The sequence below is a fragment of the Delphinapterus leucas genome, chromosome 9 (genome assembly GCF_059928025.1).
Source record: "Delphinapterus leucas isolate spDelLeu-1000000601 "Yukka" chromosome 9, BTC_Dleu_Yukka2, whole genome shotgun sequence".
NCBI lineage: Eukaryota > Metazoa > Chordata > Mammalia > Artiodactyla > Monodontidae > Delphinapterus > Delphinapterus leucas.
The window spans coordinates 113918696-114059351 of NC_143137.1; positions in this window are offsets into that span (position 1 = coordinate 113918696).

Here is a 140656-nt window from a genome sequence, read left to right on the forward strand (position 1 = left end):
GAACACCTTTCTGGCACGTCCCACACGGCGTGCAAGTCTTACGCTTTGCCCTAGCCCGAGCGGCACTCAGGGTAACCCTCGTCTTCGCATTCCATCTAAGACGTCCTGCCTGAAGTCACCGTGCCTCCTAGAGGAAGTCAGCTTGCGTTCTTACTGCAGTTGAAGTCCTGTTCTTCCTGTGGCACTGCAGGCTTTCGAAGAGCCACAGGCCCAGAGGAGCAGCTTACGGCGTTGATTCGTTGAGGCAGTTCGCATGATGCACAACACCCCACCTCGAGAAGTTGAGTCAGGGATAGAAATACAGGGTAACCTGTGTCTCCTCGGACTTGTTAGAAACCAAAGGGGTGCATGCTGAGTGTGCCCCTGGAAGAGGGGACCTGCTGGAGCTAGCCTTGCTTTCCCATTTTGAATGCAGCGTTCACGCTGCGTTGAAGGTGCCGGCCATTCCCTGCTCTTGAAGGCCTGTAAACCCTGTATGCATGCTTGCGGGGCGAAAATGAGTTTGCCGTGTGTAAACCAGGGGCTTCCGTGGCCGCGGTGGTGGTCAGCCTGACAAGCTCTAGAGCTAAAGGGAATCTCAACGTGAAAACTTGCCTCCAGGTTTGGCCCTTAGTAGCCGTGCAGAAAGGGAGGCATGCAGCTGTTTCCATGAGTTCTCAGTCCCTTATATGCTTTATTTTAAAGGAAGCACACGTCTGAGGACTCCTAGGCCTCTCGCGTAGGCCTCGGTTACCCTGCAAGTTCACTGAGTACCTCCAGACCCCTGTGGGCCGGCTGAGCCACTTCGAGGCCCATTGGTGCATCCCTCGGAGGCCCTCTGGGCGTGCCCAGTGATGGGCAACACACTGTACGTTCCTTGAGGAGAGCTACATTTCCAGAGTCCTCGAACGGCCTCAGGACAATTTTGCTGGTGAGTCCGAAGTGCACAGAAAATTTCTCATGGTCCTTGTGTGAGCTGCCATGAGAGAACACTGTGCTTGGAGTACTTCGAGGCCCTCGTACGTGAAGTCACTCTGCTCGAGGAGAAAGTCAGCATCTTACCATGCTATATCGCTACCGGCACACCCAGCATGAACACATGCCTGAAGTAAGGCCCTGATTTGCCGTGCAGAAGCAGAGGCGTGCAGCAGTTTCCATGAGGCGCTGGCCTCTGCTCTGCGTTCCGTGAACGGCAGCACAGTTTTCTGGACACCTAGGAGGCTAGCCTGAGCACCCTATTCCCGCAGGAACACTTGAGTACCCCAGGCTCATCTGGGTCAGCTAAGCAACGTCCAGACCCGGAGCCCGTTACAGCCCCTCTGTGCATGCCGGGTGTAGGGAAACGCACTGCCCTCTCTTTGGGAGCAGCTTCATTTCCTCAGCCCTCGCACACGTTCACGAACAGCGTTCTGGCACGTCCCACACGGCGTGCAAGTCTTACGCGTTGCCCTAGCCTGAGCTGCACTCAGGGTAACCCTCGTCTTCGCATTCCATCTAAGACGTCCTGCCTGAAGTCACCGTGCCTCCTAGAGGAAGTCAGCTTGCGTTCTTACTGCAGTTGAAGTCCTGTTCTTCCTGTGGCACTGCAGGCTTTCGAATAGCCACAGGCCCAGAGGAGCAGCTTACGGCGTTCCTTGGTTGAGGCAGTTCGCATGATGCAGAACACCCTACTTCGAGAAGTTGAGTCAGGGAAGGAAACACAGGGTAACCTGTGTCTCCTCGGACTTCTTAGAAGCCACAGGGGTGCATGCTGAGTGTGCCCCTGGAACAGGGGACCTGCTGGAACTAGCCTTGCTTTCCCATTTTGAAGGCAGCGTTCACGCTGCATTGAAAGTGCCTGCCATTCCCTCCTCTTGACAGGCCTGTAAACACTGTAAGAATGCTTCTGGGGAGAAAATGAGTTGGCTCTGTCTAAACCAGGGGCTTCCATGGCCGCGGTGGTGGTCAGCCTGACAAGCTCTAGAGCTAAAGGGAATCTCAATGTGAAAATTGCCTCCAGGTTAGGCCCTTAGTAGCCGTGCAGAAAGGGAGGCATGCAGCTGTTTCCATGAGTTCTTAGTCCCTTATATGCTTTACTTGAAAGGAAGTACACGTCTGAGGACTCCTAGTCCTCTCGGGTAGGCCTCGTTTTCCCTGCAAGTTCACTGAGCACCTCCAGACCCCTGTGGGCCGGCTGAGCAACTTCGAGGCCCATTGGTGCATCCCTCGGAGGCCCTCTGTGCGTGCCCAGTGATGGGCAACACACTGTACGTTCCTTGAGGAGAGCTACATTTCCAGAGTCCTCGAACGGCCTCAGGACAACATTGCTGGTGAGTCCGAAGTGCACAGAAAACTTCTCATGGTCCTTGTGTGAGCTGCCATGAGAGAACACTGTGCTTGGAGTACTTCGAGGCCCTCGTACGTGAAGTCACTCTGCTCGAGGAGAAAGTCAGCATCTTACCCTGCTATATCGCTACCGGCACACCCAGCATGAACACATGCCTAGAAGTAAGGCCCTGATTTGCCGTGCAGAAGCAGAGGCGTGCAGCAGTTTCCATGAGGCGGTGGCCTCTGCTCTGCGTTCCTTGAACGGCAGCACAGTTTTCTGGACACCTAGGAGGCTAGCCTGGGCACCCTGTTTCCGGCAGGGACACTTGACTACCCCAGGATCACCTGGGCCAGCTAAGCAACGTCCAGACCCGGAGCCCGTTACAGCCCCTCTGTGCATGCCGGGTGTAGGGAAACGCACTGCCCTCTCTTTGGGAGCAGCTTCATTTCCTCAGCCCTCGCACACGTTCACGAACAGCGTTCTGGCACGTCCCACACGGCGTGCAAGTCTTACGCGTTGCCCTAGCCTGAGCTGCACTCAGGGTAACCCTCGTCTTCGCATTCCATCTAAGACGTCCTGCCTGAAGTCACCGTGCCTCCTAGAGGAAGTCAGCTTGCGTTCTTACTGCAGTTGAAGTCCTGTTCTTCCTGTGGCACTGCAGGCTTTCGAATAGCCACAGGCCCAGAGGAGCAGCTTACGGCGTTCCTTGGTTGAGGCAGTTCGCATGATGCAGAACACCCTACTTCGAGAAGTTGAGTCAGGGAAGGAAACACCGGGTAACCTGTATCTCCTCGGACTTCTTAGAAGCCACAGGGGTGCATGCTGAGTGTGCCCCTGGAACAGGGGACCTGCTGGAACTAGCCTTGCTTTCCCGTTTTGAAGGCAGCGTTCACGCTGCATTGAAAGTGCCTGCCATTCCCTCCTCTTGACAGGCCTGTAAACACTGTAAGAATGCTTCTGGGGAGAAAATGAGTTGGCTCTGTCTAAACCAGGGGCTTCCATGCCCGCGGTGGTGGTCAGCCTGGCAAGCTCTAGAGCTAAAGGGAATCTCAACGTGAAAACTTGCCTCCAGGTTAGGCCCTTAGTAGCCGTGCAGAAAGGGAGGCATGCAGCTGTTTCCATGAGTTCTTTGTCCCTTATATGCTTTACTTTAAAGGAAGTACACGTCTGAGGACTCCTAGGACTCTCGGGTAGGCCTCGTTTTCCTGCAAGTTCACTGAGCACCTCCAGACCCCTGTGGGCCGGCTGAGCAACTTCGAGGCCCATTGGTGCATCCCTCGGAGGCCCTCTGTGCGTGCCCAGTGATGGGCAACACACTGTACGTTCCTTGAGGAGAGCTACATTTCCAGAGTCCTCGAACGGCCTCAGGACAACTTTGCTGGTGCGTCCGAAGTGCCCAGGAAGACTTTGTCATGGCCCCTGTGGAGCTGCCGTGAGAGTACACTGTGCTTGGAGTACTTCGAGGCCCTCGTCCGTAAAGTCACTCTGCTCGAGGAGAAAGTCAGCATCTTACCCTGCTATGTCGCTACCGGCACACCCAGCATGAACACATGCCTGGAAGTAAGGCCCTGATTTGCCGTGCAGAAGCAGAGGCGTGCAGCAGTTTCCATGAGGCGCTGGCCTCTGCTCTGCGTTCCTTGAACGGCAGCACAGTTTTCTGGACACCTAGGAGGCTAGCCTGGGCACTCTATTCCCGCAGGAACACTTGAGTACCCCAGGCTCACCTGGGTCAGCTAAGCAACGTCCAGACCCGTAGCCCGTTACAGCCTCTCTGTGCTTGCCGGGTGTAGGGAAACGCACTGCCCTCTCTTTTGGAGCAGCTTCATTTCCTGAGCCCTCGCACACGTTCACGAACACCGTTCTGGCACGTCCCACACGGTGTGCAAGTCTTACGCGTTACCCTGGCCTGAGCTGCACTCAGGGTAACCCTCGTCTTCGCATTCCATCTAAGACGTCCTGCCTGAAGTCACCGTGCCTCCTAGAGGAAGTCGGCTTGCGTACTTACTGCAGTTGAAGTCCTGTTCTTCCTGTGGCACTGCAGGCTTTCGAAGAGCCACAGGCCCAGAGGAGCAGCTTACGGCGTTCTTTGGTTGAGGCAGTTCGCATGATGCAGAACACCCCACCTCGGGAAGTTGAGTTAGGGAAGGAAACACAGGGTAACCTGTGTCTCCTCGGACTTGTTAGAAACCACAGGGGTGCATGCTGAGTGTGCCCCTGGAAGAGGGGTCCTGCTGGAGCTAGCCTTGCTTTCCCATTTTGAAGGCAGCGTTCACGCTGCATTGAAAGTGCCTGCCATTCCCTCCTCTTGACAGGCCTGTAAACACTGTAAGAATGCTTCTGGGGAGAAAATGAGTTTGCTCTGTCTAAATCAGGGTCTTCCGTGGCCGCGGTGGTGGTCAGCCTGACAAGCTCTAGAGCTAAAGGGAACCTCAACGTGAAAACTTGCCTCCAGGTTAGGCCCTTAGTAGCCGTGCAGAAAGGGAGGCATGCAGCTGTTTCCATGAGTTCTTAGTCCCTTATATGCTTTATTTTAAAGGAAGCACACGTCTGAGGACTCCTAGGCCTCTCGGGTAGGCCTCGTTTTCCTGCAAGTTCACTGAGCACCTCCAGACCCCTGTGGGCCGGTTGAGCAACTTCGAGGCCCATTGGTGCATCCCTCGGAGGCCCTCTGTGCATGCCCAGTGATGGGCAACACACTGTACGATCCTTGAGGAGAGCTACATTTCCAGAGTCCTCGAACGGCCTCAGGACAACATTGCTGGTGAGTCCGAAGTACACAGAAAACTTCTCATGGTCCTTGTGTGAGCTGCCATGAGAGAACACTGTGCTTGGAGTACTGCGAGGCCCTCGTACGTGAAGTCACTCTGCTCGAGGAGAAAGTCAGCATCTTACCATGCTATATCGCTACCGGCACACCCAGCATGAACACATGCCTGAAGTAAGGCCCTGATTTGCCGTGCAGAAGCAGAGGCGTGCAGCAGTTTCCATGAGGCGCTGGCCTCTGCTCTGCGTTCCGTGAACGGCAGCACAGTTTTCTGGACACCTAGGAGGCTAGCCTGGTTACCCTATTCCCGCAGGAACACTTGAGTACCCCAGGCTCACCTGGGTCAGCTAAGCAACGTCCAGACCCGGAGCCCGTTACAACCCCTCTGTGCATGCCGGGTGTAGGGAAACGCACTGCCCTCTCTTTTGGAGCAGCTTCATTTCCTCAGCCCTCGCACACGTTCACGAACACCTTTCTGGCACGTCCCACACGGCGTGCAAGTCTTACGCTTTGCCCTAGCCCGAGCTGCACTCAGGGTAACCCTCGTCTTCGCATTCCATCTAAGACGTCCTGCCTGAAGTCACCGTGCCTCCTAGAGGAAGTCAGCTTGCGTTCTTACTGCAGTTGAAGTCCTGTTCTTCCTGTGGCACTGCAGGCTTTCGAAGAGCCACAGGCCCAGAGGAGCAGCTTACGGCGTTGATTCGTTGAGGCAGTTCGCATGATGCACAACACCCCACCTCGAGAAGTTGAGTCAGGGATAGAAATACAGGGTAACCTGTGTCTCCTCGGACTTGTTAGAAACCAAAGGGGTGCATGCTGAGTGTGCCCCTGGAAGAGGGGACCTGCTGGAGCTAGCCTTGCTTTCCCATTTTGAAGGCAGCGTTCACGCTGCGTTGAAGGTGCCGGCCATTCCCTGCTCTTGAAGGCCTGTAAACCCTGTATGCATGCTTGCGGGGCGAAAATGAGTTTGCCGTGTGTAAACCAGGGGCTTCCGTGGCCGCGGTGGTGGTCAGCCTGACAAGCTCTAGAGCTAAAGGGAATCTCAACGTGAAAACTTGCCTCCAGGTTTGGCCCTTAGTAGCCGTGCAGAAAGGGAGGCATGCAGCTGTTTCCATGAGTTCTCAGTCCCTTATATGCTTTATTTTAAAGGAAGCACACGTCTGAGGACTCCTAGGCCTCTCGCGTAGGCCTCGGTTACCCTGCAAGTTCACTGAGTACCTCCAGACCCCTGTCGGCCGGCTGAGCCACTTCGAGGCCCATTGGTGCATCCCTCGGAGGCCCTCTGGGCGTGCCCAGTGATGGGCAACACACTGTACGTTCCTTGAGGAGAGCTACATTTCCAGAGTCCTCGAACGGCCTCAGGACAATTTTGCTGGTGAGTCCGAAGTGCACAGAAAACTTCTCATGGTCCTTGTGTGAGCTGCCATGAGAGAACACTGTGCTTGGAGTACTTCGAGGCCCTCGTACGTGAAGTCACTCTGCTCGAGGAGAAAGTCAGCATCTTACCATGCTATATCGCTACCGGCACACCCAGCATGAACACATGCCTGAAGTAAGGCCCTGATTTGCCGTGCAGAAGCAGAGGCGTGCAGCAGTTTCCATGAGGCGCTGGCCTCTGCTCTGCGTTCCGTGAACGGCAGCACAGTTTTCTGGACACCTAGGAGGCTAGCCTGGGCACCCTATTCCCGCAGGAACACTTGAGTACCCCAGGCTCATCTGGGTCAGCTAAGCAACGTCCAGACCCGGAGCCCGTTAGAGCCCCTCTGTGCATGCCGGGTGTAGGGAAACGCACTGCCCTCTCTTTTGGAGCAGCTTCATTTCCTCAGCCCTCGCACACGTTCACGAACACCGTTCTGGCACGTCCCACACGGCGTGGAAATCTTACGCGTTGCCCTAGCCTTAGCTGCACTCAGGGTAACCCTCGTCTTTGCATTCCACCTAAGACGTCCTGCCTGAAGTTACTGTGCCTCCTAGAGGAAGCCAGCTTGCGTTCTTACTGCAGTTGAAGTCCTGATCTTCCTGTGGCACTGCAGGCTTTCGAAGAGCCACAGGCCCAGAGGAGCAGCTTACGGCGCTCCTTGGTTGAGGCAGTTCGCATGATGCAGAACACCCTACTTCGAGAAGTTGAGTCAGGGAAGGAAACACAGGGTAACCTGTGTCTCCTCGGACTTGTTAGAAACCACAGGGGTGCATGCTGTGTATGCCTCTGGCAAAGGGTCCTGCTGGAAGTAGCCTTGCTTTCCCATTTTGAAGGCAGCGTTCACGCTTCGTTGAAGGTGCCTGCCATTCCCTGCTCTTGACAGGCCTGTACACCCTGTAAGAATGCTTCCGGGGAGAAAATGAGTTTGCTCTGTCTAAACCAGGGGCTTCCATGGCCGCGGTGGTGGTCAGCCTGACAAGCTCTAGAACTAAAGGGAATCTCAACGTGAAAACTTGCCTCCAGGTTAGGCCCTTAGTAGCCGTGCAGAAAGCGAGGCATGCAGCTGTTTCCATGAGTTCTTATCCCTTATATGCTTTACTTTAAAGGAAGTACACGTCTGAGGACTCCTAGGCCTCTCGGGTAGGCCTCGTTTTCCCTGCAAGTTCACTGAGTACCTCCAGACCCCTGTGGGCCGGCTGAGCCACTTCGAGGCCCATTGGTGCATCCCTCGGAGGCCCTCTGTGCGTGCCCAGTGATGGGCAACACACTGTACGTTCCTTGAGGAGAGCTACATTTCCAGAGTCCTCGAACGGCCTCAGGACAACATTGCTGGTGCGTCCGAAGTGCCCAGGAAGACTTTGTCATGGCCCCTGTGGAGCTGCCGTGAGAGTACACTGTGCTTGGAGTACTTCGAGGCCCTCGTCCGTAAAGTCACTCTGCTCGAGGAGAAAGTCAGCATCTTACCCTGCTATGTCGCTACCGGCACACCCAGCATGAACACATGCCTGGAATTAAGGCCCTGATTTGCCGTGCAGAAGCAGAAGCGTGCAGCAGTTTCCATGACGCGCTGGCATCTGCTCTGCGTTCCTTGAACGGCAGCACAGTTTTCTGGACACCTAGGAGGCTAGTCTGGGCAGCCTATTCCCGGGAGGGACACTTGAGTACCCCAGGCTCACCTGGGCCAGCTCAGCAACGTCCAGACCCGGAGCCCGTTAGAGCCCCTCTGTGCTTGCCGGGTGTAGGGAAACGCACTGCCCTCTCTTTTGGAGCAGCTTCATTTCCTCAGCCCTCGCACACGTTCACGAACACCGTTCTGGCACGTCCCACACGGCGTGCAAGTCTTACGCTTTGCCCTAGCCCGAGCGGCACTCAGGGTAACCCTCGTCTTCGCATTCCATCTAAGACGTCCTGCCTGAAGTCACCGTGCCTCCTAGAGGAAGTCGGCTTGCGTACTTACTGCAGTTGAAGTCCTGTTCTTCCTGTGGCACTGCAGGCTTTCGAAGAGACACAGGCCCAGAGGAGCAGCTTACGGCGTTCCTTGGTTGAGGCAGTTCGCATGATGCAGAACACCCTACCTCGGGAAGTTGAGTCAAGGAAGGAAACACAGGGTAACCTGTGTCTCCTCGGACTTGTTAGAAACCACAGGGGTGCATGCTGAGTGTGCCCCTGGAAGAGGGGTCCTGCTGGAGCTAGCCTTGCTTTCCCATTTTGAAGGCAGCGTTCACGCTTCGTTGAAGGTGTCTGCCGTTCCCTGCTCTTGACAGGCCTGTAAACCCTGTAAGCATGCTTGCGGGGCGAAAATGAGTTTCCCGTGTGTAAACCAGGGGCTTCCGTGGCCGCGGTGCTGGTCACCCTGACAAGCTCTAGAGCTAAAGGGAATCTCAACGTGAAAACTTGCCTCCAGGTTAGGCCCTTAGTAGCCGTGCAGAAAGGGAGGCATGCAGCTGTTTCCATGAGTTCTCAGTCCCTTATATGCTTTATTTTAAAGGAAGCACAAGTCTGAGGACTCCTAGGCCTCTCGGGTAGGCCTCGGTTTCCCTGCAAGTTCACTGAGTACCTCCAGACCCCTGTGGGCCGGCTGAGCAACTTCGAGGCCCATTGGTGCATCCCTCGGAGGCCCTCTGTGCGTACCCAGTGATGGGCAACACACTGTACGTTCCTTGAGGAGAGCTACATTTCCAGAGTCCTCGAACGGCCTCAGGACAACATTGCTGGTGCGTCCGAAGTGCCCAGGAAGACTTTGTCATGGCCCCTGTGGAGCTGCCGTGAGAGTACACTGTGCTTGGAATACTTCGAGGCCCTCGTCCGTAAAGTCACTCTGCTCGAGGAGAAAGTCAGCATCTTACCCTGCTATGTCGCTACAGGCACACCCAGCATGAACACATGCCTGGAAGTAAGGCCCTGATTTGCCGTGCAGAAGCAGAGGCGTGCAGCAGTTTCCATGAGGCGCTGGCCTCTGCTCTGCGTTCCTTGAACGGCAGCACAGTTTTCTGGACACCTAGGAGGCTAGCCTGGGCACCATGTTCCCGGCAGGGACACTTGAGTACCCTAGGCTCACCTGGGCCACCTAAGCAACGTCCAGACCCGGAGCCCGTTTAAGCCTCTTTGTGCATGCCGGGTGTAGGGAAACGCACTGCCCTCTCTTTTGGAGCAGCTTCATTTCCTCAGCCCTCGCACACGTTCACGAACACAGTTCTGACACGTCCCACACGGCGTGGAAGTCTTACGCGTTGCCCTAGCCTGAGCTGCACTCAGGGTAACCCTCGTCTTTGCATTCCATCTAAGACGTCCTGCCTGAAGTCACTGTGCCTCCTAGAGGAAGCCAGCTTGCGTTCTTACTGCAGTTGAAGTCCTGTTCTTCCAGTGGCACTGCAGGCTTTCGAATAGCCACAGGCCCAGAGGAGCAGCTTACGGCGCTCCTTGGTTGAGGCAGTTCGCATGATGCAGAACACCCTACTTCGAGAAGTTGATTCAGGGAAGGAAACACAGGGTAACCTGTGTCTCCTCGGACTTGTTAGAAACCACAGGGTGCATGCTGTGTATGCCCCTGGAACAGGGGACCTGCTGGAGCTAGCCTTGCTTTCCCATTTTGAAGGCAGCGTTCACGCTGCATTGAAAGTGCCTGCCATTCCCTCCTCTTGACAGGCCTGTAAACACTGTAAGTATGCTTCTGGGGAGAAAATGAGTTTGCTCTGTCTAAACCAGGGGCTTCCATGGCCGCGGTGGTGGTCAGCCTGACCTCTAGAGCTAAAGGGAATCTCAACGTGAAAACTTGCCTCCAGGTTAGGCCCTTAGTAGCCGTACAGAAAGGGAGGCATGCAGCTGTTTCCATGAGTTCTCAGTCCCTTATATGCTTTATTTTAAAGGAAGCACACGTCTGAGGACTCCTAGGCCTCTAGGGTAGGCCTCGGTTTCCCTGCAAGCTCACCGAGTACCTCCAGACCCCTGTGGGCTGGCTGAGCAACTTCGAGGCCCATTGGTGCATCCCTCGGAGGCCCTCTGTGCGTGCCCAGTGATGGGCAACACACTGTACGATCCTTGAGGAGAGCTACATTTCCAGAGTCCTCGAACGGCCTCAGGACAACTTTGCTGGTGAGTCCGAAGTGCACAGAAAACTTCTCATGGTCCTTGTGTGAGCTGCCATGAGAGAACACTGTGCTTGGAGTACTTCGAGGCCCTCGTACGTGAAGTCACTCTGCTCGAGGAGAAAGTCAGCATCTTATCCTGCTACGTCGCTGCCGGCACACCCAGGATGAACACATGCCTGGATGTAAGGCCCTGATTAGCCGTGCAGAAGCAGAGGCGTGCAGCAGTTTCCATGAGGCGCTGGCCTCTGCTCTTCGTTCCTTGAAGGGCAGCACAGATTTCTTGACACCTAGGAGGCTAGCCTGGGCACCCTGTTCCCGGCAGGGACACTTGAGTACCCCAGGCTCACCTGGGCCATCTCAGCAACGTCCAGGCCCGGAGCCCGTTAGAGCCCCTCTGTGCTTGCCGGGTGTAGGGAAACGCACTGCCCTCTCTTTTGGAGCAGCTTCATTTCCTCAGCTCTCGTACACGTTCACGAACACCGTTCTGGCACCTCTCACACGGCGTGCAAGTCTTACGCGTTGCCCTAGCCTGAGCTGTACTCGGGGTAACCCTCGTCTTCGCATTCCATCTAAGACGTCCTGCCTGAAGTCACCGTGCCTCCTAGAGGAAGTCGGCTTGCGTTCTTACGGCAGTGGAAGTCCTGTTCTTCCTGTGGCACTGCAGGCTTTCGAATAGACCCAGGCCCAGGGGAGCAGCTTACGGCGTTCCTTGGTTGAGGCAGTTTGCATGATGCAGAACACCCTACTTCGAGAAGTTGAGTCAGGGAAGGAAACGCAGGGTAACCTGTGTCTCCTCGGACTTCTTAGAAGCCACAGGGGTGCATGCTGAGTGTGCCCCTTGAAAAGGGGACCTGCTGAAACTAGCCTTGCTTTCCCGTTTTGAAGGCAGCGTTCACGCTGCATTGAAAGTGTCTGCCATTCCCTGCTCTTGACAGGCCTGTAAACCCTGTATGCATGCTTGCGGGGCGAAAATGAGTTTGCCGTGTGTAAACCAGGGGCTTCCGTGGCTGCGGTGGTGGTCAGCCTGACAAGCTCTAGAGCTAAAGGGAATCTCAACGTGAAAACTTGCCTCCAGGTTAGGCCCTTAGTAGCCGTGCAGAAAGGGAGGCATGCAGCTGTTTCCATGAGTTCTCAGTCCCTTATATGCTTTATTTTAAAGGAAGCACACGTCTGAGGACTCCTAGGCCTCTCGGGTAGGCCTGGGTTACTCTGCAAGTTCACTGAGTACCTCCAGACCCCTGTGGGCCGGCTGAGCCACTTCGAGGCCCATTGGTGCATCCCTCGGAGGCCCTCTGTGCGTGCCCAGTGATGGGCAACACACTGTACGTTGTTTGAGGAGAGCTACATTACCAGAGTCCCCGAACGGCCTCAGGACAACATTGCTGGTGCGTCCGAAGTGCCCAGGAAGACTTTGACACGGCCCCTGTGTGAGCTGCCGTGAGGGAACACTGTGCTTGGAATACTTCGAGGCCCTCGTACGTGAAGTCACTCTGCTCGAGGAGAAAGTCAGCATCTTACCATGCTATATCGCTACCGGCACACCCAGCATGAACACATGCCTGAAGTAAGGCCCTGATTTGCCGTGCAGAAGCAGAGGCGTGCAGCAGTTTCCATGAGGCGCTGGCCTCTGCTCTGCGTTCCGTGAACGGCAGCACAGTTTTCTGGACACCTAGGAGGCTAGCCTGGGCACCCTATTCCCGCAGGAACACTTGAGTACCCCAGGCTCACCTGGGTCAGCTAAGCAACGTCCAGACCCGGAGCCCGTTACAGCCCCTCTGTGCATGCCGGGTGTAGGGAAACGCACTGCCCTCTCTTTTGGAGCAGCCTCATTTCCTGAGCCCTCGCACACGTTCACGAACACCGTTCTGGCACGTCCCACACGGCGTGGAAATCTTACGCGTTGCCCTAGCCTGAGCTGCACTCAGGGTAACCCTCGTCTTCGCATTCCATCTAAGACGTCCTGCCTGAAGTCACCGTGCCTCCTAGAGGAAGCCAGCTTGCGTTCTTACTGCAGTTGAAGTTCTGATCTTCCTGTGGCACTGCAGGCTTTCGAATAGCCACAGGCCCAGAGGAGCAGCTTACGGCGCTCCTTGGTTGAGGCAGTTCGCATGATGCAGAACACCCTACTTCGAGAAGTTGAGTCAGGGAAGGAAACACAGGGTAAGCTGTGTCTCCTCGGACTTGTTAGAAACCACAGGGGTGCATGCTGTGTATGCCTCTGGCAAAGGGGTCCTGCTGGAAGTAGCCTTGCTTTCCCATTTTGAAGGCAGCGTTCACGCTTCGTTGAAGGTGCCTGCCATTCCCTGCTCTTGACAGGCCTGTACACCGTGTAAGAATGCTTCCGGGGAGAAAATGAGTTTGCTCTGTCTAAACCAGGGGCTTCCATGGCCGCGGTGGTGGTCAGCCTGACAAGCTCTAGAGCTAAAGGGAATCTCAACGTGAAAACTTGCCTCCAGGTTTGGCCCTTAGTAGCCGTGCAGAAAGGGAGGCATGCAGCTATTTCCATGAGTTCTTATCCCTTATATGCTTTACTTTAAAGGAAGTACACGTCTGAGGACTCCTAGGCCTCTCGGGTAGGCCTCGTTTTCCCTGCAAGTTCACTGAGTACCTCCAGACCCCTGTGGGCCGGCTGAGCCACTTCGAGGCCCATTGGTGCATCCCTCGGAGGCCCTCTGTGCGTGCCCAGTGATGGGCAACACACTGTACGTTCCTTGAGGAGAGCTACATTTCCAGAGTCCTCGAACGGCCTCAGGACAACATTGCTGGTGCGTCCGAAGTGCCCAGGAAGACTTTGTCATGGCCCCTGTGGAGCTGCCGTGAGAGTACACTGTGCTTGGAGTACTTCGAGGCCCTCGTCCGTAAAGTCACTCTGCTCGAGGAGAAAGTCAGCATCTTACCCTGCTATGTCGCTACCGGCACACCCAGCATGAACACATGCCTGGAAGTAAGGCCCTGATTTGCCGTGCAGAAGCAGAGGCGTGCAGCAGTTTCCATGAGGCGCTGGCCTCTGCTCTGCGTTCCTTGAACGGCAGCACAGTTTTCTGGACACCTAGGAGGCTAGCCTGGGCACCCTGTTCCCGGCAGGGACACTTGAGTACCCCAGGCTCACCTGGGCAACCTAAGCAACGTTCAGACCCGGAGCCCGTTAGAGCCCCTCTGTGCTTGCCGGGTGTAGGGAAACGCACTGCCCTCTCTTTTGGAGCAGCTTCATTTCCTCAGCCCTCGCACACGTTCACGAACACCGTTCTGGCACGTCCCACACGGCGTGCAAGTCTTACGTGTTGCCCTAGCCCGAGCTGCACTCAGGGTAACCCTCGTCTCCGCATTCCATCTACGACGTCCTGCCTGAAGTCACCGTGCCTCCTAGAGGAAGTCAGCTTGCGTTCTTACTGCAGTTGAAGTCCTGTTCTTCCTGTGGCACTGCAGGCTTTCGAAGAGCCACAGGCCCAGAGGAGCAGCTTACGGCGTTGATTCGTTGAGGCAGTTCGCATGATGCACAACACCCCACCTCGAGAAGTTGAGTCAGGGATAGAAATACAGGGTAACCTGTGTCTCCTCGGACTTGTTAGAAACCAAAGGGGTGCATGCTGAGTGTGCCCCTGGAAGAGGGGACCTGCTGGAGCTAGCCTTGCTTTCCCATTTTGAAGGCAGCGTTCACGCTGCGTTGAAGGTGCCGGCCATTCCCTGCTCTTGAAGGCCTGTAAACCCTGTAAGCATGCTTGTGGGGCGAAAATGAGTTTGCCGTGTCTAAACCAGGGGCTACCGTGGCCGCGGTGGTGGTCAGCCTGACAAGCTCTAGAGCTAAAGGGAATCGCAACGTGAAAACTTGCCTCCAAGTTAGGCCCTAAGTAGCCGTACAGAAAGGGAGGCATGCAGCTGTTTCCATGAGTTCTCAGTCCCTTATATGCTTTATTTTAAAGGAAGCACACGTCTGAGGACTCCTAGAGCCCTCGGGTAGGCCTCGGTTTCCCTGCACGTTCACTGAGTACATCCAGACCCCTGTGGGCCGGCTGAGCAACTTCGAGGCCCATTGGTGCATCCCTCGGAGGCCCTCTGTGCGTGCCCAGGGATGGGCAACACACTGTGCGTTCCTTGAGGAGAGCTACATTTCCAGAGTCCTCGAACGGCCTCAGGACAATATTGCTGGTGCGTCCGAAGTGCCCAGGAAGACTTTGTCACGGCCCCTGTGTGAGCTGCCGTGAGAGAACAGTGTGCTTGGAATACTTCGAGGCCCTCGTCCGTGAAGTCACTCTGCTCGAGGAGAAAGTCAGCATCTTACCCTGCTATGTCGCTACCGGCACACCCAGCATGAACACATGCCTGGAAGTAAGGCCCTGATTTGCCGTGCAGAAGCAGAGGCGTGCAGCAGTTTCCATGAGGCGCTGGCCTCTGCTCTGCGTTCCTTGAACGGCAGCACAGTTTTCTGGACACCTAGGACGCTAGCCTGGGCACCCTATTCCCGCAGGAACACTTGAGTACCCCAGGCTCACCTGGGTCAGCTAAGCAACGTCCAGACCCTGAGCCCGTTACAGCCCCTCTGTGCATGCCGGGTGTAGGGAAACGCACTGCCCTCTCTTTTGGAGCAGCTTCATTTCCTCAGCCCTCGCACACGTTCACGAACAGCGTTCTGGCACGTCCCACACGGCGTGGAAGTCTTACGCGTTGCCCTAGCCTGAGCTGCACTCAGGGTAACCCTCGTCTTCGCATTCCATCTAAGACGTCCTGCCTGAAGTCACCGTGCCTCCTAGAGGAAGTCAGCTTGCGTTCTTACTGCAGTTGAAGTCCTGTTCTTCCTGTGGCACTGCAGGCTTTCGAATAGACCCAGGCCCAGAGGAGCAGCTTACGGCGTTCCTTGGTTGAGGCAGTTTGCATGATGCAGAACACCCTACTTCGAGAAGTTGAGTCAGGGAAGGAAACGCAGGGTAACCTGTGTCTCCTCGGACTTCTTAGAAGCCACAGGGGTGCATGCTGAGTGTGCCCCTTGAAAAGGGGACCTGCTGAAACTAGCCTTGCTTTCCCGTTTTGAAGGCAGCGTTCACGCTGCATTGAAAGTGTCTGCCATTCCCTGCTCTTGACAGGCCTGTAAACCCTGTATGCATGCTTGCGGGGCGAAAATGAGTTTGCCGTGTGTAAACCAGGGGCTTCCGTGGCCGCGGTGGTGGTCAGCCTGACAAGCTCTAGAGCTAAAGGGAATCTCAACGTGAAAACTTGCCTCCAGGTTAGGCCCTTAGTAGCCGTGCAGAAAGGGAGGCATGCAGCTGTTTCCATGAGTTCTCAGTCCCTTATATGCTTTATTTTAAAGGAAGCACACGTCTGAGGACTCCTAGGCCTCTCGGGTAGGCCTGGGTTACTCTGCAAGTTCACTGAGTACCTCCAGACCCCTGTGGGCCGGCTGAGCAACTTCGAGGCCCATTGGTGCATCCCTCGGAGGCCCTCTGTGCGTGCCCAGTGATGGGCAACACACTGTACGTTGTTTGAGGAGAGCTACATTACCAGAGTCCCCGAACGGCCTCAGGACAACATTGCTGGTGCGTCCGAAGTGCCCAGGAAGACTTTGACACGGCCCCTGTGTGAGCTGCCGTGAGAGAACACTGTGCTTGGAATACTTCGAGGCCCTCGTACGTGAAGTCACTCTGCTCGAGGAGAAAGTCAGCATCTTACCATGCTATATCGCTACCGGCACACCCAGCATGAACACATGCCTGAAGTAAGGCCCTGATTTGCCGTGCAGAAGCAGAGGCGTGCAGCAGTTTCCATGAGGCGCTGGCCTCTGCTCTGCGTTCCGTGAACGGCAGCACAGTTTTCTGGACACCTAGGAGGCTAGCCTGGGCACCCTATTCCCGCAGGAACACTTGAGTACCCCAGGCTCACCTGGGTCAGCTAAGCAACGTCCAGACCCGGAGCCCGTTACAGCCCCTCTGTGCATGCCGGGTGTAGGGAAACGCACTGCCCTCTCTTTTGGAGCAGCTTCATTTCCTCAGCCCTCGCACACGTTCACGAACACCGTTCTGGCACGTCCCACACGGCGTGCAAGTCTTACGTGTTGCCCTAGCCCGAGCTGCACTCAGGGTAACCCTCGTCTCCGCATTCCATCTACGACGTCCTGCCTGAAGTCACCGTGCCTCCTAGAGGAAGTCAGCTTGCGTTCTTACTGCAGTTGAAGTCCTGTTCTTCCTGTGGCACTGCAGGCTTTCGAAGAGCCACAGGCCCAGAGGAGCAGCTTACGGCGTTGATTCGTTGAGGCAGTTCGCATGATGCACAACACCCCACCTCGAGAAGTTGAGTCAGGGATAGAAATACAGGGTAACCTGTGTCTCCTCGGACTTGTTAGAAACCAAAGGGGTGCATGCTGAGTGTGCCCCTGGAAGAGGGGACCTGCTGGAGCTAGCCTTGCTTTCCCATTTTGAAGGCAGCGTTCACGCTGCGTTGAAGGTGCCGGCCATTCCCTGCTCTTGAAGGCCTGTAAACCCTGTAAGCATGCTTGTGGGGCGAAAATGAGTTTGCCGTGTCTAAACCAGGGGCTACCGTGGCCGCGGTGGTGGTCAGCCTGACAAGCTCTAGAGCTAAAGGGAATCGCAACGTGAAAACTTGCCTCCAAGTTAGGCCCTAAGTAGCCGTACAGAAAGGGAGGCATGCAGCTGTTTCCATGAGTTCTCAGTCCCTTATATGCTTTATTTTAAAGGAAGCACACGTCTGAGGACTCCTAGGGCCCTCGGGTAGGCCTCGGTTTCCCTGCACGTTCACTGAGTACATCCAGACCCCTGTGGGCCGGCTGAGCAACTTCGAGGCCCATTGGTGCATCCCTCGGAGGCCCTCTGTGCGTGCCCAGGGATGGGCAACACACTGTGCGTTCCTTGAGGAGAGCTACATTTCCAGAGTCCTCGAACGGCCTCAGGACAATATTGCTGGTGCGTCCGAAGTGCCCAGGAAGACTTTGTCACGGCCCCTGTGTGAGCTGCCGTGAGAGAACAGTGTGCTTGGAATACTTCGAGGCCCTCGTCCGTGAAGTCACTCTGCTCGAGGAGAAAGTCAGCATCTTACCCTGCTATGTCGCTACCGGCACACCCAGCATGAACACATGCCTGGAAGTAAGGCCCTGATTTGCCGTGCAGAAGCAGAGGCGTGCAGCAGTTTCCATGAGGCGCTGGCCTCTGCTCTGCGTTCCTTGAACGGCAGCACAGTTTTCTGGACACCTAGGAGGCTAGCCTGGGCACCCTATTCCCGCAGGAACACTTGAGTACCCCAGGCTCACCTGGGTCAGCTAAGCAACGTCCAGACCCGGAGCCCGTTACAGCCCCTCTGTGCATGCCGGGTGTAGGGAAACGCACTGCCCTCTCTTTTGGAGCAGCTTCATTTCCTCAGCCCTCGCACACGTTCACGAACACCGTTCTGGCACGTCCCACACGGCGTGGAAGTCTTACGCGTTGCCCTAGCCTGAGCTGCACTCAGGGTAACCCTCGTCTTCGCATTCCATCTAAGACGTCCTGCCTGAAGTCACCGTGCCTCCTAGAGGAAGTCAGCTTGCGTTCTTACTGCAGTTGAAGTCCTGTTCTTCCTGTGGCACTGCAGGCTTTCGAATAGACCCAGGCCCAGAGGAGCAGCTTACGGCGTTCCTTGGTTGAGGCAGTTTGCATGATGCAGAACACCCTACTTCGAGAAGTTGAGTCAGGGAAGGAAACGCAGGGTAACCTGTGTCTCCTCGGACTTCTTAGAAGCCACAGGGGTGCATGCTGAGTGTGCCCCTTGAAAAGGGGACCTGCTGAAACTAGCCTTGCTTTCCCGTTTTGAAGGCAGCGTTCACGCTGCATTGAAAGTGTCTGCCATTCCCTGCTCTTGACAGGCCTGTAAACCCTGTATGCATGCTTGCGGGGCGAAAATGAGTTTGCCGTGTGTAAACCAGGGGCTTCCGTGGCCGCGGTGGTGGTCAGCCTGACAAGCTCTAGAGCTAAAGGGAATCTCAACGTGAAAACTTGCCTCCAGGTTAGGCCCTTAGTAGCCGTGCAGAAAGGGAGGCATGCAGCTGTTTCCATGAGTTCTCAGTCCCTTATATGCTTTATTTTAAAGGAAGCACACGTCTGAGGACTCCTAGGCCTCTCGGGTAGGCCTGGGTTACTCTGCAAGTTCACTGAGTACCTCCAGACCCCTGTGGGCCGGCTGAGCCACTTCGAGGCCCATTGGTGCATCCCTCGGAGGCCCTCTGTGCGTGCCCAGTGATGGGCAACACACTGTACGTTGTTTGAGGAGAGCTACATTACCAGAGTCCCCGAACGGCCTCAGGACAACATTGCTGGTGCGTCCGAAGTGCCCAGGAAGACTTTGACACGGCCCCTGTGTGAGCTGCCGTGAGGGAACACTGTGCTTGGAATACTTCGAGGCCCTCGTACGTGAAGTCACTCTGCTCGAGGAGAAAGTCAGCATCTTACCATGCTATATCGCTACCGGCACACCCAGCATGAACACATGCCTGAAGTAAGGCCCTGATTTGCCGTGCAGAAGCAGAGGCGTGCAGCAGTTTCCATGAGGCGCTGGCCTCTGCTCTGCGTTCCGTGAACGGCAGCACAGTTTTCTGGACACCTAGGAGGCTAGCCTGGGCACCCTATTCCCGCAGGAACACTTGAGTACCCCAGGCTCACCTGGGTCAGCTAAGCAACGTCCAGACCCGGAGCCCGTTACAGCCCCTCTGTGCATGCCGGGTGTAGGGAAACGCACTGCCCTCTCTTTTGGAGCAGCTTCATTTCCTGAGCCCTCGCACACGTTCACGAACACCGTTCTGGCACGTCCCACACGGCGTGGAAATCTTACGCGTTGCCCTAGCCTGAGCTGCACTCAGGGTAACCCTCGTCTTCGCATTCCATCTAAGACGTCCTGCCTGAAGTTACCGTGCCTCCTAGAGGAAGCCAGCTTGCGTTCTTACTGCAGTTGAAGTTCTGATCTTCCTGTGGCACTGCAGGCTTTCGAATAGCCACAGGCCCAGAGGAGCAGCTTACGGCGCTCCTTGGTTGAGGCAGTTCGCATGATGCAGAACACCCTACTTCGAGAAGTTGAGTCAGGGAAGGAAACACAGGGTAAGCTGTGTCTCCTCGGACTTGTTAGAAACCACAGGGGTGCATGCTGTGTATGCCTCTGGCAAAGGGGTCCTGCTGGAAGTAGCCTTGCTTTCCCATTTTGAAGGCAGCGTTCACGCTTCGTTGAAGGTGCCTGCCATTCCCTGCTCTTGACAGGCCTGTACACCGTGTAAGAATGCTTCCGGGGAGAAAATGAGTTTGCTCTGTCTAAACCAGGGGCTTCCATGGCCGCGGTGGTGGTCAGCCTGACAAGCTCTAGAGCTAAAGGGAATCTCAACGTGAAAACTTGCCTCCAGGTTTGGCCCTTAGTAGCCGTGCAGAAAGGGAGGCATGCAGCTATTTCCATGAGTTCTTATCCCTTATATGCTTTACTTTAAAGGAAGTACACGTCTGAGGACTCCTAGGCCTCTCGGGTAGGCCTCGTTTTCCCTGCAAGTTCACTGAGTACCTCCAGACCCCTGTGGGCCGGCTGAGCCACTTCGAGGCCCATTGGTGCATCCCTCGGAGGCCCTCTGTGCGTGCCCAGTGATGGGCAACACACTGTACGTTCCTTGAGGAGAGCTACATTTCCAGAGTCCTCGAACGGCCTCAGGACAACATTGCTGGTGCGTCCGAAGTGCCCAGGAAGACTTTGTCATGGCCCCTGTGGAGCTGCCGTGAGAGTACACTGTGCTTGGAGTACTTCGAGGCCCTCGTCCGTAAAGTCACTCTGCTCGAGGAGAAAGTCAGCATCTTACCCTGCTATGTCGCTACCGGCACACCCAGCATGAACACATGCCTGGAAGTAAGGCCCTGATTTGCCGTGCAGAAGCAGAGGCGTGCAGCAGTTTCCATGAGGCGCTGGCCTCTGCTCTGCGTTCCTTGAACGGCAGCACAGTTTTCTGGACACCTAGGAGGCTAGCCTGGGCACCCTGTTCCCGGCAGGGACACTTGAGTACCCCAGGCTCACCTGGGCAACCTAAGCAACGTTCAGACCCGGAGCCCGTTAGAGCCCCTCTGTGCTTGCCGGGTGTAGGGAAACGCACTGCCCTCTCTTTTGGAGCAGCTTCATTTCCTCAGCCCTCGCACACGTTCACGAACACCGTTCTGGCACGTCCCACACGGCGTGCAAGTCTTACGTGTTGCCCTAGCCCGAGCTGCACTCAGGGTAACCCTCGTCTCCGCATTCCATCTACGACGTCCTGCCTGAAGTCACCGTGCCTCCTAGAGGAAGTCAGCTTGCGTTCTTACTGCAGTTGAAGTCCTGTTCTTCCTGTGGCACTGCAGGCTTTCGAAGAGCCACAGGCCCAGAGGAGCAGCTTACGGCGTTGATTCGTTGAGGCAGTTCGCATGATGCACAACACCCCACCTCGAGAAGTTGAGTCAGGGATAGAAATACAGGGTAACCTGTGTCTCCTCGGACTTGTTAGAAACCAAAGGGGTGCATGCTGAGTGTGCCCCTGGAAGAGGGGACCTGCTGGAGCTAGCCTTGCTTTCCCATTTTGAAGGCAGCGTTCACGCTGCGTTGAAGGTGCCGGCCATTCCCTGCTCTTGAAGGCCTGTAAACCCTGTAAGCATGCTTGTGGGGCGAAAATGAGTTTGCCGTGTCTAAACCAGGGGCTACCGTGGCCGCGGTGGTGGTCAGCCTGACAAGCTCTAGAGCTAAAGGGAATCGCAACGTGAAAACTTGCCTCCAAGTTAGGCCCTAAGTAGCCGTACAGAAAGGGAGGCATGCAGCTGTTTCCATGAGTTCTCAGTCCCTTATATGCTTTATTTTAAAGGAAGCACACGTCTGAGGACTCCTAGGGCCCTCGGGTAGGCCTCGGTTTCCCTGCACGTTCACTGAGTACATCCAGACCCCTGTGGGCCGGCTGAGCAACTTCGAGGCCCATTGGTGCATCCCTCGGAGGCCCTCTGTGCGTGCCCAGGGATGGGCAACACACTGTGCGTTCCTTGAGGAGAGCTACATTTCCAGAGTCCTCGAACGGCCTCAGGACAATATTGCTGGTGCGTCCGAAGTGCCCAGGAAGACTTTGTCACGGCCCCTGTGTGAGCTGCCGTGAGAGAACAGTGTGCTTGGAATACTTCGAGGCCCTCGTCCGTGAAGTCACTCTGCTCGAGGAGAAAGTCAGCATCTTACCCTGCTATGTCGCTACCGGCACACCCAGCATGAACACATGCCTGGAAGTAAGGCCCTGATTTGCCGTGCAGAAGCAGAGGCGTGCAGCAGTTTCCATGAGGCGCTGGCCTCTGCTCTGCGTTCCTTGAACGGCAGCACAGTTTTCTGGACACCTAGGACGCTAGCCTGGGCACCCTATTCCCGCAGGAACACTTGAGTACCCCAGGCTCACCTGGGTCAGCTAAGCAACGTCCAGACCCTGAGCCCGTTACAGCCCCTCTGTGCATGCCGGGTGTAGGGAAACGCACTGCCCTCTCTTTTGGAGCAGCTTCATTTCCTCAGCCCTCGCACACGTTCACGAACAGCGTTCTGGCACGTCCCACACGGCGTGGAAGTCTTACGCGTTGCCCTAGCCTGAGCTGCACTCAGGGTAACCCTCGTCTTCGCATTCCATCTAAGACGTCCTGCCTGAAGTCACCGTGCCTCCTAGAGGAAGTCAGCTTGCGTTCTTACTGCAGTTGAAGTCCTGTTCTTCCTGTGGCACTGCAGGCTTTCGAATAGACCCAGGCCCAGAGGAGCAGCTTACGGCGTTCCTTGGTTGAGGCAGTTTGCATGATGCAGAACACCCTACTTCGAGGAGTTGAGTCAGGGAAGGAAACGCAGGGTAACCTGTGTCTCCTCGGACTTCTTAGAAGCCACAGGGGTGCATGCTGAGTGTGCCCCTTGAAAAGGGGACCTGCTGAAACTAGCCTTGCTTTCCCGTTTTGAAGGCAGCGTTCACGCTGCATTGAAAGTGTCTGCCATTCCCTGCTCTTGACAGGCCTGTAAACACTGTAAGAATGCTTGTGGGGCGAAAATGAGTTTGCCGTGTGTAAACCAGGGGCTTCCATGGCCGCGGTGGTGGTCAGCCTGACAAGCTCTAGAGCTAAAGGGAATCTCAACGTGAAAACTTGCCTCCAGGTTAGGCCCTTAGTAGCCGTGCAGAAAGGGAGGCATGCAGCTGTTTCCATGAGTTCTTAGTCCCTTATATGCTTTATTTTAAAGGAAGCACACGTCTGAGGACTCCTAGGCCTCTCGGGTAGGCCTGGGTTACTCTGCAAGTTCACTGAGCACCTCCAGACCCCTGTGGGCCGGCTGAGGAACTTCGAGGCCCATTGGTGCATCCCTCGGAGGCCCTCTGTGCGTGCCCAGTGATGGGCAACACACTGTACGTTGTTTGAGGAGAGCTACATTTCCAGAGTCCCCGAACGGCCTCAGGACAACATTGCTGGTGCGTCCGAAGTGCCCAGGAAGACTTTGACATGGCCCTTGTGTGAGCTGCCGTGAGGGAACACTGTGCTTGGAATACTTCGAGGACCTCGTACGTGAAGTCACTCTGCTCGAGGAGAAAGTCAGCATCTTACCATGCTATATCGCTACCGGCACACCCAGCATGAACACATGCCTGGAAGTAAGGCCCTGATTTGCCGTGCAGAAGCAGAGGCGTGCAGCAGTTTCCATGAGGCGCTGGCCTCTGCTCTGCGTTCCGTGAACGGCAGCACAGTTTTCTGGACACCTAGGAGGCTAGCCTGGGCACCCTATTCCCGCAGGAACACTTGAGTACCCCAGGCTCACCTGGGTCAGCTAAGCAACGTCCAGACCCGGAGCCCGTTACAGCCCCTCTGTGCATGCCGGGTGTAGGGAAACGCACTGCCCTCTCTTTTGGAGCAGCTTCATTTCCTGAGCCCTCGCACACGTTCACGAACACCGTTCTGGCACGTCCCACACGGCGTGGAAATCTTACGCGTTGCCCTAGCCTGAGCTGCACTCAGGGTAACCCTCGTCTTCGCATTCCATCTAAGACGTCCTGCCTGAAGTTACCGTGCCTCCTAGAGGAAGCCAGCTTGCGTTCTTACTGCAGTTGAAGTTCTGATCTTCCTGTGGCACTGCAGGCTTTCGAATAGCCACAGGCCCAGAGGAGCAGCTTACGGCGCTCCTTGGTTGAGGCAGTTCGCATGATGCAGAACACCCTACTTCGAGAAGTTGAGTCAGGGAAGGAAACACAGGGTAACCTGTGTCTCCTCGGACTTGTTAGAAGCCACAGGGGTGCATGCTGAGTGTGCCCCTGGAAAAGGGGACCTGCTGGAGCTAGCCTTGCTTTCCCATTTTGAAGGCAGCGTTCACGCTGCATTGAAAGTGCCTGCCATTCCCTCCTCTTGACAGGCCTGTAAACAGTGTAAGAATGCTTCTGGGGAGAAAATGAGTTTGCTCTGTCTAAACCAGGGGCTTCCGTGGCCGCGGTGGTGGTCAGCCTGACAAGCTCTAGAGCTAAAGGGAATCTCAACGTGAAAACTTGCCTCCAGGTTAGGCCCTTAGTAGCCGTGCAGAAAGGAAGGCATGCAGTTGTTTCCATGAGTTCTTAGTCCCTTATATGCTTTATTTTAAAGGAAGCACACGTCTGAGGACTCCTAGGCCTCTCGGGTAGGCCTCGTTTTCCTGCAAGTTCACTGAGCACCTCCAGACCCCTGTGGGCCGGCTGAGCAACTTCGAGGCCCATTGGTGCATCCCTCGGAGGCCCTCTGTGCGTGCCCAGTGATGGGCAACACACTGTACGATCCTTGAGGAGAGCTACATTTCCGGAGTCCTCGAGCGGCCTCAGGACAACTTTGCTGGTGAGTCCGAAGTGCACAGAAAACTTCTCATGGTCCTTGTGAGAGCTGCCATGAGAGAACACTGTGCTTGGAGTACTTCGAGGCCCTCGTACGTGAAGTCACTCTGCTCGAGGAGAAAGTCAGCATCTTACCATGCTATATCGCTACCGGCACACCCAGCATGAACACATGCCTGAAGTAAGGCCCTGATTTGCCGTGCAGAAGCAGAGGCGTGCAGCAGTTTCCATGAGGCGCTGGCCTCTGCTCTGCGTTCCGTGAACGGCAGCACAGTTTTCTGGACACCTAGGAGGCTAGCCTGGGCACCCTATTCCCGCAGGAACACTTGAGTACCCCAGGCTCACCTGGGTCAGCTAAGCAACGTCCAGACCCGGAGCCCGTTACAGCCCCTCTGTGCATGCCGGGTGTAGGGAAACGCACTGCCCTCTCTTTTGGAGCAGCTTCATTTCCTGAGCCCTCGCACACGTTCACGAACACCGTTCTGGCACGTCCCACACGGCGTGTAAATCTTACGCGTTGCCCTAGCCTGAGCTGCACTCAGGGTAACCCTCGTCTTCGCATTCCATCTAAGACGTCCTGCCTGAAGTTACCGTGCCTCCTAGAGGAAGCCAGCTTGCGTTCTTACTGCAGTTGAAGTTCTGATCTTCCTGTGGCACTGCAGGCTTTCGAATAGCCACAGGCCCAGAGGAGCAGCTTACGGCGCTCCTTGGTTGAGGCAGTTCGCATGATGCAGAACACCCTACTTCGAGAAGTTGAGTCAGGGAAGGAAACACAGGGTAAGCTGTGTCTCCTCGGACTTGTTAGAAACCACAGGGGTGCATGCTGTGTATGCCTCTGGCAAAGGGGTCCTGCTGGAAGTAGCCTTGCTTTCCCATTTTGAAGGCAGCGTTCACGCTTCGTTGAAGGTGCCTGCCATTCCCTGCTCTTGACAGGCCTGTACACCCTTTAAGAATGCTTTCGGGGAGAAAATGAGTTTGCTCTGTCTAAACCAGGGGCTTCCATGGCCGCGGTGGTGGTCAGCCTGACAAGCTCTAGAGCTAAAGGGAATCTCAACGTGAAAACTTGCCTCCAGGTTTGGCCCTTAGTAGCCGTGCAGAAAGGGAGGCATGCAGCTATTTCCATGAGTTCTTATCCCTTATATGCTTTACTTTAAAGGAAGTACACGTCTGAGGACTCCTAGGCCTCTCGGGTAGGCCTCGTTTTCCCTGCAAGTTCACTGAGTACATCCAGACCCCTGTGGGCCGGCTGAGCAACTTCGAGGCCCATTGGTGCATCCCTCGGAGGCCCTCTGTGCGTGCCCAGTGATGGGCAACACAATGAACGTTCCTTGAGGAGAGCTACATTTCCAGAGTCCTCGAACGGCCTCAGGACAACATTGCTGGTGCGTCCGAAGTGCCCAGGAAGACTTTGTCATGGCCCCTGTGGAGCTGCCCTGAGAGTACACTGTGCTTGGAGTACTTCGAGGCCCTCGTCCGTAAAGTCACTCTGCTCGAGGAGAAAGTCAGCATCTTACACTGCTATGTCGCTACCGGCACACCCAGCATGAACACATGCCTGGAAGTAAGGCCCTGATTTGCCGTGCAGAAGCAGAGGCGTGCAGCAGTTTCCATGAGGCGCTGGCCTCTGCTCTGCGTTCCTTGAACGGCAGCACAGTTTTCTGGACACCTAGGAGGCTAGCCTGGGCACCCTATTCCCGCAGGAACACTTGAGTACCCCAGGCTCACCTGGGTCAGCTAAGCAACGTCCAGACCCGGAGCCCGTTACAGCCTCTCTGTGCATGCCGGGTGTAGGGAAACGCACTGCCCTCTCTTTTGGAGCAGCTTCATTTCCTGAGCCCTCGCACACGTTCACGAACACCGTTCTGGCACGTCCCACACGGTGTGCAAGTCTTACGCGTTACCCTAGCCTGAGCTGCACTCAGGGTAACCCTCGTCTTCGCATTCCATCTAAGACGTCCTGCCTGAAGTCACCGTGCCTCCTAGAGGAAGTCCGCTTGCGTTCTTACTGCAGTTGAAGTCCTGTTCTTCCTGTGGCACTGCAGGCTTTCGAATAGCCACAGGCCCAGAGGAGCAGCTTACGGCGTTCCTTGGTTGAGGCAGTTCGCATGATGCAGAACACCCTACTTCGAGAAGTTGAGTCAGGGAAGGAAACACAGGGTAACCTGTGTCTCCTCGGACTTGTTAGAAGCCACAGGGGTGCATGCTGAGTGTGCCCCTGGAAAAGGGGACCTGCTGGAGCTAGCCTTGCTTTCCCATTTTGAAGGCAGCGTTCACGCTGCATTGAAAGTGCCTGCCATTCCCTCCTCTTGACAGGCCTGTAAACAGTGTAAGAATGCTTCTGGGGAGAAAATGAGTTTGCTCTGTCTAAACCAGGGACTTCCGTGGCCGCGGTGGTGGTCAGCCTGACAAGCTCTAGAGCTAAAGGGAACCTCAACGTGAAAACTTGCCTCCAGGTTAGGCCCTTAGTAGCCGTGCAGAAAGGAAGGCATGCAGCTGTTTCCATGAGTTCTTAGTCCCTTATATGCTTTATTTTAAAGGAAGTACACGTCTAAGGACTCCTAGGCCTCTCGGGTAGGCCTCGTTTTCCCTGCAAGTTCACTGAGCACCTCCAGACCCCTGTGGGCCGGCTGAGCCACTTCGAGGCCCATTGGTGCATCCCTCGGAGACCCACTGTGCGTACCCAGTGATGGGCAACACACTGTACGTTCCTTGAGGAGAGCTACATTTCCAGAGTCCTCGAACGGCCTCAGGACAACATTGTTGGTGCGTCCGAAGTGTCCAGGAAGACTTTGTCATGGCCTCTGTGGAGCTGCCGTGAGAGTACACTGTGCTTGGAGTACTTCGAGGCCCTCGTCCGTAAAGTCACTCTGCTCGAGGAGAAAGTCAGCATCTTACCCTGCTATGTCGCTACCGGCACACCCAGCATGAACACATGCCTGGAAGTAAGGCCCTGATTTGCCGTGCAGAAGCAGAGGCGTGCAGCAGTTTCCATGAGGCGCTGGCATCTGCTCTGCGTTCCCTGAACGGCAGCACAGTTTTCTGGACACCTAGGAGGCTAGCCTGGGCACCCTGTTCACGGCAGGGACACTTGAGTACCCCAGGCTCACCTGGGCCAGCTCAGCAACGTCCAGACCCGGAACCCGTTAGAGCCCCTCTGTGCTTGCCGGGTGTAGGGAAACGCACTGCCCTCTCTTTTGGAGCAGCTTCATTTCCTCAGCCCTCGCACACGTTCACGAACACCGTTCTGGCACGTCCCACACGGCGTGAAGTCTTACGCGTTGCCCTAACCCGAGCTGCACTCAGGGTAACCCTCGTCTTCGCATTCCATCTACGACGTCCTGCCTGAAGTCACCGTGCCTCCTAGAGGAAGTCAGCTTGCGTTCTTACGGCAGTTGAAGTCCTGTTCTTCCTGTGGCACTGCAGGCTTTCGAAGAGCCACAGGCCCAGAGGAGCAGCTTACGGCGTTCCTTGGTTGAGGCAGTTCGCATGATGCACAACACCCCACCTCGAGAAGTTGAGTCAGGGATAGAAATACAGGGTAACCTGTGTCTCCTCGGACTTGTTAGAAACCAAAGGGGTGCATGCTGAGTGTGCCCCTGGAAGAGGGGACCTGCTGGAGCTAGCCTTGCTTTCCCATTTTGAAGGCAGCGTTCACGCTGCGTTGAAGGTGCCGGCCATTCCCTGCTCTTGAAGGCCTGTAAACCCTGTAAGCATGCTTGTGGGGCGAAAATGAGTTTGCCGTGTCTAAACCAGGGGCTACCGTAGCCGCGGTGGTGGTCAGCCTGACAAGCTCTAGAGCTAAAGGGAATCGCAACGTGAAAACTTGCCTCCAAGTTAGGCCCTAAGTAGCCGTACAGAAAGGGAGGCATGCAGCAGTTTCCATGAGTTCTCAGTCCCTTATATGCTTTATTTTAAAGGAAGCACACGTCTGAGGACTCCTAGGGCCCTCGGGTAGGCCTCGGTTTCCCTGCACGTTCACTGAGTACATCCAGACCCCTGTGGGCCGGCTGAGCAACTTCGAGGCCCATTGGTGCATCCCTCGGAGGCCCTCTGTGCGTGCCCAGTGATGGGCAACACATTGTGCGTTCCTTGAGGAGAGCTACATTTCCAGAGTCCTCGAACGGCCTCAGGACAACATTGCTGGTGAGTCCGAAGTGCACAGAAAACTTCTCATGGTCCTTGTGTGAGCTGCCATGAGAGAACACTGTGCTTGGAGTACTTCGAGGCCCTCGTACGTGAAGTCACTCTGCTCGAGGAGAAAGTCAGCATCTTACCCTGCTATATCGCTACCGGCACACCCAGCATGAACACATGCCTGGAAGTAAGGCCCTGATTTGCCGTGCAGAAGCAGAGGCGTGCAGCAGTTTCCATGAGGCGCTGGCCTCTGCTCTGCGTTCCTTAAACGGCAGCACAGTTTTCTGGACACCTAGGACGCTAGCCTCGGCACCCTATTCCCGCAGGAACACTTGAGTACCCCAGGCTCACCTGGGTCAGCTAAGCAACGTCCAGACCCGGAGCCCGTTACAGCCCCTCTGTGCATGCCGGGTGTAGGGAAACGCACTGCCCTCTCTTTTGGAGCAGCTTCATTTCCTCAGCCCTCGCACACGTTCACGAACAGCGTTCTGGCACGTCCCACACGGCGTGCAAGTCTTACGCGTTGCCCTAGCCTGAGCTGCACTCAGGGTAACCCTCGTCTTCGCATTCCATCTAAGACGTCCTGCCTGAAGTCACCGTGCCTCCTAGAGGAAGTCAGCTTGCGTTCTTACTGCAGTTGAAGTCCTGTTCTTCCTGTGGCACTGCAGGCTTTCGAATAGCCACAGGCCCAGAGGAGCAGCTTACGGCGTTCCTTGGTTGAGGCAGTTCGCATGATGCAGAACAGCCTACTTCGAGAAGTTGAGTCAGGGAAGGAAACACAGGGTAACCTGTGTCTCCTCGGACTTGTTAGAAGCCACAGGGGTGCATGCTGAGTGTGCCCCTGGAAAAGGGGACCTGCTGGAACTAGCCTTGCTTTCCCATTTTGAAGGCAGCGTTCACGCTGCATTGAAAGTGCCTGCCATTCCCTCCTCTTGACAGGCCTGTAAACACTGTAAGAATGCTTCTGGGGAGAAAATGAGTTGGCTCTGTCTAAACCAGGGGCTTCCATGGCCGCGGTGGTGGTCAGCCTGACAAGCTCTAGAGCTAAAGGGAATCTCAACGTGAAAACTTGCCTCCAGGTTAGGCCCTTAGTAGCCGTGCAGAAAGGGAGGCATGCAGCTGTTTCCATGAGTTCTTTGTCCCTTATATGCTTTACTTTAAAGGAAGTACACGTATGAGGACTCCTAGGACTCTCGGGTAGGCCTCGTTTTCCTGAAAGTTCACTGAGCACCTCCAGACCCCTGTGGGCCGGCTGAGCAACTTCGAGGCCCATTGGTGCATCCCTCGGAGGCCCTCTGTGCGTGCCCAGTGATGGTCAACACACTGTACGTTCCTTGAGGAGAGCTACATTTCCAGAGTCCTCGAACGGCCTCAGGACAACTTTGCTGGTGAGTCCGAAGTGCACAGAAAACTTCTTATGGTCCTTGTGTGAGGCTGCCATGAGAGAACACTGTGCTTGGAGTACTTCGAGGCCCTCGTACGTGAAGTCACTCTGCTCGAGGAGAAAGTCAGCATCTTAACCTGCTATATCGCTACCGGCACACCCAGCATGAACACATGCCTGGAAGTAAGGCCCTGATTTGCCGTGCAGAAGCAGAGGCGTGCAGCAGTTTCCATGAGGCGCTGGCCTCTGCTCTGCGTTCCTTGAACGGCAGCACAGTTTTCTGGACACCTAGGACGCAAGCCTGGGCACCCTATTCCCGCAGGAACACTTGAGTACCCCAGGCTCACCTGGGTCAGCTAAGCAACGTCCAGACCCGGAGCCCGTTACAGCCCCTCTGTGCATGCCGGGTGTAGGGAAACGCACTGCCCTCTCTTTTGGAGCAGCTTCATTTCCTCAGCCCTCGCACACGTTCACGAACACCGTTCTGGCACGTCCCACACGGCGTGGAAGTCTTACGCGTTGCCCTAGCCTGAGCTGCACTCAGGGTAACCCTCGTCTTCGCATTCCATCTAAGACGTCCTGCCTGAAGTCACCGTGCCTCCTAGAGGAAGTCAGCTTGCGTTCTTACTGCAGTTGAAGTCCTGTTCTTCCTGTGGCACTGCAGGCTTTCGAATAGCCACAGGCCCAGAGGAGCAGCTTACGGCGTTCCTTGGTTGAGGCAGTTCGCATGATGCAGAACACCCTACTTCGAGAAGTTGAGTCAGGGAAGGAAACACAGGGTAACCTGTGTCTCCTCGGACTTCTTAGAAGCCACAGGGGTGCATGCTGAGTGTGCCCCTGGAAAAGGGGACCTGCTGGAACTAGCCTTGCTTTCCCATTTTGAAGGCAGCGTTCACGCTGCATTGAAAGTGCCTGCCATTCCCTCCTCTTGACAGGCCTGTAAACACTGTAAGAATGCTTCTGGGGAGAAAATGAGTTGGCTCTGTCTAAACCAGGGGCTTCCATGGCCGCGGTGGTGGTCAGCCTGACAAGCTCTAGAGCTAAAGGGAATCTCAATGTGAAAATTGCCTCCAGGTTAGGCCCTTAGTAGCCGTGCAGAAAGGGAGGCATGCAGCTGTTTCCATGAGTTCTTAGTCCCTTATATGCTTTACTTTAAAGGAAGTACACGTCTGAGGACTCCTAGGCCTCTCGGGTAGGCCTCGTTTTCCCTGCAAGTTCACTGAGCACCTCCAGACCCCTGTGGGCCGGCTGAGCAACTTCGAGGCCCATTGGTGCATCCCTCGGAGGCCCTCTGTGCGTGCCCAGTGATGGGCAACACACTGTACGTTCCTTGAGGAGAGCTACATTTCCAGAGTCCTCGAACGGCCTCAGGACAACATTGCTGGTGAGTCCGAAGTGCACAGAAAACTTCTCATGGTCCTTGTGTGAGCTGCCATGAGAGAACACTGTGCTTGGAGTACTTCGAGGCCCTCGTACGTGAAGTCACTCTGCTCGAGGAGAAAGTCAGCATCTTACCCTGCTATATCGCTACCGGCACACCCAGCATGAACACATGCCTAGAAGTAAGGCCCTGATTTGCCGTGCAGAAGCAGAGGCGTGCAGCAGTTTCCATGAGGCGGTGGCCTCTGCTCTGCGTTCCTTGAACGGCAGCACAGTTTTCTGGACACCTAGGAGGCTAGCCTGGGCACCCTGTTTCCGGCAGGAACACTTGACTACCCCAGGCTCACCTGGGCCAGCTAAGCAACGTCCAGACCCGGAGCCCGTTACAGCCCCTCTGTGCATGCCGGGTGTAGGGAAACGCACTGCCCTCTCTTTGGGAGCAGCTTCATTTCCTCAGCCCTCGCACACGTTCACGAACAGCGTTCTGGCACGTCCCACACGGCGTGCAAGTCTTACGCGTTGCCCTAGCCTGAGCTGCACTCAGGGTAACCCTCGTCTTCGCATTCCATCTAAGACGTCCTGCCTGAAGTCACCGTGCCTCCTAGAGGAAGTCAGCTTGCGTTCTTACTGCAGTTGAAGTCCTGTTCTTCCTGTGGCACTGCAGGCTTTCGAATAGCCACAGGCCCAGAGGAGCAGCTTACGGCGTTCCTTGGTTGAGGCAGTTCGCATGATGCAGAACACCCTACTTCGAGAAGTTGAGTCAGGGAAGGAAACACAGGGTAACCTGTATCTCCTCGGACTTCTTAGAAGCCACAGGGGTGCATGCTGAGTGTGCCCCTGGAACAGGGGACCTGCTGGAACTAGCCTTGCTTTCCCGTTTTGAAGGCAGCGTTCACGCTGCATTGAAAGTGCCTGCCATTCCCTCCTCTTGACAGGCCTGTAAACACTGTAAGAATGCTTCTGGGGAGAAAATGAGTTGGCTCTGTCTAAACCAGGGGCTTCCATGCCCGCGGTGGTGGTCAGCCTGGCAAGCTCTAGAGCTAAAGGGAATCTCAACGTGAAAACTTGCCTCCAGGTTAGGCCCTTAGTAGCCGTGCAGAAAGGGAGGCATGCAGCTGTTTCCATGAGTTCTTTGTCCCTTATATGCTTTACTTTAAAGGAAGTACACGTCTGAGGACTCCTAGGACTCTCGGGTAGGCCTCGTTTTCCTGCAAGTTCACTGAGCACCTCCAGACCCCTGTGGGCCGGCTGAGCAACTTCGAGGCCCATTGGTGCATCCCTCGGAGGCCCTCTGTGCGTGCCCAGTGATGGGCAACACACTGTACGTTCCTTGAGGAGAGCTACATTTCCAGAGTCCTCGAACGGCCTCAGGACAACTTTGCTGGTGCGTCCGAAGTGCCCAGGAAGACTTTGTCATGGCCCCTGTGGAGCTGCCGTGAGAGTACACTGTGCTTGGAGTACTTCGAGGCCCTCGTCCGTAAAGTCACTCTGCTCGAGGAGAAAGTCAGCATCTTACCCTGCTATATCGCTACCGGCACACCCAGCATGAACACATGCCTGGAAGTAAGGCCCTGATTTGCCGTGCAGAAGCAGAGGCGTGCAGCAGTTTCCATGAGGCGCTGGCCTCTGCTCTGCGTTCCTTGAACGGCAGCACAGTTTTCTGGACACCTAGGAGGCTAGCCTGGGCACTCTATTCCCGCAGGAACACTTGAGTACCCCAGGCTCACCTGGGTCAGCTAAGCAACGTCCAGACCCGTAGCCCGTTACAGCCTCTCTGTGCATGCCGGGTGTAGGGAAACGCACTGCCCTCTCTTTTGGAGCAGCTTCATTTCCTGAGCCCTCGCACACGTTCACGAACACCGTTCTGGCACGTCCCACACGCTGTGCAAGTCTTACGCGTTACCCTGGCCTGAGCTGCACTCAGGGTAACCCTCGTCTTCGCATTCCATCTAAGACGTCCTGCCTGAAGTCACCGTGCCTCCTAGAGGAAGTCGGCTTGCGTACTTACTGCAGTTGAAGTCCTGTTCTTCCTGTGGCACTGCAGGCTTTCGAAGAGCCACAGGCCCAGAGGAGCAGCTTACGGCGTTCTTTGGTTGAGGCAGTTCGCATGATGCAGAACACCCCACCTCGGGAAGTTGAGTCAGGGAAGGAAACACAGGGTAACCTGTGTCTCCTCGGACTTGTTAGAAACCACAGGGGTGCATGCTGAGTGTGCCCCTGGAAGAGGGGTCCTGCTGGAGCTAGCCTTGCTTTCCCATTTTGAAGGCAGCGTTCACGCTGCATTGAAAGTGCCTGCCATTCCCTCCTCTTGACAGGCCTTTAAACACTGTAAGAATGCTTCTGGGGAGAAAATGAGTTTGCTCTGTCTAAATCAGGGTCTTCCGTGGCCGCGGTGGTGGTCAGCCTGACAAGCTCTAGAGCTAAAGGGAACCTCAACGTGAAAACTTGCCTCCAGGTTAGGCCCTTAGTAGCCGTGCAGAAAGGGAGGCATGCAGCTGTTTCCATGAGTTCTTAGTCCCTTATATGCTTTATTTTAAAGGAAGCACACGTCTGAGGACTCCTAGGCCTCTCGGGTAGGCCTCGTTTTCCTGCAAGTTCACTGAGCACCTCCAGACCCCTGTGGGCCGGTTGAGCAACTTCGAGGCCCATTGGTGCATCCCTCGGAGGCCCTCTGTGCATGCCCAGGGATGGGCAACACACTGTACGATCCTTGAGGAGAGCTACATTTCCAGAGTCCTCGAACGGCCTCAGGACAACATTGCTGGTGAGTCCGAAGTGCACAGAAAACTTCTCATGGTCCTTGTGTGAGCTGCCATGAGAGAACACTGTGCTTGGAGTACTGCGAGGCCCTCGTACGTGAAGTCACTCTGCTCGAGGAGAAAGTCAGCATCTTACCATGCTATATCGCTACCGGCACACCCAGCATGAACACATGCCTGAAGTAAGGCCCTGATTTGCCGTGCAGAAGCAGAGGCGTGCAGCAGTTTCCATGAGGCGCTGGCCTCTGCTCTGCGTTCCGTGAACGGCAGCACAGTTTTCTGGACACCTAGGAGGCTAGCCTGGTTACCCTATTCCCGCAGGAACACTTGAGTACCCCAGGCTCACCTGGGTCAGCTAAGCAACGTCCAGACCCGGAGCCCGTTACAGCCCCTCTGTGCATGCCGGGTGTAGGGAAACGCACTGCCCTCTCTTTTGGAGCAGCTTCATTTCCTCAGCCCTCGCACACGTTCACGAACACCTTTCTGGCACGTCCCACACGGCGTGCAAGTCTTACGCTTTGCCCTAGCCCGAGCTGCACTCAGGGTAACCCTCGTCTTCGCATTCCATCTAAGACGTCCTGCCTGAAGTCACCGTGCCTCCTAGAGGAAGTCAGCTTGCGTTCTTACTGCAGTTGAAGTCCTGTTCTTCCTGTGGCACTGCAGGCTTTCGAAGAGCCACAGGCCCAGAGGAGCAGCTTACGGCGTTGATTCGTTGAGGCAGTTCGCATGATGCACAACACCCCACCTCGAGAAGTTGAGTCAGGGATAGAAATACAGGGTAACCTGTGTCTCCTCGGACTTGTTAGAAACCAAAGGGGTGCATGCTGAGTGTGCCCCTGGAAGAGGGGACCTGCTGGAGCTAGCCTTGCTTTCCCATTTTGAATGCAGCGTTCACGCTGCGTTGAAGGTGCCGGCCATTCCCTGCTCTTGAAGGCCTGTAAACCCTGTATGCATGCTTGCGGGGCGAAAATGAGTTTGCCGTGTGTAAACCAGGGGCTTCCGTGGCCGCGGTGGTGGTCAGCCTGACAAGCTCTAGAGCTAAAGGGAATCTCAACGTGAAAACTTGCCTCCAGGTTTGGCCCTTAGTAGCCGTGCAGAAAGGGAGGCATGCAGCTGTTTCCATGAGTTCTTTGTCCCTTATATGCTTTACTTTAAAGGAAGTACACGTCTGAGGACTCCTAGGCCTCTCGGGTAGGCCTCGTTTTCCTGCAAGTTCACTGAGCACCTCCAGACCCCTGTGGGCCGGCTGAGCAACTTCGAGGCCCATTGGTGCATCCCTCGGAGGCCCTCTGTGCGTGCCCAGTGATGGGCAACACACTGTACGTTCCTTGAGGAGAGCTACATTTCCAGAGTCCTCGAACGGCCTCAGGACAACATTGCTGGTGAGTCCGAAGAGCACAGAAAACTTCTCATGGTCCTTGTGTGAGCTGCCATGAGAGAACACTGTGCTTGGAGTACTTCGAGGCCCTCGTACGTGAAGTCACTCTGCTCGAGGAGAAAGTCAGCATCTTACCCTGCTATATCGCTTCCGGCACACCCAGCATGAACACATGCCTGGAAGTAAGGCCCTGATTTGCCGTGCAGAAGCAGAGGCGTGCAGCAGTTTCCATGAGGCGCTGGCCTCTGCTCTGCGTTCCCTAAACGGCAGCACAGTTTTCTGGACACCTAGGACGCTAGCCTGGGCACCCTATTCCCGCAGGAACACTTGAGTACCGCAGGCTCACCTGGGTCAGCTAAGCAACGTCCAGACCCGGAGCCCGTTACAGCCCCTCTGTGCATGCCGGGTGTAGGGAAACGCACTGCCCTCTCTTTTGGAGCAGCTTCATTTCCTCAGCCCTCGCACACGTTCACGAACAGCGTTCTGGCACGTCCCACACGGCGTGCAAGTCTTACGCGTTGCCCTAGCCTGAGCTGCACTCAGGGTAACCCTCGTCTTCGCATTCCATCTAAGACGTCCTGCCTGAAGTCACCGTGCCTCCTAGAGGAAGTCAGCTTGCGTTCTTACTGCAGTTGAAGTCCTGTTCTTCCTGTGGCACTGCAGGCTTTCGAATAGCCACAGGCCCAGAGGAGCAGCTTACGGCGTTCCTTGGTTGAGGCAGTTCGCATGATGCAGAACACCCTACTTCGAGAAGTTGAGTCAGGGAAGGAAACACAGGGTAACCTGTGTCTCCTCGGACTTCTTAGAAGCCACAGGGGTGCATGCTGAGTGTGCCCCTGGAAAAGGGGACCTGCTGGAACTAGCCTTGCTTTCCCATTTTGAAGGCAGCGTTCACGCTGCATTGAAAGTGCCTGCCATTCCCTCCTCTTGACAGGCCTGTAAACACTGTAAGAATGCTTCTGGGGAGAAAATGAGTTGGCTCTGTCTAAACCAGGGGCTTCCATGGCCGCGGTGGTGGTCAGCCTGACAAGCTCTAGAGCTAAAGGGAATCTCAACGTGAAAACTTGCCTCCAGGTTAGGCCCTTAGTAGCCGTGCAGAAAGGGAGGCATGCAGCTGTTTCCAGGAGTTCTTAGTCCCTTATATGCTTTACTTTAAAGGAAGTACACGTCTGAGGACTCCTAGGCCTCTCGGGTAGGCCTCGTTTTCCCTGCAAGTTCACTGAGTACCTCCAGACCCCTGTGGGCCGGCTGAGCAACTTCGAGGCCCATAGTGCATCCCTCGGAGGCCCTCTGTGCGTGCCCAGTGATGGGCAACACACTGTACGATCCTTGAGGAGAGCTACATTTCCAGAGTCCTCGAACGGCCACAGGACAACTTTGCTGGTGAGTCCGAAGGGCACAGAAAACTTCTCATGGTCCTTGTGTGAGCTGCCATGAGAGAACACTGTGCTTGGAGTACTTCGAGGCCCTCGTACGTGAAGTCACTCTGCTCGAGGAGAAAGTCAGCATCTTACCCTGCTATATCGCTACCGGCACACCCAGCATGAACACATGCCTGGAAGTAAGGCCCTGATTTGCCGTGCAGAAGCAGAGGCGTGCAGCAGTTTCCATGAGGCGCTGGCCTCTGCTCTGCGTTCCTTGAACGGCAGCACAGTTTTCTGGACACCTAGGACGCTAGCCTGGGCACCCTATTCCCGCAGGAACACTTGAGTACCCCAGGCTCACCTGGGTCAGCTAAGCAACGTCCAGACCCGGAGCCCGTTACAGCCCCTCTGTGCATGCCGGGTGTAGGGAAACGCACTGCCCTCTCTTTTGGAGCAGCTTCATTTCCTCAGCCCTCGCACACGTTCACGAACAGCGTTCTGGCACGTCCCACACGGCGTGCAAGTCTTACGCGTTGCCCTAGCCTGAGCTGCACTCAGGGTAACCCTCGTCTTCGCATTCCATCTAAGACGTCCTGCCTGAAGTCACCGTGCCTCCTAGAGGAAGTCAGCTTGCGTTCTTACTGCAGTTGAAGTCCTGTTCTTCCTGTGGCACTGCAGGCTTTCGAATAGCCACAGGCCCAGAGGAGCAGCTTACGGCGTTCCTTGGTTGAGGCAGTTCGCATGATGCAGAACACCCTACTTCGAGAAGTTGAGTCAGGGAAGGAAACACAGGATAACCTGTGTCTCCTCGGACTTCTTAGAAGCCACAGGGGTGCATGCTGAGTGTGCCCCTGGAAAAGGGGACCTGTTGGAACTAGCCTTGCTTTCCCATTTTGAAGGCAGCGTTCACGCTGCATTGAAAGTGCCTGCCATTCCCTCCTCTTGACAGGCCTGTAAACACTGTAAGAATGCTTCTGGGGAGAAAATGAGTTTGCTCTGTCTAAACCAGGGCCTTCCATGGCCGCGGTGGTGGTCAGCCTGACAAGCTCTAGAGCTAAAGGGAATCTCAAAGTGAAAACTTGCCTCCAGGTTAGGCCCTTAGTAGCCGTGCAGAAAGGGAGGCATGCAGCTGTTTCCATGAGTTCTTTGTCCCTTATATGCTTTACTTTAAAGGAAGTACACGTCTGAGGACTCCTAGGCCTCTCGGGTAGGCCTCATTTTCCTGCAAGTTCACTGAGTACCTCCAGACCCCTGTGGGCCCGCTGAGCAATTTCGAGGCCCATTGGTGCATCCCTCGGAGGCCCTCTGTGCGTGCCCAGTGATGGGCAACACACTGTACGTTCCTTGAGGAGAGCTACATTTCCAGAGTCCTCGAACGGCCTCAGGACAACATTGCTGGTGCGTCCGAAGTGCACAGAAAACTTCTTATGGTCCTTGTGTGAGCTGCCATGAGAGAACACTGTGCTTGGAGCACTTCAAGGCCCTCGTACGTGAAGTCACTCTGCTCGAGGAGAAAGTCAGCATCTTAACCTGCTATATCGATACCGGCACACCCAGCATGAACACATGCCTGGAAGTAAGGCCCTGATTTGCCGTACAGAAGCAGAGGCGTGCAGCAGTTTCCATGAGGCGCTGGCCTCTGCTCTGCGTTCCTTGAACGGCAGCACAGTTTTCTGGACACCTAGGACGCTAGCCTGGGCACCCTATTCCCGCAGGAAAACTTGAGTACCCCAGGCTCACCTGGGTCAGCTAAGCAACGTCCAGACCCGGAGCCCGTTACAGCCCCTCTGTGCATGCCGGGTGTAGGGAAACGCACTGCCCTCTCTTTTGGAGCAGCTTCATTTCCTCAGCCCTCGCACACGTTCACGAACACCGTTCTGGCACGTCCCACACGGCGTGCAAGTCTTACGCGTTGCCCTAGCCTGAGCTGCACTCAGGGTAACCCTCGTCTTCGCATTCCATCTAAGACGTCCTCCCTGAAGTCACCGTGCCTCCTAGAGGAAGTCAGCTTGCGTTCTTACTGCAGTTGAAGTCCTGTTCTTCCTGTGGCACTGCAGGCTTTCGAATAGCCACAGGCCCAGAGGAGCACCTTACGGCGTTCCTTGGTTGAGGCAGTTCGCATGATGCAGAACACCCTACTTCGAGAAGTTGAGTCAGGGAAGGAAACACAGGGTAACCTGTGTCTCCTCGGACTTCTTAGAAGCCACAGGGGTGCATGCTGAGTGTGCCCCTGGAAAAGGGGACCTGCTGGAACTAGCCTTGCTTTCCCATTTTGAAGGCAGCGTTCACGCTGCATTGAAAGTGCCTGCCATTCCCTCCTCTTGACAGGCCTGTAAACACTGTAAGAATGCTTCTGGGGAGAAAATGAGTTGGCTCTGTCTAAACCAGGGGCTTCCATGGCCGCGGTGGTGGTCAGCCTGACAAGCTCTAGAGCTAAAGGGAATCTCAACGTGAAAACTTGCCTCCAGGTTAGGCCCTTAGTAGCCGTGCAGAAAGGGAGGCATGCAGCTGTTTCCATGAGTTCTTTGTCCCTTATATGCTTTACTTTAAAGGAAGTACACGTATGAGGACTCCTAGGACTCTCGGGTAGGCCTCGTTTTCCTGAAAGTTCACTGAGCACCTCCAGACCCCTGTGGGCCGGCTGAGCAACTTCGAGGCCCATTGGTGCATCCCTCGGAGGCCCTCTGTGCGTGCCCAGTGATGGTCAACACACTGTACGTTCCTTGAGGAGAGCTACATTTCCAGAGTCCTCGAACGGCCTCAGGACAACTTTGCTGGTGAGTCCGAAGTGCACAGAAAACTTCTCATGGTCCTTGTGTGAGCTGCCATGAGAGAACACTGTGCTTGGAGTACTTCGAGGCCCTCGTACGTGAAGTCACTCTGCTCGAGGAGAAAGTCAGCATCTTACCCTGCTATATCGCTACCGGCACACCCAGCATGAACACATGCCTGGAAGTAAGGCCCTGATTTGCCGTGCAGAAGCAGAGGCGTGCAGCAGTTTCCATGAGGCGCTGGCCTCTGCTCTGCGTTCCTTGAACGGCAGCACAGTTTTCTGGACACCTAGAACGCAAGCCTGGGCACCCTATTCCCGCAGGAACACTTGAGTACCCCAGGCTCACCTGGGTCAGCTAAGCAACGTCCAGACCCGGAGCCCGTTACAGCCCCTCTGTGCATGCCGGGTGTAGGGAAACGCACTGCCCTCTCTTTGGGAGCAGCTTCATTTCCTCAGCCCTCGCACACGTTCACGAACAGCGTTCTGGCACGTCCCACACGGCGTGCAAGTCTTACGCGTTGCCCTAGCCTGAGCTGCACTCAGGGTAACCCCCGTCTTCGCATTCCATCTAAGACGTCCTGCCTGAAGTCACCGTGCCTCCTAGAGGAAGTCAGCTTGCGTTCTTACTGCAGTTGAAGTCCTGTTCTTCCTGTGGCACTGCAGGCTTTCGAATAGCCACAGGCCCAGAGGAGCAGCTTACGGCGTTCCTTGGTTGAGGCAGTTCGCATGATGCAGAACACCCTACTTCGAGAAGTTGAGTCAGGGAAGGAAACACAGGGTAACCTGTGTCTCCTCGGACTTCTTAGAAGCCACAGGGGTGCATGCTGAGTGTGCCCCTGGAACAGGGGACCTGCTGGAACTAGCCTTGCTTTCCCATTTTGAAGGCAGCGTTCACGCTGCATTGAAAGTGCCTGCCATTCCCTCCTCTTGACAGGCCTGTAAACACTGTAAGAATGCTTCTGGGGAGAAAATGAGTTGGCTCTGTCTAAACCAGGGGCTTCCATGGCCGCGGTGGTGGTCAGCCTGACAAGCTCTAGAGCTAAAGGGAATCTCAACGTGAAAACTTGCCTCCAGGTTAGGCCCTTAGTAGCCGTGCAGAAAGGGAGGCATGCAGCTGTTTCCATGAGTTCTTAGTCCCTTATATGCTTTACTTTAAAGGAAGTACACGTCTGAGGACTCCTAGGCCTCTCGGGTAGGCCTCGTTTTCCCTGCAAGTTCACTGAGTACCTCCACACCCCTGTGGGCCGGCTGAGCAACTTCGAGGCCCATAGTGCATCCCTCGGAGGCCCTCTGTGCGTGCCCAGTGATGGGCAACACACTGTACGTTCCTTGAGGAGAGCTACATTTCCAGAGTCCTCGAACGGCCTCAGGACAACTTTGCTGGTGAGTCCGAAGTGCACAGAAAACTTCTCATGGTCCTTGTGTGAGCTGCCATGAGAGAACACTGTGCTTGGAGTACTTCGAGGCCCTCGTACGTGAAGTCACTCTGCTCGAGGAGAAAGTCAGCATCTTACCCTGCTATATCGCTACCGGCACACCCAGCATGAACACATGCCTGGAAGTAAGGCCCTGATTTGCCGTGCAGAAGCAGAGGCGTGCAGCAGTTTCCATGAGGCGCTGGCCTCTGCTCTGCGTTCCTTAAACGGCAGCACAGTTTTCTGGACACCTAGGACGCTAGCCTGGGCACCCTATTCCCGCAGGAACACTTGAGTACCCCAGGCTCACCTGGGTCAGCTAAGCAACGTCCAGACCCGGAGCCCGTTACAGCCCCTCTGTGCATGCCGGGTGTAGGGAAACGCACTGCCCTCTCTTTTGGAGCAGCTTCATTTCCTCAGCCCTCGCACACGTTCACGAACAGCGTTCTGGCACGTCCCACACGGCGTGCAAGTCTTACGCGTTGCCCTAGCCTGAGCTGCACTCAGGGTAACCCTCGTCTTCGCATTCCATCTAAGACGTCCTGCCTGAAGTCACCGTGCCTCCTAGAGGAAGTCAGCTTGCGTTCTTACTGCAGTTGAAGTCCTGTTCTTCCTGTGGCACTGCAGGCTTTCGAATAGCCACAGGCCCAGAGGAGCAGCTTACGGCGTTCCTTGGTTGAGGCAGTTCGCATGATGCAGAACAGCCTACTTCGAGAAGTTGAGTCAGGGAAGGAAACACAGGGTAACCTGTGTCTCCTCGGACTTCTTAGAAGCCACAGGGGTGCATGCTGAGTGTGCCCCTGGAAAAGGGGACCTGCTGGAACTAGCCTTGCTTTCCCATTTTGAAGGCAGCGTTCACGCTGCATTGAAAGTGCCTGCCATTCCCTCCTCTTGACAGGCCTGTAAACACTGTAAGAATGCTTCTGGGGAGAAAATGAGTTGGCTCTGTCTAAACCAGGGGCTTCCATGGCCGCGGTGGTGGTCAGCCTGACAAGCTCTAGAGCTAAAGGGAATCTCAACGTGAAAACTTGCCTCCAGGTTAGGCCCTTAGTAGCCGTGCAGAAAGGGAGGCATGCAGCTGTTTCCATGAGTTCTTTGTCCCTTATATGCTTTACTTTAAAGGAAGTACACGTATGAGGACTCCTAGGACTCTCGGGTAGGCCTCGTTTTCCTGAAAGTTCACTGAGCACCTCCAGACCCCTGTGGGCCGGCTGAGCAACTTCAAGGCCCATTGGTGCATCCCTCGGAGGCCCTCTGTGAGTGCCCAGTGATGGTCAACACACTGTACGTTCCTTGAGGAGAGCTACATTTCCAGAGTCCTCGAACGGCCTCAGGACAACTTTGCTGGTGAGTCCGAAGTGCACAGAAAACTTCTCATGGTCCTTGTGTGAGCTGCCATGAGAGAACACTGTGCTTGGAGTACTTCGAGGCCCTCGTACGTGAAGTCACTCTGCTCGAGGAGAAAGTCAGCATCTTACCCTGCTATATCGCTACCGGCACACCCAGCATGAACACATGCCTGGAAGTAAGGCCCTGATTTGCCGTGCAGAAGCAGAGGCGTGCAGCAGTTTCCATGAGGCGCTGGCCTCTGCTCTGCGTTCCTTGAACGGCAGCACAGTTTTCTGGACACCTAGGACGCAAGCCTGGGCACCCTATTCCCGCAGGAACACTTGAGTACCCCAGGCTCACCTGGGTCAGCTAAGCAACGTCCAGGCCCGGAGCCCGTTACAGCCCCTCTGTGCATGCCGGGTGTAGGGAAACGCACTGCCCTCTCTTTTGGAGCAGCTTCATTTCCTCAGCCCTCGCACACGTTCACGAACAGCGTTCTGGCACGGCCCACACGGCGTGCAAGTCTTACGCGTTGCCCTAGCCTGAGCTGCACTCAGGGTAACCCTCGTCTTCGCATTCCATCTAAGACGTCCTGCCTGAAGTCACCGTGCCTCCTAGAGGAAGTCAGCTTGCGTTCTTACTGCAGTTGAAGTCCTGTTCTTCCTGTGGCACTGCAGGCTTTCGAATAGCCACAGGCCCAGAGGAGCAGCTTACGGCGTTCCTTGGTTGAGGCAGTTCGCATGATGCAGAACACCCTACTTCGAGAAGTTGAGTCAGGGAAGGAAACACAGGGTAACCTGTGTCTCCTCGGACTTCTTAGAAGCCACAGGGGTGCATGCTGAGTGTGCCCCTGGAAAAGGGGACCTGCTGGAACTAGCCTTGCTTTCCCATTTTGAAGGCAGCGTTCACGCTGCATTGAAAGTGCCTGCCATTCCCTCCTCTTGACAGGCCTGTAAACACTGTAAGAATGCTTCTGGGGAGAAAATGAGTTGGCTCTGTCTAAACCAGGGGCTTCCATGGCCGCGGTGGTGGTCAGCCTGACAAGCTCTAGAGCTAAAGGGAATCTCAACGTGAAAACTTGCCTCCAGGTTAGGCCCTTAGTAGCCGTGCAGAAAGGGAGGCATGCAGCTGTTTCCATGAGTTCTTTGTCCCTTATATGCTTTACTTTAAAGGAAGTACACGTATGAGGACTCCTAGGACTCTCGGGTAGGCCTCGTTTTCCTGAAAGTTCACTGAGCACCTCCAGACCCCTGTGGGCCGGCTGAGCAACTTCGAGGCCCATTGGTGCATCCCTCGGAGGCCCTCTGTGCGTGCCCAGTGATGGGCAACACACTGTACGTTCCTTGAGGAGAGCTACATTTCCAGAGTCCTCGAACGGCCTCAGGACAACTTTGCTGGTGAGTCCGAAGTGCACAGAAAACTTCTCATGGTCCTTGTGTGAGCTGCCATGAGAGAACACTGTGCTTGGAGTACTTCGAGGCCCTCGTACGTGAAGTCACTCTGCTCGAGGAGAAAGTCAGCATCTTACCCTGCTATATCGCTACCGGCACACCCAGCATGAACACATGCCTGGAAGTAAGGCCCTGATTTGCCGTGCAGAAGCAGAGGCGTGCAGCAGTTTCCATGAGGCGCTGGCCTCTGCTCTGCGTTCCTTGAACGGCAGCACAGTTTTCTGGACACCTAGGACGCAAGCCTGGGCACCCTATTCCCGCAGGAACACTTGAGTACCCCAGGCTCACCTGGGTCAGCTAAGCAACGTCCAGACCCGGAGCCCGTTACAGCCCCTCTGTGCATGCCGGGTGTAGGGAAACGCACTGCCCTCTCTTTTGGAGCAGCTTCATTTCCTCAGCCCTCGCACACGTTCACGAACAGCGTTCTGGCACGTCCCACACGGCGTGCAAGTCTTACGCGTTGCCCTAGCCTGAGCTGCACTCAGGGTAACCCTCGTCTTCGCATTCCATCTAAGACGTCCTGCCTGAAGTCACCGTGCCTCCTAGAGGAAGTCAGCTTGCGTTCTTACTGCAGTTGAAGTCCTGTTCTTCCTGTGGCACTGCAGGCTTTCGAATAGCCACAGGCCCAGAGGAGCAGCTTACGGCGTTCCTTGGTTGAGGCAGTTCGCATGATGCAGAACATCCTACTTCGAGAAGTTGAGTCAGGGAAGGAAACACAGGGTAACCTGTGTCTCCTCGGACTTCTTAGAAGCCACAGGGGTGCATGCTGAGTGTGCCCCTGGAAAAGGGGACCTGCTGGAACTAGCCTTGCTTTCCCATTTTGAAGGCAGCGTTCACGCTGCATTGAAAGTGCCTGCCATTCCCTCCTCTTGACAGGCCTGTAAACACTGTAAGAATGCTTCTGGGGAGAAAATGAGTTGGCTCTGTCTAAACCAGGGGCTTCCATGGCCGCGGTGGTGGTCAGCCTGACAAGCTCTAGAGCTAAAGGGAATCTCAACGTGAAAACTTGCCTCCAGGTTAGGCCCTTAGTAGCCGTGCAGAAAGGGAGGCATGCAGCTGTTTCCATGAGTTCTTAGTCCCTTATATGCTTTACTTTAAAGGAAGTACACGTCTGAGGACTCCTAGGACTCTCGGGTAGGCCTCGTTTTCCTGAAAGTTCACTGAGCACCTCCAGACCCCTGTGGGCCGGCTGAGCAACTTCGAGGCCCATTGGTGCATCCCTCGGAGGCCCTCTGTGCGTGCCCAGTGATGGGCAACACACTGTACGTTCCTTGAGGAGAGCTACATTTCCAGAGTCCTCGAACGGCCTCAGGACAACTTTGCTGGTGAGTCCGAAGTGCACAGAAAACTTCTCATGGTCCTTGTGTGAGCTGCCATGAGAGAACACTGTGCTTGGAGTACTTCGAGGCCCTCGTACGTGAAGTCACTCTGCTCGAGGAGAAAGTCAGCATCTTACCCTGCTATATCGCTACCGGCACACCCAGCATGAACACATGCCTGGAAGTAAGGCCCTGATTTGCCGTGCAGAAGCAGAGGCGTGCAGCAGTTTCCATGAGGCGCTGGCCTCTGCTCTGCGTTCCTTGAACGGCAGCACAGTTTTCTGGACACCTAGGACGCTAGCCTGGGCACCCTATTCCCGCAGGAACACTTGAGTACCCCAGGCTCACCTGGGTCAGCTAAGCAACGTCCAGACCCGGAGCCCGTTACAGCCCCTCTGTGCATGCCGGGTGTAGGGAAACGCACTGCCCTCTCTTTTGGAGCAGCTTCATTTCCTCAGCCCTCGCACACGTTCACGAACAGCGTTCTGGCACGTCCCACACGGCGTGCAAGTCTTACGCGTTGCCCTAGCCTGAGCTGCACTCAGGGTAACCCTCGTCTTCGCATTCCATCTAAGACGTCCTGCCTGAAGTCACCGTGCCTCCTAGAGGAAGTCAGCTTGCGTTCTTACTGCAGTTGAAGTCCTGTTCTTCCTGTGGCACTGCAGGCTTTCGAATAGCCACAGGCCCAGAGGAGCAGCTTACGGCGTTCCTTGGTTGAGGCAGTTCGCATGATGCAGAACAGCCTACTTCGAGAAGTTGAGTCAGGGAAGGAAACACAGGGTAACCTGTGTCTCCTCGGACTTCTTAGAAGCCACAGGGGTGCATGCTGAGTGTGCCCCTGGAAAAGGGGACCTGCTGGAACTAGCCTTGCTTTCCCATTTTGAAGGCAGCGTTCACGCTGCATTGAAAGTGCCTGCCATTCCCTCCTCTTGACAGGCCTGTAAACACTGTAAGAATGCTTCTGGGGAGAAAATGAGTTGGCTCTGTCTAAACCAGGGGCTTCCATGGCCGCGGTGGTGGTCAGCCTGACAAGCTCTAGAGCTAAAGGGAATCTCAACGTGAAAACTTGCCTCCAGGTTAGGCCCTTAGTAGCCGTGCAGAAAGGGAGGCATGCAGCTGTTTCCATGAGTTCTTTGTCCCTTATATGCTTTACTTTAAAGGAAGTACACGTATGAGGACTCCTAGGACTCTCGGGTAGGCCTCGTTTTCCTGAAAGTTCACTGAGCACCTCCAGACCCCTGTGGGCCGGCTGAGCAACTTCGAGGCCCATTGGTGCATCCCTCGGAGGCCCTCTGTGCGTGCCCAGTGATGGTCAACACACTGTACGTTCCTTGAGGAGAGCTACATTTCCAGAGTCCTCGAACGGCCTCAGGACAACTTTGCTGGTGAGTCCGAAGTGCACAGAAAACTTCTCATGGTCCTTGTGTGAGCTGCCATGAGAGAACACTGTGCTTGGAGTACTTCGAGGCCCTCGTACGTGAAGTCACTCTGCTCGAGGAGAAAGTCAGCATCTTACCCTGCTATATCGCTACCGGCACACCCAGCATGAACACATGCCTGGAAGTAAGGCCCTGATTTGCCGTGCAGAAGCAGAGGCGTGCAGCAGTTTCCATGAGGCGCTGGCCTCTGCTCTGCGTTCCTTGAACGGCAGCACAGTTTTCTGGACACCTAGGACGCAAGCCTGGGCACCCTATTCCCGCAGGAACACTTGAGTACCCCAGGCTCACCTGGGTCAGCTAAGCAACGTCCAGACCCGGAGCCCGTTACAGCCCCTCTGTGCATGCCGGGTGTAGGGAAACGCACTGCCCTCTCTTTTGGAGCAGCTTCATTTCCTCAGCCCTCGCACACGTTCACGAACACCGTTCTGGCACGTCCCACACGGCGTGCAAGTCTTACGCGTTGCCCTAGCCTGAGCTGCACTCAGGGTAACCCTCGTCTTCGCATTCCATCTAAGACGTCCTGCCTGAAGTCACCGTGCCTCCTAGAGGAAGTCAGCTTGCGTTCTTACTGCAGTTGAAGTCCTGTTCTTCCTGTGGCACTGCAGGCTTTCGAATAGCCACAGGCCCAGAGGAGCAGCTTACGGCGTTCCTTGGTTGAGGCAGTTCGCATGATGCAGAACACCCTACTTCGAGAAGTTGAGTCAGGGAAGGAAACACAGGGTAACCTGTGTCTCCTCGGACTTCTTAGAAGCCACAGGGGTGCATGCTGAGTGTGCCCCTGGAAAAGGGGACCTGCTGGAACTAGCCTTGCTTTCCCATTTTGAAGGCAGCGTTCACGCTGCATTGAAAGTGCCTGCCATTCCCTCCTCTTGACAGGCCTGTAAACACTGTAAGAATGCTTCTGGGGAGAAAATGAGTTGGCTCTGTCTAAACCAGGGGCTTCCATGGCCGCGGTGGTGGTCAGCCTGACAAGCTCTAGAGCTAAAGGGAATCTCAACGTGAAAACTTGCCTCCAGGTTAGGCCCTTAGTAGCCGTGCAGAAAGGGAGGCATGCAGCTGTTTCCATGAGTTCTTTGTCCCTTATATGCTTTACTTTAAAGGAAGTACACGTATGAGGACTCCTAGGACTCTCGGGTAGGCCTCGTTTTCCTGAAAGTTCACTGAGCACCTCCAGACCCCTGTGGGCCGGCTGAGCAACTTCGAGGCCCATTGGTGCATCCCTCGGAGGCCCTCTGTGCGTGCCCAGTGATGGGCAACACACTGTACGTTCCTTGAGGAGAGCTACATTTCCAGAGTCCTCGAACGGCCTCAGGACAACTTTGCTGGTGAGTCCGAAGTGCACAGAAAACTTCTCATGGTCCTTGTGTGAGCTGCCATGAGAGAACACTGTGCTTGGAGTACTTCGAGGCCCTCGTACGTGAAGTCACTCTGCTCGAGGAGAAAGTCAGCATCTTACCCTGCTATATCGCTACCGGCACACCCAGCATGAACACATGCCTGGAAGTAAGGCCCTGATTTGCCGTGCAGAAGCAGAGGCGTGCAGCAGTTTCCATGAGGCGCTGGCCTCTGCTCTGCGTTCCTTGAACGGCAGCACAGTTTTCTGGACACCTAGGACGCAAGCCTGGGCACCCTATTCCCGCAGGAACACTTGAGTACCCCAGGCTCACCTGGGTCAGCTAAGCAACGTCCAGACCCGGAGCCCGTTACAGCCCCTCTGTGCATGCCGGGTGTAGGGAAACGCACTGCCCTCTCTTTTGGAGCAGCTTCATTTCCTCAGCCCTCGCACACGTTCACGAACACCGTTCTGGCACGTCCCACACGGCGTGCAAGTCTTACGCGTTGCCCTAACCTGAGCTGCACTCAGGGTAACCCTCGTCTTCGCATTCCATCTAAGACGTCCTCCCTGAAGTCACCGTGCCTCCTAGAGGAAGTCAGCTTGCGTTCTTACTGCAGTTGAAGTCCTGTTCTTCCTGTGGCACTGCAGGCTTTCGAATTGCCACAGGCCCAGAGGAGCACCTTACGGCGTTCCTTGGTTGAGGCAGTTCGCATGATGCAGAACAGCCTACTTCGAGAAGTTGAGTCAGGGAAGGAAACACAGGGTAACCTGTGTCTCCTCGGACTTCTTAGAAGCCACAGGGGTGCATGCTGAGTGTGCCCCTGGAAAAGGGGACCTGTTGGAACTAACCTTGCTTCCCAATTTTGAAGGAAGCGTTCACGCTGCATTGAAAGTGCCTGCCATTCCCTCCTCTTGACAGGCCTGTAAACACTGTAAGAATGCTTCTGGGGAGAAAATGAGTTTGCTCTGTCTAAACCAGGGGCTTCCATGGCCGCGGTGGTGGTCAGCCTGACAAGCTCTAGAGCTAAAGGGAATCTCAACGTGAAAACTTGCCTCCAGGTTAGGCCCTTAGTAGCCGTGCAGAAAGGGAGGCCTGCTGCTGTTTCCATGAGTTCTTTGTCCCTTATATGCTTTACTTTAAAGGAAGTACACGTCTGAGGACTCCTAGGCCTCTCGGGTAGGCCTCGTTTTCCTGCAAGTTCACTGAGCACCTCCAGACCCCTGTGGGCCGGCTGAGCAACTTCGAGGCCCATTGGTGCATCCCTCGGAGGCCCTCTGTGCGTGCCCAGTGATGGGCAACACACTGTACGTTCCTTGAGGAGAGCTACATTTCCAGAGTCCTCGAACGGCCTCAGGACAACATTGCTGGTGAGTCCGAAGAGCACAGAAAACTTCTCATGGTCCTTGTGTGAGCTGCCATGAGAGAACACTGTGCTTGGAGTACTTCGAGGCCCTCGTACGTGAAGTCACTCTGCTCGAGGAGAAAGTCAGCATCTTACCCTGCTATATCGCTTCCGGCACACCCAGCATGAACACATGCCTGGAAGTAAGGCCCTGATTTGCCGTGCAGAAGCAGAGGCGTGCAGCAGTTTCCATGAGGCGCTGGCCTCTGCTCTGCGTTCCTTAAACGGCAGCACAGTTTTCTGGACACCTAGGACGCTAGCCTGGGCACCCTATTCCCGCAGGAACACTTGAGTACCGCAGGCTCACCTGGGTCAGCTAAGCAACGTCCAGACCCGGAGCCCGTTACAGCCCCTCTGTGCATGCCGGGTGTAGGGAAACGCACTGCCCTCTCTTTTGGAGCAGCTTCATTTCCTCAGCCCTCGCACACGTTCACGAACAGCGTTCTGGCACGTCCCACACGGCGTGCAAGTCTTACGCGTTGCCCTAGCCTGAGCTGCACTCAGGGTAACCCTCGTCTTCGCATTCCATCTAAGACGTCCTGCCTGAAGTCACCGTGCCTCCTAGAGGAAGTCAGCTTGCGTTCTTACTGCAGTTGAAGTCCTGTTCTTCCTGTGGCACTGCAGGCTTTCGAATAGCCACAGGCCCAGAGGAGCAGCTTACGGCGTTCCTTGGTTGAGGCAGTTCGCATGATGCAGAACACCCTACTTCGAGAAGTTGAGTCAGGGAAGGAAACACAGGGTAACCTGTGTCTCCTCGGACTTCTTAGAAGCCACAGGGGTGCATGCTGAGTGTGCCCCTGGAACAGGGGACCTGCTGGAACTAGCCTTGCTTTCCCATTTTGAAGGCAGCGTTCACGCTGCATTGAAAGTGCCTGCCATTCCCTCCTCTTGACAGGCCTGTAAACACTGTAAGAATGCTTCTGGGGAGAAAATGAGTTGGCTCTGTCTAAACCAGGGGCTTCCATGGCCGCGGTGGTGGTCAGCCTGACAAGCTCTAGAGCTAAAGGGAATCTCAACGTGAAAACTTGCCTCCAGGTTAGGCCCTTAGTAGCCGTGCAGAAAGGGAGGCATGCAGCTGTTTCCAGGAGTTCTTAGTCCCTTATATGCTTTACTTTAAAGGAAGTACACGTCTGAGGACTCCTAGGCCTCTCGGGTAGGCCTCGTTTTCCCTGCAAGTTCACTGAGCACCTCCAGACCCCTGTGGGCCGGCTGAGCAACTTCGAGGCCCATTGGTGCATCCCTCGGAGGCCCTCTGTGCGTGCCCAGGGATGGGCAACACACTGTACGATCCTTGAGGAGAGCTACATTTCCAGAGTCCTCGAACGGCCTCAGGACAACTTTGCTGGTGAGTCCGAAGTGCACAGAAAACTTCTCATGGTCCTTGTGTGAGCTGCCATGAGAGAACACTGTGCTTGGAGTACTTCGAGGCCCTCGTACGTGAAGTCACTCTGCTCGAGGAGAAAGTCAGCATCTTACCCTGCTATATCGCTACCGGCACACTCAGCATGAACACATGCCTGGAAGTAAGGCCCTGATTTGCCGTGCAGAAGCAGAGGCGTGCAGCAGTTTCCATGAGGCGCTGGCCTCTGCTCTGCGTTCCTTGAACGGCAGCACAGTTTTCTGGACACCTAGGACGCTAGCCTGGGCACCCTATTCCCGCAGGAACACTTGAGTACCCCAGGCTCACCTGGGTCAGCTAAGCAACGTCCAGACCCGGAGCCCGTTACAGCCCCTCTGTGCATGCCGGGTGTAGGGAAACGCACTGCCCTCTCTTTTGGAGCAGCTTCACTTCCTCAGCGCTTGCACACGTTCACGAACACCGTTCTGGCACGTCCCACACGGCGTGCAAGTCTTACGCGTTGCCCTAGCCTGAGCTGCACTCAGGGTAACCCTCGTCTTCGCATTCCATCTAAGACGTCCTGCCTGAAGTCACCGTGCCTCCTAGAGGAAGTCAGCTTGCGTTCTTACTGCAGTTGAAGTCCTGTTCTTCCTGTGGCACTGCAGGCTTTCGAATAGCCACAGGCCCAGAGGAGCAGCTTACGGCGTTCCTTGGTTGAGGCAGTTCGCATGATGCAGAACAGCCTACTTCGAGAAGTTGAGTCAGGGAAGGAAACACAGGGTAACCTGTGTCTCCTCGGACTTCTTAGAAGCCACAGGGGTGCATGCTGAGTGTGCCCCTGGAAAAGGGGACCTGCTGGAACAAGCCTTGCTTTCCCATTTTGAAGGCAGCGTTCACGCTGCATTGAAAGTGCCTGCCATTCCCTCCTCTTGACAGGCCTGTAAACACTGTAAGAATGCTTCTGGGGAGAAAATGAGTTTGCTCTGTCTAAACCAGGGGCTTCCATGGCCGCGGTGGTGGTCAGCCTGACAAGCTCTAGAGCTAAAGGGAATCTCAACGTGAAAACTTGCCTCCAGGTTAGGCCCTTAGTAGCCGTGCAGAAAGGGAGGCATGCTGCTGTTTCCATGAGTTCTTTGTCCCTTATATGCTTTACTTTAAAGGAAGTACACGTATGAGGACTCCTAGGCCTCTCGGGTAGTCCTCGTTTTCCTGCAAGTTCACTGAGCACCTCCAGACCCCTGTGGGCCGGCTGAGCAACTTCGAGGCCCATTGGTGCATCCCTCGGAGGCCCTCTGTGCGTGCCCAGGGATGGGCAACACACTGTACGTTCCTTGAGGAGAGCTACATTTCCAGAGTCCTCGAACGGCCTCAGGACAACATTGCTGGTGAGTCCGAAGAGCACAGAAAACTTCTCATGGTCCTTGTGTGAGCTGCCATGAGAGAACACTGTGCTTGGAGTACTTCGAGGCCCTCGTACGTGAAGTCACTCTGCTCGAGGAGAAAGTCAGCATCTTACCCTGCTATATCGCTACCGGCACACCCAGCATGAACACATGCCTGGAAGTAAGGCCCTGATTTGCCGTGCAGAAGCAGAGGCGTGCAGCAGTTTCCATGAGGCGCTGGCCTCTGCTCTGCGTTCCTTGAACGGCAGCACAGTTTTCTGGACACCTAGGACGCAAGCCTGGGCACCCTATTCCCGCAGGAACACTTGAGTACCCCAGGCTCACCTGGGTCAGCTAAGCAACGTCCAGACCCGGAGCCCGTTACAGCCCCTCTGTGCATGCCGGGTGTAGGGAAACGCACTGCCCTCTCTTTGGGAGCAGCTTCATTTCCTCAGCCCTCGCACACGTTCACGAACAGCGTTCTGGCACGTCCCACACGGCGTGCAAGTCTTACGCGTTGCCCTAGCCTGAGCTGCACTCAGGGTAACCCTCGTCTTCGCATTCCATCTAAGACGTCCTGCCTGAAGTCACCGTGCCTCCTAGAGGAAGTCATCTTGCGTTCTTACTGCAGTTGAAGTCCTGTTCTTCCTGTGGCACTGCAGGCTTTCGAATAGCCACAGGCCCAGAGGAGCAGCTTACGGCGTTCCTTGGTTGAGGCAGTTCGCATGATGCAGAACAGCCTACTTCGAGAAGTTGAGTCAGGGAAGGAAACACAGGGTAACCTGTGTCTCCTCGGACTTCTTAGAAGCCACAGGGGTGCATGCTGAGTGTGCCCCTGGAAAAGGGGACCTGCTGGAACTAGCCTTGCTTTCCCATTTTGAAGGCAGCGTTCACGCTGCATTGAAAGTGCCTGCCATTCCCTCCTCTTGACAGGCCTGTAAACACTGTAAGAATGCTTCTGGGGAGAAAATGAGTTGGCTCTGTCTAAACCAGGGGCTTCCATGGCCGCGGTGGTGGTCAGCCTGACAAGCTCTAGAGCTAAAGGGAATCTCAACGTGAAAACTTGCCTCCAGGTTAGGACCTTAGTAGCCGTGCAGAAAGGGAGGCATGCAGCTGTTTCCATGAGTTCTTTGTCCCTTATATGCTTTACTTTAAAGGAAGTACACGTATGAGGACTCCTAGGACTCTCGGGTAGGCCTCGTTTTCCTGAAAGTTCACTGAGCACCTCCAGACCCCTGTGGGCCGGCTGAGCAACTTCGAGGCCCATTGGTGCATCCCTCGGAGGCCCTCTGTGCGTGCCCAGTGATGGTCAACACACTGTACGTTCCTTGAGGAGAGCTACATTTCCAGAGTCCTCGAACGGCCTCAGGACAACTTTGCTGGTGAGTCCGAAGTGCACAGAAAACTTCTCATGGTCCTTGTGTGAGCTGCCATGAGAGAACACTGTGCTTGGAGTACTTCGAGGCCCTCGTACGTGAAGTCACTCTGCTCGAGGAGAAAGTCAGCATCTTACCCTGCTATATCGCTACCGGCACACCCAGCATGAACACATGCCTGGAAGTAAGGCCCTGATTTGCCGTGCAGAAGCAGAGGCGTGCAGCAGTTTCCATGAGGCGCTGGCCTCTGCTCTGCGTTCCTTGAACGGCAGCACAGATTTCTGGACACCTAGGACGCAAGCCTGAGCACCCTATTCCCGCAGGAACACTTGAGTACCCCAGGCTCACCTGGGTCAGCTAAGCAACGTCCAGACCCGGAGCCCGTTACAGCCCCTCTGTGCATGCCGGGTGTAGGGAAACGCACTGCCCTCTCTTTTGGAGCAGCTTCATTTCCTCAGCCCTGGCACACGTTCACGAACACCGTTCTGGCACGTCCCACACGGCGTGCAAGTCTTACGCGTTGCCCTAGCCTGAGCTGCACTCAGGGTAACCCTCGTCTTCGCATTCCATCTAAGACGTCCTCCCTGAAGTCACCGTGCCTCCTAGAGGAAGTCAGCTTGCGTTCTTACTGCAGTTGAAGTCCTGTTCTTCCTGTGGCACTGCAGGCTTTCGAATTGCCACAGGCCCACAGGAGCACCTTACGGCGTTCCTTGGTTGAGGCAGTTCGCATGATGCAGAACAGCCTACTTCGAGAAGTTGAGTCAGGGAAGGAAACACAGGGTAACCTGTGTCTCCTCGGACTTCTTAGAAGCCACAGGGGTGCATGCTGAGTGTGCCCCTGGAAAAGGGGACCTGTTGGAACTAACCTTGCTTCCCAATTTTGAAGGAAGCGTTCACGCTGCATTGAAAGTGCCTGCCATTCCCTCCTCTTGACAGGCCTGTAAACACTGTAAGAATGCTTCTGGGGAGAAAATGAGTTTGCTCTGTCTAAACCAGGGGCTTCCATGGCCGCGGTGGTGGTCAGCCTGACAAGCTCTAGAGCTAAAGGGAATCTCAACGTGAAAACTTGCCTCCAGGTTAGGCCCTTAGTAGCCGTGCAGAAAGGGAGGCCTGCTGCTGTTTCCATGAGTTCTTAGTCCCTTATATGCTTTACTTTAAAGGAAGTACACGTCTGAGGACTCCTAGGCCTCTCGGGTAGGCCTCGTTTTCCCTGCAAGTTCACTGAGTACCTCCACACCCCTGTGGGCCGGCTGAGCAACTTCGAGGCCCATAGTGCATCCCTCGGAGGCCCTCTGTGCGTGCCCAGTGATGGGCAACACACTGTACGATCCTTGAGGAGAGCTACATTTCCAGAGTCCTCGAACGGCCACAGGACAACTTTGCTGGTGAGTCCGAAGGGCACAGAAAACTTCTCATGGTCCTTGTGTGAGCTGCCATGAGAGAACACTGTGCTTGGAGTACTTCGAGGCCCTCGTACGTGAAGTCACTCTGCTCGAGGAGAAAGTCAGCATCTTACCCTGCTATATCGCTACCGGCACACCCAGCATGAACACATGCCTGGAAGTAAGGCCCTGATTTGCCGTGCAGAAGCAGAGGCGTGCAGCAGTTTCCATGAGGCGCTGGCCTCTGCTCTGCGTTCCTTAAACGGCAGCACAGTTTTCTGGACACCTAGGACGCTAGCCTGGGCACCCTATTCCCGCAGGAACACTTGAGTACCGCAGGCTCACCTGGGTCAGCTAAGCAACGTCCAGACCCGGAGCCCGTTACAGCCCCTCTGTGCATGCCGGGTGTAGGGAAACGCACTGCCCTCTCTTTTGGAGCAGCTTCATTTCCTCAGCCCTCGCACACGTTCACGAACACCGTTCTGGCACGTCCCACACGGCGTGCAAGTCTTACGCGTTGCCCTAGCCTGAGCTGCACTCAGGGTAACCCTCGTCTTCGCATTCCATCTAAGACGTCCTGCCTGAAGTCACCGTGCCTCCTAGAGGAAGTCAGCTTGCGTTCTTACTGCAGTTGAAGTCCTGTTCTTCCTGTGGCACTGCAGGCTTTCGAATAGCCACAGGCCCAGAGGAGCAGCTTACGGCGTTCCTTGGTTGAGGCAGTTCGCATGATGCAGAACACCCTACTTCGAGAAGTTGAGTCAGGGAAGGAAACACAGGGTAACCTGTGTCTCCTCGGACTTCTTAGAAGCCACAGGGGTGCATGCTGAGTGTGCCCCTGGAAAAGGGGACCTGCTGGAACTAGCCTTGCTTTCCCATTTTGAAGGCAGCGTTCACGCTGCATTGAAAGTGCCTGCCATTCCCTCCTCTTGACAGGCCTGTAAACACTGTAAGAATGCTTCTGGGGAGAAAATGAGTTGGCTCTGTCTAAACCAGGGGCTTCCATGGCCGCGGTAGTGGTCAGCCTGACAAGCTCTAGAGCTAAAGGGAATCTCAACGTGAAAACTTGCCTCCAGGTTAGGCCCTTAGTAGCCGTGCAGAAAGGGAGGCATGCAGCTGTTTCCAGGAGTTCTTAGTCCCTTATATGCTTTACTTTAAAGGAAGTACACGTCTGAGGACTCCTAGGCCTCTCGGGTAGGCCTCGTTTTCCCTGCAAGTTCACTGAGTACCTCCACACCCCTGTGGGCCGGCTGAGCAACTTCGAGGCCCATAGTGCATCCCTCGGAGGCCCTCTGTGCGTGCCCAGTGATGGGCAACACACTGTACGTTCCTTGAGGAGAGCTACATTTCCAGAGTCCTCGAACGGCCTCAGGACAACATTGCTGGTGAGTCCGAAGGGCACAGAAAACTTCTCATGATCCTTGTGTGAGCTGCCATGAGAGAACACTGTGCTTGGAGTACTTCGAGGCCCTCGTACGTGAAGTCACTCTGCTCGAGGAGAAAGTCAGCATCTTACCCTGCTATATCGCTTCCGGCACACCCAGCATGAACACATGCCTGGAAGTAAGGCCCTGATTTGCCGTGCAGAAGCAGAGGCGTGCAGCAGTTTCCATGAGGCGCTGGCCTCTGCTCTGCGTTCCTTAAACGGCAGCACAGTTTTCTGGACACCTAGGACGCTAGCCTGGGCACCCTATTCCCGCAGGAACACTTGAGTACCCCAGGCTCACCTGGGTCAGCTAAGCAACGTCCAGACCCGGAGCCCGTTACAGCCCCTCTGTGCATGCCGGGTGTAGGGAAACGCACTGCCCTCTCTTTTGGAGCAGCTTCATTTCCTCAGCCCTCGCACACGTTCACGAACACCGTTCTGGCACGTCCCACACGGCGTGCAAGTCTTACGCGTTGCCCTAGCCTGAGCTGCACTCAGGGTAACCCTCGTCTTCGCATTCCATCTAAGACGTCCTCCCTGAAGTCACCGTGCCTCCTAGAGGAAGTCAGCTTGCGTTCTTACTGCAGTTGAAGTCCTGTTCTTCCTGTGGCACTGCAGGCTTTCGAATTGCCACAGGCCCAGAGGAGCACCTTACGGCGTTCCTTGGTTGAGGCAGTTCGCATGATGCAGAACAGCCTACTTCGAGAAGTTGAGTCAGGGAAGGAAACACAGGGTAACCTGTGTCTCCTCGGACTTCTTAGAAGCCACAGGGGTGCATGCTGAGTGTGCCCCTGGAAAAGGGGACCTGCTGGAACTAGCCTTGCTTTCCCATTTTGAAGGCAGCGTTCACGCTGCATTGAAAGTGCCTGCCATTCCCTCCTCTTGACAGGCCTGTAAACACTGTAAGAATGCTTCTGGGGAGAAAATGAGTTGGCTCTGTCTAAACCAGGGGCTTCCATGGCCGCGGTGGTGGTCAGCCTGACAAGCTCTAGAGCTAAAGGGAATCTCAACGTGAAAACTTGCCTCCAGGTTAGGCCCTTAGTAGCCGTGCAGAAAGGGAGGCATGCAGCTGTTTCCAGGAGTTCTTTGTCCCTTATATGCTTTACTTTAAAGGAAGTACACGTATGAGGACTCCTAGGACTCTCGGGTAGGCCTCGTTTTCCTGAAAGTTCACTGAGCACCTCCAGACCCCTGTGGGCCGGCTGAGCAACTTCGAGGCCCATTGGTGCATCCCTCGGAGGCCCTCTGTGCGTGCCCAGTGATGGTCAACACACTGTACGTTCCTTGAGGAGAGCTACATTTCCAGAGTCCTCGAACGGCCTCAGGACAACTTTGCTGGTGAGTCCGAAGTGCACAGAAAACTTCTCATGGTCCTTGTGTGAGCTGCCATGAGAGAACACTGTGCTTGGAGTACTTCGAGGCCCTCGTACGTGAAGTCACTCTGCTCGAGGAGAAAGTCAGCATCTTACCCTGCTATATCGCTACCGGCACACCCAGCATGAACACATGCCTGGAAGTAAGGCCCTGATTTGCCGTGCAGAAGCAGAGGCGTGCAGCAGTTTCCATGAGGCGCTGGCCTCTGCTCTGCGTTCCTTGAACGGCAGCACAGTTTTCTGGACACCTAGGACGCAAGCCTGGGCACCCTATTCCCGCAGGAACACTTGAGTACCCCAGGCTCACCTGGGTCAGCTAAGCAACGTCCAGACCCGGAGCCCGTTACAGCCCCTCTGTGCATGCCGGGTGTAGGGAAACGCACTGCCCTCTCTTTGGGAGCAGCTTCATTTCCTCAGCCCTCGCACACGTTCACGAACAGCGTTCTGGCACGTCCCACACGGCGTGCAAGTCTTACGCGTTGCCCTAGCCTGAGCTGCACTCAGGGTAACCCTCGTCTTCGCATTCCATCTAAGACGTCCTGCCTGAAGTCACCGTGCCTCCTAGAGGAAGTCATCTTGCGTTCTTACTGCAGTTGAAGTCCTGTTCTTCCTGTGGCACTGCAGGCTTTCGAATAGCCACAGGCCCAGAGGAGCAGCTTACGGCGTTCCTTGGTTGAGGCAGTTCGCATGATGCAGAACAGCCTACTTCGAGAAGTTGAGTCAGGGAAGGAAACACAGGGTAACCTGTGTCTCCTCGGACTTCTTAGAAGCCACAGGGGTGCATGCTGAGTGTGCCCCTGGAAAAGGGGACCTGCTGGAACTAGCCTTGCTTTCCCATTTTGAAGGCAGCGTTCACGCTGCATTGAAAGTGCCTGCCATTCCCTCCTCTTGACAGGCCTGTAAACACTGTAAGAATGCTTCTGGGGAGAAAATGAGTTTGCTCTGTCTAAACCAGGGGCTTCCATGGCCGCGGTGGTGGTCAGCCTGACAAGCTCTAGAGCTAAAGGGAATCTCAACGTGAAAACTTGCCTCCAGGTTAGGACCTTAGTAGCCGTGCAGAAAGGGAGGCATGCAGCTGTTTCCATGAGTTCTTTGTCCCTTATATGCTTTACTTTAAAGGAAGTACACGTATGAGGACTCCTAGGACTCTCGGGTAGGCCTCGTTTTCCTGAAAGTTCACTGAGCACCTCCAGACCCCTGTGGGCCGGCTGAGCAACTTCGAGGCCCATTGGTGCATCCCTCGGAGGCCCTCTGTGCGTGCCCAGTGATGGTCAACACACTGTACGTTCCTTGAGGAGAGCTACATTTCCAGAGTCCTCGAACGGCCTCAGGACAACTTTGCTGGTGAGTCCGAAGTGCACAGAAAACTTCTCATGGTCCTTGTGTGAGCTGCCATGAGAGAACACTGTGCTTGGAGTACTTCGAGGCCCTCGTACGTGAAGTCACTCTGCTCGAGGAGAAAGTCAGCATCTTACCCTGCTATATCGCTACCGGCACACCCAGCATGAACACATGCCTGGAAGTAAGGCCCTGATTTGCCGTGCAGAAGCAGAGGCGTGCAGCAGTTTCCATGAGGCGCTGGCCTCTGCTCTGCGTTCCTTGAACGGCAGCACAGATTTCTGGACACCTAGGACGCAAGCCTGGGCACCCTATTCCCGCAGGAACACTTGAGTACCGCAGGCTCACCTGGGTCAGCTAAGCAACGTCCAGACCCGGAGCCCGTTACAGCCCCTCTGTGCATGCCGGGTGTAGGGAAACGCACTGCCCTCTCTTTGGGAGCAGCTTCATTTCCTGAGCCCTCGCACACGTTCACGAACACCGTTCTGGCACGTCCCACACGGCGTGGAAATCTTACGCGTTGCCCTAGCCTGAGCTGCACTCAGGGTAACCCTCGTCTTCGCATTCCATCTAAGACGTCCTCCCTGAAGTCACCGTGCCTCCTAGAGGAAGTCAGCTTGCGTTCTTACTGCAGTTGAAGTCCTGTTCTTCCTGTGGCACTGCAGGCTTTCGAATTGCCACAGGCCCAGAGGAGCACCTTACGGCGTTCCTTGGTTGAGGCAGTTCGCATGATGCAGAACAGCCTACTTCGAGAAGTTGAGTCAGGGAAGGAAACACAGGGTAACCTGTGTCTCCTCGGACTTCTTAGAAGCCACAGGGGTGCATGCTGAGTGTGCCCCTGGAAAAGGGGACCTGTTGGAACTAACCTTGCTTCCCAATTTTGAAGGAAGCGTTCACGCTGCATTGAAAGTGCCTGCCATTCCCTCCTCTTGACAGGCCTGTAAACACTGTAAGAATGCTTCTGGGGAGAAAATGAGTTTGCTCTGTCTAAACCAGGGGCTTCCATGGCCGCGGTGGTGGTCAGCCTGACAAGCTCTAGAGCTAAAGGGAATCTCAACGTGAAAACTTGCCTCCAGGTTAGGCCCTTAGTAGCCGTGCAGAAAGGGAGGCCTGCTACTGTTTCCATGAGTTCTTAGTCCCTTATATGCTTTACTTTAAAGGAAGTACACGTCTGAGGACTCCTAGGCCTCTCGGGTAGGCCTCGTTTTCCCTGCAAGTTCACTGAGTACCTCCAGACCCCTGTGGGCCGGCTGAGCAACTTCGAGGCCCATAGTGCATCCCTCGGAGGCCCTCTGTGCGTGCCCAGTGATGGGCAACACACTGTACGTTCCTTGAGGAGAGCTACATTTCCAGAGTCCTCGAACGGCCTCAGGACAACTTTGCTGGTGAGTCCGAAGTGCACAGAAAACTTCTCATGGTCCTTGTGTGAGCTGCCATGAGAGAACACTGTGCTTGGAGTACTTCGAGGCCCTCGTACGTGAAGTCACTCTGCTCGAGGAGAAAGTCAGCATCTTACCCTGCTATATCGCTACCGGCACACCCAGCATGAACACATGCCTGGAAGTAAGGCCCTGATTTGCCGTGCAGAAGCAGAGGCGTGCAGCAGTTTCCATGAGGCGCTGGCCTCTGCTCTGCGTTCCTTGAACGGCAGCACAGTTTTCTGGACACCTAGGACGCAAGCCTGGGCACCCTATTCCCGCAGGAACACTTGAGTACCCCAGGCTCACCTGGGTCAGCTAAGCAACGTCCAGACCCGGAGCCCGTTACAGCCCCTCTGTGCATGCCGGGTGTAGGGAAACGCACTGCCCTCTCTTTTGGAGCAGCTTCATTTCCTCAGCCCTCGCACACGTTCACGAACACCGTTCTGGCACGTCCCACACGGCGTGCAAGTCTTACGCGTTGCCCTAGCCTGAGCTGCACTCAGGGTAACCCTCGTCTTCGCATTCCATCTAAGACGTCCTCCCTGAAGTCACCGTGCCTCCTAGAGGAAGTCAGCTTGCGTTCTTACTGCAGTTGAAGTCCTGTTCTTCCTGTGGCACTGCAGGCTTTCGAATTGCCACAGGCCCAGAGGAGCACCTTACGGCGTTCCTTGGTTGAGGCAGTTCGCATGATGCAGAACAGCCTACTTCGAGAAGTTGAGTCAGGGAAGGAAACACAGGGTAACCTGTGTCTCCTCGGACTTCTTAGAAGCCACAGGGGTGCATGCTGAGTGTGCCCCTGGAAAAGGGGACCTGTTGGAACTAACCTTGCTTCCCAATTTTGAAGGAAGCGTTCACGCTGCATTGAAAGTGCCTGCCATTCCCTCCTCTTGACAGGCCTGTAAACACTGTAAGAATGCTTCTGGGGAGAAAATGAGTTTGCTCTGTCTAAACCAGGGGCTTCCATGGCCGCGGTGGTGGTCAGCCTGACAAGCTCTAGAGCTAAAGGGAATCTCAACGTGAAAACTTGCCTCCAGGTTAGGCCCTTAGTAGCCGTGCAGAAAGGGAGGCCTGCTGCTGTTTCCATGAGTTCTTAGTCCCTTATATGCTTTACTTTAAAGGAAGTACACGTCTGAGGACTCCTAGGCCTCTCGGGTAGGCCTCGTTTTCCCTGCAAGTTCACTGAGTACCTCCACACCCCTGTGGGCCGGCTGAGCAACTTCGAGGCCCATAGTGCATCCCTCGGAGGCCCTCTGTGCGTGCCCAGTGATGGGCAACACACTGTACGATCCTTGAGGAGAGCTACATTTCCAGAGTCCTCGAACGGCCACAGGACAACTTTGCTGGTGAGTCCGAAGGGCACAGAAAACTTCTCATGGTCCTTGTGTCAGCTGCCATGAGAGAACACTGTGCTTGGAGTACTTCGAGGCCCTCGTACGTGAAGTCACTCTGCTCGAGGAGAAAGTCAGCATCTTACCCTGCTATATCGCTACCGGCACACCCAGCATGAACACATGCCTGGAAGTAAGGCCCTGATTTGCCGTGCAGAAGCAGAGGCGTGCAGCAGTTTCCATGAGGCGCTGGCCTCTGCTCTGCGTTCCTTAAACGGCAGCACAGTTTTCTGGACACCTAGGACGCTAGCCTGGGCACCCTATTCCCGCAGGAACACTTGAGTACCGCAGGCTCACCTGGGTCAGCTAAGCAACGTCCAGACCCGGAGCCCGTTACAGCCCCTCTGTGCATGCCGGGTGTAGGGAAACGCACTGCCCTCTCTTTTGGAGCAGCTTCATTTCCTCAGCCCTCGCACACGTTCACGAACACCGTTCTGGCACGTCCCACACGGCGTGCAAGTCTTACGCGTTGCCCTAGCCTGAGCTGCACTCAGGGTAACCCTCGTCTTCGCATTCCATCTAAGACGTCCTGCCTGAAGTCACCGTGCCTCCTAGAGGAAGTCAGCTTGCGTTCTTACTGCAGTTGAAGTCCTGTTCTTCCTGTGGCACTGCAGGCTTTCGAATAGCCACAGGCCCAGAGGAGCAGCTTACGGCGTTCCTTGGTTGAGGCAGTTCGCATGATGCAGAACAGCCTACTTCGAGAAGTTGAGTCAGGGAAGGAAACACAGGGTAACCTGTGTCTCCTCGGACTTCTTAGAAGCCACAGGGGTGCATGCTGAGTGTGCCCCTGGAAAAGGGGACCTGCTGGAACTAGCCTTGCTTTCCCATTTTGAAGGCAGCGTTCACGCTGCATTGAAAGTGCCTGCCATTCCCTCCTCTTGACAGGCCTGTAAACACTGTAAGAATGCTTCTGGGGAGAAAATGAGTTGGCTCTGTCTAAACCAGGGGCTTCCATGGCCGCGGTGGTGGTCAGCCTGACAAGCTCTAGAGCTAAAGGGAATCTCAACGTGAAAACTTGCCTCCAGGTTAGGCCCTTAGTAGCCGTGCAGAAAGGGAGGCATGCAGCTGTTTCCAGGAGTTCTTAGTCCCTTATATGCTTTACTTTAAAGGAAGTACACGTCTGAGGACTCCTAGGCCTCTCGGGTAGGCCTCGTTTTCCCTGCAAGTTCACTGAGTACCTCCACACCCCTGTGGGCCGGCTGAGCAACTTCGAGGCCCATAGTGCATCCCTCGGAGGCCCTCTGTGCGTGCCCAGTGATGGGCAACACACTGTACGTTCCTTGAGGAGAGCTACATTTCCAGAGTCCTCGAACGGCCTCAGGACAACATTGCTGGTGAGTCCGAAGGGCACAGAAAACTTCTCATGATCCTTGTGTGAGCTGCCATGAGAGAACACTGTGCTTGGAGTACTTCGAGGCCCTCGTACGTGAAGTCACTCTGCTCGAGGAGAAAGTCAGCATCTTACCCTGCTATATCGCTTCCGGCACACCCAGCATGAACACATGCCTGGAAGTAAGGCCCTGATTTGCCGTGCAGAAGCAGAGGCGTGCAGCAGTTTCCATGAGGCGCTGGCCTCTGCTCTGCGTTCCTTAAACGGCAGCACAGTTTTCTGGACACCTAGGACGCTAGCCTGGGCACCCTATTCCCGCAGGAACACTTGAGTACCCCAGGCTCACCTGGGTCAGCTAAGCAACGTCCAGACCCGGAGCCCGTTACAGCCCCTTTGTGCATGCCGGGTGTAGGGAAACGCACTGCCCTCTCTTTTGGAGCAGCTTCATTTCCTGAGCCCTCGCACACGTTCACGAACACCGTTCTGGCACGTCCCACACGGCGTGGAAATCTTACGCGTTGCCCTAGCCTGAGCTGCACTCAGGGTAACCCTCGTCTTCGCATTCCATCTAAGACGTCCTCCCTGAAGTCACCGTGCCTCCTAGAGGAAGTCAGCTTGCGTTCTTACTGCAGTTGAAGTCCTGTTCTTCCTGTGGCACTGCAGGCTTTCGAATTGCCACAGGCCCAGAGGAGCACCTTACGGCGTTCCTTGGTTGAGGCAGTTCGCATGATGCAGAACAGCCTACTTCGAGAAGTTGAGTCAGGGAAGGAAACACAGGGTAACCTGTGTCTCCTCGGACTTCTTAGAAGCCACAGGGGTGCATGCTGAGTGTGCCCCTGGAAAAGGGGACCTGTTGGAACTAACCTTGCTTCCCAATTTTGAAGGAAGCGTTCACGCTGCATTGAAAGTGCCTGCCATTCCCTCCTCTTGACAGGCCTGTAAACACTGTAAGAATGCTTCTGGGGAGAAAATGAGTTTGCTCTGTCTAAACCAGGGGCTTCCATGGCCGCGGTGGTGGTCAGCCTGACAAGCTCTAGAGCTAAAGGGAATCTCAACGTGAAAACTTGCCTCCAGGTTAGGCCCTTAGTAGCCGTGCAGAAAGGGAGGCCTGCTGCTGTTTCCATGAGTTCTTAGTCCCTTATATGCTTTACTTTAAAGGAAGTACACGTCTGAGGACTCCTAGGCCTCTCGGGTAGGCCTCGTTTTCCCTGCAAGTTCACTGAGTACCTCCAGACCCCTGTGGGCCGGCTGAGCAACTTCGAGGCCCATAGTGCATCCCTCGGAGGCCCTCTGTGCGTGCCCAGTGATGGGCAACACACTGTACGATCCTTGAGGAGAGCTACATTTCCAGAGTCCTCGAACGGCCACAGGACAACTTTGCTGGTGAGTCCGAAGGGCACAGAAAACTTCTCATGGTCCTTGTGTGAGCTGCCATGAGCGAACACTGTGCTTGGAGTACTTCGAGGCCCTCGTACGTGAAGTCACTCTGCTCGAGGAGAAAGTCAGCATCTTACCCTGCTATATCGCTACCGGCACACCCAGCATGAACACATGCCTGGAAGTAAGGCCCTGATTTGCCGTGCAGAAGCAGAGGCGTGCAGCAGTTTCCATGAGGCGCTGGCCTCTGCTCTGCGTTCCTTAAACGGCAGCACAGTTTTCTGGACACCTAGGACGCTAGCCTGGGCACCCTATTCCCGCAGGAACACTTGAGTACCGCAGGCTCACCTGGGTCAGCTAAGCAACGTCCAGACCCGGAGCCCGTTACAGCCCCTCTGTGCATGCCGGGTGTAGGGAAACGCACTGCCCTCTCTTTTGGAGCAGCTTCATTTCCTCAGCCCTCGCACACGTTCACGAACACCGTTCTGGCACGTCCCACACGGCGTGCAAGTCTTACGCGTTGCCCTAGCCTGAGCTGCACTCAGGGTAACCCTCGTCTTCGCATTCCATCTAAGACGTCCTGCCTGAAGTCACCGTGCCTCCTAGAGGAAGTCAGCTTGCGTTCTTACTGCAGTTGAAGTCCTGTTCTTCCTGTGGCACTGCAGGCTTTCGAATAGCCACAGGCCCAGAGGAGCAGCTTACGGCGTTCCTTGGTTGAGGCAGTTCGCATGATGCAGAACAGCCTACTTCGAGAAGTTGAGTCAGGGAAGGAAACACAGGGTAACCTGTGTCTCCTCGGACTTCTTAGAAGCCACAGGGGTGCATGCTGAGTGTGCCCCTGGAAAAGGGGACCTGCTGGAACTAGCCTTGCTTTCCCATTTTGAAGGCAGCGTTCACGCTGCATTGAAAGTGCCTGCCATTCCCTCCTCTTGACAGGCCTGTAAACACTGTAAGAATGCTTCTGGGGAGAAAATGAGTTGGCTCTGTCTAAACCAGGGGCTTCCATGGCCGCGGTGGTGGTCAGCCTGACAAGCTCTAGAGCTAAAGGGAATCTCAACGTGAAAACTTGCCTCCAGGTTAGGCCCTTAGTAGCCGTGCAGAAAGGGAGGCATGCAGCTGTTTCCATGAGTTCTTTGTCCCTTATATGCTTTACTTTAAAGGAAGTACACGTATGAGGACTCCTAGGACTCTCGGGTAGGCCTCGTTTTCCTGAAAGTTCACTGAGCACCTCCAGACCCCTGTGGGCCGGCTGAGCAACTTCGAGGCCCATTGGTGCATCCCTCGGAGGCCCTCTGTGCGTGCCCAGTGATGGTCAACACACTGTACGTTCCTTGAGGAGAGCTACATTTCCAGAGTCCTCGAACGGCCTCAGGACAACATTGCTGGTGAGTCCGAAGAGCACAGAAAACTTCTCATGGTCCTTGTGTGAGCTGCCATGAGAGAACACTGTGCTTGGAGTACTTCGAGGCCCTCGTACGTGAAGTCACTCTGCTCGAGGAGAAAGTCAGCATCTTACCCTGCTATATCGCTACCGGCACACCCAGCATGAACACATGCCTGGAAGTAAGGCCCTGATTTGCCGTGCAGAAGCAGAGGCGTGCAGCAGTTTCCATGAGGCGCTGGCCTCTGCTCTGCGTTCCTTGAACGGCAGCACAGATTTCTGGACACCTAGGACGCAAGCCTGGGCACCCTATTCCCGCAGGAACACTTGAGTACCCCAGGCTCACCTGGGTCAGCTAAGCAACGTCCAGACCCGGAGCCCGTTACAGCCCCTCTGTGCATGCCGGGTGTAGGGAAACGCACTGCCCTCTCTTTTGGAGCAGCTTCATTTCCTCAGCCCTCGCACACGTTCACGAACACCGTTCTGGCACGTCCCACACGGCGTGCAAGTCTTACGCGTTGCCCTAGCCTGAGCTGCACTCAGGGTAACCCTCGTCTTCGCATTCCATCTAAGACGTCCTCCCTGAAGTCACCGTGCCTCCTAGAGGAAGTCAGCTTGCGTTCTTACTGCAGTTGAAGTCCTGTTCTTCCTGTGGCACTGCAGGCTTTCGAATTGCCACAGGCCCAGAGGAGCACCTTACGGCGTTCCTTGGTTGAGGCAGTTCGCATGATGCAGAACAGCCTACTTCGAGAAGTTGAGTCAGGGAAGGAAACACAGGGTAACCTGTGTCTCCTCGGACTTCTTAGAAGCCACAGGGGTGCATGCTGAGTGTGCCCCTGGAAAAGGGGACCTGCTGGAACTAGCCTTGCTTTCCCATTTTGAAGGCAGCGTTCACGCTGCATTGAAAGTGCCTGCCATTCCCTCCTCTTGACAGGCCTGTAAACACTGTAAGAATGCTTCTGGGGAGAAAATGAGTTGGCTCTGTCTAAACCAGGGGCTTCCATGGCCGCGGTGGTGGTCAGCCTGACAAGCTCTAGAGCTAAAGGGAATCTCAACGTGAAAACTTGCCTCCAGGTTAGGCCCTTAGTAGCCGTGCAGAAAGGGAGGCATGCAGCTGTTTCCAGGAGTTCTTTGTCCCTTATATGCTTTACTTTAAAGGAAGTACACGTATGAGGACTCCTAGGACTCTCGGGTAGGCCTCGTTTTCCTGAAAGTTCACTGAGCACCTCCAGACCCCTGTGGGCCGGCTGAGCAACTTCGAGGCCCATTGGTGCATCCCTCGGAGGCCCTCTGTGCGTGCCCAGTGATGGTCAACACACTGTACGTTCCTTGAGGAGAGCTACATTTCCAGAGTCCTCGAACGGCCTCAGGACAACTTTGCTGGTGAGTCCGAAGTGCACAGAAAACTTCTCATGGTCCTTGTGTGAGCTGCCATGAGAGAACACTGTGCTTGGAGTACTTCGAGGCCCTCGTACGTGAAGTCACTCTGCTCGAGGAGAAAGTCAGCATCTTACCCTGCTATATCGCTACCGGCACACCCAGCATGAACACATGCCTGGAAGTAAGGCCCTGATTTGCCGTGCAGAAGCAGAGGCGTGCAGCAGTTTCCATGAGGCGCTGGCCTCTGCTCTGCGTTCCTTGAACGGCAGCACAGTTTTCTGGACACCTAGGACGCAAGCCTGGGCACCCTATTCCCGCAGGAACACTTGAGTACCCCAGGCTCACCTGGGTCAGCTAAGCAACGTCCAGACCCGGAGCCCGTTACAGCCCCTCTGTGCATGCCGGGTGTAGGGAAACGCACTGCCCTCTCTTTGGGAGCAGCTTCATTTCCTCAGCCCTCGCACACGTTCACGAACAGCGTTCTGGCACGTCCCACACGGCGTGCAAGTCTTACGCGTTGCCCTAGCCTGAGCTGCACTCAGGGTAACCCTCGTCTTCGCATTCCATCTAAGACGTCCTGCCTGAAGTCACCGTGCCTCCTAGAGGAAGTCATCTTGCGTTCTTACTGCAGTTGAAGTCCTGTTCTTCCTGTGGCACTGCAGGCTTTCGAATAGCCACAGGCCCAGAGGAGCAGCTTACGGCGTTCCTTGGTTGAGGCAGTTCGCATGATGCAGAACAGCCTACTTCGAGAAGTTGAGTCAGGGAAGGAAACACAGGGTAACCTGTGTCTCCTCGGACTTCTTAGAAGCCACAGGGGTGCATGCTGAGTGTGCCCCTGGAAAAGGGGACCTGCTGGAACTAGCCTTGCTTTCCCATTTTGAAGGCAGCGTTCACGCTGCATTGAAAGTGCCTGCCATTCCCTCCTCTTGACAGGCCTGTAAACACTGTAAGAATGCTTCTGGGGAGAAAATGAGTTGGCTCTGTCTAAACCAGGGGCTTCCATGGCCGCGGTGGTGGTCAGCCTGACAAGCTCTAGAGCTAAAGGGAATCTCAACGTGAAAACTTGCCTCCAGGTTAGGACCTTAGTAGCCGTGCAGAAAGGGAGGCATGCAGCTGTTTCCAGGAGTTCTTTGTCCCTTATATGCTTTACTTTAAAGGAAGTACACGTATGAGGACTCCTAGGACTCTCGGGTAGGCCTCGTTTTCCTGAAAGTTCACTGAGCACCTCCAGACCCCTGTGGGCCGGCTGAGCAACTTCGAGGCCCATTGGTGCATCCCTCGGAGGCCCTCTGTGCGTGCCCAGTGATGGTCAACACACTGTACGTTCCTTGAGGAGAGCTACATTTCCAGAGTCCTCGAACGGCCTCAGGACAACTTTGCTGGTGAGTCCGAAGTGCACAGAAAACTTCTCATGGTCCTTGTGTGAGCTGCCATGAGAGAACACTGTGCTTGGAGTACTTCGAGGCCCTCGTACGTGAAGTCACTCTGCTCGAGGAGAAAGTCAGCATCTTACCCTGCTATATCGCTACCGGCACACCCAGCATGAACACATGCCTGGAAGTAAGGCCCTGATTTGCCGTGCAGAAGCAGAGGCGTGCAGCAGTTTCCATGAGGCGCTGGCCTCTGCTCTGCGTTCCTTGAACGGCAGCACAGTTTTCTGGACACCTAGGACGCAAGCCTGGGCACCCTATTCCCGCAGGAACACTTGAGTACCCCAGGCTCACCTGGGTCAGCTAAGCAACGTCCAGACCCGGAGCCCGTTACAGCCCCTCTGTGCATGCCGGGTGTAGGGAAACGCACTGCCCTCTCTTTTGGAGCAGCTTCATTTCCTCAGCCCTCGCACACGTTCACGAACACCGTTCTGGCACGTCCCACACGGCGTGCAAGTCTTACGCGTTGCCCTAGCCTGAGCTGCACTCAGGGTAACCCTCGTCTTCGCATTCCATCTAAGACGTCCTCCCTGAAGTCACCGTGCCTCCTAGAGGAAGTCAGCTTGCGTTCTTACTGCAGTTGAAGTCCTGTTCTTCCTGTGGCACTGCAGGCTTTCGAATTGCCACAGGCCCAGAGGAGCACCTTACGGCGTTCCTTGGTTGAGGCAGTTCGCATGATGCAGAACAGCCTACTTCGAGAAGTTGAGTCAGGGAAGGAAACACAGGGTAACCTGTGTCTCCTCGGACTTCTTAGAAGCCACAGGGGTGCATGCTGAGTGTGCCCCTGGAAAAGGGGACCTGTTGGAACTAACCTTGCTTCCCAATTTTGAAGGAAGCGTTCACGCTGCATTGAAAGTGCCTGCCATTCCCTCCTCTTGACAGGCCTGTAAACACTGTAAGAATGCTTCTGGGGAGAAAATGAGTTTGCTCTGTCTAAACCAGGGGCTTCCATGGCCGCGGTGGTGGTCAGCCTGACAAGCTCTAGAGCTAAAGGGAATCTCAACGTGAAAACTTGCCTCCAGGTTAGGCCCTTAGTAGCCGTGCAGAAAGGGAGGCCTGCTGCTGTTTCCATGAGTTCTTTGTCCCTTATATGCTTTACTTTAAAGGAAGTACACGTCTGAGGACTCCTAGGCCTCTCGGGTAGGCCTCGTTTTCCTGAAAGTTCACTGAGCACCTCCAGACCCCTGTGGGCCGGCTGAGCAACTTCGAGGCCCATTGGTGCATCCCTCGGAGGCCCTCTGTGCGTGCCCAGTGATGGGCAACACACTGTACGTTCCTTGAGGAGAGCTACATTTCCAGAGTCCTCGAACGGCCTCAGGACAACATTGCTGGTGAGTCCGAAGAGCACAGAAAACTTCTCATGGTCCTTGTGTGAGCTGCCATGAGAGAACACTGTGCTTGGAGTACTTCGAGGCCCTCGTACGTGAAGTCACTCTGCTCGAGGAGAAAGTCAGCATCTTACCCTGCTATATCGCTTCCGGCACACCCAGCATGAACACATGCCTGGAAGTAAGGCCCTGATTTGCCGTGCAGAAGCAGAGGCGTGCAGCAGTTTCCATGAGGCGCTGGCCTCTGCTCTGCGTTCCTTAAACGGCAGCACAGTTTTCTGGACACCTAGGACGCTAGCCTGGGCACCCTATTCCCGCAGGAACACTTGAGTACCGCAGGCTCACCTGGGTCAGCTAAGCAACGTCCAGACCCGGAGCCCGTTACAGCCCCTCTGTGCATGCCGGGTGTAGGGAAACGCACTGCCCTCTCTTTTGGAGCAGCTTCATTTCCTCAGCCCTCGCACACGTTCACGAACAGCGTTCTGGCACGTCCCACACGGCGTGCAAGTCTTACGCGTTGCCCTAGCCTGAGCTGCACTCAGGGTAACCCTCGTCTTCGCATTCCATCTAAGACGTCCTGCCTGAAGTCACCGTGCCTCCTAGAGGAAGTCAGCTTGCGTTCTTACTGCAGTTGAAGTCCTGTTCTTCCTGTGGCACTGCAGGCTTTCGAATAGCCACAGGCCCAGAGGAGCAGCTTACGGCGTTCCTTGGTTGAGGCAGTTCGCATGATGCAGAACACCCTACTTCGAGAAGTTGAGTCAGGGAAGGAAACACAGGGTAACCTGTGTCTCCTCGGACTTCTTAGAAGCCACAGGGGTGCATGCTGAGTGTGCCCCTGGAACAGGGGACCTGCTGGAACTAGCCTTGCTTTCCCATTTTGAAGGCAGCGTTCACGCTGCATTGAAAGTGCCTGCCATTCCCTCCTCTTGACAGGCCTGTAAACACTGTAAGAATGCTTCTGGGGAGAAAATGAGTTGGCTCTGTCTAAACCAGGGGCTTCCATGGCCGCGGTGGTGGTCAGCCTGACAAGCTCTAGAGCTAAAGGGAATCTCAACGTGAAAACTTGCCTCCAGGTTAGGCCCTTAGTAGCCGTGCAGAAAGGGAGGCATGCAGCTGTTTCCAGGAGTTCTTAGTCCCTTATATGCTTTACTTTAAAGGAAGTACACGTCTGAGGACTCCTAGGCCTCTCGGGTAGGCCTCGTTTTCCCTGCAAGTTCACTGAGTACCTCCACACCCCTGTGGGCCGGCTGAGCAACTTCGAGGCCCATAGTGCATCCCTCGGAGGCCCTCTGTGCGTGCCCAGTGATGGGCAACACACTGTACGATCCTTGAGGAGAGCTACATTTCCAGAGTCCTCGAACGGCCACAGGACAACTTTGCTGGTGAGTCCGAAGGGCACAGAAAACTTCTCATGGTCCTTGTGTGAGCTGCCATGAGAGAACACTGTGCTTGGAGTACTTCGAGGCCCTCGTACGTGAAGTCACTCTGCTCGAGGAGAAAGTCAGCATCTTACCCTGCTATATCGCTACCGGCACACCCAGCATGAACACATGCCTGGAAGTAAGGCCCTGATTTGCCGTGCAGAAGCAGAGGCGTGCAGCAGTTTCCATGAGGCGCTGGCCTCTGCTCTGCGTTCCTTAAACGGCAGCACAGTTTTCTGGACACCTAGGACGCTAGCCTGGGCACCCTATTCCCGCAGGAACACTTGAGTACCGCAGGCTCACCTGGGTCAGCTAAGCAACGTCCAGACCCGGAGCCCGTTACAGCCCCTCTGTGCATGCCGGGTGTAGGGAAACGCACTGCCCTCTCTTTGGGAGCAGCTTCATTTCCTCAGCCCTCGCACACGTTCACGAACAGCGTTCTGGCACGTCCCACACGGCGTGCAAGTCTTACGCGTTGCCCTAGCCTGAGCTGCACTCAGGGTAACCCTCGTCTTCGCATTCCATCTAAGACGTCCTGCCTGAAGTCACCGTGCCTCCTAGAGGAAGTCAGCTTGCGTTCTTACTGCAGTTGAAGTCCTGTTCTTCCTGTGGCACTGCAGGCTTTCGAATAGCCACAGGCCCAGAGGAGCAGCTTACGGCGTTCCTTGGTTGAGGCAGTTCGCATGATGCAGAACAGCCTACTTCGAGAAGTTGAGTCAGGGAAGGAAACACAGGGTAACCTGTGTCTCCTCGGACTTCTTAGAAGCCACAGGGGTGCATGCTGAGTGTGCCCCTGGAAAAGGGGACCTGCTGGAACTAGCCTTGCTTTCCCATTTTGAAGGCAGCGTTCACGCTGCATTGAAAGTGCCTGCCATTCCCTCCTCTTGACAGGCCTATAAACACTGTAAGAATGCTTCTGGGGAGAAAATGAGTTGGCTCTGTCTAAACCAGGGGCTTCCATGGCCGCGGTGGTGGTCAGCCTGACAAGCTCTAGAGCTAAAGGGAATCTCAACGTGAAAACTTGCCTCCAGGTTAGGCCCTTAGTAGCCGTGCAGAAAGGGAGGCATGCAGCTGTTTCCAGGAGTTCTTAGTCCCTTATATGCTTTACTTTAAAGGAAGTACACGTCTGAGGACTCCTAGGCCTCTCGGGTAGGCCTCGTTTTCCCTGCAAGTTCACTGAGTACCTCCACACCCCTGTGGGCCGGCTGAGCAACTTCGAGGCCCATAGTGCATCCCTCGGAGGCCCTCTGTGCGTGCCCAGTGATGGGCAACACACTGTACGATCCTTGAGGAGAGCTACATTTCCAGAGTCCTCGAACGGCCACAGGACAACTTTGCTGGTGAGTCCGAAGGGCACAGAAAACTTCTCATGGTCCTTGTGTGAGCTGCCATGAGAGAACACTGTGCTTGGAGTACTTCGAGGCCCTCGTACGTGAAGTCACTCTGCTCGAGGAGAAAGTCAGCATCTTACCCTGCTATATCGCTACCGGCACACCCAGCATGAACACATGCCTGGAAGTAAGGCCCTGATTTGCCGTGCAGAAGCAGAGGCGTGCAGCAGTTTCCATGAGGCGCTGGCCTCTGCTCTGCGTTCCTTGAACGGCAGCACAGTTTTCTGGACACCTAGGACGCAAGCCTGGGCACCCTATTCCCGCAGGAACACTTGAGTACCCCAGGCTCACCTGGGTCAGCTAAGCAACGTCCAGACCCGGAGCCCGTTACAGCCCCTCTGTGCATGCCGGGTGTAGGGAAACGCACTGCCCTCTCTTTTGGAGCAGCTTCATTTCCTCAGCCCTCGCACACGTTCACGAACACCGTTCTGGCACGTCCCACACGGCGTGCAAGTCTTACGCGTTGCCCTAGCCTGAGCTGCACTCAGGGTAACCCTCGTCTTCGCATTCCATCTAAGACGTCCTCCCTGAAGTCACCGTGCCTCCTAGAGGAAGTCAGCTTGCGTTCTTACTGCAGTTGAAGTCCTGTTCTTCCTGTGGCACTGCAGGCTTTCGAATTGCCACAGGCCCAGAGGAGCACCTTACGGCGTTCCTTGGTTGAGGCAGTTCGCATGATGCAGAACAGCCTACTTCGAGAAGTTGAGTCAGGGAAGGAAACACAGGGTAACCTGTGTCTCCTCGGACTTCTTAGAAGCCACAGGGGTGCATGCTGAGTGTGCCCCTGGAAAAGGGGACCTGTTGGAACTAACCTTGCTTCCCAATTTTGAAGGAAGCGTTCACGCTGCATTGAAAGTGCCTGCCATTCCCTCCTCTTGACAGGCCTGTAAACACTGTAAGAATGCTTCTGGGGAGAAAATGAGTTTGCTCTGTCTAAACCAGGGGCTTCCATGGCCGCGGTGGTGGTCAGCCTGACAAGCTCTAGAGCTAAAGGGAATCTCAACGTGAAAACTTGCCTCCAGGTTAGGTCCTTAGTAGCCGTGCAGAAAGGGAGGCCTGCTGCTGTTTCCATGAGTTCTTTGTCCCTTATATGCTTTACTTTAAAGGAAGTACACGTCTGAGGACTCCTAGGCCTCTCGGGTAGGCCTCGTTTTCCTGCAAGTTCACTGAGCACCTCCAGACCCCTGTGGGCCGGCTGAGCAACTTCGAGGCCCATTGGTGCATCCCTCGGAGGCCCTCTGTGCGTGCCCAGTGATGGGCAACACACTGTACGTTCCTTGAGGAGAGCTACATTTCCAGAGTCCTCGAACGGCCTCAGGACAACATTGCTGGTGAGTCCGAAGAGCACAGAAAACTTCTCATGGTCCTTGTGTGAGCTGCCATGAGAGAACACTGTGCTTGGAGTACTTCGAGGCCCTCGTACGTGAAGTCACTCTGCTCGAGGAGAAAGTCAGCATCTTACCCTGCTATATCGCTTCCGGCACACCCAGCATGAACACATGCCTGGAAGTAAGGCCCTGATTTGCCGTGCAGAAGCAGAGGCGTGCAGCAGTTTCCATGAGGCGCTGGCCTCTGCTCTGCGTTCCTTAAACGGCAGCACAGTTTTCTGGACACCTAGGACGCTAGCCTGGGCACCCTATTCCCGCAGGAACACTTGAGTACCGCAGGCTCACCTGGGTCAGCTAAGCAACGTCCAGACCCGGAGCCCGTTACAGCCCCTCTGTGCATGCCGGGTGTAGGGAAACGCACTGCCCTCTCTTTTGGAGCAGCTTCATTTCCTCAGCCCTCGCACACGTTCACGAACAGCGTTCTGGCACGTCCCACACGGCGTGCAAGTCTTACGCGTTGCCCTAGCCTGAGCTGCACTCAGGGTAACCCTCGTCTTCGCATTCCATCTAAGACGTCCTGCCTGAAGTCACCGTGCCTCCTAGAGGAAGTCAGCTTGCGTTCTTACTGCAGTTGAAGTCCTGTTCTTCCTGTGGCACTGCAGGCTTTCGAATAGCCACAGGCCCAGAGGAGCAGCTTACGGCGTTCCTTGGTTGAGGCAGTTCGCATGATGCAGAACACCCTACTTCGAGAAGTTGAGTCAGGGAAGGAAACACAGGGTAACCTGTGTCTCCTCGGACTTCTTAGAAGCCACAGGGGTGCATGCTGAGTGTGCCCCTGGAAAAGGGGCCCTGTTGGAACTAACCTTGCTTTCCCATTTTGAAGGCAGCGTTCACGCTGCATTGAAAGTGCCTGCCATTCCCTCCTCTTGACAGGCCTGTAAACACTGTAAGAATGCTTCTGGGGAGAAAATGAGTTTGCTCTGTCTAAACCAGGGGCTTCCATGGCCGCGGTGGTGGTCAGCCTGACAAGCTCTAGAGCTAAAGGGAATCTCAACGTGAAAACTTGCCTCCAGGTTAGGCCCTTAGTAGCCGTGCAGAAAGGGAGGCATGCAGCTGTTTCCATGAGTTCTTTGTCCCTTATATGCTTTATTTTAAAGGAAGTACACGTCTGAGGACTCCTAGGTCTCTCGGGTAGGCCTCGTTTTCCCTGCATGTTCACTGAGCACCTCCAGACCCCTGTGGGCAGGCTGAGCAACCTCGAGTCCCATTGGTGCATCCCTCGGAGGCCCTCTGTGCGTGCCCAGGGATGGGCAACACACTGTACGATCCTTGACGAGAGCTACATTTCCAGAGTCCTCGAACGGCCTCAGGACAACTTTGCTGGTGAGTCCGAAGTGCACAGAAATCTTCTCATGGTCCTTGTGTGAGCTGCCATGAGAGAACACTGTGCTTGGAGTACTTCGAGGCCCTCGTACGTGAAGTCACTCTGCTCGAGGAGAAAGTCAGCATCTTACCCTGCTATATCGCTACCGGCACACTCAGCATGAACACATGCCTGGAAGTAAGGCCCTGATTTGCCGTGCAGAAGCAGAGGCGTGCAGCAGTTTCCATGAGGCGCTGGCCTCTGCTCTGCGTTCCTTGAACGGCAGCACAGTTTTCTGGACACCTAGGACGCTAGCCTGGGCACCCTATTCCCGCAGGAACACTTGAGTACCCCAGGCTCACCTGGGTCAGCTAAGCAACGTCCAGACCCGGAGCCCGTTACAGCCCCTCTGTGCATGCCGGGTGTAGGGAAACGCACTGCCCTCTCTTTTGGAGCAGCTTCACTTCCTCAGCGCTCACACACGTTCACGAACAGCGTTCTGGCACGTCCCACACGGCGTGCAAGTCTTACGCGTTGCCCTAGCCTGAGCTGCACTCAGGGTAACCCTCGTCTTCGCATTCCATCTAAGACGTCCTGCCTGAAGTCACCGTGCCTCCTAGAGGAAGTCAGCTTGCGTTCTTACTGCAGTTGAAGTCCTGTTCTTCCTGTGGCACTGCAGGCTTTCGAATAGCCACAGGCCCAGAGGAGCAGCTTACGGCGTTCCTTGGTTGAGGCAGTTCGCATGATGCAGAACAGCCTACTTCGAGAAGTTGAGTCAGGGAAGGAAACACAGGGTAACCTGTGTCTCCTCGGACTTGTTAGAAGCCACAGGGGTGCATGCTGAGTGTGCCCCTGGAAAAGGGGACCTGCTGGAACTAGCCTTGCTTTCCCATTTTGAAGGCAGCGTTCACGCTGCATTGAAAGTGCCTGCCATTCCCTCCTCTTGACAGGCCTGTAAACACTGTAAGAATGCTTCTGGGGAGAAAATGAGTTGGCTCTGTCTAAACCAGGGGCTTCCATGGCCGCGGTGGTGGTCAGCCTGACAAGCTCTAGAGCTAAAGGGAATCTCAACGTGAAAACTTGCCTCCAGGTTAGGCCCTTAGTAGCCGTGCAGAAAGGGAGGCATGCAGCTGTTTCCATGAGTTCTTTGTCCCTTATATGCTTTACTTTAAAGGAAGTACACGTATGAGGACTCCTAGGACTCTCGGGTAGGCCTCGTTTTCCTGAAAGTTCACTGAGCACCTCCAGACCCCTGTGGGCCGGCTGAGCAACTTCGAGGCCCATTGGTGCATCCCTCGGAGGCCCTCTGTGCGTGCCCAGTGATGGTCAACACACTGTACGTTCCTTGAGGAGAGCTACATTTCCAGAGTCCTCGAACGGCCTCAGGACAACTTTGCTGGTGAGTCCGAAGTGCACAGAAAACTTCTCATGGTCCTTGTGTGAGCTGCCATGAGAGAACACTGTGCTTGGAGTACTTCGAGGCCCTCGTACGTGAAGTCACTCTGCTCGAGGAGAAAGTCAGCATCTTACCCTGCTATATCGCTACCGGCACACCCAGCATGAACACATGCCTGGAAGTAAGGCCCTGATTTGCCGTGCAGAAGCAGAGGCGTGCAGCAGTTTCCATGAGGCGCTGGCCTCTGCTCTGCGTTGCTTGAACGGCAGCACAGTTTTCTGGACACCTAGGACGCAAGCCTGGGCACCCTATTCCCGCAGGAACACTTGAGTACCCCAGGCTCACCTGGGTCAGCTAAGCAACGTCCAGACCCGGAGCCCGTTACAGCCCCTCTGTGCATGCCGGGTGTAGGGAAACGCACTGCCCTCTCTTTTGGAGCAGCTTCATTTCCTCAGCCCTCGCACACGTTCACGAACAGCGTTCTGGCACGTCCCACACGGCGTGCAAGTCTTACGCGTTGCCCTAGCCTGAGCTGCACTCAGGGTAACCCTCGTCTTCGCATTCCATCTAAGACGTCCTGCCTGAAGTCACCGTGCCTCCTAGAGGAAGTCAGCTTGCGTTCTTACTGCAGTTGAAGTCCTGTTCTTCCTGTGGCACTGCAGGCTTTCGAATAGCCACAGGCCCAGAGGAGCAGCTTACGGCGTTCCTTGGTTGAGGCAGTTCGCATGATGCAGAACAGCCTACTTCGAGAAGTTGAGTCAGGGAAGGAAACACAGGGTAACCTGTGTCTCCTCGGACTTCTTAGAAGCCACAGGGGTGCATGCTGAGTGTGCCCCTGGAAAAGGGGACCTGCTGGAACTAGCCTTGCTTTCCCATTTTGAAGGCAGCGTTCACGCTGCATTGAAAGTGCCTGCCATTCCCTCCTCTTGACAGGCCTGTAAACACTGTAAGAATGCTTCTGGGGAGAAAATGAGTTGGCTCTGTCTAAACCAGGGGCTTCCATGGCCGCGGTGGTGGTCAGCCTGACAAGCTCTAGAGCTAAAGGGAATCTCAACGTGAAAACTTGCCTCCAGGTTAGGACCTTAGTAGCCGTGCAGAAAGGGAGGCATGCAGCTGTTTCCATGAGTTCTTTGTCCCTTATATGCTTTACTTTAAAGGAAGTACACGTATGAGGACTCCTAGGACTCTCGGGTAGGCCTCGTTTTCCTGAAAGTTCACTGAGCACCTCCAGACCCCTGTGGGCCGGCTGAGCAACTTCGAGGCCCATTGGTGCATCCCTCGGAGGCCCTCTGTGCGTGCCCAGTGATGGTCAACACACTGTACGTTCCTTGAGGAGAGCTACATTTCCAGAGTCCTCGAACGGCCTCAGGACAACTTTGCTGGTGAGTCCGAAGTGCACAGAAAACTTCTCATGGTCCTTGTGTGAGCTGCCATGAGAGAACACTGTGCTTGGAGTACTTCGAGGCCCTCGTACGTGAAGTCACTCTGCTCGAGGAGAAAGTCAGCATCTTACCCTGCTATATCGCTACCGGCACACCCAGCATGAACACATGCCTGGAAGTAAGGCCCTGATTTGCCGTGCAGAAGCAGAGGCGTGCAGCAGTTTCCATGAGGCGCTGGCCTCTGCTCTGCGTTCCTTGAACGGCAGCACAGTTTTCTGGACACCTAGGACGCAAGCCTGGGCACCCTATTCCCGCAGGAACACTTGAGTACCCCAGGCTCACCTGGGTCAGCTAAGCAACGTCCAGACCCGGAGCCCGTTACAGCCCCTCTGTGCATGCCGGGTGTAGGGAAACGCACTGCCCTCTCTTTTGGAGCAGCTTCATTTCCTCAGCCCTCGCACACGTTCACGAACACCGTTCTGGCACGTCCCACACGGCGTGCAAGTCTTACGCGTTGCCCTAGCCTGAGCTGCACTCAGGGTAACCCTCGTCTTCGCATTCCATCTAAGACGTCCTCCCTGAAGTCACCGTGCCTCCTAGAGGAAGTCAGCTTGCGTTCTTACTGCAGTTGAAGTCCTGTTCTTCCTGTGGCACTGCAGGCTTTCGAATAGCCACAGGCCCAGAGGAGCACCTTACGGCGTTCCTTGGTTGAGGCAGTTCGCATGATGCAGAACAGCCTACTTCGAGAAGTTGAGTCAGGGAAGGAAACACAGGGTAACCTGTGTCTCCTCGGACTTCTTAGAAGCCACAGGGGTGCATGCTGAGTGTGCCCCTGGAAAAGGGGACCTGTTGGAACTAACCTTGCTTCCCAATTTTGAAGGAAGCGTTCACGCTGCATTGAAAGTGCCTGCCATTCCCTCCTCTTGACAGGCCTGTAAACACTGTAAGAATGCTTCTGGGGAGAAAATGAGTTTGCTCTGTCTAAACCAGGGGCTTCCATGGCCGCGGTGGTGGTCAGCCTGACAAGCTCTAGAGCTAAAGGGAATCTCAACGTGAAAACTTGCCTCCAGGTTAGGCCCTTAGTAGCCGTGCAGAAAGGGAGGCATGCAGCTGTTTCCAGGAGTTCTTAGTCCCTTATATGCTTTACTTTAAAGGAAGTACACGTCTGAGGACTCCTAGGCCTCTCGGGTAGGCCTCGTTTTCCCTGCAAGTTCACTGAGTACCTCCACACCCCTGTGGGCCGGCTGAGCAACTTCGAGGCCCATAGTGCATCCCTCGGAGGCCCTCTGTGCGTGCCCAGTGATGGGCAACACACTGTACGATCCTTGAGGAGAGCTACATTTCCAGAGTCCTCGAACGGCCACAGGACAACTTTGCTGGTGAGTCCGAAGGGCACAGAAAACTTCTCATGGTCCTTGTGTGAGCTGCCATGAGAGAACACTGTGCTTGGAGTACTTCGAGGCCCTCGTACGTGAAGTCACTCTGCTCGAGGAGAAAGTCAGCATCTTACCCTGCTATATCGCTACCGGCACACCCAGCATGAACACATGCCTGGAAGTAAGGCCCTGATTTGCCGTGCAGAAGCAGAGGCGTGCAGCAGTTTCCATGAGGCGCTGGCCTCTGCTCTGCGTTCCTTGAACGGCAGCACAGTTTTCTGGACACCTAGGACGCAAGCCTGGGCACCCTATTCCCGCAGGAACACTTGAGTACCCCAGGCTCACCTGGGTCAGCTAAGCAACGTCCAGACCCGGAGCCCGTTACAGCCCCTCTGTGCATGCCGGGTGTAGGGAAACGCACTGCCCTCTCTTTTGGAGCAGCTTCATTTCCTCAGCCCTCGCACACGTTCACGAACACCGTTCTGGCACGTCCCACACGGCGTGCAAGTCTTACGCGTTGCCCTAGCCTGAGCTGCACTCAGGGTAACCCTCGTCTTCGCATTCCATCTAAGACGTCCTGCCTGAAGTCACCGTGCCTCCTAGAGGAAGTCCGCTTGCGTTCTTACTGCAGTTGAAGTCCTGTTCTTCCTGTGGCACTGCAGGCTTTCGAATTGCCACAGGCCCAGAGGAGCACCTTACGGCGTTCCTTGGTTGAGGCAGTTCGCATGATGCAGAACAGCCTACTTCGAGAAGTTGAGTCAGGGAAGGAAACACAGGGTAACCTGTGTCTCCTCGGACTTCTTAGAAGCCACAGGGGTGCATGCTGAGTGTGCCCCTGGAAAAGGGGACCTGTTGGAACTAACCTTGCTTCCCAATTTTGAAGGCAGCGTTCACGCTGCATTGAAAGTGCCTGCCATTCCCTCCTCTTGAAAGGCCTGTAAACACTGTAAGAATGCTTCTGGGGAGAAAATGAGTTTGCTCTGTCTAAACCAGGGGCTTCCATGGCCGCGGTGGTGGTCAGCCTGACAAGCTCTAGAGCTAAAGGGAATCTCAACGTGAAAACTTGCCTCCAGGTTAGGCCCTTAGTAGCCGTGCAGAAAGGGAGGCCTGCTGCTGTTTCCATGAGTTCTTTGTCCCTTATATGCTTTACTTTAAAGGAAGTACACGTCTGAGGACTCCTAGGCCTCTCGGGTAGGCCTCGTTTTCCTGCAAGTTCACTGAGCACCTCCAGACCCCTGTGGGCCGGCTGAGCAACTTCGAGGCCCATTGGTGCATCCCTCGGAGGCCCTCTGTGCGTGCCCAGTGATGGGCAACACACTGTACGTTCCTTGAGGAGAGCTACATTTCCAGAGTCCTCGAACGGCCTCAGGACAACATTGCTGGTGAGTCCGAAGAGCACAGAAAACTTCTCATGGTCCTTGTGTGAGCTGCCATGAGAGAACACTGTGCTTGGAGTACTTCGAGGCCCTCGTACGTGAAGTCACTCTGCTCGAGGAGAAAGTCAGCATCTTACCCTGCTATATCGCTTCCGGCACACCCAGCATGAACACATGCCTGGAAGTAAGGCCCTGATTTGCCGTGCAGAAGCAGAGGCGTGCAGCAGTTTCCATGAGGCGCTGGCCTCTGCTCTGCGTTCCTTAAACGGCAGCACAGTTTTCTGGACACCTAGGACGCTAGCCTGGGCACCCTATTCCCGCAGGAACACTTGATTACCCCAGGCTCACCTGGGTCAGCTAAGCAACGTCCAGACCCGGAGCCCGTTACAGCCCCTCTGTGCATGCCGGGTGTAGGGAAACGCACTGCCCTCTCTTTTGGAGCAGCTTCATTTCCTCAGCCCTCGCACACGTTCACGAACAGCGTTCTGGCACGTCCCACACGGCGTGCAAGTCTTACGCGTTGCCCTAGCCTGAGCTGCACTCAGGGTAACCCTCGTCTTCGCATTCCATCTAAGACGTCCTGCCTGAAGTCACCGTGCCTCCTAGAGGAAGTCAGCTTGCGTTCTTACTGCAGTTGAAGTCCTGTTCTTCCTGTGGCACTGCAGGCTTTCGAATAGCCACAGGCCCATAGGAGCAGCTTACGGCGTTCCTTGGTTGAGGCAGTTCGCATGATGCAGAACACCCTACTTCGAGAAGTTGAGTCAGGGAAGGAAACACAGGGTAACCTGTGTCTCCTCGGACTTCTTAGAAGCCACAGGGGTGCATGCTGAGTGTGCCCCTGGAACAGGGGACCTGCTGGAACTAGCCTTGCTTTCCCGTTTTGAAGGCAGCGTTCACGCTGCATTGAAAGTGCCTGCCATTCCCTCCTCTTGACAGGCCTGTAAACACTGTAAGAATGCTTCTGGGGAGAAAATGAGTTGGCTCTGTCTAAACCAGGGGCTTCCATGGCCGCGGTGGTGGTCAGCCTGACAAGCTCTAGAGCTAAAGGGAATCTCAACGTGAAAACTTGCCTCCAGGTTAGGCCCTTAGTAGCCGTGCAGAAAGGGAGGCATGCAGCTGTTTCCATGAGTTCTTTGCCCCTTATATGCTTTACTTTAAAGGAAGTACACGTCTGAGGACTCCTAGGCCTCTCGGGTAGGCCTCGTTTTCCTGCAAGTTCACTGAGCACCTCCAGACCCCTGTGGGCCGGCTGAGCAACTTCGAGGCCCATTGGTGCATCCCTCGGAGGCCCTCTGTGCGTGCCCAGTGATGGGCAACACACTGTACGTTCCTTGAGGAGAGCTACATTTCCAGAGTCCTCGAACGGCCTCAGGACAACTTTGCTGGTGAGTCCGAAGTGCACAGAAAACTTCTCATGGTCCTTGTGTGAGCTGCCATGAGAGAACACTGTGCTTGGAGTACTTCGAGGCCCTCGTACGTGAAGTCACTCTGCTCGAGGAGAAAGTCAGCATCTTACCCTGCTATATCGCTACTGGCACACCCAGCATGAACACATGCCTGGAAGTAAGGCCCTGATTTGCCGTGCAGAAGCAGAGGCGTGCAGCAGTTTCCATGAAGCGCTGGCCTCTGCTCTGCGTTCCTTGAACGGCAGCACAGTTTTCTGGACACCTAGAACGGTAGCCTGGGCACCCTATTCCCGCAGGAACACTTGAGTACCCCAGGCTCACCTGGGTCAGCTAAGCAACGTCCAGACCCGGAGCCCGTTACAGCCCCTCTGTGCATGCCGGGTGTAGGGAAACGCACTGCCCTCTCTTTGGGAGCAGCTTCATTTCCTCAGCCCTCGCACACGTTCACGAACACCGTTCTGGCACGTCCCACACGGCGTGCAAGTCTTACGCGTTGCCCTAGCCTGAGCTGCACTCAGGGTAACCCTCGTCTTCGCATTCCATCTAAGACGTCCTGCCTGAAGTCACCGTGCCTCCTAGAGGAAGTCAGCTTGCGTTCTTACTGCAGTTGAAGTCCTGTTCTTCCTGTGGCACTGCAGGCTTTCGAATTGCCACAGGCCCAGAGGAGCACCTTACGGCGTTCCTTGGTTGAGGCAGTTCGCATGATGCAGAACAGCCTACTTCGAGAAGTTGAGTCAGGGAAGGAAACACAGGGTAACCTGTGTCTCCTCGGACTTCTTAGAAGCCACAGGGGTGCATGCTGAGTGTGCCCCTGGAAAAGGGGACCTGTTGGAACTAACCTTGCTTCCCAATTTTGAAGGCAGCGTTCACGCTGCATTGAAAGTGCCTGCCATTCCCTCCTCTTGACAGGCCTGTAAACACTGTAAGAATGCTTCTGGGGAGAAAATGAGTTTGCTCTGTCTAAACCAGGGGCTTCCATGGCCGCGGTGGTGGTCAGCCTGACAAGCTCTAGAGCTAAAGGGAATCTCAACGTGAAAACTTGCCTCCAGGTTAGGCCCTTAGTAGCCGTGCAGAAAGGGAGGCCTGCTGCTGTTTCCATGAGTTCTTTGTCCCTTATATGCTTTACTTTAAAGGAAGTACACGTCTGAGGACTCCTAGGCCTCTCGGGTAGGCCTCGTTTTCCCTGCAAGTTCACTGAGTACCTCCAGACCCCTGTGGGCCGGCTGAGCAACTTCGAGGCCCATTGGTGCATCCCTCGGAGGCCCTCTGTGCGTGCCCAGTGATGGGCAACACACTGTACGTTCCTTGAGGAGAGCTACATTTCCAGAGTCCTCGAACGGCCTCAGGACAACATTGCTGGTGAGTCCGAAGTGCACAGGAAACTTCTCATGGTCCTTGTGTGAGCTGCCATGAGAGAACACTGTGCTTGGAGTACTTCGAGGCCCTCGTACGTGAAGTCACTCTGCTCGAGGAGAAAGTCAGCATCTTACCCTGCTATATCGCTACCGGCACACCCAGCATGAACACATGCCTGGAAGTAAGGCCCTGATTTGCCGTGCAGAAGCAGAGGCGTGCAGCAGTTTCCATGAGGCGCTGGCCTCTGCTCTGCGTTCCTTGAACGGCAGCACAGTTTTCTGGACACCTAGGACGCTAGCCTGGGCACCCTATTCCCGCAGGAACACTTGAGTACCTCAGGCTCACCTGGGTCAGCTAAGCAACGTCCAGACCCGGAGCCCGTTACAGCCCCTCTGTGCATGCCGGGTGTAGGGAAACGCACTGCCCTCTCTTTTGGAGCAGCTTCATTTCCTCAGCCCTCGCACACGTTCACGAACAGCGTTCTGGCACGTCCCACACGGCGTGCAAGTCTTACGCGTTGCCCTAGCCTGAGCTGCACTCAGGGTAACCCTCGTCTTCGCATTCCATCTAAGACGTCCTGCCTGAAGTCACCGTGCCTCCTAGAGGAAGTCAGCTTGCGTTCTTACTGCAGTTGAAGTCCTGTTCTTCCTGTGGCACTGCAGGCTTTCGAATAGCCACAGGCCCAGAGGAGCAGCTTACGGCGTTCCTTGGTTGAGGCAGTTCGCATGATGCAGAACACCCTACTTCGAGAAGTTGAGTCAGGGAAGGAAACACCGGGTAACCTGTATCTCCTCGGACTTCTTAGAAGCCACAGGGGTGCATGCTGAGTGTGCCCCTGGAACAGGGGACCTGCTGGAACTAGCCTTGCTTTCCCGTTTTGAAGGCAGCGTTCACGCTGCATTGAAAGTGCCTGCCATTCCCTCCTCTTGACAGGCCTGTAAACACTGTAAGAATGCTTCTGGGGAGAAAATGAGTTGGCTCTGTCTAAACCAGGGGCTTCCATGGCCGCGGTGGTGGTCAGCCTGACAAGCTCTAGAGCTAAAGGGAATCTCAACGTGAAAACTTGCCTCCAGGTTAGGCCCTTAGTAGCCGTGCAGAAAGGGAGGCATGCAGCTGTTTCCATGAGTTCTTTGTCCCTTATATGCTTTACTTTAAAGGAAGTACACGTCTGAGGACTCCTAGGCCTCTCGGGTAGGCCTCGTTTCCCTGCAAGTTCACTGAGCACCTCCAGACCCCTGTGGGCCGGCTGAGCAACTTCGAGGCCCATTGGTGCATCCCTCGGAGGCCCTCTGTGCGTGCCCAGTGATGGGCAACACACTGTACGTTCCTTGAGGAGAGCTACATTTCCAGAGTCCTCGAACGGCCTCAGGACAACTTTGCTGGTGAGTCCGAAGTGCACAGAAAACTTCTCATGGTCCTTGTGTGAGCTGCCATGAGAGAACACTGTGCTTGGAGTACTTCGAGGCCCTCGTACGTGAAGTCACTCTGCTCGAGGAGAAAGTCAGCATCTTACCCTGCTATATCGCTACCGGCACACCCAGCATGAACACATGCCTGGAAGTAAGGCCCTGATTTGCCGTGCAGAAGCAGAGGCGTGCAGCAGTTTCCATGAGGCGCTGGCCTCTGCTCTGCGTTCCTTGAACGGCAGCACAGTTTTCTGGACACCTAGGACGCAAGCCTGGGCACCCTATTCCCGCAGGAACACTTGAGTACCCCAGGCTCACCTGGGTCAGCTAAGCAACGTCCAGACCCGGAGCCCGTTACAGCCCCTCTGTGCATGCCGGGTGTAGGGAAACGCACTGCCCTCTCTTTTGGAGCAGCTTCATTTCCTCAGCCCTCGCACACGTTCACGAACACCGTTCTGGCACGTCCCACACGGCGTGCAAGTCTTACGCGTTGCCCTAGCCTGAGCTGCACTCAGGGTAACCCTCGTCTTCGCATTCCATCTAAGACGTCCTCCCTGAAGTCACCGTGCCTCCTAGAGGAAGTCCGCTTGCGTTCTTACTGCAGTTGAAGTCCTGTTCTTCCTGTGGCACTGCAGGCTTTCGAATTGCCACAGGCCCAGAGGAGCACCTTACGGCGTTCCTTGGTTGAGGCAGTTCGCATGATGCAGAACAGCCTACTTCGAGAAGTTGAGTCAGGGAAGGAAACACAGGGTAACCTGTGTCTCCTCGGACTTCTTAGAAGCCACAGGGGTGCATGCTGAGTGTGCCCCTGGAAAAGGGGACCTGTTGGAACTAACCTTGCTTCCCAATTTTGAAGGAAGCGTTCACGCTGCATTGAAAGTGCCTGCCATTCCCTCCTCTTGACAGGCCTGTAAACACTGTAAGAATGCTTCTGGGGAGAAAATGAGTTTGCTCTGTCTAAACCAGGGGCTTCCATGGCCGCGGTGGTGGTCAGCCTGACAAGCTCTAGAGCTAAAGGGAATCTCAACGTGAAAACTTGCCTCCAGGTTAGGCCCTTAGTAGCCGTGCAGAAAGGGAGGCCTGCTGCTGTTTCCATGAGTTCTTTGTCCCTTATATGCTTTACTTTAAAGGAAGTACACGTCTGAGGACTCCTAGGCCTCTCGGGTAGGCCTCGTTTTCCTGCAAGTTCACTGAGCACCTCCAGACCCCTGTGGGCCGGCTGAGCAACTTCGAGGCCCATTGGTGCATCCCTCGGAGGTCCTCTGTGCGTGCCCAGTGATGGGCAACACACTGTACGTTCCTTGAGGAGAGCTACATTTCCAGAGTCCTCGAACGGCCTCAGGACAACATTGCTCGTGAGTCCGAAGAGCACAGAAAACTTCTCATGGTCCTTGTGTGAGCTGCCATGAGAGAACACTGTGCTTGGAGTACTTCGAGGCCCTCGTACGTGAAGTCACTCTGCTCGAAGAGAAAGTCAGCATCTTACCCTGCTATATCGCTTCCGGCACACCCAGCATGAACACATGCCTGGAAGTAAGGCCCTGATTTGCCGTGCAGAAGCAGAGGCGTGCAGCAGTTTCCATGAGGCGCTGGCCTCTGCTCTGCGTTCCTTAAACGGCAGCACAGTTTTCTGGACACCTAGGACGCAAGCCTGGGCACCCTATTCCCGCAGGAACACTTGAGTACCGCAGGCTCACCTGGGTCAGCTAAGCAACGTCCAGACCCGGAGCCCGTTACAGCCCCTCTGTGCATGCCGGGTGTAGGGAAACGCACTGCCCTCTCTTTTGGAGCAGCTTCATTTCCTCAGCCCTCGCACACGTTCACGAACAGCGTTCTGGCACGTCCCACACGGCGTGCAAGTCTTACGCGTTGCCCTAGCCTGAGCTGCACTCAGGGTAACCCTCGTCTTCGCATTCCATCTAAGACGTCCTGCCTGAAGTCACCGTGCCTCCTAGAGGAAGTCAGCTTGCGTTCTTACTGCAGTTGAAGTCCTGTTCTTCCTGTGGCACTGCAGGCTTTCGAATAGCCACAGGCCCAGAGGAGCAGCTTACGGCGTTCCTTGGTTGAGGCAGTTCGCATGATGCAGAACACCCTACTTCGAGAAGTTGAGTCAGGGAAGGAAACACAGGGTAACCTGTGTCTCCTCGGACTTCTTAGAAGCCACAGGGGTGCATGCTGAGTGTGCCCCTGGAAAAGGGGACCTGCTGGAACTAGCCTTGCTTTCCCATTTTGAAGGCAGCGTTCACGCTGCATTGAAAGTGCCTGCCATTCCCTCCTCTTGACAGGCCTGTAAACACTGTAAGAATGCTTCTGGGGAGAAAATGAGTTGGCTCTGTCTAAACCAGGGGCTTCCATGGCCGCGGTGGTGGTCAGCCTGACAAGCTCTAGAGCTAAAGGGAATCTCAACGTGAAAACTTGCCTCCAGGTTAGGCCCTTAGTAGCCGTGCAGAAAGGGAGGCATGCAGCTGTTTCCAGGAGTTCTTAGTCCCTTATATGCTTTACTTTAAAGGAAGTACACGTCTGAGGACTCCTAGGCCTCTCGGGTAGGCCTCGTTTTCCCTGCAAGTTCACTGAGTACCTCCAGACCCCTGTGGGCCGGCTGAGCAACTTCGAGGCCCATAGTGCATCCCTCGGAGGCCCTCTGTGCGTGCCCAGTGATGGGCAACACACTGTACGATCCTTGAGGAGAGCTACATTTCCAGAGTCCTCGAACGGCCTCAGGACAACTTTGCTGGTGAGTCCGAAGGGCACAGAAAACTTCTCATGGTCCTTGTGTGAGCTGCCATGAGAGAACACTGTGCTTGGAGTACTTCGAGGTCCTCGTACGTGAAGTCACTCTGCTCGAGGAGAAAGTCAGCATCTTACCCTGCTATATCGCTACCGGCACACCCAGCATGAACACATGCCTGGAAGTAAGGCCCTGATTTGCCGTGCAGAAGCAGAGGCGTGCAGCAGTTTCCATGAGGCGCTGGCCTCTGCTCTGCGTTCCTTGAACGGCAGCACAGTTTTCTGGACACCTAGGATGCTAGCCTGGGCACCCTATTCCCGCAGGAACACTTGAGTACCCCTGGCTCACCTGGGTCAGCTAAGGAACGTCCAGACCCGGAGCCCGTTACAGCCCCTCTGTGCATGCCGGGTGTAGGGAAACGCACTGCCCTCTCTTTTGGAGCAGCTTCATTTCCTCAGCCCTCGCACACGTTCATGAACAGCGTTCTGGCACGTCCCACACGGCGTGCAAGTCTTACGCGTTGCCCTAGCCTGAGCTGCACTCAGGGTAACCCTCGTCTTCGCATTCCATCTAAGACGTCCTGCCTGAAGTCACCGTGCCTCCTAGAGGAAGTCAGCTTGCGTTCTTACTGCAGTTGAAGTCCTGTTCTTCCTGTGGCACTGCAGGCTTTCGAATAGCCACAGGCCCAGAGGAGCAGCTTACGGCGTTCCTTGGTTGAGGCAGTTCGCATGATGCAGAACACCCTACTTCGAGAAGTTGAGTCAGGGAAGGAAACACAGGGTAACCTGTGTCTCCTCGGACTTCTTAGAAGCCACAGGGGTGCATGCTGAGTGTGCCCCTGGAAAAGGGGACCTGTTGGAACTAGCCTTGCTTTCCCATTTTGAAGGCAGCGTTCACGCTGCATTGAAAGTGCCTGCCATTCCCTCCTCTTGACAGGCCTGTAAACACTGTAAGAATGCTTCTGGGGAGAAAATGAGTTTGCTCTGTCTAAACCAGGGGCTTCCATGGCCGCGGTGGTGGTCAGCCTGACAAGCTCTAGAGCTAAAGGGAATCTCAACGTGAAAACTTGCCTCCAGGTTAGGCCCTTAGTAGCCGTGCAGAAAGGGAGGCATGCTGCTGTTTCCATGAGTTCTTTGTCCCTTATATGCTTTACTTTAAAGGAAGTACACGTCTGAGGACTCCTAGGCCTCTCGGGTAGGCCTCGTTTTCCTGCAAGTTCACTGAGCACCTCCAGACCCCTGTGGGCCGGCTGAGCAACTTCGAGGCCCATTGGTGCATCCCTCGGAGGCCCTCTGTGCGTGCCCAGTGATGGGCAACACACTGTACGTTCCTTGAGGAGAGCTACATTTCCAGAGTCCTCGAACGACCTCAGGACAACATTGCTGGTGAGTCCGAAGAGCACAGAAAACTTCTCATGGTCCTTGTGTGAGCTGCCATGAGAGAACACTGTGCTTGGAGTACTTCGAGGCCCTCGTACGTGAAGTCACTCTGCTCGAGGAGAAAGTCAGCATCTTACCCTGCTATATCGCTTCCGGCACACCCAGCATGAACACATGCCTGGAAGTAAGGCCCTGATTTGCCGTGCAGAAGCAGAGGCGTGCAGCAGTTTCCATGAGGCGCTGGCCTCTGCTCTGCGTTCCTTAAACGGCAGCACAGTTTTCTGGACACCTAGGACGCAAGCCTGGGCACCCTATTCCCGCAGGAACACTTGAGTACCCCAGGCTCACCTGGGTCAGCTAAGCAACGTCCAGACCCGGAGCCCGTTACAGCCCCTCTGTGCATGCCGGGTGTAGGGAAACGCACTGCCCTCTCTTTTGGAGCAGCTTCATTTCCTCAGCCCTCGCATACGTTCACGAACAGCGTTCTGGCACGTCCCACACGGCGTGCAAGTCTTACGCGTTGCCCTAGCCTGAGCTGCACTCAGGGTAACCCTCGTCTTCGCATTCCATCTAAGACGTCCTGCCTGAAGTCACCGTGCCTCCTAGAGGAAGTCAGCTTGCGTTCTTACTGCAGTTGAAGTCCTGTTCTTCCTGTGGCACTGCAGGCTTTCGAATAGCCACAGGCCCAGAGGAGCAGCTTACGGCGTTCCTTGGTTGAGGCAGTTCGCATGATGCAGAACAGCCTACTTCGAGAACTTGAGTCAGGGAAGGAAACACAGGGTAACCTGTGTCTCCTCGGACTTGTTAGAAGCCACAGGGGTGCATGCTGAGTGTGCCCCTGGAAAAGGGGACCTGCTGGAACTAGCCTTGCTTTCCCATTTTGAAGGCAGCGTTCACGCTGCATTGAAAGTGCCTGCCATTCCCTCCTCTTGACAGGCCTGTAAACACTGTAAGAATGCTTCTGGGGAGAAAATGAGTTTGCTCTGTCTAAACCAGGGGCTTCCATGGCCGCGGTGGTGGTCAGCCTGACAAGCTCTAGAGCTAAAGGGAATCTCAACGTGAAAACTTGCCTCCAGGTTAGGCCCTTAGTAGCCGTGCAGAAAGGGAGGCATGCAGCTGTTTCCAGGAGTTCTTAGTCCCTTATGTGCTTTACTTTAAAGGAAGTACACGTCTGAGGACTCCTCGGCATCTCGGGTAGGCCTCGTTTTCCCTGCAAGTTCACTGAGTACCTCCAGACCCCTGTGAGCCGTTTGAGCAACTTCGAGGCCCATTGGTGCATCCCTCGGAGGCCCTCTGTGCATGCCCAGTGATGGGCAACACACTGTACGTTCCTTGAGGAGAGCTACTTTTCCAGGGTCCTCGAACGGCATCAGGACAACTTTGCTGGTGAGTCCGAAGTGCACAGAAAACTTCTCATGGTCCTTGTGTGAGCTGCCATGAGAGAACACTGTGCTTGGAGTACTTCGAGGCCCTCGTACGTGAAGTCACTCTGCTCGAGGAGAAAGTCAGCATCTTACCCTGCTATATCGCTACCGGCACACCCAGCATGAACACATGCCTGGAAGTAAGGCCCTGATTTGCCGTGCAGAAGCAGAGGCGTGCAGCAGTTTCCATGAGGCGCTGGCCTCTGCTCTGCGTTCCTTGAACGGCAGCACAGTTTTCTGGACACCTAGGACGCTAGCCTGGGCACCCTATTCCCGCAGGAACACGAGTACCCCAGGCTCACCTGGGTCAGCTAAGCAACGTCCAGACCCGGAGCCCGTTACAGCCCCTCTGTGCATGCCGGGTGTAGGGAAACGCACTGCCCTCTCTTTGGGAGCAGCTTCATTTCCTCAGCCCTCGCACACGTTCACGAACAGCGTTCTGGCACGTCCCACACGGCGTGCAAGTCTTACGCGTTGCCCTAGCCTGAGCTGCACTCAGGGTAACCCTCGTCTTCGCATTCCATCTAAGACGTCCTGCCTGAAGTCACCATGCCTCCTAGAGGAAGTCAGCTTGCGTTCTTACTGCAGTTGAAGTCCTGTTCTTCCTGTGGCACTGCAGGCTTTCGAATAGCCACAGGCCCAGAGGAGCAGCTTACGGCGTTCCTTGGTTGAGGCAGTTCGCATGATGCAGAACACCCTACTTCGAGAAGTTGAGTCAGGGAAGGAAACACAGGGTAACCTGTGTCTCCTCGGACTTCTTAGAAGCCACAGGGGTGCATGCTGAGTGTGCCCCTGGAAAAGGGGACCTGCTGGAACTAGCCTTGCTTTCCCATTTTGAAGGCAGCGTTCACGCTGCATTGAAAGTGCCTGCCATTCCCTCCTCTTGACAGGCCTGTAAACACTGTAAGAATGCTTCTGGGGAGAAAATGAGTTGGCTCTGTCTAAACCAGGGGCTTCCATGGCCGCGGTGGTGGTCAGCCTGACAAGCTCTAGAGCTAAAGGGAATCTCAACGTGAAAACTTGCCTCCAGGTTAGGCCCTTAGTAGCCGTGCAGAAAGGGAGGCATGCAGCTGTTTCCATGAGTTCTTAGTCCCTTATATGCTTTACTTTTAAGGAAGTACACGTATGAGGACTCCTAGGACTCTCGGGTAGGCCTCGTTTTCCTGAAAGTTCACTGAGCACCTCCAGACCCCTGTGGGCCGGCTGAGCAACTTCGAGGCCCATTGGTGCATCCCTCGGAGGCCCTCTGTGCGTGCCCAGTGATGGTCAACACACTGTACGTTCCTTGAGGAGAGCTACATTTCCAGAGTCCTCGAACGGCCTCAGGACAACTTTGCTGGTGAGTCCGAAGTGCACAGAAAACTTCTCATGGTCCTTGTGTGAGCTGCCATGAGAGAACACTGTGCTTGGAGTACTTCGAGGCCCTCGTACGTGAAGTCACTCTGCTCGAGGAGAAAGTCAGCATCTTACCCTGCTATATCGCTACCGGCACACCCAGCATGAACACATGCCTGGAAGTAAGGCCCTGATTTGCCGTGCAGAAGCAGAGGCGTGCAGCAGTTTCCATGAGGCGCTGGCCTCTGCTCTGCGTTCCTTGAACGGCAGCACAGTTTTCTGGACACCTAGGACGCAAGCCTGGGCACCCTATTCCAGCAGGAACACTTGAGTACCCCAGGCTCACCTGGGTCAGCTAAGCAACGTCCAGACCCGGAGCCCGTTACAGCCCCTCTGTGCATGCCGGGTGTAGGGAAACGCACTGCCCTCTCTTTTGGAGCAGCTTCATTTCCTCAGCCCTCGCACACGTTCACGAACACCGTTCTGGCACGTCCCACACGGCGTGCAAGTCTTACGCGTTGCCCTAGCCTGAGCTGCACTCAGGGTAACCCTCGTCTTCGCATTCCATCTAAGACGTCCTCCCTGAAGTCACCGTGCCTCCTAGAGGAAGTCAGCTTGCGTTCTTACTGCAGTTGAAGTCCTGTTCTTCCTGTGGCACTGCAGGCTTTCGAATAGCCACAGGCCCAGAGGAGCAGCTTACGGCGTTCCTTGGTTGAGGCAGTTCGCATGATGCAGAACAGCCTACTTCGAGAAGTTGAGTCAGGGAAGGAAACACAGGGTAACCTGTGTCTCCTCGGACTTCTTAGAAGCCACAGGGGTGCATGCTGAGTGTGCCCCTGGAAAAGGGGACCTGCTGGAACTAGCCTTGCTTTCCCATTTTGAAGGCAGCGTTCACGCTGCATTGAAAGTGCCTGCCATTCCCTCCTCTTGACAGGCCTGTAAACACTGTAAGAATGCTTCTGGGGAGAAAATGAGTTGGCTCTGTCTAAACCAGGGGCTTCCATGGCCGCGGTGGTGGTCAGCCTGACAAGCTCTAGAGCTAAAGGGAATCTCAACGTGAAAACTTGCCTCCAGGTTAGGCCCTTAGTAGCCGTGCAGAAAGGGAGGCCTGCTGCTGTTTCCATGAGTTCTTTGTCCCTTATATGCTTTACTTTAAAGGAAGTACACGTCTGAGGACTCCTAGGCCTCTCGGGTAGGCCTCGTTTTCCTGCAAGTTCACTGAGCACCTCCAGACCCCTGTGGGCCGGCTGAGCAACTTCGAGGCCCATTGGTGCATCCCTCGGAGGCCCTCTGTGCGTGCCCAGTGATGGGCAACACACTGTACGTTCCTTGAGGAGAGCTACATTTCCAGAGTCCTCGAACGGCCTCAGGACAACATTGCTGGTGAGTCCGAAGAGCACAGAAAACTTCTCATGGTCCTTGTGTGAGCTGCCATGAGAGAACACTGTGCTTGGAGTACTTCGAGGCCCTCGTACGTGAAGTCACTCTGCTCGAGGAGAAAGTCAGCATCTTACCCTGCTATATCGCTTCCGGCACACCCAGCATGAACACATGCCTGGAAGTAAGGCCCTGATTTGCCGTGCAGAAGCAGAGGCGTGCAGCAGTTTCCATGAGGCGCTGGCCTCTGCTCTGCGTTCCTTAAACGGCAGCACAGTTTTCTGGACACCTAGGACGCAAGCCTGGGCACCCTATTCCCGCAGGAACACTTGAGTACCCCAGGCTCACCTGGGTCAGCTAAGCAACGTCCAGACCCGGAGCCCGTTACAGCCCCTCTGTGCATGCCGGGTGTAGGGAAACGCACTGCCCTCTCTTTGGGAGCAGCTTCATTTCCTCAGCCCTCGCACACGTTCACGAACAGCGTTCTGGCACGTCCCACACGGCGTGCAAGTCTTACGCGTTGCCCTAGCCTGAGCTGCACTCAGGGTAACCCTCGTCTTCGCATTCCATCTAAGACGTCCTGCCTGAAGTCACCGTGCCTCCTAGAGGAAGTCAGCTTGCGTTCTTACTGCAGTTGAAGTCCTGTTCTTCCTGTGGCACTGCAGGCTTTCGAATAGCCACAGGCCCAGAGGAGCAGCTTACGGCGTTCCTTGGTTGAGGCAGTTCGCATGATGCAGAACACCCTACTTCGAGAAGTTGAGTCAGGGAAGGAAACACAGGGTAACCTGTGTCTCCTCGGACTTGTTAGAAGCCACAGGGGTGCATGCTGAGTGTGCCCCTGGAAAAGGGGACCTGCTGGAACTAGCCTTGCTTTCCCATTTTGAAGGCAGCGTTCACGCTGCATTGAAAGTGCCTGCCATTCCCTCCTCTTGACAGGCCTGTAAACACTGTAAGAATGCTTCTGGGGAGAAAATGAGTTGGCTCTGTCTAAACCAGGGGCTTCCATGGCCGCGGTGGTGGTCAGCCTGACAAGCTCTAGAGCTAAAGGGAATCTCAACGTGAAAACTTGCCTCCAGGTTAGGCCCTTAGTAGCCGTGCAGAAAGGGAGGCATGCAGCTGTTTCCATGAGTTCTTTGTCCCTTATATGCTTTACTTTAAAGGAAGTACACGTATGAGGACTCCTAGGACTCTCGGGTAGGCCTCGTTTTCCTGAAAGTTCACTGAGCACCTCCAGACCCCTGTGGGCCGGCTGAGCAACTTCGAGGCCCATTGGTGCATCCCTCGGAGGCCCTCTGTGCGTGCCCAGTGATGGTCAACACACTGTACGTTCCTTGAGGAGAGCTACATTTCCAGAGTCCTCGAACGGCCTCAGGACAACTTTGCTGGTGAGTCCGAAGTGCACAGAAAACTTCTCATGGTCCTTGTGTGAGCTGCCATGAGAGAACACTGTGCTTGGAGTACTTCGAGGCCCTCGTACGTGAAGTCACTCTGCTCGAGGAGAAAGTCAGCATCTTACCCTGCTATATCGCTACCGGCACACCCAGCATGAACACATGCCTGGAAGTAAGGCCCTGATTTGCCGTGCAGAAGCAGAGGCGTGCAGCAGTTTCCATGAGGCGCTGGCCTCTGCTCTGCGTTCCTTGAACGGCAGCACAGTTTTCTGGACACCTAGGACGCAAGCCTGGGCACCCTATTCCCGCAGGAACACTTGAGTACCCCAGGCTCACCTGGGTCAGCTAAGCAACGTCCAGACCCGGAGCCCGTTACAGCCCCTCTGTGCATGCCGGGTGTAGGGAAACGCACTGCCCTCTCTTTGGGAGCAGCTTCATTTCCTCAGCCCTCGCACACGTTCACGAACACCGTTCTGGCACGTCCCACACGGCGTGCAAGTCTTACGCGTTGCCCTAGCCTGAGCTGCACTCAGGGTAACCCTCGTCTTCGCATTCCATCTAAGACGTCCTGCCTGAAGTCACCGTGCCTCCTAGAGGAAGTCAGCTTGCGTTCTTACTGCAGTTGAAGTCCTGTTCTTCCTGTGGCACTGCAGGCTTTCGAATAGCCACAGGCCCAGAGGAGCAGCTTACGGCGTTCCTTGGTTGAGGCAGTTCGCATGATGCAGAACAGCCTACTTCGAGAAGTTGAGTCAGGGAAGGAAACACAGGGTAACCTGTGTCTCCTCGGACTTGTTAGAAGCCACAGGGGTGCATGCTGAGTGTGCCCCTGGAAAAGGGGACCTGCTGGAACTAGCCTTGCTTTCCCATTTTGAAGGCAGCGTTCACGCTGCATTGAAAGTGCCTGCCATTCCCTCCTCTTGACAGGCCTGTAAACACTGTAAGAATGCTTCTGGGGAGAAAATGAGTTGGCTCTGTCTAAACCAGGGGCTTCCATGGCCGCGGTGGTGGTCAGCCTGACAAGCTCTAGAGCTAAAGGGAATCTCAACGTGAAAACTTGCCTCCAGGTTAGGCCCTTAGTAGCCGTGCAGAAAGGGAGGCATGCAGCTGTTTCCATGAGTTCTTTGTCCCTTATATGCTTTACTTTAAAGGAAGTACACGTATGAGGACTCCTAGGACTCTCGGGTAGGCCTCGTTTTCCTGAAAGTTCACTGAGCACCTCCAGACCCCTGTGGGCCGGCTGAGCAACTTCGAGGCCCATTGGTGCATCCCTCGGAGGCCCTCTGTGCGTGCCCAGTGATGGTCAACACACTGTACGTTCCTTGAGGAGAGCTACATTTCCAGAGTCCTCGAACGGCCTCAGGACAACTTTGCTGGTGAGTCCGAAGTGCACAGAAAACTTCTCATGGTCCTTGTGTGAGCTGCCATGAGAGAACACTGTGCTTGGAGTACTTCGAGGCCCTCGTACGTGAAGTCACTCTGCTCGAGGAGAAAGTCAGCATCTTACCCTGCTATATCGCTACCGGCACACCCAGCATGAACACATGCCTGGAAGTAAGGCCCTGATTTGCCGTGCAGAAGCAGAGGCGTGCAGCAGTTTCCATGAGGCGCTGGCCTCTGCTCTGCGTTCCTTGAACGGCAGCACAGTTTTCTGGACACCTAGGACGCAAGCCTGGGCACCCTATTCCCGCAGGAACACTTGAGTACCCCAGGCTCACCTGGGTCAGCTAAGCAACGTCCAGACCCGGAGCCCGTTACAGCCCCTCTGTGCATGCCGGGTGTAGGGAAACGCACTGCCCTCTCTTTTGGAGCAGCTTCATTTCCTCAGCCCTCGCACACGTTCACGAACAGCGTTCTGGCACGTCCCACACGGCGTGCAAGTCTTACGCGTTGCCCTAGCCTGAGCTGCACTCAGGGTAACCCTCGTCTTCGCATTCCATCTAAGACGTCCTCCCTGAAGTCACCGTGCCTCCTAGAGGAAGTCAGCTTGCGTTCTTACTGCAGTTGAAGTCCTGTTCTTCCTGTGGCACTGCAGGCTTTCGAATAGCCACAGGCCCAGAGGAGCAGCTTACGGCGTTCCTTGGTTGAGGCAGTTCGCATGATGCAGAACAGCCTACTTCGAGAAGTTGAGTCAGGGAAGGAAACACAGGGTAACCTGTGTCTCCTCGGACTTCTTAGAAGCCACAGGGGTGCATGCTGAGTGTGCCCCTGGAAAAGGGGACCTGCTGGAACTAGCCTTGCTTTCCCATTTTGAAGGCAGCGTTCACGCTGCATTGAAAGTGCCTGCCATTCCCTCCTCTTGACAGGCCTGTAAACACTGTAAGAATGCTTCTGGGGAGAAAATGAGTTGGCTCTGTCTAAACCAGGGGCTTCCATGGCCGCGGTGGTGGTCAGCCTGACAAGCTCTAGAGCTAAAGGGAATCTCAACGTGAAAACTTGCCTCCAGGTTAGGCCCTTAGTAGCCGTGCAGAAAGGGAGGCCTGCTGCTGTTTCCATGAGTTCTTTGTCCCTTATATGCTTTACTTTAAAGGAAGTACACGTCTGAGGACTCCTAGGCCTCTCGGGTAGGCCTCGTTTTCCTGCAAGTTCACTGAGCACCTCCAGACCCCTGTGGGCCGGCTGAGCAACTTCGAGGCCCATTGGTGCATCCCTCGGAGGCCCTCTGTGCGTGCCCAGTGATGGGCAACACACTGTACGTTCCTTGAGGAGAGCTACATTTCCAGAGTCCTCGAACGGCCTCAGGACAACATTGCTGGTGAGTCCGAAGAGCACAGAAAACTTCTCATGGTCCTTGTGTGAGCTGCCATGAGAGAACACTGTGCTTGGAGTACTTCGAGGCCCTCGTACGTGAAGTCACTCTGCTCGAGGAGAAAGTCAGCATCTTACCCTGCTATATCGCTACCGGCACACTCAGCATGAACACATGCCTGGAAGTAAGGCCCTGATTTGCCGTGCAGAAGCAGAGGCGTGCAGCAGTTTCCATGAGGCGCTGGCCTCTGCTCTGCGTTCCTTGAACGGCAGCACAGTTTTCTGGACACCTAGGACGCTAGCCTGGGCACCCTATTCCCGCAGGAACACTTGAGTACCCCAGGCTCACCTGGGTCAGCTAAGCAACGTCCAAACCCGGAGCCCGTTACAGCCCCTCTGTGCATGCCGGGTGTAGGGAAACGCACTGCCCTCTCTTTTGGAGCAGCTTCACTTCCTCAGCGCTCGCACACGTTCACGAACACCGTTCTGGCACGTCCCACACGGCGTGCAAGTCTTACGCGTTGCCCTAGCCTGAGCTGCACTCAGGGTAACCCTCGTCTTCGCATTCCATCTAAGACGTCCTGCCTGAAGTCACCATGCCTCCTAGAGGAAGTCAGCTTGCGTTCTTACTGCAGTTGAAGTCCTGTTCTAACTGTGGCACTGCAGGCTTTCGAATAGCCACAGGCCCAGAGGAGCAGCTTACGGCGTTCCTTGGTTGAGGCAGTTCGCATGATGCAGAACAGCCTACTTCGAGAAGTTGAGTCAGGGAAGGAAACACAGGGTAACCTGTGTCTCCTCGGACTTGTTAGAAGCCACAGGGGTGCATGCTGAGTGTGCCCCTGGAAAAGGGGACCTGCTGGAACTAGCCTTGCTTTCCCATTTTGAAGGCAGCGTTCACGCTGCATTGAAAGTGCCTGCCATTCCCTCCTCTTGACAGGCCTGTAAACACTGTAAGAATGCTTCTGGGGAGAAAATGAGTTGGCTCTGTCTAAACCAGGGGCTTCCATGGCCGCGGTGGTGGTCAGCCTGACAAGCTCTAGAGCTAAAGGGAATCTCAACGTGAAAACTTGCCTCCAGTTTAGGCCCTTAGTAGCCGTGCAGAAAGGGAGGCATGCAGCTGTTGCCAGGAGTTCTTAGTCCCTTATATGCTTTACTTTAAAGGAAGTACACGTCTGAGGACTCCTCGGCATCTCGGGTAGGCCTCGTTTTCCCTGCAAGTTCACTGAGTACCTCCGGACCCCTGTGAGCCGTTTGAGCAACTTCGAGGCCCATTGGTGCATCCCTCGGAGGCCCTCTGTGCGTGCCCAGTGATGGGCAACACACTGTACGTTCCTTGAGGAGAGCTACATTTCCAGAGTCCTCGAACGGCCTCAGGACAACTTTGCTGGTGAGTCCGAAGTGCACAGAAAACTTCTCATGGTCCTTGTGTGAGCTGCCATGAGAGAACACTGTGCTTGGAGTACTTCGAGGCCCTCGTACGTGAAGTCACTCTGCTCGAGGAGAAAGTCAGCATCTTACCCTGCTATATCGCTACCGGCACACCCAGCATGAACACATGCCTGGAAGTAAGGCCCTGATTTGCCGTGCAGAAGCAGAGGCGTGCAGCAGTTTCCATGAGGCGCTGGCCTCTGCTCTGCGTTCCTTGAACGGCAGCACAGTTTTCTGGACACCTAGGACGCTAGCCTGGGCACCCTATTCCCGCAGGAACACTTGAGTACCCCAGGCTCACCTGGGTCAGCTAAGCAACGTCCAGACCCGGAGCCCGTTACAGCCCCTCTGTGCATGCCGGGTGTAGGGAAACGCACTGCCCTCTCTTTGGGAGCAGCTTCATTTCCTCAGCCCTCGCACACGTTCACGAACAGCGTTCTGGCACGTCCCACACGGCGTGCAAGTCTTACGCGTTGCCCTAGCCTGAGCTGCACTCAGGGTAACCCTCGTCTTCGCATTCCATCTAAGACGTCCTCCCTGAAGTCACCGTGCCTCCTAGAGGAAGTCAGCTTGCGTTCTTACTGCAGTTGAAGTCCTGTTCTTCCTGTGGCACTGCAGGCTTTCGAATAGCCACAGGCCCAGAGGAGCAGCTTACGGCGTTCCTTGGTTGAGGCAGTTCGCATGATGCAGAACACCCTACTTCGAGAAGTTGAGTCAGGGAAGGAAACACAGGGTAACCTGTGTCTCCTCGGACTTCTTAGAAGCCACAGGGGTGCATGCTGAGTGTGCCCCTGGAAAAGGGGACCTGCTGGAACTAGCCTTGCTTTCCCATTTTGAAGGCAGCGTTCACGCTGCATTGAAAGTGCCTGCCATTCCCTCCTCTTGACAGGCCTGTAAACACTGTAAGAATGCTTCTGGGGAGAAAATGAGTTGGCTCTGTCTAAACCAGGGGCTTCCATGGCCGCGGTGGTGGTCAGCCTGACAAGCTCTAGAGCTAAAGGGAATCTCAACGTGAAAACTTGCCTCCAGGTTAGGCCCTTAGTAGCCGTGCAGAAAGGGAGGCATGCAGCTGTTTCCATGAGTTCTTTGTCCCTTATATGCTTTACTTTAAAGGAAGTACAAGTATGAGGACTCCTAGGACTCTCGGGTAGGCCTCGTTTTCCTGAAAGTTCACTGAGCACCTCCAGACCCCTGTGGGCCGGCTGGGCAACTTCGAGGCCCATTGGTGCATCCCTCGGAGGCCCTCTGTGCGTGCCCAGTGATGGTCAACACACTGTACGTTCCTTGAGGAGAGCTACATTTCCAGAGTCCTCGAACGGCCTCAGGACAACTTTGCTGGTGAGTCCGAAGTGCACAGAAAACTTCTCATGGTCCTTGTGTGAGCTGCCATGAGAGAACACTGTGCTTGGAGTACTTCGAGGCCCTCGTACGTGAAGTCACTCTGCTCGAGGAGAAAGTCAGCATCTTACCCTGCTATATCGCTACCGGCACACCCAGCATGAACACATGCCTGGAAGTAAGGCCCTGATTTGCCGTGCAGAAGCAGAGGCGTGCAGCAGTTTCCATGAGGCGCTGGCCTCTGCTCTGCGTTCCTTGAACGGCAGCACAGTTTTCTGGACACCTAGGACGCAAGCCTGGGCACCCTATTCCCGCAGGAACACTTGAGTATCCCAGGCTCACCTGGGTCAGCTAAGCAACGTCCAGACCCGGAGCCCGTTACAGCCCCTCTGTGCATGCCGGGTGTAGGGAAACGCACTGCCCTCTCTTTTGGAGCAGCTTCATTTCCTCAGCCCTCGCACACGTTCACGAACAGCGTTCTGGCACGTCCCACACGGCGTGGAAGTCTTACGCGTTGCCCTAGCCTGAGCTGCACTCAGGGTAACCCTCGTCTTCGCATTCCATCTAAGACGTCCTGCCTGAAGTCACCGTGCCTCCTAGAGGAAGTCAGCTTGCGTTCTTACTGCAGTTGAAGTCCTGTTCTTCCTGTGGCACTGCAGGCTTTCGAATTGCCACAGGCCCAGAGGAGCACCTTACGGCGTTCCTTGGTTGAGGCAGTTCGCATGATGCAGAACAGCCTACTTCGAGAAGTTGAGTCAGGGAAGGAAACACAGGGTAACCTGTGTCTCCTCGGACTTCTTAGAAGCCACAGGGGTGCATGCTGAGTGTGCCCCTGGAAAAGGGGACCTGTTGGAACTAACCTTGCTTCCCAATTTTGAAGGAAGCGTTCACGCTGCATTGAAAGTGCCTGCCATTCCCTCCTCTTGACAGGCCTGTAAACACTGTAAGAATGCTTCTGGGGAGAAAATGAGTTTGCTCTGTCTAAACCAGGGGCTTCCATGGCCGCGGTGGTGGTCAGCCTGACAAGCTCTAGAGCTAAAGGGAATCTCAACGTGAAAACTTGCCTCCAGGTTAGGCCCTTAGTAGCCGTGCAGAAAGGGAGGCCTGCTGCTGTTTCCATGAGTTCTTTGTCCCTTATATGCTTTACTTTAAAGGAAGTACACGTCTGAGGACTCCTAGGCCTCTCGGGTAGGCCTCGTTTTCCTGCAAGTTCACTGAGCACCTCCAGACCCCTGTGGGCCGGCTGAGCAACTTCGAGGCCCATTGGTGCATCCCTCGGAGGCCCTCTGTGCGTGCCCAGTGATGGGCAACACACTGTACGTTCCTTGAGGAGAGCTACATTTCCAGAGTCCTCGAACGGCCTCAGGACAACATTGCTGGTGAGTCCGAAGAGCACAGAAAACTTCTCATGGTCCTTGTGTGAGCTGCCATGAGAGAACACTGTGCTTGGAGTACTTCGAGGCCCTCGTACGTGAAGTCACTCTGCTCGAGGAGAAAGTCAGCATCTTACCCTGCTATATCGCTTCCGGCACACCCAGCATGAACACATGCCTGGAAGTAAGGCCCTGATTTGCCGTGCAGAAGCAGAGGCGTGCAGCAGTTTCCATGAGGCGCTGGCCTCTGCTCTGCGTTCCTTAAACGGCAGCACAGTTTTCTGGACACCTAGGACGCTAGCCTGGGCACCCTATTCCCGCAGGAACACTTGAGTACCGCAGGCTCACCTGGGTCAGCTAAGCAACGTCCAGACCCGGAGCCCGTTACAGCCCCTCTGTGCATGCCGGGTGTAGGGAAACGCACTGCCCTCTCTTTTGGAGCAGCTTCATTTCCTCAGCCCTCGCACACGTTCACGAACAGCGTTCTGGCACGTCCCACACGGCGTGCAAGTCTTACGCGTTGCCCTAGCCTGAGCTGCACTCAGGGTAACCCTCGTCTTCGCATTCCATCTAAGACGTCCTGCCTGAAGTCACCGTGCCTCCTAGAGGAAGTCAGCTTGCGTTCTTACTGCAGTTGAAGTCCTGTTCTTCCTGTGGCACTGCAGGCTTTCGAATAGCCACAGGCCCAGAGGAGCAGCTTACGGCGTTCCTTGGTTGAGGCAGTTCGCATGATGCAGAACACCCTACTTCGAGAAGTTGAGTCAGGGAAGGAAACACAGGGTAACCTGTGTCTCCTCGGACTTCTTAGAAGCCACAGGGGTGCATGCTGAGTGTGCCCCTGGAAAAGGGGACCTGCTGGAACTAGCCTTGCTTTCCCATTTTGAAGGCAGCGTTCACGCTGCATTGAAAGTGCCTGCCATTCCCTCCTCTTGACAGGCCTGTAAACACTGTAAGAATGCTTCTGGGGAGAAAATGAGTTGGCTCTGTCTAAACCAGGGGCTTCCATGGCCGCGGTGGTGGTCAGCCTGACAAGCTCTAGAGCTAAAGGGAATCTCAACGTGAAAACTTGCCTCCAGGTTAGGCCCTTAGTAGCCGTGCAGAAAGGGAGGCATGCAGCTGTTTCCAGGAGTTCTTAGTCCCTTATATGCTTTACTTTAAAGGAAGTACACGTCTGAGGACTCCTAGGCCTCTCGGGTAGGCCTCGTTTTCCCTGCAAGTTCACTGAGTACCTCCACACCCCTGTGGGCCGGCTGAGCAACTTCGAGGCCCATAGTGCATCCCTCGGAGGCCCTCTGTGCGTGCCCAGTGATGGGCAACACACTGTACGATCCTTGAGGAGAGCTACATTTCCAGAGTCCTCGAACGGCCACAGGACAACTTTGCTGGTGAGTCCGAAGGGCACAGAAAACTTCTCATGGTCCTTGTGTGAGCTGCCATGAGAGAACACTGTGCTTGGAGTACTTCGAGGCCCTCGTACGTGAAGTCACTCTGCTCGAGGAGAAAGTCAGCATCTTACCCTGCTATATCGCTACCGGCACACCCAGCATGAACACATGCCTGGAAGTAAGGCCCTGATTTGCCGTGCAGAAGCAGAGGCGTGCAGCAGTTTCCATGAGGCGCTGGCCTCTGCTCTGCGTTCCTTAAACGGCAGCACAGTTTTCTGGACACCTAGGACGCTAGCCTGGGCACCCTATTCCCGCAGGAACACTTGAGTACCGCAGGCTCACCTGGGTCAGCTAAGCAACGTCCAGACACGGAGCCCGTTACAGCCCCTCTGTGCATGCCGGGTGTAGGGAAACGCACTGCCCTCTCTTTTGGAGCAGCTTCATTTCCTCAGCCCTCGCACACGTTCACGAACAGCGTTCTGGCACGTCCCACACGGCGTGCAAGTCTTACGCGTTGCCCTAGCCTGAGCTGCACTCAGGGTAACCCTCGTCTTCGCATTCCATCTAAGACGTCCTGCCTGAAGTCACCGTGCCTCCTAGAGGAAGTCAGCTTGCGTTCTTACTGCAGTTGAAGTCCTGTTCTTCCTGTGGCACTGCAGGCTTTCGAATAGCCACAGGCCCAGAGGAGCAGCTTACGGCGTTCCTTGGTTGAGGCAGTTCGCATGATGCAGAACACCCTACTTCGAGAAGTTGAGTCAGGGAAGGAAACACAGGGTAACCTGTGTCTCCTCGGACTTCTTAGAAGCCACAGGGGTGCATGCTGAGTGTGCCCCTGGAAAAGGGGACCTGCTGGAACTAGCCTTGCTTTCCCATTTTGAAGGCAGCGTTCACGCTGCATTGAAAGTGCCTGCCATTCCCTCCTCTTGACAGGCCTGTAAACACTGTAAGAATGCTTCTGGGGAGAAAATGAGTTGGCTCTGTCTAAACCAGGGGCTTCCATGGCCGCGGTGGTGGTCAGCCTGACAAGCTCTAGAGCTAAAGGGAATCTCAACGTGAAAACTTGCCTCCAGGTTAGGCCCTTAGTAGCCGTGCAGAAAGGGAGGCATGCAGCTGTTTCCAGGAGTTCTTAGTCCCTTATATGCTTTACTTTAAAGGAAGTACACGTCTGAGGACTCCTAGGCCTCTCGGGTAGGCCTCGTTTTCCCTGCAAGTTCACTGAGTACCTCCACACCCCTGTGGGCCGGCTGAGCAACTTCGAGGCCCATAGTGCATCCCTCGGAGGCCCTCTGTGCGTGCCCAGTGATGGGCAACACACTGTACGATCCTTGAGGAGAGCTACATTTCCAGAGTCCTCGAACGGCCACAGGACAACTTTGCTGGTGAGTCCGAAGGGCACAGAAAACTTCTCATGGTCCTTGTGTGAGCTGCCATGAGAGAACACTGTGCTTGGAGTACTTCGAGGCCCTCGTACGTGAAGTCACTCTGCTCGAGGAGAAAGTCAGCATCTTACCCTGCTATATCACTACCGGCACACCCAGCATGAACACATGCCTGGAAGTAAGGCCCTGATTTGCCGTGCAGAAGCAGAGGCGTGCAGCAGTTTCCATGAGGCGCTGGCCTCTGCTCTGCGTTCCTTGAACGACAGCACAGTTTTCTGGACACCTAGGACGCAAGCCTGGGCACCCTATTCCCGCAGGAACACTTGAGTACCCCAGGCTCACCTGGGTCAGCTAAGCAACGTCCAGACCCGGAGCCCGTTACAGCCCCTCTGTGCATGCCGGGTGTAGGGAAACGCACTGCCCTCTCTTTTGGAGCAGCTTCATTTCCTCAGCCCTCGCACACGTTCACGAACACCGTTCTGGCACGTCCCACACGGCGTGCAAGTCTTACGCGTTGCCCTAGCCTGAGCTGCACTCAGGGTAACCCTCGTCTTCGCATTCCATCTAAGACGTCCTCCCTGAAGTCACCGTGCCTCCTAGAGGAAGTCAGCTTGCGTTCTTACTGCAGTTGAAGTCCTGTTCTTCCTGTGGCACTGCAGGCTTTCGAATTGCCACAGGCCCAGAGGAGCACCTTACGGCGTTCCTTGGTTGAGGCAGTTCGCATGATGCAGAACAGCCTACTTCGAGAAGTTGAGTCAGGGAAGGAAACACAGGGTAACCTGTGTCTCCTCGGACTTCTTAGAAGCCACAGGGGTGCATGCTGAGTGTGCCCCTGGAAAAGGGGACCTGTTGGAACTAACCTTGCTTCCCAATTTTGAAGGAAGCGTTCACGCTGCATTGAAAGTGCCTGCCATTCCCTCCTCTTGACAGGCCTGTAAACACTGTAAGAATGCTTCTGGGGAGAAAATGAGTTTGCTCTGTCTAAACCAGGGGCTTCCATGGCCGCGGTGGTGGTCAGCCTGACAAGCTCTAGAGCTAAAGGGAATCTCAACGTGAAAACTTGCCTCCAGGTTAGGCCCTTAGTAGCCGTGCAGAAAGGGAGGCCTGCTGCTGTTTCCATGAGTTCTTTGTCCCTTATATGCTTTACTTTAAAGGAAGTACACGTCTGATGACTCCTAGGCCTCTCGGGTAGGCCTCGTTTTCCTGAAAGTTCACTGAGCACCTCCAGACCCCTGTGGGCCGGCTGAGCAACTTCGAGGCCCATTGGTGCATCCCTCGGAGGCCCTCTGTGCGTGCCCAGTGATGGGCAACACACTGTACGTTCCTTGAGGAGAGCTACATTTCCAGAGTCCTCGAACGGCCTCAGGACAACATTGCTGGTGAGTCCGAAGAGCACAGAAAACTTCTCATGGTCCTTGTGTGAGCTGCCATGAGAGAACACTGTGCTTGGAGTACTTCGAGGCCCTCGTACGTGAAGTCACTCTGCTCGAGGAGAAAGTCAGCATCTTACCCTGCTATATCGCTACCGGCACACCCAGCATGAACACATGCCTGGAAGTAAGGCCCTGATTTGCCGTGCAGAAGCAGAGGCGTGCAGCAGTTTCCATGAGGCGCTGGCCTCTGCTCTGCGTTCCTTGAACGGCAGCACAGTTTTCTGGACACCTAGGACGCAAGCCTGGGCACCCTATTCCCGCAGGAACACTTGAGTACCCCAGGCTCACCTGGGTCAGCTAAGCAACGTCCAGACCCGGAGCCCGTTACAGCCCCTCTGTGCATGCCGGGTGTAGGGAAACGCACTGCCCTCTCTTTTGGAGCAGCTTCATTTCCTCAGCCCTCGCACACGTTCACGAACACCGTTCTGGCACGTCCCACACGGCGTGCAAGTCTTACGCGTTGCCCTAGCCTGAGCTGCACTCAGGGTAACCCTCGTCTTCGCATTCCATCTAAGACGTCCTCCCTGAAGTCACCGTGCCTCCTAGAGGAAGTCAGCTTGCGTTCTTACTGCAGTTGAAGTCCTGTTCTTCCTGTGGCACTGCAGGCTTTCGAATTGCCACAGGCCCAGAGGAGCACCTTACGGCGTTCCTTGGTTGAGGCAGTTCGCATGATGCAGAACAGCCTACTTCGAGAAGTTGAGTCAGGGAAGGAAACACAGGGTAACCTGTGTCTCCTCGGACTTCTTAGAAGCCACAGGGGTGCATGCTGAGTGTGCCCCTGGAAAAGGGGACCTGTTGGAACTAACCTTGCTTCCCAATTTTGAAGGAAGCGTTCACGCTGCATTGAAAGTGCCTGCCATTCCCTCCTCTTGACAGGCCTGTAAACACTGTAAGAATGCTTCTGGGGAGAAAATGAGTTTGCTCTGTCTAAACCAGGGGCTTCCATGGCCGCGGTGGTGGTCAGCCTGACAAGCTCTAGAGCTAAAGGGAATCTCAACGTGAAAACTTGCCTCCAGGTTAGGCCCTTAGTAGCCGTGCAGAAAGGGAGGCCTGCTGCTGTTTCCATGAGTTCTTTGTCCCTTATATGCTTTACTTTAAAGGAAGTACACGTCTGAGGACTCCTAGGCCTCTCGGGTAGGCCTCGTTTTCCTGCAAGTTCACTGAGCACCTCCAGACCCCTGTGGGCCGGCTGAGCAACTTCGAGGCCCATTGGTGCATCCCTCGGAGGCCCTCTGTGCGTGCCCAGTGATGGGCAACACACTGTACGTTCCTTGAGGAGAGCTACATTTCCAGAGTCCTCGAACGGCCTCAGGACAACATTGCTGGTGAGTCCGAAGAGCACAGAAAACTTCTCATGGTCCTTGTGTGAGCTGCCATGAGAGAACACTGTGCTTGGAGTACTTCGAGGCCCTCGTACGTGAAGTCACTCTGCTCGAGGAGAAAGTCAGCATCTTACCCTGCTATATCGCTTCCGGCACACCCAGCATGAACACATGCCTGGAAGTAAGGCCCTGATTTGCCGTGCAGAAGCAGAGGCGTGCAGCAGTTTCCATGAGGCGCTGGCCTCTGCTCTGCGTTCCTTAAACGGCAGCACAGTTTTCTGGACACCTAGGACGCTAGCCTGGGCACCCTATTCCCGCAGGAACACTTGAGTACCGCAGGCTCACCTGGGTCAGCTAAGCAACGTCCAGACACGGAGCCCGTTACAGCCCCTCTGTGCATGCCGGGTGTAGGGAAACGCACTGCCCTCTCTTTTGGAGCAGCTTCATTTCCTCAGCCCTCGCACACGTTCACGAACAGCGTTCTGGCACGTCCCACACGGCGTGCAAGTCTTACGCGTTGCCCTAGCCTGAGCTGCACTCAGGGTAACCCTCGTCTTCGCATTCCATCTAAGACGTCCTGCCTGAAGTCACCGTGCCTCCTAGAGGAAGTCAGCTTGCGTTCTTACTGCAGTTGAAGTCCTGTTCTTCCTGTGGCACTGCAGGCTTTCGAATAGCCACAGGCCCAGAGGAGCAGCTTACGGCGTTCCTTGGTTGAGGCAGTTCGCATGATGCAGAACACCCTACTTCGAGAAGTTGAGTCAGGGAAGGAAACACAGGGTAACCTGTGTCTCCTCGGACTTCTTAGAAGCCACAGGGGTGCATGCTGAGTGTGCCCCTGGAAAAGGGGACCTGCTGGAACTAGCCTTGCTTTCCCATTTTGAAGGCAGCGTTCACGCTGCATTGAAAGTGCCTGCCATTCCCTCCTCTTGACAGGCCTGTAAACACTGTAAGAATGCTTCTGGGGAGAAAATGAGTTGGCTCTGTCTAAACCAGGGGCTTCCATGGCTGCGGTGGTGGTCAGCCTGACAAGCTCTAGAGCTAAAGGGAATCTCAACGTGAAAACTTGCCTCCAGGTTAGGCCCTTAGTAGCCGTGCAGAAAGGGAGGCATGCAGCTGTTTCCAGGAGTTCTTAGTCCCTTATATGCTTTACTTTAAAGGAAGTACACGTCTGAGGACTCCTAGGCCTCTCGGGTAGGCCTCGTTTTACCTGCAAGTTCACTGAGTACCTCCAGACCCCTGTGGGCCGGCTGAGCAACTTCGAGGCCCATAGTGCATCCCTCGGACGCCCTCTGTGCGTGGCCAGTGATGGGCAACACACTGTATGATCCTTGAGGAGAGCTACATTTCCAGAGTCCTCGAACGGCCACAGGACAACTTTGCTGGTGAGTCCGAAGGGCACAGAAAACTTCTCATGGTCCTTGTGTGAGCTGCCATGAGAGAACACTGTGCTTGGAGTACTTCGAGGCCCTCGTACGTGAAGTCACTCTGCTCGAGGAGAAAGTCAGCATCTTACCCTGCTATATCGCTACCGGCACACCCAGCATGAACACATGCCTGGAAGTAAGGCCCTGATTTGCCGTGCAGAAGCAGAGGCGTGCAGCAGTTTCCATGAGGCGCTGGCCTCTGCTCTGCGTTCCTTGAACGGCAGCACAGTTTTCTGGACACCTAGGACGCTAGCCTGGGCACCCTATTCCCGCAGGAACACTTGAGTACCCCAGGCTCACCTGGGTCAGCTAAGCAACGTCCAGACCCGGAGCCCGTTACAGCCCCTCTGTGCATGCCGGGTGTAGGGAAACGCACTGCCCTCTCTTTTGGAGCAGCTTCATTTCCTCAGCCCTCGCACACGTTCACGAACAGCGTTCTGGCACGTCCCACACGGCGTGCAAGTCTTACGCGTTGCCCTAGCCTGAGCTGCACTCAGGGTAACCCTCGTCTTCGCATTCCATCTAAGACGTCCTCCCTGAAGTCACCGTGCCTCCTAGAGGAAGTCAGCTTGCGTTCTTACTGCAGTTGAAGTCCTGTTCTTCCTGTGGCACTGCAGGCTTTCGAATTGCCACAGGCCCAGAGGAGCACCTTACGGCGTTCCTTGGTTGAGGCAGTTCGCATGATGCAGAACAGCCTACTTCGAGAAGTTGAGTCAGGGAAGGAAACACAGGGTAACCTGTGTCTCCTCGGACTTCTTAGAAGCCACAGGGGTGCATGCTGAGTGTGCCCCTGGAAAAGGGGACCTGTTGGAACTAACCTTGCTTCCCAATTTTGAAGGAAGCGTTCACGCTGCATTGAAAGTGCCTGCCATTCCCTCCTCTTGACAGGCCTGTAAACACTGTAAGAATGCTTCTGGGGAGAAAATGAGTTTGCTCTGTCTAAACCAGGGGCTTCCATGGCCGCGGTGGTGGTCAGCCTGACAAGCTCTAGAGCTAAAGGGAATCTCAACGTGAAAACTTGCCTCCAGGTTAGGCCCTTAGTAGCCGTGCAGAAAGGGAGGCCTGCTGCTGTTTCCATGAGTTCTTTGTCCCTTATATGCTTTACTTTAAAGGAAGTACACGTCTGAGGACTCCTAGGCCTCTCGGGTAGGCCTCGTTTTCCCTGCAAGTTCACTGAGTACCTCCAGACCCCTGTGGGCCGGCTGAGCAACTTCGAGGCCCATAGTGCATCCCTCGGAGGCCCTCTGTGCGTGCCCAGTGATGGGCAACACACTGTACGATCCTTGAGGAGAGCTACATTTCCAGAGTCCTCGAACGGCCACAGGACAACTTTGCTGGTGAGTCCGAAGGGCACAGAAAACTTCTCATGGTCCTTGTGTGAGCTGCCATGAGAGAACACTGTGCTTGGAGTACTTCGAGGCCCTCGTACGTGAAGTCACTCTGCTCGAGGAGAAAGTCAGCATCTTACCCTGCTATATCGCTACCGGCACACCCAGCATGAACACATGCCTGGAAGTAAGGCCCTGATTTGCCGTGCAGAAGCAGAGGCGTGCAGCAGTTTCCATGAGGCGCTGGCCTCTGCTCTGCGTTCCTTAAACGGCAGCACAGTTTTCTGGACACCTAGGACGCTAGCCTGGGCACCCTATTCCCGCAGGAACACTTGAGTACCGCAGGCTCACCTGGGTCAGCTAAGCAACGTCCAGACACGGAGCCGGTTACAGCCCCTCTGTGCATGCCGGGTGTAGGGAAACGCACTGCCCTCTCTTTTGGAGCAGCTTCATTTCCTCAGCCCTCGCACACGTTCACGAACAGCGTTCTGGCACGTCCCACACGGCGTGCAAGTCTTACGCGTTGCCCTAGCCTGAGCTGCACTCAGGGTAACCCTCGTCTTCGCATTCCATCTAAGACGTCCTGCCTGAAGTCACCGTGCCTCCTAGAGGAAGTCAGCTTGCGTTCTTACTGCAGTTGAAGTCCTGTTCTTCCTGTGGCACTGCAGGCTTTCGAATAGCCACAGGCCCAGAGGAGCAGCTTACGGCGTTCCTTGGTTGAGGCAGTTCGCATGATGCAGAACACCCTACTTCGAGAAGTTGAGTCAGGGAAGGAAACACAGGGTAACCTGTGTCTCCTCGGACTTCTTAGAAGCCACAGGGGTGCATGCTGAGTGTGCCCCTGGAAAAGGGGACCTGCTGGAACTAGCCTTGCTTTCCCATTTTGAAGGCAGCGTTCACGCTGCATTGAAAGTGCCTGCCATTCCCTCCTCTTGACAGGCCTGTAAACACTGTAAGAATGCTTCTGGGGAGAAAATGAGTTGGCTCTGTCTAAACCAGGGGCTTCCATGGCCGCGGTGGTGGTCAGCCTGACAAGCTCTAGAGCTAAAGGGAATCTCAACGTGAAAACTTGCCTCCAGGTTAGGCCCTTAGTAGCCGTGCAGAAAGGGAGGCATGCAGCTGTTTCCAGGAGTTCTTACTCCCTTATATGCTTTACTTTAAAGGAAGTACACGTCTGAGGACTCCTAGGCCTCTCAGGTAGGCCTCGTTTTCCCTGCAAGTTCACTGAGTACCTCCACACCCCTGTGGGCCGGCTGAGCAACTTCGAGGCCCATAGTGCATCCCTCGGAGGCCCTCTGTGCGTGCCCAGTGATGGGCAACACACTGTACGATCCTTGAGGAGAGCTACATTTCCAGAGTCCTCGAACGGCCACAGGACAACTTTGCTGGTGAGTCCGAAGGGCACAGAAAACTTCTCATGGTCCTTGTGTGAGCTGCCATGAGAGAACACTGTGCTTGGAGTACTTCGAGGCCCTCGTACGTGAAGTCACTCTGCTCGAGGAGAAAGTCAGCATCTTACCCTGCTATATCGCTACCGGCACACCCAGCATGAACACATGCCTGGAAGTAAGGCCCTGATTTGCCGTGCAGAAGCAGAGGCGTGCAGCAGTTTCCATGAGGCGCTGGCCTCTGCTCTGCGTTCCTTGAACGGCAGCACAGTTTTCTGGACACCTAGGACGCAAGCCTGGGCACCCTATTCCCGCAGGAACACTTGAGTACCCCAGGCTCACCTGGGTCAGCTAAGCAACGTCCAGACCCGGAGCCCGTTACAGCCCCTCTGTGCATGCCGGGTGTAGGGAAACGCACTGCCCTCTCTTTTGGAGCAGCTTCATTTCCTCAGCCCTCGCACACGTTCACGAACAGCGTTCTGGCACGTCCCACACGGCGTGCAAGTCTTACGCGTTGCCCTAGCCTGAGCTGCACTCAGGGTAACCCTCGTCTTCGCATTCCATCTAAGACGTCCTCCCTGAAGTCACCGTGCCTCCTAGAGGAAGTCAGCTTGCGTTCTTACTGCAGTTGAAGTCCTGTTCTTCCTGTGGCACTGCAGGCTTTCGAATTGCCACAGGCCCAGAGGAGCACCTTACGGCGTTCCTTGGTTGAGGCAGTTCGCATGATGCAGAACACCCTACTTCGAGAAGTTGAGTCAGGGAAGGAAACACAGGGTAACCTGTGTCTCCTCGGACTTCTTAGAAGCCACAGGGGTGCATGCTGAGTGTGCCCCTGGAAAAGGGGACCTGTTGGAACTAACCTTGCTTCCCAATTTTGAAGGAAGCGTTCACGCTGCATTGAAAGTGCCTGCCATTCCCTCCTCTTGACAGGCCTGTAAACACTGTAAGAATGCTTCTGGGGAGAAAATGAGTTGGCTCTGTCTAAACCAGGGGCTTCCATGGCCGCGGTGGTGGTCAGCCTGACAAGCTCTAGAGCTAAAGGGAATCTCAACGTGAAAACTTGCCTCCAGGTTAGGCCCTTAGTAGCCGTGCAGAAAGGGAGGCCTGCTGCTGTTTCCATGAGTTCTTTGTCCCTTATATGCTTTACTTTAAAGGAAGTACACGTCTGAGGACTCCTAGGCCTCTCGGGTAGGCCTCGTTTTCCTGCAAGTGCACTGAGCACCTCCAGACCCCTGTGGGCCGGCTGAGCAACTTCGAGGCCCATTGGTGCATCCCTCGGAGGCCCTCTGTGCGTGCCCAGTGATGGGCAACACACTGTACGTTCCTTGAGGAGAGCTACATTTCCAGAGTCCTCAAACGGCCTCAGGACAACATTGCTGGTGAGTCCGAAGAGCACAGAAAACTTCTCATGGTCCTTGTGTGAGCTGCCATGAGAGAACACTGTGCTTGGAGTACTTCGAGGCCCTCGTACGTGAAGTCACTCTGCTCGAGGAGAAAGTCAGCATCTTACCCTGCTATATCGCTTCCGGCACACCCAGCATGAACACATGCCTGGAAGTAAGGCCCTGATTTGCCGTGCAGAAGCAGAGGCGTGCAGCAGTTTCCATGAGGCGCTGGCCTCTGCTCTGCGTTCCTTAAACGGCAGCACAGTTTTCTGGACACCTAGGACGCTAGCCTGGGCACCCTATTCCCGCAGGAACACTTGAGTACCGCAGGCTCACCTGGGTCAGCTAAGCAACGTCCAGACCCGGAGCCCGTTACAGCCCCTCTGTGCATGCCGGGTGTAGGGAAACGCACTGCCCTCTCTTTTGGAGCAGCTTCATTTCCTCAGCCCTCGCACACGTTCACGAACAGCGTTCTGGCACGTCCCACACGGCGTGCAAGTCTTACGCGTTGCCCTAGCCTGAGCTGCACTCAGGGTAACCCTCGTCTTCGCATTCCATCTAAGACGTCCTGCCTGAAGTCACCGTGCCTCCTAGAGGAAGTCAGCTTGCGTTCTTACTGCAGTTGAAGTCCTGTTCTTCCTGTGGCACTGCAGGCTTTCGAATAGCCACAGGCCCAGAGGAGCAGCTTACGGCGTTCCTTGGTTGAGGCAGTTCGCATGATGCAGAACACCCTACTTCGAGAAGTTGAGTCAGGGAAGGAAACACAGGGTAACCTGTGTCTCCTCGGACTTCTTAGAAGCCACAGGGGTGCATGCTGAGTGTGCCCCTGGAAAAGGGGACCTGCTGGAACTAGCCTTGTTTTCCCATTTTGAAGGCAGCGTTCACGCTGCATTGAAAGTGCCTGCCATTCCCTCCTCTTGACAGGCCTGTAAACACTGTAAGAATGCTTCTGGGGAGAAAATGAGTTGGCTCTGTCTAAACCAGGGGCTTCCATGGCCGCGGTGGTGGTCAGCCTGACAAGCTCTAGAGCTAAAGGGAATCTCAACGTGAAAACTTGCCTCCAGGTTAGGCCCTTAGTAGCCGTGCAGAAAGGGAGGCATGCAGCTGTTTCCAGGAGTTCTTAGTCCTTTATATGCTTTACTTTAAAGGAAGTACACGTCTGAGGACTCCTAGGCCTCTCGGGTAGGCCTCGTTTTCCCTGCAAGTTCACTGAGTACCTCCACACCCCTGTGGGCCGGCTGAGCAACTTCGAGGCCCATAGTGCATCCCTCGGAGGCCCTCTGTGCGTGCCCAGTGATGGGCAACACACTGTACGATCCTTGAGGAGAGCTACATTTCCAGAGTCCTCGAACGGCCACAGGACAACTTTGCTGGTGAGTCCGAAGGGCACAGAAAACTTCTCATGGTCCTTGTGTGAGCTGCCATGAGAGAACACTGTGCTTGGAGTACTTCGAGGCCCTCGTACGTGAAGTCACTCTGCTCGAGGAGAAAGTCAGCATCTTACCCTGCTATATCGCTACCGGCACACCCAGCATGAACACATGCCTGGAAGTAAGGCCCTGATTTGCCGTGCAGAAGCAGAGGCGTGCAGCAGTTTCCATGAGGCGCTGGCCTCTGCTCTGCGTTCCTTGAACGGCAGCACAGTTTTCTGGACACCTAAGACGAAAGCCTGGGCACCCTATTCCCGCAGGAACACTTGAGTACCCCAGGCTCACCTGGGTCAGCTAAGCAACGTCCAGACCCGGAGCCCGTTACAGCCCCTCTGTGCATGCCGGGTGTAGGGAAACGCACTGCCCTCTCTTTTGGAGCAGCTTCATTTCCTCAGCCCTCGCACACGTTCACGAACAGCGTTCTGGCACGTCCCACACGGCGTGCAAGTCTTACGCGTTGCCCTAGCCTGAGCTGCACTCAGGGTAACCCTCGTCTTCGCATTCCATCTAAGACGTCCTCCCTGAAGTCACCGTGCCTCCTAGAGGAAGTCAGCTTGCGTTCTTACTGCAGTTGAAGTCCTGTTCTTCCTGTGGCACTGCAGGCTTTCGAATTGCCACAGGCCCAGAGGAGCACCTTACGGCGTTCCTTGGTTGAGGCAGTTCGCATGATGCAGAACAGCCTACTTCGAGAAGTTGAGTCAGGGAAGGAAACACAGGGTAACCTGTGTCTCCTCGGACTTGTTAGAAGCCACAGGGGTGCATGCTGAGTGTGCCCCTGGAAAAGGGGACCTGCTGGAACTAGCCTTGCTTTCCCATTTTGAAGGCAGCGTTCACGCTGCATTGAAAGTGCCTGCCATTCCCTCCTCTTGACAGGCCTGTAAACACTGTAAGAATGCTTCTGGGGAGAAAATGAGTTTGCTCTGTCTCAACCAGGGGCTTCCATGGCCGCGGTGGTGGTCAGCCTGACAAGCTCTAGAGCTAAAGGGAATCTCAACGTGAAAACTTGCCTCCAGGTTAGGCCCTTAGTAGCCGTGCAGAAAGGGAGGCATGCTGCTGTTTCCATGAGTTCTTTGTCCCTTATATGCTTTACTTTAAAGGAAGTACACGTCTGAGGACTCCTAGGCCTCTCGGGTAGTCCTCGTTTTCCTGCAAGTTCACTGAGCACCTCCAGACCCCTGTGGGCCGGCTGAGCAACTTCGAGGCCCATTGGTGCATACCTCGGAGGCCCTCTGTGCGTGCCCAGTGATGGGCAACACACAGTACGTTCCTTGAGGAGAGCTACATTTCCAGAGTCCTCGAACGGCCTCAGGACAACATTGCTGGTGAGTCCGAAGAGCACAGAAAACTTCTCATGGTCCTTGTGTGAGCTGCCATGAGAGAACACTGTGCTTGGAGTACTTCGAGGCCCTCGTACGTGAAGTCACTCTGCTCGAGGAGAAAGTCAGCATCTTACCCTGCTATATCGCTTCCGGCACACCCAGCATGAACACATGCCTGGAAGTAAGGCCCTGATTTGCCGTGCAGAAGCAGAGGCGTGCAGCAGTTTCCATGAGGCGCTGGCCTCTGCTCTGCGTTCCTTAAACGGCAGCACAGTTTTCTGGACACCTAGGACGCTAGCCTGGGCACCCTATTCCCGCAGGAACACTTGAGTACCCCAGGCTCACCTGGGTCAGCTAAGCAACGTCCAGACCCGGAGCCCGTTACAGCCCCTCTGTGCATGCCGGGTGTAGGGAAACGCACTGCCCTCTCTTTTGGAGCAGCTTCATTTCCTCAGCCCTCGCATACGTTCACGAACAGCGTTCTGGCACGTCCCACACGGCGTGCAAGTCTTACGCGTTGCCCTAGCCTGAGCTGCACTCAGGGTAACCCTCGTCTTCGCATTCCATCTAAGACGTCCTGCCTGAAGTCACCGTGCCTCCTAGAGGAAGTCAGCTTGCGTTCTTACTGCAGTTGAAGTCCTGTTCTTCCTGTGGCACTGCAGGCTTTCGAATAGCCACAGGCCCAGAGGAGCAGCTTACGGCGTTCCTTGGTTGAGGCAGTTCGCATGATGCAGAACAGCCTACTTCGAGAAGTTGAGTCAGGGAAGGAAACGCAGGGTAACCTGTGTCTCCTCGGACTTGTTAGAAGCCACAGGGGTGCATGCTGAGTGTGCCCCTGGAAAAGGGGACCTGCTGGAACTAGCCTTGCTTTCCCGTTTTGAAGGCAGCGTTCACGCTGCATTGAAAGTGCCTGCCATTCCCTCCTCTTGACAGGCCTGTAAACACTGTAAGAATGCTTCTGGGGAGAAAATGAGTTGGCTCTGTCTAAACCAGGGGCTTCCATGGCCGCGGTGGTGGTCAGCCTGACAAGCTCTAGAGCTAAAGGGAATCTCAACGTGAAAACTTGCCTCCAGGTTAGGCCCTTAGTAGCCGTGCAGAAAGGGAGGCATGCAGCTGTTTCCATGAGTTCTTTGTCCCTTATATGCTTTACTTTAAAGGAAGTACACGTATGAGGACTCCTAGGACTCTCGGGTAGGCCTCGTTTTCCTGAAAGTTCACTGAGCACCTCCAGACCCCTGTGGGCCGGCTGAGCAACTTCGAGGCCCATTGGTGCATCCCTCGGAGGCCCTCTGTGCGTTCCCAGTGATGGTCAACACACTGTACGTTCCTTGAGGAGAGCTACATTTCCAGAGTCCTCGAACGGCCTCAGGACAACTTTGCTGGTGAGTCCGAAGTGCACAGAAAACTTCTCATGGTCCTTGTGTGAGCTGCCATGAGAGAACACTGTGCTTGGAGTACTTCGAGGCCCTCGTACGTGAAGTCACTCTGCTCGAGGAGAAAGTCAGCATCTTACCCTGCTATATCGCTACCGGCACACCCAGCATGAACACATGCCTGGAAGTAAGGCCCTGATTTGCCGTGCAGAAGCAGAGGCGTGCAGCAGTTTCCATGAGGCGCTGGCCTCTGCTCTGCGTTCCTTGAACGGCAGCACAGTTTTCTGGACACCTAGGACGCAAGCCTGGGCACCCTATTCCCGCAGGAACACTTGAGTACCCCAGGCTCACCTGGGTCAGCTAAGCAACGTCCAGACCCGGAGCCCGTTACAGCCCCTCTGTGCATGCCGGGTGTAGGGAAACGCACTGCCCTCTCTTTTGGAGCAGCTTCATTTCCTCAGCCCTCGCACACGTTCACGAACACCGTTCTGGCACGTCCCACACGGCGTGCAAGTCTTACGCGTTGCCCTAGCCTGAGCTGCACTCAGGGTAACCCTCGTCTTCGCATTCCATCTAAGACGTCCTCCCTGAAGTCACCGTGCCTCCTAGAGGAAGTCAGCTTGCGTTCTTACTGCAGTTGAAGTCCTGTTCTTCCTGTGGCACTGCAGGCTTTCGAATTGCCACAGGCCCAGAGGAGCACCTTACGGCGTTCCTTGGTTGAGGCAGTTCGCATGATGCAGAACAGCCTACTTCGAGAAGTTGAGTCAGGGAAGGAAACACAGGGTAACCTGTGTCTCCTCGGACTTCTTAGAAGCCACAGGGGTGCATGCTGAGTGTGCCCCTGGAAAAGGGGACCTGTTGGAACTAACCTTGCTTCCCAATTTTGAAGGAAGCGTTCACGCTGCATTGAAAGTGCCTGCCATTCCCTCCTCTTGACAGGCCTGTAAACACTGTAAGAATGCTTCTGGGGAGAAAATGAGTTTGCTCTGTCTAAACCAGGGGCTTCCATGGCCGCGGTGGTGGTCAGCCTGACAAGCTCTAGAGCTAAAGGGAATCTCAACGTGAAAACTTGCCTCCAGGTTAGGCCCTTAGTAGCCGTGCAGAAAGGGAGGCCTGCTGCTGTTTCCATGAGTTCTTTGTCCCTTATATGCTTTACTTTAAAGGAAGTACACGTCTGAGGACTCCTAGGCCTCTCGGGTAGGCCTCGTTTTCCTGCAAGTTCACTGAGCACCTCCAGACCCCTGTGGGCCGGCTGAGCAACTTCGAGGCCCATTGGTGCATCCCTCGGAGGCCCTCTGTGCGTGCCCAGTGATGGGCAACACACTGTACGTTCCTTGAGGAGAGCTACATTTCCAGAGTCCTCGAACGGCCTCAGGACAACATTGCTGGTGAGTCCGAAGAGCACAGAAAACTTCTCATGGTCCTTGTGTGAGCTGCCATGAGAGAACACTGTGCTTGGAGTACTTCGAGGCCCTCGTACGTGAAGTCACTCTGCTCGAGGAGAAAGTCAGCATCTTACCCTGCTATATCGCTTCCGGCACACCCAGCATGAACACATGCCTGGAAGTAAGGCCCTGATTTGCCGTGCAGAAGCAGAGGCGTGCAGCAGTTTCCATGAGGCGCTGGCCTCTGCTCTGCGTTCCTTAAATGGCAGCACAGTTTTCTGGACACCTAGGACGCTAGCCTGGGCACCCTATTCCCGCAGGAACACTTGAGTACCGCAGGCTCACCTGGGTCAGCTAAGCAACGTCCAGACCCGGAGCCCGTTACAGCCCCTCTGTGCATGCCGGGTGTAGGGAAACGCACTGCCCTCTCTTTTGGAGCAGCTTCATTTCCTCAGCCCTCGCACACGTTCACGAACAGCGTTCTGGCACGTCCCACACGGCGTGCAAGTCTTACGCGTTGCCCTAGCCTGAGCTGCACTCAGGGTAACCCTCGTCTTCGCATTCCATCTAAGACGTCCTGCCTGAAGTCACCGTGCCTCCTAGAGGAAGTCAGCTTGCGTTCTTACTGCAGTTGAAGTCCTGTTCTTCCTGTGGCACTGCAGGCTTTCGAATAGCCACAGGCCCAGAGGAGCAGCTTACGGCGTTCCTTGGTTGAGGCAGTTCGCATGATGCAGAACACCCTACTTCGAGAAGTTGAGTCAGGGAAGGAAACACAGGGTAACCTGTGTCTCCTCGGACTTCTTAGAAGCCACAGGGGTGCATGCTGAGTGTGCCCCTGGAAAAGGGGACCTGCTGGAACTAGCCTTGCTTTCCCATTTTGAAGGCAGCGTTCACGCTGCATTGAAAGTGCCTGCCATTCCCTCCTCTTGACAGGCCTGTAAACACTGTAAGTATGCTTCTGGGGAGAAAATGAGTTGGCTCTGTCTAAACCAGGGGCTTCCATGGCCGCGGTGGTGGTCAGCCTGACAAGCTCTAGAGCTAAAGGGAATCTCAACGTGAAAACTTGCCTCCAGGTTAGGCCCTTAGTAGCCGTGCAGAAAGGGAGGCATGCAGCTGTTTCCATGAGTTCTTAGTCCCTTATATGCTTTACTTTAAAGGAAGTACACGTCTGAGGACTCCTAGGCCTCTCGGGTAGGCCTCGTTTTCCCTGCAAGTTCACTGAGTACGTCCAGACCCCTGTGGGCCGGCTGAGCAACTTCGAGGCCCATAGTGCATCCCTCGGAGGCCCTCTGTGCGTGCCCAGTGATGGGCAACACACTGTACGATCCTTGAGGAGAGCTACATTTCCAGAGTCCTCGAACGGCCTCAGGACAACTTTGCTGGTGAGTCCGAAGTGCACAGAAAACTTCTCATGGTCCTTGTGTGAGCTGCCATGAGAGAACACTGTGCTTGGAGTACTTCGAGGCCCTCGTACGTGAAGTCACTCTGCTCGAGGAGAAAGTCAGCATCTTACCCTGCTATATCGCTACCGGCACACTCAGCATGAACACATGCCTGGAAGTAAGGCCCTGATTTGCCGTGCAGAAGCAGAGGCGTGCAGCAGTTTCCATGAGGCGCTGGCCTCTGCTCTGCGTTCCTTGAACGGCAGCACAGTTTTCTGGACACCTAGGACGCTAGCCTGGGCACCCTATTCCCGCAGGAACACTTGAGTACCCCAGGCTCACCTGGGTCAGCTAAGCAACGTCCAGACCCGGAGCCCGTTACAGCCCCTCTGTGCATGCCGGGTGTAGGGAAACGCACTGCCCTCTCTTTTGGAGCAGCTTCACTTCCTCAGCGCTCGCACACGTTCACGAACACCGTTCTGGCACGTCCCACACGGCGTGCAAGTCTTACGCGTTGCCCTAGCCTGAGCTGCACTCAGGGTAACCCTCGTCTTCGCATTCCATCTAAGACGTCCTGCCTGAAGTCACCATGCCTCCTAGAGGAAGTCAGCTTGCGTTCTTACTGCAGTTGAAGTCCTGTTCTTCCTGTGGCACTGCAGGCTTTCGAATAGCCACAGGCCCAGAGGAGCAGCTTACGGCGTTCCTTGGTTGAGGCAGTTCGCATGATGCAGAACAGCCTACTTCGAGAAGTTGAGTCAGGGAAGGAAACACAGGGTAACCTGTGTCTCCTCGGACTTGTTAGAAGCCACAGGGGTGCATGCTGAGTGTGCCCCTGGAAAAGGGGACCTGCTGGAACTAGCCTTGCTTTCCCATTTTGAAGGCAGCGTTCACGCTGCATTGAAAGTGCCTGCCATTCCCTCCTCTTGACAGGCCTGTAAACACTGTAAGAATGCTTCTGGGGAGAAAATGAGTTGGCTCTGTCTAAACCAGGGGCTTCCATGGCCGCGGTGGTGGTCAGCCTGACAAGCTCTAGAGCTAAAGGGAATCTCAACGTGAAAACTTGCCTCCAGGTTAGGCCCTTAGTAGCCGTGCAGAAAGGGAGGCATGCTGCTGTTTCCATGAGTTCTTTGTCCCTTATATGCTTTACTTTAAAGGAAGTACACGTCTGAGGACTCCTAGGCCTCTCGGGTAGTCCTCGTTTTCCTGCAAGTTCACTGAGCACCTCCAGACCCCTGTGGGCCGGCTGAGCAACTTCGAGGCCCATTGGTGCATCCCTCGGAGGCCCTCTGTGCGTGCCCAGTGATGGGCAACACACTGTACGTTCCTTGAGGAGAGCTACATTTCCAGAGACCTCGAACGGCCTCAGGACAACATTGCTGGTGAGTCCGAAGAGCACAGAAAACTTCTCATGGTCCTTGTGTGAGCTGCCATGAGAGAACACTGTGCTTGGAGTACTTCGAGGCCCTCGTACGTGAAGTCACTCTGCTCGAGGAGAAAGTCAGCATCTTACCCTGCTATATCGCTTCCGGCACACCCAGCATGAACACATGCCTGGAAGTAAGGCCCTGATTTGCCGTGCAGAAGCAGAGGCGTGCAGCAGTTTCCATGAGGCGCTGGCCTCTGCTCTGCGTTCCTTAAACGGCAGCACAGTTTTCTGGACACCTAGGACGCTAGCCTGGGCACCCTATTCCCGCAGGAACACTTGAGTACCCCAGGCTCACCTGGGTCAGCTAAGCAACGTCCAGACCCGGAGCCCGTTACAGCCCCTCTGTGCATGCCGGGTGTAGGGAAACGCACTGCCCTCTCTTTGGGAGCAGCTTCATTTCCTCAGCCCTCGCACACGTTCACGAACAGCGTTCTGGCACGTCCCACACGGCGTGCAAGTCTTACGCGTTGCCCTAGCCTGAGCTGCACTCAGGGTAACCCTCGTCTTCGCATTCCATCTAAGACGTCCTGCCTGAAGTCACCGTGCCTCCTAGAGGAAGTCAGCTTGCGTTCTTACTGCAGTTGAAGTCCTGTTCTTCCTGTGGCACTGCAGGCTTTCGAATAGCCACAGGCCCAGAGGAGCAGCTTACGGCGTTCCTTGGTTGAGGCAGTTCGCATGATGCAGAACACCCTACTTCGAGAAGTTGAGTCAGGGAAGGAAACACCGGGTAACCTGTATCTCCTCGGACTTCTTAGAAGCCACAGGGGTGCATGCTGAGTGTGCCCCTGGAACAGGGGACCTGCTGGAACTAGCCTTGCTTTCCCGTTTTCAAGGCAGCGTTCACGCTGCCTTGAAAGTGCCTGCCATTCCCTCCTCTTGACAGGCCTGTAAACACTGTAAGAATGCTTCTGGGGAGAAAATGAGTTGGCTCTGTCTAAACCAGGGGCTTCCATGGCCGCGGTGGTGGTCAGCCTGACAAGCTCTAGAGCTAAAGGGAATCTCAACGTGAAAACTTGCCTCCAGGTTAGGCCCTTAGTAGCCGTGCAGAAAGGGAGGCATGCAGCTGTTTCCATGAGTTCTTTGTCCCTTATATGCTTTACTTTAAAGGAAGTACACGTATGAGGACTCCTAGGACTCTCGGGTAGGCCTCGTTTTCCTGAAAGTTCACTGAGCACCTCCAGACCCCTGTGGGCCGGCTGAGCAACTTCGAGGCCCATTGGTGCATCCCTCGGAGGCCCTCTGTGCGTGCCCAGTGATGGTCAACACACTGTACGTTCCTTGAGGAGAGCTACATTTCCAGAGTCCTCGAACGGCCTCAGGACAACTTTGCTGGTGAGTCCGAAGTGCACAGAAAACTTCTCATGGTCCTTGTGTGAGCTGCCATGAGAGAACACTGTGCTTGGAGTACTTCGAGGCCCTCGTACGTGAAGTCACTCTGCTCGAGGAGAAAGTCAGCATCTTACCCTGCTATATCGCTACCGGCACACCCAGCATGAACACATGCCTGGAAGTAAGGCCCTGATTTGCCGTGCAGAAGCAGAGGCGTGCAGCAGTTTCCATGAGGCGCTGGCCTCTGCTCTGCGTTCCTTGAACGGCAGCACAGTTTTCTGGACACCTAGGACGCAAGCCTGGGCACCCTATTCCCGCAGGAACACTTGAGTACCCCAGGCTCACCTGGGTCAGCTAAGCAACGTCCAGACCCGGAGCCCGTTACAGCCCCTCTGTGCATGCCGGGTGTAGGGAAACGCACTGCCCTCTCTTTTGGAGCAGCTTCATTTCCTCAGCACTCGCACACGTTCACGAACACCGTTCTGGCACGTCCCACACGGCGTGCAAGTCTTACGCGTTGCCCTAGCCTGAGCTGCACTCAGGGTAACCCTCGTCTTCGCATTCCATCTAAGACGTCCTCCCTGAAGTCACCGTGCCTCCTAGAGGAAGTCAGCTTGCGTTCTTACTGCAGTTGAAGTCCTGTTCTTCCTGTGGCACTGCAGGCTTTCGAATTGCCACAGGCCCAGAGGAGCACCTTACGGCGTTCCTTGGTTGAGGCAGTTCGCATGATGCAGAACAGCCTACTTCGAGAAGTTGAGTCAGGGAAGGAAACACAGGGTAACCTGTGTCTCCTCGGACTTCTTAGAAGCCACAGGGGTGCATGCTGAGTGTGCCCCTGGAAAAGGGGACCTGTTGGAACTAACCTTGCTTCCCAATTTTGAAGGAAGCGTTCACGCTGCATTGAAAGTGCCTGCCATTCCCTCCTCTTGACAGGCCTGTAAACACTGTAAGAATGCTTCTGGGGAGAAAATGAGTTTGCTCTGTCTAAACCAGGGGCTTCCATGGCCGCGGTGGTGGTCAGCCTGACAAGCTCTAGAGCTAAAGGGAATCTCAACGTGAAAACTTGCCTCCAGGTTAGGCCCTTAGTAGCCGTGCAGAAAGGGAGGCCTGCTGCTGTTTCCATGAGTTCTTTGTCCCTTATATGCTTTACTTTAAAGGAAGTACACGTCTGAGGACTCCTAGGCCTCTCGGGTAGGCCTCGTTTTCCTGAAAGTTCACTGAGCACCTCCAGACCCCTGTGGGCCGGCTGAGCAACTTCGAGGCCCATTGGTGCATCCCTCGGAGGCCCTCTGTGCGTGCCCAGTGATGGGCAACACACTGTACGTTCCTTGAGGAGAGCTACATTTCCAGAGTCCTCGAACGGCCTCAGGACAACATTGCTGGTGAGTCCGAAGAGCACAGAAAACTTCTCATGGTCCTTGTGTGAGCTGCCATGAGAGAACACTGTGCTTGGAGTACTTCGAGGCCCTCGTACGTGAAGTCACTCTGCTCGAGGAGAAAGTCAGCATCTTAACCTGCTATATCGATACCGGCACACCCAGCATGAACACATGCCTGGAAGTAAGGCCCTGATTTGCCGTGCAGAAGCAGAGGCGTGCAGCAGTTTCCATGAGGCGCTGGCCTCTGCTCTGCGTTCCTTGAACGGCAGCACAGTTTTCTGGACACCTAGGACGCTAGCCTGGGCACCCTATTCCCGCAGGAACACTTGAGTACCCCAGGCTCACCTGGGTCAGCTAAGCAACGTCCAGACCCGGAGCCCGTTACAGCCCCTCTGTGCATGCCGGGTGTAGGGAAACGCACTGCCCTCTCTTTTGGAGCAGCTTCATTTCCTCAGCCCTCGCACACGTTCACGAACAGCGTTCTGGCACGTCCCACACGGCGTGCAAGTCTTACGCGTTGCCCTAGCCTGTGCTGCACTCAGGGTAACCCTCGTCTTCGCATTCCATATAAGACGTCCTGCCTGAAGTCACCGGGCCTCCGAGAACAAGTCAGCTTGCGTTCTTACTGCAGTTGAAGTCCTGTTCTTCCTGTGGCACTGCAGGCTTTCGAATAGCCACAGGCCCAGAGGAGCAGCTTACGGCGTTCCTTGGTTGAGGCAGTTCGCATGATGCAGAACAGCCTACTTCGAGAATTTGAGTCAGGGTAGGAAACACAGGGTAACCTGTGTCTCCTCGGACTTCTTAGAAGCCACAGGGGTGCATGCTGAGTGTGCCCCTGGAAAAGGGGCCCTGTTGGAACTAACCTTGCTTTCCCATTTTGAAGGCAGCGTTCACGCTGCATTGAAAGTGCCTGCCATTCCCTCCTCTTGACAGGCCTGTAAACACTGTAAGAATGCTTCTGGGGAGAAAATGAGTTTGCTCTGTCTAAACCAGGGGCTTCCATGGCCGCGGTGGTGGTCAGCCTGACAAGCTCTAGAGCTAAAGGGAATCTCAACGTGAAAACTTGCCTCCAGGTTAGGCCCTTAGTAGCCGTGCAGAAAGGGAGGCATGCAGCTGTTTCCATGAGTTCTTACTCCCTTATATGCTTTACTTTAAAGGAAGTACACGTCTGAGGACTCCTAGGTCTCTCGGGTAGGCCTCGTTTTCCCTGCATGTTCACTGAGTACCTCCAGACCCCTGTGGGCAGGCTGAGGAACCTCGAGTCCCATTGGTGCATCCCTCGGAGGCCCTCTGTGCGTGCCCAGGGATGGGCAACACACTGTACGATCCTTGAGGAGAGCTACATTTCCAGAGTCCTCGAACGGCCTCAGGACAACTTTGCTGGTGAGTCCGAAGTGCACAGAAAACTTCTCATGGTCCTTGTGTGAGCTGCCATGAGAGAACACTGTGCTTGGAGTACTTCGAGGCCCTCGTACGTGAAGTCACTCTGCTCGAGGAGAAAGTCAGCATCTTACCCTGCTATATCGCTACCGGCACACTCAGCATGAACACATGCCTGGAAGTAAGGCCCTGATTTGCCGTGCAGGAGCAGAGGCGTGCAGCAGTTTCCATGAGGCGCTGGCCTCTGCTCTGCGTTCCTTGAACGGCAGCACAGTTTTCTGGACACCTAGGACGCTAGCCTGGGCACCCTATTCCCGCAGGAACACTTGAGTACCCCAGGCTCACCTGGGTCAGCTAAGCAACGTCCAGACCCGGAGCCCGTTACAGCCCCTCTGTGCATGCCGGGTGTAGGGAAACGCACTGCCCTCTCTTTTGGAGCAGCTTCACTTCCTCAGCGCTCGCACACGTTCACGAACACCGTTCTGGCACGTCCCACACGGCGTGCAAGTCTTACGCGTTGCCCTAGCCTGAGCTGCACTCAGGGTAACCCTCGTCTTCGCATTCCATCTAAGACGTCCTGCCTGAAGTCACCATGCCTCCTAGAGGAAGTCAGCTTGCGTTCTTACTGCAGTTGAAGTCCTGTTCTTCCTGTGGCACTGCAGGCTTTCGAATAGCCACAGGCCCAGAGGAGCAGCTTACGGCGTTCCTTGGTTGAGGCAGTTCGCATGATGCAGAACAGCCTACTTCGAGAAGTTGAGTCAGGGAAGGAAACACAGGGTAACCTGTGTCTCCTCGGACTTGTTAGAAGCCACAGGGGTGCATGCTGAGTGTGCCCCTGGAAAAGGGGACCTGCTGGAACTAGCCTTGCTTTCCCATTTTGAAGGCAGCGTTCACGCTGCATTGAAAGTGCCTGCCATTCCCTCCTCTTGACAGGCCTGTAATCACCGTGCATCCTAGAGGAAGTCAGCTTGCGTTCTTACTGCAGTTGAAGTCCTGTTCTTCCTGTGGCACTGCAGGCTTTCGAATAGCCACAGGCCCAGAGGAGCAGCTTACGGCGTTCCTTGGTTGAGGCAGTTCGCATGATGCAGAACACCCTACTTCGAGAAGTTGAGTCAGGGAAGGAAACACAGGGTAACCTGTGTCTCCTCGGACTTCTTAGAAGCCACAGGGGTGCATGCTGAGTGTGCCCCTGGAACAGGGGACCTGCTGGAACTAGCCTTGCTTTCCCATTTTGAAGGCAGCGTTCACGCTGCATTGAAAGTGCCTGCCATTCCCTCCTCTTGACAGGCCTGTAAACACTGTAAGAATGCTTCTGGGGAGAAAATGAGTTGGCTCTGTCTAAACCAGGGGCTTCCATGGCCGCGGTGGTGGTCAGCCTGACAAGCTCTAGAGCTAAAGGGAATCTCAATGTGAAAATTTCCTCCAGGTTAGGCCCTTAGTAGCCGTGCAGAAAGGGAGGCATGCAGCTGTTTCCATGAGTTCTTAGTCCCTTATATGCTTTACTTTAAAGGAAGTACACGTCTGAGGACTCCTAGTCCTCTCGGGTAGGCCTCGTTTTCCCTGCAAGTTCACTGAGCACCTCCAGACCCCTGTGGGCCGGCTGAGCAACTTCGAGGCCCATTGGTGCATCCCTCGGAGGCCCTCTGTGCGTGCCCAGTGATGGGCAACACACTGTACGTTCCTTGAGGAGAGCTACATTTCCAGAATCCTCGAACGGCCTCAGGACAACATTGCTGGTGAGTCCGAAGTGCACAGAAAACTTCTCATGGTCCTTGTGTGAGCTGCCATGAGAGAACACTGTGCTTGGAGTACTTCGAGGCCCTCGTACGTGAAGTCACTCTGCTCGAGGAGAAAGTCAGCATCTTACCCTGCTATATCGCTACCGGCACACCCAGCATGAACACATGCCTAGAAGTAAGGCCCTGATTTGCCGTGCAGAAGCAGAGGCGTGCAGCAGTTTCCATGAGGCGGTGGCCTCTGCTCTGCGTTCCTTGAACGGCAGCACAGTTTTCTGGACACCTAGGACGCTAGCCTGGGCACCCTGTTTCCGGCAGGGACACTTGAGTACCCCAGGCTCACCTGGGCCAGCTAAGCAACGTCCAGACCCGGAGCCCGTTACAGCCCCTCTGTGCATGCCGGGTGTAGGGAAACGCACTGCCCTCTCTTTGGGAGCAGCTTCATTTCCTCAGCCCTCGCACACGTTCACGAACAGCGTTCTGGCACGTCCCACACGGCGTGCAAGTCTTACGCGTTGCCCTAGCCTGAGCTGCACTCAGGGTAACCCTCGTCTTCGCATTCCATCTAAGACGTCCTGCCTGAAGTCACCGTGCCTCCTAGAGGAATCAGCTTGCGATCTTACTGCAGTTGAAGTCCTGTTCTTCCTGTGGCACTGCAGGCTTTCGAATAGCCACAGGCCCAGAGGAGCAGCTTACGGCGTTCCTTGGTTGAGGCAGTTCGCATGATGCAGAACAGCCTACTTCGAGGAGTTGAGTCAGGGAAGGAAACACAGGGTAACCTGTGTCTCCTCGGACTTCTTAGAAGCCACAGGGGTGCATGCTGAGTGTGCCCCTGGAAAAGGGGACCTGCTGGAACTAGCCTTGCTTTCCCATTTTGAAGCAGCGTTCACGCTGCATTGAAAGTGCCTGCCATTCCCTCCTCTTGACAGGCCTGTAAACACTGTAAGAATGCTTCTGGGGAGAAAATGAGTTGGCTCTGTCTAAACCAGGGGCTTCCATGGCCGCGGTGGTGGTCAGCCTGACAAGCTCTAGAGCTAAAGGGAATCTCAACGTGAAAACTTGCCTCCAGGTTAGGCCCTTAGTAGCCGTGCAGAAAGGGAGGCATGCAGCTGTTTCCATGAGTTCTTTGTCCCTTATATGCTTTACTTTAAAGGAAGTACACGTATGAGGACTCCTAGGACTCTCGGGTAGGCCTCGTTTTCCTGAAAGTTCACTGAGCACCTCCAGACCCCTGTGGGCCGGCTGAGCAACTTCGAGGCCCATTGGTGCATCCCTCGGAGGCCCTCTGTGCGTGCCCAGTGATGGTCAACACACTGTACGTTCCTTGAGGAGAGCTACATTTCCAGAGTCCTCGAACGGCCTCAGGACAACTTTGCTGGTGAGTCCGAAGTGCACAGAAAACTTCTTATGGTCCTTGTGTGAGGCTGCCATGAGAGAACACTGTGCTTGGAGTACTTCGAGGCCCTCGTACGTGAAGTCACTCTGCTCGAGGAGAAAGTCAGCATCTTAACCTGCTATATCGCTACCGGCACACCCAGCATGAACACATGCCTGGAAGTAAGGCCCTGATTTGCCGTGCAGAAGCAGAGGCGTGCAGCAGTTTCCATGAGGCGCTGGCCTCTGCTCTGCGTTCCTTGAACGGCAGCACAGTTTTCTGGACACCTAGGACGCAAGCCTGGGCACCCTATTCCCGCAGGAACACTTGAGTACCCCAGGCTCACCTGGGTCAGCTAAGCAACGTCCAGACCCGGAGCCCGTTACAGCCCCTCTGTGCATGCCGGGTGTAGGGAAACGCACTGCCCTCTCTTTTGGAGCAGCTTCATTTCCTCAGCCCTCGCACACGTTCACGAACACCGTTCTGGCACGTCCCACACGGCGTGGAAGTCTTACGCGTTGCCCTAGCCTGAGCTGCACTCAGGGTAACCCTCGTCTTCGCATTCCATCTAAGACGTCCTGCCTGAAGTCACCGTGCCTCCTAGAGGAAGTCAGCTTGCGTTCTTACTGCAGTTGAAGTCCTGTTCTTCCTGTGGCACTGCAGGCTTTCGAATAGCCACAGGCCCAGAGGAGCAGCTTACGGCGTTCCTTGGTTGAGGCAGTTCGCATGATGCAGAACACCCTACTTCGAGAAGTTGAGTCAGGGAAGGAAACACAGGGTAACCTGTGTCTCCTCGGACTTCTTAGAAGCCACAGGGGTGCATGCTGAGTGTGCCCCTGGAACAGGGGACCTGCTGGAACTAGCCTTGCTTTCCCATTTTGAAGGCAGCGTTCACGCTGCATTGAAAGTGCCTGCCATTCCCTCCTCTTGACAGGCCTGTAAACACTGTAAGAATGCTTCTGGGGAGAAAATGAGTTGGCTCTGTCTAAACCAGGGGCTTCCATGGCCGCGGTGGTGGTCAGCCTGACAAGCTCTAGAGCTAAAGGGAATCTCAATGTGAAAATTGCCTCCAGGTTAGGCCCTTAGTAGCCGTGCAGAAAGGGAGGCATGCAGCTGTTTCCATGAGTTCTTAGTCCCTTATATGCTTTACTTGAAAGGAAGTACACGTCTGAGGACTCCTAGTCCTCTCGGGTAGGCCTCGTTTTCCCTGCAAGTTCACTGAGCACCTCCAGACCCCTGTGGGCCGGCTGAGCAACTTCGAGGCCCATTGGTGCATCCCTCGGAGGCCCTCTGTGCGTGCCCAGTGATGGGCAACACACTGTACGTTCCTTGAGGAGAGCTACATTTCCAGAGTCCTCGAACGGCCTCAGGACAACATTGCTGGTGAGTCCGAAGTGCACAGAAAACTTCTCATGGTCCTTGTGTGAGCTGCCATGAGAGAACACTGTGCTTGGAGTACTTCGAGGCCCTCGTACGTGAAGTCACTCTGCTCGAGGAGAAAGTCAGCATCTTACCCTGCTATATCGCTACCGGCACACCCAGCATGAACACATGCCTAGAAGTAAGGCCCTGATTTGCCGTGCAGAAGCAGAGGCGTGCAGCAGTTTCCATGAGGCGGTGGCCTCTGCTCTGCGTTCCTTGAACGGCAGCACAGTTTTCTGGACACCTAGGAGGCTAGCCTGGGCACCCTGTTTCCGGCAGGGACACTTGACTACCCCAGGATCACCTGGGCCAGCTAAGCAACGTCCAGACCCGGAGCCCGTTACAGCCCCTCTGTGCATGCCGGGTGTAGGGAAACGCACTGCCCTCTCTTTGGGAGCAGCTTCATTTCCTCAGCCCTCGCACACGTTCACGAACAGCGTTCTGGCACGTCCCACACGGCGTGCAAGTCTTACGCGTTGCCCTAGCCTGAGCTGCACTCAGGGTAACCCTCGTCTTCGCATTCCATCTAAGACGTCCTGCCTGAAGTCACCGTGCCTCCTAGAGGAAGTCAGCTTGCGTTCTTACTGCAGTTGAAGTCCTGTTCTTCCTGTGGCACTGCAGGCTTTCGAATAGCCACAGGCCCAGAGGAGCAGCTTACGGCGTTCCTTGGTTGAGGCAGTTCGCATGATGCAGAACACCCTACTTCGAGAAGTTGAGTCAGGGAAGGAAACACCGGGTAACCTGTATCTCCTCGGACTTCTTAGAAGCCACAGGGGTGCATGCTGAGTGTGCCCCTGGAACAGGGGACCTGCTGGAACTAGCCTTGCTTTCCCGTTTTGAAGGCAGCGTTCACGCTGCATTGAAAGTGCCTGCCATTCCCTCCTCTTGACAGGCCTGTAAACACTGTAAGAATGCTTCTGGGGAGAAAATGAGTTGGCTCTGTCTAAACCAGGGGCTTCCATGCCCGCGGTGGTGGTCAGCCTGGCAAGCTCTAGAGCTAAAGGGAATCTCAACGTGAAAACTTGCCTCCAGGTTAGGCCCTTAGTAGCCGTGCAGAAAGGGAGGCATGCAGCTGTTTCCATGAGTTCTTTGTCCCTTATATGCTTTACTTTAAAGGAAGTACACGTCTGAGGACTCCTAGGACTCTCGGGTAGGCCTCGTTTTCCTGCAAGTTCACTGAGCACCTCCAGACCCCTGTGGGCCGGCTGAGCAACTTCGAGGCCCATTGGTGCATCCCTCGGAGGCCCTCTGTGCGTGCCCAGTGATGGGCAACACACTGTACGTTCCTTGAGGAGAGCTACATTTCCAGAGTCCTCGAACGGCCTCAGGACAACTTTGCTGGTGCGTCCGAAGTGCCCAGGAAGACTTTGTCATGGCCCCTGTGGAGCTGCCGTGAGAGTACACTGTGCTTGGAGTACTTCGAGGCCCTCGTCCGTAAAGTCACTCTGCTCGAGGAGAAAGTCAGCATCTTACCCTGCTATGTCGCTACCGGCACACCCAGCATGAACACATGCCTGGAAGTAAGGCCCTGATTTGCCGTGCAGAAGCAGAGGCGTGCAGCAGTTTCCATGAGGCGCTGGCCTCTGCTCTGCGTTCCTTGAACGGCAGCACAGTTTTCTGGACACCTAGGAGGCTAGCCTGGGCACTCTATTCCCGCAGGAACACTTGAGTACCCCAGGCTCACCTGGGTCAGCTAAGCAACGTCCAGACCCGTAGCCCGTTACAGCCTCTCTGTGCTTGCCGGGTGTAGGGAAACGCACTGCCCTCTCTTTTGGAGCAGCTTCATTTCCTGAGCCCTCGCACACGTTCACGAACACCGTTCTGGCACGTCCCACACGGTGTGCAAGTCTTACGCGTTACCCTGGCCTGAGCTGCACTCAGGGTAACCCTCGTCTTCGCATTCCATCTAAGACGTCCTGCCTGAAGTCACCGTGCCTCCTAGAGGAAGTCGGCTTGCGTACTTACTGCAGTTGAAGTCCTGTTCTTCCTGTGGCACTGCAGGCTTTCGAAGAGCCACAGGCCCAGAGGAGCAGCTTACGGCGTTCTTTGGTTGAGGCAGTTCGCATGATGCAGAACACCCCACCTCGGGAAGTTGAGTTAGGGAAGGAAACACAGGGTAACCTGTGTCTCCTCGGACTTGTTAGAAACCACAGGGGTGCATGCTGAGTGTGCCCCTGGAAGAGGGGTCCTGCTGGAGCTAGCCTTGCTTTCCCATTTTGAAGGCAGCGTTCACGCTGCATTGAAAGTGCCTGCCATTCCCTCCTCTTGACAGGCCTGTAAACACTGTAAGAATGCTTCTGGGGAGAAAATGAGTTTGCTCTGTCTAAATCAGGGTCTTCCGTGGCCGCGGTGGTGGTCAGCCTGACAAGCTCTAGAGCTAAAGGGAACCTCAACGTGAAAACTTGCCTCCAGGTTAGGCCCTTAGTAGCCGTGCAGAAAGGGAGGCATGCAGCTGTTTCCATGAGTTCTTAGTCCCTTATATGCTTTATTTTAAAGGAAGCACACGTCTGAGGACTCCTAGGCCTCTCGGGTAGGCCTCGTTTTCCTGCAAGTTCACTGAGCACCTCCAGACCCCTGTGGGCCGGCTGAGCAACTTCGAGGCCCATTGGTGCATCCCTCGGAGGCCCTCTGTGCGTGCCCAGTGATGGGCAACACACTGTACGTTCCTTGAGGAGAGCTACATTTCCAGAGTCCTCGAACGGCCTCAGGACAACATTGCTGGTGAGTCCGAAGAGCACAGAAAACTTCTCATGGTCCTTGTGTGAGCTGCCATGAGAGAACACTGTGCTTGGAGTACTTCGAGGCCCTCGTACGTGAAGTCACTCTGCTCGAGGAGAAAGTCAGCATCTTAACCTGCTATATCGATACCGGCACACCCAGCATGAACACATGCCTGGAAGTAAGGCCCTGATTTGCCGTGCAGAAGCAGAGGGGTGCAGCAGTTTCCATGAGGCGCTGGCCTCTGCTCTGCGTTCCTTGAACGGCAGCACAGTTTTCTGGACACCTAGGACGCTAGCCTGGGCACCCTATTCCCGCAGGAACACTTGAGTACCCCAGGCTCACCTGGGTCAGCTAAGCAACGTCCAGACCCGGAGCCCGTTACAGCCCCTCTGTGCATGCCGGGTGTAGGGAAACGCACTGCCCTCTCTTTTGGAGCAGCTTCATTTCCTCAGCCCTCGCACACGTTCACGAACACCTTTCTGGCACGTCCCACACGGCGTGCAAGTCTTACGCTTTGCCCTAGCCCGAGCTGCACTCAGGGTAACCCTCGTCTTCGCATTCCATCTAAGACGTCCTGCCTGAAGTCACCGTGCCTCCTAGAGGAAGTCAGCTTGCGTTCTTACTGCAGTTGAAGTCCTGTTCTTCCTGTGGCACTGCAGGCTTTCGAAGAGCCACAGGCCCAGAGGAGCAGCTTACGGCGTTGATTCGTTGAGGCAGTTCGCATGATGCACAACACCCCACCTCGAGAAGTTGAGTCAGGGATAGAAATACAGGGTAACCTGTGTCTCCTCGGACTTGTTAGAAACCAAAGGGGTGCATGCTGAGTGTGCCCCTGGAAGAGGGGACCTGCTGGAGCTAGCCTTGCTTTCCCATTTTGAAGGCAGTGTTCACGCTGCGTTGAAGGTGCCGGCCATTCCCTGCTCTTGAAGGCCTGTAAACCCTGTATGCATGCTTGCGGGGCGAAAATGAGTTTGCCGTGTGTAAACCAGGGGCTTCCGTGGCCGCGGTGGTGGTCAGCCTGACAAGCTCTAGAGCTAAAGGGAATCTCAACGTGAAAACTTGCCTCCAGGTTTGGCCCTTAGTAGCCGTGCAGAAAGGGAGGCATGCAGCTATTTCCATGAGTTCTTATCCCTTATATGCTTTACTTTAAAGGAAGTACACGTCTGAGGACTCCTAGGCCTCTCGGGTAGGCCTCGTTTTCCCTGCAAGTTCACTGAGTACCTCCAGACCCCTGTGGGCCGGCTGAGCCACTTCGAGGCCCATTGGTGCATCCCTCGGAGGCCCTCTGTGCGTACCCAGTGATGGGCAACACACTGTACGTTCCTTGAGGAGAGCTACATTTCCAGAGTCCTCGAACGGCCTCAGGACAACATTGCTGGTGCGTCCGAAGTGCCCAGGAAGACTTTGTCATGGCCCCTGTGGAGCTGCCGTGAGAGTACACTGTGCTTGGAGTACTTCGAGGCCCTCGTCCGTAAAGTCACTCTGCTCGAGGAGAAAGTCAGCATCTTACCCTGCTATGTCGCTACCGGCACACCCAGCATGAACACATGCCTGGAATTAAGGCCCTGATTTGCCGTGCAGAAGCAGAAGCGTGCAGCAGTTTCCATGACGCGCTGGCATCTGCTCTGCGTTCCTTGAACGGCAGCACAGTTTTCTGGACACCTAGGAGGCTAGTCTGGGCAGCCTATTCCCGGGAGGGACACTTGAGTACCCCAGGCTCACCTGGGCCAGCTCAGCAACGTCCAGACCCGGAGCCCGTTAGAGCCCCTCTGTGCTTGCCGGGTGTAGGGAAACGCACTGCCCTCTCTTTTGGAGCAGCTTCATTTCCTCAGCCCTCGCACACGTTCACGAACACCGTTCTGGCACGTCCCACACGGCGTGCAAGTCTTACGCTTTGCCCTAGCCCGAGCGGCACTCAGGGTAACCCTCGTCTTCGCATTCCATCTAAGACGTCCTGCCTGAAGTCACCGTGCCTCCTAGAGGAAGTCGGCTTGCGTACTTACTGCAGTTGAAGTCCTGTTCTTCCTGTGGCACTGCAGGCTTTCGAAGAGACACAGGCCCAGAGGAGCAGCTTACGGCGTTCCTTGGTTGAGGCAGTTCGCATGATGCAGAACACCCTACCTCGGGAAGTTGAGTCAAGGAAGGAAACACAGGGTAACCTGTGTCTCCTCGGACTTGTTAGAAACCACAGGGGTGCATGCTGAGTGTGCCCCTGGAAGAGGGGTCCTGCTGGAGCTAGCCTTGCTTTCCCATTTTGAAGGCAGCGTTCACGCTTCGTTGAAGGTGTCTGCCGTTCCCTGCTCTTGACAGGCCTGTAAACCCTGTAAGCATGCTTGCGGGGCGAAAATGAGTTTCCCGTGTGTAAACCAGGGGCTTCCGTGGCCGCGGTGCTGGTCACCCTGACAAGCTCTAGAGCTAAAGGGAATCTCAACGTGAAAACTTGCCTCCAGGTTAGGCCCTTAGTAGCCGTGCAGAAAGGGAGGCATGCAGCTGTTTCCATGAGTTCTCAGTCCCTTATATGCTTTATTTTAAAGGAAGCACAAGTCTGAGGACTCCTAGGCCTCTCGGGTAGGCCTCGGTTTCCCTGCAAGTTCACTGAGTACCTCCAGACCCCTGTGGGCCGGCTGAGCAACTTCGAGGCCCATTGGTGCATCCCTCGGAGGCCCTCTGTGCGTACCCAGTGATGGGCAACACACTGTACGTTCCTTGAGGAGAGCTACATTTCCAGAGTCCTCGAACGGCCTCAGGACAACATTGCTGGTGCGTCCGAAGTGCCCAGGAAGACTTTGTCATGGCCCCTGTGGAGCTGCCGTGAGAGTACACTGTGCTTGGAATACTTCGAGGCCCTCGTCCGTAAAGTCACTCTGCTCGAGGAGAAAGTCAGCATCTTACCCTGCTATGTCGCTACAGGCACACCCAGCATGAACACATGCCTGGAAGTAAGGCCCTGATTTGCCGTGCAGAAGCAGAGGCGTGCAGCAGTTTCCATGAGGCGCTGGCCTCTGCTCTGCGTTCCTTGAACGGCAGCACAGTTTTCTGGACACCTAGGAGGCTAGCCTGGGCACCATGTTCCCGGCAGGGACACTTGAGTACCCTAGGCTCACCTGGGCCACCTAAGCAACGTCCAGACCCGGAGCCCGTTTAAGCCTCTTTGTGCATGCCGGGTGTAGGGAAACGCACTGCCCTCTCTTTTGGAGCAGCTTCATTTCCTCAGCCCTCGCACACGTTCACGAACACAGTTCTGACACGTCCCACACGGCGTGGAAGTCTTACGCGTTGCCCTAGCCTGAGCTGCACTCAGGGTAACCCTCGTCTTTGCATTCCATCTAAGACGTCCTGCCTGAAGTCACTGTGCCTCCTAGAGGAAGCCAGCTTGCGTTCTTACTGCAGTTGAAGTCCTGTTCTTCCAGTGGCACTGCAGGCTTTCGAATAGCCACAGGCCCAGAGGAGCAGCTTACGGCGCTCCTTGGTTGAGGCAGTTCGCATGATGCAGAACACCCTACTTCGAGAAGTTGATTCAGGGAAGGAAACACAGGGTAACCTGTGTCTCCTCGGACTTGTTAGAAACCACAGGGTGCATGCTGTGTATGCCCCTGGAACAGGGGACCTGCTGGAACTAGCCTTGCTTTCCCATTTTGAAGGCAGCGTTCACGCTGCATTGAAAGTGCCTGCCATTCCCTCCTCTTGACAGGCCTGTAAACACTGTAAGTATGCTTCTGGGGAGAAAATGAGTTTGCTCTGTCTAAACCAGGGGCTTCCATGGCCGCGGTGGTGGTCAGCCTGACCTCTAGAGCTAAAGGGAATCTCAACGTGAAAACTTGCCTCCAGGTTAGGCCCTTAGTAGCCGTACAGAAAGGGAGGCATGCAGCTGTTTCCATGAGTTCTCAGTCCCTTATATGCTTTATTTTAAAGGAAGCACACGTCTGAGGACTCCTAGGCCTCTAGGGTAGGCCTCGGTTTCCCTGCAAGCTCACCGAGTACCTCCAGACCCCTGTGGGCCGGCTGAGCAACTTCGAGGCCCATTGGTGCATCCCTCGGAGGCCCTCTGTGCGTGCCCAGTGATGGGCAACACACTGTACGATCCTTGAGGAGAGCTACATTTCCAGAGTCCTCGAACGGCCTCAGGACAACTTTGCTGGTGAGTCCGAAGTGCACAGAAAACTTCTCATGGTCCTTGTGTGAGCTGCCATGAGAGAACACTGTGCTTGGAGTACTTCGAGGCCCTCGTACGTGAAGTCACTCTGCTCGAGGAGAAAGTCAGCATCTTATCCTGCTACGTCGCTGCCGGCACACCCAGGATGAACACATGCCTGGATGTAAGGCCCTGATTAGCCGTGCAGAAGCAGAGGCGTGCAGCAGTTTCCATGAGGCGCTGGCCTCTGCTCTTCGTTCCTTGAAGGGCAGCACAGATTTCTTGACACCTAGGAGGCTAGCCTGGGCACCCTGTTCCCGGCAGGGACACTTGAGTACCCCAGGCTCACCTGGGCCATCTCAGCAACGTCCAGGCCCGGAGCCCGTTAGAGCCCCTCTGTGCTTGCCGGGTGTAGGGAAACGCACTGCCCTCTCTTTTGGAGCAGCTTCATTTCCTCAGCTCTCGTACACGTTCACGAACACCGTTCTGGCACCTCTCACACGGCGTGCAAGTCTTACGCGTTGCCCTAGCCTGAGCTGTACTCGGGGTAACCCTCGTCTTCGCATTCCATCTAAGACGTCCTGCCTGAAGTCACCGTGCCTCCTAGAGGAAGTCGGCTTGCGTTCTTACGGCAGTGGAAGTCCTGTTCTTCCTGTGGCACTGCAGGCTTTCGAATAGACCCAGGCCCAGGGGAGCAGCTTACGGCGTTCCTTGGTTGAGGCAGTTTGCATGATGCAGAACACCCTACTTCGAGAAGTTGAGTCAGGGAAGGAAACGCAGGGTAACCTGTGTCTCCTCGGACTTCTTAGAAGCCACAGGGGTGCATGCTGAGTGTGCCCCTTGAAAAGGGGACCTGCTGAAACTAGCCTTGCTTTCCCGTTTTGAAGGCAGCGTTCACGCTGCATTGAAAGTGTCTGCCATTCCCTGCTCTTGACAGGCCTGTAAACCCTGTATGCATGCTTGCGGGGCGAAAATGAGTTTGCCGTGTGTAAACCAGGGGCTTCCGTGGCTGCGGTGGTGGTCAGCCTGACAAGCTCTAGAGCTAAAGGGAATCTCAACGTGAAAACTTGCCTCCAGGTTAGGCCCTTAGTAGCCGTGCAGAAAGGGAGGCATGCAGCTGTTTCCATGAGTTCTCAGTCCCTTATATGCTTTATTTTAAAGGAAGCACACGTCTGAGGACTCCTAGGCCTCTCGGGTAGGCCTGGGTTACTCTGCAAGTTCACTGAGTACCTCCAGACCCCTGTGGGCCGGCTGAGCCACTTCGAGGCCCATTGGTGCATCCCTCGGAGGCCCTCTGTGCGTGCCCAGTGATGGGCAACACACTGTACGTTGTTTGAGGAGAGCTACATTACCAGAGTCCCCGAACGGCCTCAGGACAACATTGCTGGTGCGTCCGAAGTGCCCAGGAAGACTTTGACACGGCCCCTGTGTGAGCTGCCGTGAGGGAACACTGTGCTTGGAATACTTCGAGGCCCTCGTACGTGAAGTCACTCTGCTCGAGGAGAAAGTCAGCATCTTACCATGCTATATCGCTACCGGCACACCCAGCATGAACACATGCCTGAAGTAAGGCCCTGATTTGCCGTGCAGAAGCAGAGGCGTGCAGCAGTTTCCATGAGGCGCTGGCCTCTGCTCTGCGTTCCGTGAACGGCAGCACAGTTTTCTGGACACCTAGGAGGCTAGCCTGGGCACCCTATTCCCGCAGGAACACTTGAGTACCCCAGGCTCACCTGGGTCAGCTAAGCAACGTCCAGACCCGGAGCCCGTTACAGCCCCTCTGTGCATGCCGGGTGTAGGGAAACGCACTGCCCTCTCTTTTGGAGCAGCTTCATTTCCTGAGCCCTCGCACACGTTCACGAACACCGTTCTGGCACGTCCCACACGGCGTGGAAATCTTACGCGTTGCCCTAGCCTGAGCTGCACTCAGGGTAACCCTCGTCTTCGCATTCCATCTAAGACGTCCTGCCTGAAGTCACCGTGCCTCCTAGAGGAAGCCAGCTTGCGTTCTTACTGCAGTTGAAGTTCTGATCTTCCTGTGGCACTGCAGGCTTTCGAATAGCCACAGGCCCAGAGGAGCAGCTTACGGCGCTCCTTGGTTGAGGCAGTTCGCATGATGCAGAACACCCTACTTCGAGAAGTTGAGTCAGGGAAGGAAACACAGGGTAAGCTGTGTCTCCTCGGACTTGTTAGAAACCACAGGGGTGCATGCTGTGTATGCCTCTGGCAAAGGGGTCCTGCTGGAAGTAGCCTTGCTTTCCCATTTTGAAGGCAGCGTTCACGCTTCGTTGAAGGTGCCTGCCATTCCCTGCTCTTGACAGGCCTGTACACCGTGTAAGAATGCTTCCGGGGAGAAAATGAGTTTGCTCTGTCTAAACCAGGGGCTTCCATGGCCGCGGTGGTGGTCAGCCTGACAAGCTCTAGAGCTAAAGGGAATCTCAACGTGAAAACTTGCCTCCAGGTTTGGCCCTTAGTAGCCGTGCAGAAAGGGAGGCATGCAGCTATTTCCATGAGTTCTTATCCCTTATATGCTTTACTTTAAAGGAAGTACACGTCTGAGGACTCCTAGGCCTCTCGGGTAGGCCTCGTTTTCCCTGCAAGTTCACTGAGTACCTCCAGACCCCTGTGGGCCGGCTGAGCCACTTCGAGGCCCATTGGTGCATCCCTCGGAGGCCCTCTGTGCGTGCCCAGTGATGGGCAACACACTGTACGTTCCTTGAGGAGAGCTACATTTCCAGAGTCCTCGAACGGCCTCAGGACAACATTGCTGGTGCGTCCGAAGTGCCCAGGAAGACTTTGTCATGGCCCCTGTGGAGCTGCCGTGAGAGTACACTGTGCTTGGAGTACTTCGAGGCCCTCGTCCGTAAAGTCACTCTGCTCGAGGAGAAAGTCAGCATCTTACCCTGCTATGTCGCTACCGGCACACCCAGCATGAACACATGCCTGGAAGTAAGGCCCTGATTTGCCGTGCAGAAGCAGAGGCGTGCAGCAGTTTCCATGAGGCGCTGGCCTCTGCTCTGCGTTCCTTGAACGGCAGCACAGTTTTCTGGACACCTAGGACGCTAGCCTGGGCACCCTGTTCCCGGCAGGGACACTTGAGTACCCCAGGCTCACCTGGGCAACCTAAGCAACGTTCAGACCCGGAGCCCGTTAGAGCCCCTCTGTGCTTGCCGGGTGTAGGGAAACGCACTGCCCTCTCTTTTGGAGCAGCTTCATTTCCTCAGCCCTCGCACACGTTCACGAACACCGTTCTGGCACGTCCCACACGGCGTGCAAGTCTTACGTGTTGCCCTAGCCCGAGCTGCACTCAGGGTAACCCTCGTCTCCGCATTCCATCTACGACGTCCTGCCTGAAGTCACCGTGCCTCCTAGAGGAAGTCAGCTTGCGTTCTTACTGCAGTTGAAGTCCTGTTCTTCCTGTGGCACTGCAGGCTTTCGAAGAGCCACAGGCCCAGAGGAGCAGCTTACGGCGTTGATTCGTTGAGGCAGTTCGCATGATGCACAACACCCCACCTCGAGAAGTTGAGTCAGGGATAGAAATACAGGGTAACCTGTGTCTCCTCGGACTTGTTAGAAACCAAAGGGGTGCATGCTGAGTGTGCCCCTGGAAGAGGGGACCTGCTGGAGCTAGCCTTGCTTTCCCATTTTGAAGGCAGCGTTCACGCTGCGTTGAAGGTGCCGGCCATTCCCTGCTCTTGAAGGCCTGTAAACCCTGTAAGCATGCTTGTGGGGCGAAAATGAGTTTGCCGTGTCTAAACCAGGGGCTACCGTGGCCGCGGTGGTGGTCAGCCTGACAAGCTCTAGAGCTAAAGGGAATCGCAACGTGAAAACTTGCCTCCAAGTTAGGCCCTAAGTAGCCGTACAGAAAGGGAGGCATGCAGCTGTTTCCATGAGTTCTCAGTCCCTTATATGCTTTATTTTAAAGGAAGCACACGTCTGAGGACTCCTAGGGCCCTCGGGTAGGCCTCGGTTTCCCTGCACGTTCACTGAGTACATCCAGACCCCTGTGGGCCGGCTGAGCAACTTCGAGGCCCATTGGTGCATCCCTCGGAGGCCCTCTGTGCGTGCCCAGGGATGGGCAACACACTGTGCGTTCCTTGAGGAGAGCTACATTTCCAGAGTCCTCGAACGGCCTCAGGACAATATTGCTGGTGCGTCCGAAGTGCCCAGGAAGACTTTGTCACGGCCCCTGTGTGAGCTGCCGTGAGAGAACAGTGTGCTTGGAATAC